We start from the raw sequence: 137792 nt of genomic DNA, 5'->3' as shown, positions 1-137792 counted from the left end.
TGCCCCTGGATCCCTGGCAGTGCCCAAGGCCAGGCTGGACGGGGCTGGGAGCAGCCTGGGACAGTGGGAGGTGTCCCTGCCATGGCAGGGGTGGCACTGGGTGAGCTTTAATGTCCCTTCCTACTGAAACCATTCTGTGACTCTGTGACAATTAATAAGATCCTAATGAGCCTCAGCAAGTGGCTTGGGTCGCAAAGTGCCTCATTTTGGGTGGAGTTTGGGAGGTTTCCTGCGCTGACCACGTGCTCCTGTTTGATTGGCATTGCCAGAATTCGGAATCTCCCCCCCCCCCCCCCCCCGCCGCACCCCGAGCTGAGAATTCCACGAGCTGGGAATGAGCTGCTGCCAGCGGCTGTGCCAGGCTGCTCCTGCCCCCTCGGCCCCGCGGGAAACACGCTGGGGGGGGACTTTAAGGTTTTGCTTTTTTCCCAAGCTCACAACAAAACACTGTGCAGAGATGCTGGAGCTGTGAGCCCAGGAGATGCTGGAGCTGGGAGCTGGGTGTAGGCAGGGTCTGGTCGCACGGGGAGTCCTGCTGAAAGAAAAGCCAACAGATTTCCATAGAAAACCGGGGTTTTTTCTCTCCTTTTATTTCATCCCATCCCCCAGAAGGTTTTCGTAGAAACCCTGACCAAACACCCTCCCTGCGAGCTTTGTGTTCACCCCCACTTTAACCCCCGAGCTGCCTGGCTGTGGGCACAGGTGATCTCGCCGAGCTGGGATCCCACGGGGGAACCTTTGGGCACAGCCTCAAGAACCAAACCTCGCTCTGGGGAGAAACTCTAGAGCCACCAGGTCCCTGCAGGCCGTCCCCTGCCCCAGCGGCATCCCCCGGGCAGGGCTGGAGCCCCCGGGGACCCCTCTCGGCATGGCCAGCTGCCTTCCAGCAGCCCCCGAAGGGCCAGCGCGGCCCCGGCAGCGCTGTCAGCCAGGCTCTACGTCTTCCATTAATTCACTTCACACTGTCCGTATTGATCGGCTCTGCTCTCTCCCCGGTGCCCCCCCCTCGCAGCCCTCCCCCCCCGCCGGCTGCTGCACCGCTGGGCAGCCCAGCCTGCATGCTGCATGATCCATACAAAACTCACTTACTCAGGGAAATCAATGGGCTCGAAAGAGCACACGCAGCAAGGCGAGGAGTCTGTCTGGGGATCGACCGCCCAGCAAGGAGACACAGAGAGCAGCAGCCCGTACCCCGCCGCTGCCCGGCGCCCCGCCAGGCTGCCCGGGGGCCGGGGGGTCCCGCTGGCAGCCCCTGCGTGCCACGGACCCCGCGGGATGCTGGTGACAGGGGACAGCCATCATCCCGGGGGTTTCCTGCTTCACCTCGGGCAGGTGCAGGGGAGGGTCCGCCGGGATCGCTGCCTCCTCCCCCTGGGTCCAAGAGGAAGCTCGGCCCCCTTTGGTGCTCCTGTCGGCGCAGCCTCCAACATCCTCCCTTTGGTTCGCCACAGCTTCAGCCAACTCAGCCTGCAGCTGTGCCTCAGTTTCCCCATGTTTATCCAGCAGGGCGAGCCCCAGAATCCCAGTATGATTTGGGTGTCCGGGGTTGACATCTCCTTCCACCCCTTCCACCCCTTCCACTGTCCCAGGCTGCTCCAAGCCCTGTCCAGCCTGGCCTTGGGCACTGCCAGGGATCCAGGGGCAGCCACAGCTGCTCTGGGCACCCTGGGCCAGGGCCTCTCCACCCTCCCAGGGAACAATTCCTGCCCAATAGTCCATCTAATTCTACCTTCCTTCAGCTTAAAGCCTTTCCCCCTTGTCCTGCCACTGATGCCAAGGAAGCTGGAAGGATGTTCCCCTTCCAGCCAGTTCCAGGGCTGGAGGATGCTCTGCCAGGTCTGTCCACAGCAGCAATAACCGGTTCTGGACCCAGGAGAGCTAAAATTGAGGATTTTTTTTGCCCCTTCTCAGAGCACCACTGGCCCAATTTGCCCTGGGAAACTGTTTGCCACCACACAGGCTGCTCCGGGGTGATTAATAAATCCTGCCAGAAGAGCTGCTGCTGTGCTGAGTTTGCCCATCAAGGAAGGAAATCTTTATTTATATATATTCTATAAACTAATTTTTGCATCATTGCAATAAATCCATCTTCCAGCCGTCAGCTGCAATCTGCCGTCAGGGCCGGCCACAGGCGGCTCCGGGCGGGGATGCAGGGGTGGGGGGGAGCAGGAACGGGAGCATCGGGATCCTGGGGGGTCCTCGGGGCGCCCACTGGGGCTGGAGCCGAAATGGGAGCTTGGGGCCGTGTCCGGGGAGCACGGGAGCAGCCGGTGCCCCCCTCTGTGTGGGGCTGTCCTGCAGGGGGGACGGAGGGACCCCAGGGGCACCGAGGGACTGGGTTGTCACCGCACCGAGGACACGGGACCCCGGCGGGCTCGGAGCCGCTGCCCCCCTGGGGAGGAGCTGGGGGAACTGGGAAGGCCCCGAGACGGTGCTGCCGGCCCAGTACCGGTAAATGCCGGCAAAGCCCCGCGTGGCGGGGGGAGCCTCTTCCCAGCAGCCCCCTCCCCCTCCCCGGGGCAGTGTGGTTGTGCTGGAGACGCCGTGTCTGTCCTCCGCAGGCTCCAGCCCCCGAGCAGGGCTGGGGGGGAGTGCGGGGCTCGGGGAGCAGCGGCAGAGTTATGGGGACAGCCGCTGCCCGCGCCCCAAAGCCATCCCCAGCTCCGGGGGGTCCCTCGGGGGTCCGGGCTGGGGGACAGAGGGTGGCAATGCAGGGCCCGAGCAGCTTCTGCTGGGACCCGGTGGCTTTTGGGGCTGGGACCCTCGTCCGGGGGTGGCTGCAGCCCTGAGCCACGGAGGAGCATCCTGAGATGGGAAGTCGGGGTTCCCACCCCGCTGGCCTCCCGGACAGCCTGAGGGGTGCCCCCTGCCCTGGCAGCCCGGGGGGTTCCCCAGGAGCAGCACCCGGCTGGGGGAAGGTTTGGGTGCCCCATCCCGTCCCCCTGGCTCTGCTGCCCGGCTCGGCCCGGCTCGGCCCGGCAGGGTGGGGCGGGGGATCTGCGGGGAGATGGCTCTACTGGGCCTCGGGCAGCCCGGGACGGCCCGCAGGCACGGATGGAACCCGGACCCGCGGGGGGAGAGAGGAGGGTGAGGCAGGTGAGGAAGGTGAGGAAGGTGAGGATGGTGAGGAAGGTGAGGAAGGCTCAGAGCAGGGTGATGGAGGAAGGTTGCCATCAGCTCCCCTGTTTCAGCAATCAGAGCCCCATGAGCCGTGCCCAGGGGCCTTCCCCATTTTGGGGGGCCACAGGGCTGCCTCCCCCCCTCCCCTCCATGGCAGGGGGAGCTGCTGGGGTGCAGCAAAGCCCCCTCGCCCCTCAGCCCTCCCTGACATCGTCTGGCAGGATGTGGGGAGCCCGGTGGGAGCGCTGGGTCACCCACATGGGCAGGGGGATTTGGGAATTTGAAGACCCTCCCCCAAACTCTGGGCACCCAGCGGCCCATCCTGCCCCAGGGACCCCCACCCCAATACATCCCTCTGTCCTGAGGTCTCTGCAGAGCCCTGGAGGGACCCATCCCGGGGGACACTGGCACAGGCTTTGGGAAAACACCTCTGAGTTGCTTTTCTGTCATTTTGGCCCCGTTTTGTCCCTTTTCCCCCCTTGCCGGGCCTGCCAGCCCTGGCACTCGTTCCAGAGGGCACCGAAGGGTCTGTGCATAGCAATGAGATTGATTGACCCCGCTGACCCCGGGCAGGCCCGGGGCTCCCTCCAGGGCACCCAGGTCACCGGCTGCTGACCAGCACTGGTTGCCACGGTGACACCAGGGGTCCCCAGGGATGGATGGGGGGCTCTGGGATGCAGGAGGCTGCTGGGGCAGGTCAGAGTGTCAGAGCTGCTGCGTTAGTGGGATGCTGCTGGTTTGGGGAGGGTGAGGGTTAAATTGCCAGCCTAGGTGGGACCCAAGGAGTGCCAGGGGGTGCCAGATCACCTGTGAGGGTGGGTGTGGTGTTCTCTGGGGAAACTGAGGGTAGAGAGAGATGCCTGGGTGGCACATCAGGAACGCAGGAGTGATGGGAGCTGGTGGGGAGTGGGAAGGGAAGGGAAGGGAAGGGAAGGGAAGGGAAGGGAAGGGAAGGAAGGGAAGGGAAGGGAAGGGAAGGGAAGGGAAGGGAAGGGAAGGGAAGGGAAGGGAAGGGAAGGGAAGGGAAGGGAAGGGAAGGGAAGGGAAGGGAAGGGAAGGGAAGGGAAGGGAAGGGAAGGGAAGGGAAGGGAAGGGAAGGGAAGGGAAGGGAAGGGAAGGGAAGGGAAGGGAAGGGAAGGGAAGGGAAGGGAAGGGAAGGGAAGGGAAGGGAACAGGGGGAGCAGGGAGACGTCAAGGGAGGAGGTTTGGGTGGGGAGTGTAGGATGAAAGGTGGAGGTGTGCAGCGCAGGATGGAGGGGTGCAGGCATGCAGGGGTGCCGTGTGAGGAGTTCTGGGGTGCAGGATGAGGAGTAGTGGGGTGCAGGGGCCAGAATGGAGGGGTGAAGTGTGAGGGGTTGTGGGGGGCAGGGCCGGAGCAGTGTGAGGGTTGCAGGGGTGCACGGTGAAGGGTGCAGGATGAGGGGTACAAGGTGAGGGGTACAAGGGTAGGGGTGCAGGATGCAGGTCCCGCCCGGGGACCCCAATTCCTGGGCTCCGCTGCCCTCTAGCGGGCAGATCCTGCCCGTCCCGGCCGCGCTGTCCCCGCGCTGTCCCCGCGCTGTCCCCTCTCCTGGGGCTCCCGGAGCCGCCTGCGCCCTGTCCCCAGGACCCCGCGTGGCACCACTGCCGTCCCCCGGGGGGACACGTCGGGGACAGGTCCCCGGGGTGAAGGGATGGGGAGAGCTGCGAGGGGCTCTGGAGGTAAAGCCACCCAAGCCGCCCTCGGGGATCCCCGTGGGGCCCGCGGGCCAGCACCGGGGTTTTCTGTGTCCCCCCCGGTCCCTCCGCGCCCCTCGGGTCCCCCCCGGAGCCCCGGGCCCGCGGCCCTGCAGTGCCCCTAGCGGCCGCCAGGTGGCGCCACGAGCCCTCCCGGCCGTGTCCTGCCCGTGTCTGTCCGTGTGTCTGTCCCTATCCTGTCCTTGTGTCTGTCCCCGTGTCCTGTACGTGTGTCTGTCCCCGTGTCCTGCCCGGTCTGTCTGTGTGTCTGTCTCTGTCCTGTCCTTGTGTCTGTCCCCGTGTCCTCTCCGTGTATCTGTCCCCGTGTCCTGCCCGTGTCTGTCCGTGTGTCTGTCCCTGTCCTGTCCGTGTGTCTGTCCCTGTGTACTGTCAGTGTCTGTCCGTGTGTCTGTCCCTGTTCTGTCCCTGTATTTTGGTTCCTGTGTCTGTGTGTCTGTCCCTGTGTCCTGTCCCCATCCCTGTTCTGTATCCGTCCCTGTCCCTGTCACCAGCCCTGCTCTGTCTCCAGCCCTGCTCTTGTACACTGCCTTGTCCCCAGCCCTGTCCCTGTCTCCGTCCCCAGACCCGATTCTGTCCTGTCCCTGTCCCCAGCCCCAACCCGGCTCTGTCCCTGCCCCCTGTCCTGTCCCCGTCCCTGTCTTCAGCCCCGACTCGATCCCTGTTCGGGTCCCCAGCCCCGTCCCCAGCCCTGTCCCCAACCCTGTCCCCTCTCCAGTCCCATTCCTGTTCCCAGCCCTGTCCCTTTCCCCAGCCCCATCTCCAAGCCTGTTCCCAGCCCTGTCCCTGTCCTGTCCCCGTCCCTGAGCCCGGCTCCGTCCCTTCCCCTGTGCCCAGTCCGGTTCTCCAGCTCTGTCCTCAGCCCTGTCCCTATGTCCAGCCCCTGTCCTGTCTTTGTCCCTGGGGCCGGCCCCATCCCTTGTCCCTGTCCCCAGCCCCGTCCCTGACCCCTGAGCTGGCTGGTGCTCAGCATCCCGCGGGAGGTCACACCCAGCCCCTCCCGCACCCGCCCCTTGGTGGGCACCGGCCAGGCTGAGTCACGCAGGGCAGCTCTGGCTTGGTGGCACCTGTGTCACCCGGCGGTCGGGACACGCGGCCGCACCTCGGGCTTCGGCCGGGGACGGGAAACTCTCGGCCCTGCTTCGGCCCCTCTGGCGTGGGTGGGACACGGGAAGGGAGCGGAGACCCCCGCCAGGGGCTGGGTCGGGGCACGTCTGGGGACCTGCTGGGGTTCAGCTGGGCCCCGGCAGCCCAGGGACCTAAACCCCACCCGGGACAGCGACAGAGGGGAAGGTGGAGCAGGGGCGCAGCGCCGCGTGGAGAGGCAGGAGAGGGCTCCGCATCCCCCATCCCCCGGAGCCTCCCTGTTCCCAGCCAATATTTCGGGAAGTGACCTCTGCGCATCCCGCCCGTGCCAGCGGGATCGGGGCTGCGCGGGGCTGGCGAGCGAGCGAGGAAAAGCCCCCCCGCTCCTCCCGGAGCTGCGGTTGGAGCCATGGACTGGAAGTAACAGGCGGTGACACCGCTGCCCAAAAACCGCCTCCAGAACAATGGGCGGGAGCGCGGAGGACGCAGGCGGCCACGCCGGCCCCCAACGCTCGCCAAGGAGCCGGGGACATCCTGGGGACACTGCACGGGCTCCTGGCCTGGGCATCCCAGCCCGAGGGACACCCCACCCACGCGGATGGGTGGCCCAAAGGGGTGAGGAGGCACCGCGAGGAAGGGCTGGAATTCCCGAGGATGGCACTGGGACAGAGCGCGGCCATCGCACCGGGCACACGCCCGGGGGCACCCGGTCAGCCCGGGGCTGAGCCGACTCCGGCCCTAGCGGGGACAAAGTGAGGGAACAGAAAATGGCAGGAGAGACAACGGAGGAGCGGGGCTGCTTTGCCTTTAAAATAATGCAGCAAAATTAGCAGCTCCGCAGTCATTAATATGCAAAAATGCAAATGAGGAGGTAATTAAGCTGCAGTCCTCCGGAGGATATTTCCATCATAATGAATTCTATTGTCAGGGAAAGAGCAGCCAGGCAGATTTATGGTGCTTACATGAATAAAAAATATGAGTATCCAAGTGGTGTCCTTGCTGCCGGCTGCTGTCCCCTGCCCCAGCCGAGAAGGGCACGGGGCACAATTCCGGGTCCCCAGCCAAGGAGGGCACGGGGTACTGAGGAGGTCTCCATCCCTTGTGCCATCCCGACTGGCACTGCCCAATGCCGAGGCACAGCAGCAGCCAGGGACTTGGGTACCTGCAACAGGGCAGGGGAAAAACAACTCCTTCCCTTCCCTTCCCTTCCCTTCCCTTCCCTTCCCTTCCCTTTCCCTTCCCTTCCCTTCCCTTCCCTTCCCTTCCCTTCCCTTCCCTTCCCTTCCCTTCCCTTCCCTTCCCTTCCCTTCCCTTCCCTTCCTTCCCTTCCCTTCCCTTCCCTTCCCTTCCCTTCCCTTCCCTTCCCTTCCCTTCCCTTTCCCTTCCCTTCCCTTCCCTTCCCTTCCCTTCCCTTCCCTTCCCTTCCCTTCCCTTCCCTCCGTGCCACAGCCCCAGCAAACCCCCAGCAGACCCCCAGTGCCAGGGCCATGCCGGTTCCCCGGGGCCCACAGAGGGACTGGGGACACCCAGGCCAGGAGGTGACTCTTCCCTGCGGGGTCCCAGTGTGGTGGGGCTCTCCCAGCGACAGCCTGGGCTGGCTGGGTGACACGGCTCTGCAAGGAGCTGGGCTCTGAACACATCGGGATCCTCTCGTGCTGCTCCCCTGAGCGCTGGATCATCACCCCCTTCATTCCTCTCTTCCCACCCCACGAGTGCTTTGGAGGCCAGGACGCGGCCAGCTGGCACAGGGACGCAGGGACACCGGGAAGGTGATGACTCCAAGGTGGGGGGACGAGCCACGGGGTACCCCCAGAGATTTGGGGAGCTGTCAGCCAGACCTCCGAGCCACGCAGGTGATGCCCCAACCCCAGAGCCACCGGTTCCTGGCCGTGGGGTCAGCGCCCTCCCCCGAGCCACCCTGGGCAGCCCCCAGACCTGGCGGGCGAGCGCGGGGGCTCAGCCTTCCCCTTTCATTCCCGCCAGCCGGCGTCCGCCACGGAAACAAACCGAAACCCACCCAAAACGAAATAGTTGGCCGCGTGCCACCCTGCAGCTGCCGGCCTCCGGCATCAGCCTGGCATTTTTCAAATGTCAAGGCAAAAGGCAGCGGGTGCCGCCAGGCTCGGGCCGGGCTCGGCACCGGCGGGGGGCTGGGGACAGGAGGGGGACGGGAAGGGGTGTGAGGAGAGGGGGAAGGGAACACCCGCCACCCTCGCAGCTGTCGTTGTCACCCCCGAGGTGCGGTGCGGGCTGGGGGAGGCGCAGGGAGCCGGGCTGGATGGGAGGGGAAGCGGCTCCATCTTAGCGTCGGTGAGGTCGAGGCGAGAGAAGCTGATTAAAGAAAAAAGGGAATAAAAGCAGGAGAGGAGACAGGCAAACAGGAACAGCTGCTCCTGGGGATGCAGGGCTCTTTTTTTTGCTTTCAAAGCCGCAGAAGTTGTTGCTCGCAGGCTCGGGACCCCCTCCCGTGGTCGCCCTGCCCCATGCTGCGGTGGCCAGGGTGGCCAGGCAGCTGCGGCCGGGGGCTGGAGCCTCGCTGGCTCTCTGAGGATCCGCGGAGCCAGAGCTGAGCTCATCCCCACCCCGGGCATCCCCTTGGCTCACTCACAGGGATCGGTCCTCCCTGCCCTGCACAGCGCGGGGCTGGCAGGGCACCGAGGCGGGCGGAGCTGTCCCCAGCAGGACAAGCCTCATGCGCAGCCGGGTGCCCTGCCCAGGGTGGCAGACACAAACCCCTGGTCCCCGTGCCAGCCCTGGAACCCGCCGGGCTCCCCCCTCTCCCCCCAGTCAGCCCCACGGCGCACCTGCGGAGCCGCAAACCCTCAGCTCCCGCTGGAGCGGGGCACGGCGGGGGCAGCACCGGCCGTGCCTCGGCTCCTCCGCCCCGTGCTCTCCCTCTGGATGGCGAGCAGCGGGAAATCGCTGTCTTTTCCCGAGGGAGGCTCAAAGCCTGCTCCATCCCTGGGCAGGTGGGTGCTGTGACTGCTCTAGGGGCACCTGCACAGGTGGGTGACACCTCCACCGAGGAGCAGCGGAGCTGTGGGACCACAGTGGGCACTGCCACCCCCGGTGTTCCCCCCCCCAGCACCCCCCTGAGCCCCGTTAGGGTCAGTGGGTGCCAGCAGGGCTCTGGAGGTGTTTTAGGAATTTAGGGACGACTCGTGGCCCCCTCCTTGCTGCGTCCCAGCCCCACATCCGGGGGGGCGCAGACTCTGATGTGGTCGAGGGTCCCGGGTCCAGCTTTCAGGGTTCCTGTGCCCCAGGTGGGCTGGGGAGGGATTCGCGGATTACGGATGAACAGAAGGGATTTGTGGTGGTGATGGGCAATAAATGGGTATCAAACCAGCTCTCGAGGAGCCCAGAGACAGAGAGGGCTGAGGGCAGAGCCGCCCCATTTCTCTCCCGCTCTCCCAGGAGTTTGGGGGGTTGCAGGCTCCCCACCCATTGTCCCAAAGCTACCAAATCGATCTCCCGGTGGATTCGAGGGATCAGGGCGCTGTGCGGACCCGAGACGTGGGGACACCCTCATGCCACCAGCCCAGAAGGATCCCCGAGGGCATCAGAGCATTTCCTCCAGTCACGGACCCACCCACCCCGCAAAGGGCCGTGTCCCCACCCCGCTGGCCACGCCCTGTCCCCCTGGGGACACAGGAGATGTCCAGCACCACGGGGGCTGCGGGAGGAGCCGGCTGGGAGAGGAGCACCCGTGTTTACACTGGGTGCCTCGAAACCCCCTCGGCAGCAGCTCCTCTTGAGGTTTGAGGTGACATCCTGCCTTCTGTCGCTGTCACCCTGCCCCGGGGGGCCCAGGAACCGCAGCGGCAGCGGAGGCAGGGCTGGGGGCGCAGGTCCCCCTACCCAGCTCCGGCTGCAGCCGGGAAAATGGAAATTATTCACAGCAACGACCTGCTGGAGCCCTGGCTGCTGAGAATTTCAGCCTTTCTGTGCTGCCAGACACTGACCCCCAAGAGAAGACTGCATTGACCTGAGGCCGTGGAGAAGGCTTCCAAAATTGAATTATAAAACTGAGATTATTGGTGTGTAGTTTGAATAGAAGCCTGTAATATCACATAATAGAAAACTTAGAGTTTGAAGTTTTAGCATACAGTAATATATATAAAGCAAAATGGAAGCTTTGAGACAGAAGCTAATCCTTTCTCTTCACGAGTTTAAATATTATACAATAGATAAAAAAAGTCCACATTACAAGCCACAGTAGTTAGTTATTAGATTAAAAATAAAATAATTTAAATGTTTTTTCTTAATTAGACAATTTATCCTTTAAAAGCATTATAAAGAAAAAGGTAGGACTCAATTTTTTAGTTTATTTAAGTACTGTAAAAATGACAGTTTATGAGACTGTAATATGAATAAAAACTAACAAACATCTAAGTCTGAACAAGAAATACCATCTCACACATTTAATCCCAACCCTAACAAAAAAAAAAAAAAAAAAAAAAAAAATTAAAACGCAACACCCACCCTCCTTGCATGGCTTGTGGGGTGAAGGGCTCTCAGGTTCCTTTCCTGAGCACCCCATCCCTGTCTCCTGCCACTGTTCTGGGAAAACCATGCCAATATTTGGGTTTGTAAAGGTCCAGGCAAGGACAAGAGCAAGGTCTGAGTCCCAGAGATGTCCTGCTGAGGAGAGGCTGCAGCAGCTGAAGCCTTTTGCATCAGGGCTTTATTCTGACGGGGGGCAGGATTGGGGATAAACGCCAGGCTCTGCCCCACAGCCTATCCTGGCTGCCCCAAAGGCAGCACAGCACCCAAAGGTGCCTGGGCACCCACAGAGCTGCAGCACAGCCAGAAACCAGAGAGATGGGGGGAACAGAGAGAGACAAGGGCGGCGCCAGGCAGCTCATCCTCTGCCTCCTGGGCTGCTGGGGATGGAGGAGGAATCTCAGTATTGGGAACATCCCTGGTCCCCTGGATGGAGCAGATGCTCCCCACGTGTGTCTCCTGTCCCTGTGATGAGCTCTGGGAGCTGTGCCTGAGTGGAGTGGGTGTCCCACGGGTGCCGTGGGTGTTTCCCAGGGATGCTGTGCGTGTCCCACGGGTGCCGTGGGTGTCACCCAGGGATGCTGTGGGTGTCTCCCAGGGATGCTGTGCATGTCCCACGGGGGTGATTTGGGTGCCCTGGCAGGCAGGAGCAGGGGAAGCCCAGGCACTTGGCACTCTCACTGCAGCACAGCTCGATGCAGAGATAAGATAAGATAAGATAAGATGAGGTGTCTGAGGCTGCCAAGGTGAGCTGAGGTCACTGCAAACCCCGGCAGGTGAACACGTCCCCGCAACCCCAGGTTATGCACAGAGTCCCAGACTGGCTTGGGCTGGAAGGGACCTCAAAGCTTATCTCGTGCCACCCCCTGCCATGGCCAGGGACACCTTCCACTGTCCCAAACTGCTGCAAGACCTGTCCAACCTCTCCAGTGCTTCCAGGCATGGGGCAGCCACAGCATCTCTGAGCAATCTGTGTACCTCTGGGCAACATCCAGGTGTGTATTTTCATGTTAGGCAGATTTTTGTCCCTTCACTCCTCTCCTGGCACCTTTTCCTACAGTGCCAAACACTGAGCAGAGCTGATGGCAGGGCCAGGGGGTTCCAAGTTGCTTTTTGCCAGATTTTGTTAAAAATCTGAGCAAGATGCTTTGTGGGGAAGGGTCAGCAGGATTTTTGTATTTCACAGTTTCAGCGAGGGGTTGAGGGCTCTCCCTGGGTTGGTGAGGGGCTGGGCTGGCAGGGCAGCTCCCAGCCTGTCCCGGTTCCTCCGTGCTCCAGCCAGTGGCACCCCTGGCACCTCCTGGGGCTGGCAGGACTGGCAGATCTGTCCCCAGCAGCTCCTGGGCGTTCTCCAGTGCTGCCAGCCGTGAAAAGCTCTGCAAGCAGCTCCAGAGCCAGTCCCAGGAATGGCAGGGCTGGGTCTCAGCCACAGGCGTGGGCAGCCAAAGTCGTCTTTCTGCCCCTACCCCTCCCACCTCCAAATGTACTTTTTGTTCCTTAAACTCCCGATTAAAAAAAAAAAACTGTCGTGAAGCCCCTGACTCCTCGAGCTGGAGCTTTTGGGAGACCTCAAAAGAGGAGAAAACTCTTGGGTGCCAACGCTCAGGGTTGGAGGCGAGCCGGGTGCCCAGGGGCTGCCTGTGGGAACGAGGGCACATCCAGCGTTTAACGAAGGCAAACGCCCCTCTGACAGCCCAAGGCCTCCTCTCCCCCCGGAGGATGCTCCCACAGCCCCCCCGGATGTGGGTTTGCAGGGTGGGGAGGGGCTGCAGGAGGTGGGGGAGGCACTGCAGCCGGGCTGGAACGGGAGCTGACAGATGGGGCTGCCCTACATTTCACATTTCGTTAATCTGCTTCCTGCAGCCTCCCCCAGCCCACCTCTGTTGTAAAATGCAGGCGAACCCAGTGGGGAGAAATGCTGATGTCTGACTGCAGTTCAGAAGGCTGAATGATTTCTTTATTATAACTATGCTATAATACATTAATACACTATATAAAGGAAGATACTAAAACTACAAACCTACTTTTCTAACTACCAAATCTAACTCCCTCACAACTGGTGACCCTCTCTGAGAGTGCAGCCACAGGTGGGTTGGATTTGCCACCAGGCTCAAACAATCCTCACCAGAATCCAATCAAGCAATCACCCCAGGTAAACAATTCTCCAAACACATTCCACATGAGAAAAACAAGGAGCAGAAATAGAAATTGTTTTCTCTTTCTTTCTCTCTGTGCACCTCTATGAAAAACCCCGAGGGAGAGAAGAAATGTGCTGCCACAGCCTCCCTGCCCCTCGGGGCTCCCCTCGCCAGGGCCTGTGGGGACACGGGCTGAGGGTCACGGTGCCATGGGGGCCATCAGGTGTCCCCAGCCCTTGGGAAGCCACCAGCCCATGGCCACAGCACCCTCCGAAATCCTAAACATCCCTCGGGCACAGCCCCAAGCCCAGCCCCGGGGTGCTCATGTCCCCGTCCTTGTGGGAAATGGATTAGTAGAAAATGTTTAAAATGTAATAGAATTATTAAATTCTTAATTATGAAATTATTAAATTTAATAGAATTACCACATGTTTAAAATGTCATAGAATTATTATTTAGATGTAAATTTTAAGATAAGAAATATTAATTTAGAACTATTATAGAATAACACAGACAAAATATCCTTTTATAGAATAAGATATTTTTAAGAAAAAACTAGAAATAGAAAAGAGTTTTAAAAGATAGGTTTATTAAAAATATTTGATATTTTAGAAAAATAGAATTATGAAAGATATATTGTAGTAAGATTTAGAAAAAAACTTAATCCAACACCTCCTGACCCCCAGTGACAAACTCCTGGCCACAGCTGGGGACACAGGGCTGTGCTGCTGGGTCCTGTTTTATATAATGTTTTTTTATTAATAATATAGAATATTTATTTATATTAATTTTATATTATGATAGTAATTATAATATATAAGTTTAAATAATAATATTAAGGTATAATTTTTTATTATTTTATTAAGTATATTTTTTGTAGTTTAACGTTTATTTTAGTTAAGTTTAAAACTTAAGTTATTGTTGAATATTTTTGTTTATTATATTCTTGTATAGAATACAATATTGTGTATATATATTATGCATATATACTATATATATATAAAATACAATATTGTATTTATATAATTTTTTTAAACTTTTAAATTTTGTAGTTGTGGTTCGTTTTTTGGGTTTTATTGTCATTTTTGTTTGTTATATTATGGTAATTTTTTCTGTTTTTAGATTTTGTAGTTGCAGTTAGTTTTTTGGGTTTTATTGTCATTTTTGTTTGTTATATTATGGTAATGTTTTCTATTTTTAGATTTTTTAGTTGTAGTTAGTTTTTTTGGGGTTTTTTTTGTTTTGTTTTTAAGGTTTGCTTTTTCAGCTTTCTAAAACTCTTCTTACCTTTACTACTTCCCACAGGACCCGACAGCTTCAGCCATGGAGCGGGCACCCCCGGCCGGGCTGCTGCCCAGTGCCCCGTGCCACCGCCCTGGCAGCAGCCCCAGCGCCTGCCCGGGGACAGGGCACAGCTGGGGGGGCTGCCCTGCTCCCCCGGGCACGGCAGCCCAGCTCAGCCCTGCCAGCAGCTCCCGCTGCTCCCTTCTCTCCCCGCAGTGGCCCGAGCTCCCCGGCTCTGCCCGCTCGCTTTGCTGGGGTCGGTTCCCCCCACGCAACATCTCAGCCTGAGGAAGTGAGAGACGAGCGGTGCCGCGGTGGAGGACACGGCACAGACACATCTGCAGCTGTGGTGAGGAGGGGCAAGGGCTGGCACAGCCACAGCACCCTGTGCCCAGCCCTTCCCGGCACAGAGGGCTGGATTTGGGGCTGCAGCCCCCAGCCCACCGGGATAAGGGAAGCACACCCAGCCCTGAGCCCCTGGCTGGGGAGATGAGCCACGAATTTAGGTCACTCAGGGGTCACACGAGGGAAGATTTCAGCACCGAAGGTTCTTCCCCCCGAGGGTGCTGGCACTGCCCAGGCTCCCCAGGGAATGGTCCCGGCCCCGAGGCTGCCAGAGCTCCAGGAGCGTTTGGCCAGCGCTCTCAGGGATGCCCAGGGTGGAGTTGGTGGGGTCTCCTGGTTAATGCCTGGATGATCCCTCTGGGTCCCTTCCAGCTCAGGGGATTCCAGGACTCCATCCATGCCACAGTCACATGCGGTGGGACAAGGACATGGTGCAGTGTGGAACAGGACAGAGCCAATGCCAGCAGGGCCAGATCCACGAGAAAGGAGGATGGAACATGGGGCTGAGATGGAACATGGGGCTCCCCATTCCTGGCTGAGCCCTCTCCTGCTGCAGCAGAGCTGTCACTGGGATCTGGTGAGCCTCTCCCACAGATTGGGGACAGAGCCCGGAGCAGGGACTCACCTCACTGTGTGGTTTCTATTACTCTTCACCTGAAGCTGAAACCTGACATCAGATCACAAAACCCACTAAGAGAAGAAATCTGGGGAGGGAGGGGGAATCCCCCGTTGGGTCCCAAAGAGGCACCACGGCGTCCTCTCCTTCCCCCTGAAGCAAAGGCACAAAGGCCACCGTGGTCCCGGTGTCCCAGGGCTTGGATCAGCTCCACTTCAGGGCACGTTTGCAGGCTGAAACTTCCTGATGAATGATGGATTCACCGAGGTTTTAGCTTGAAGAATGAGGAAAAGTGCCTCAAGAATGGCACATTCACATCCCAGTGACATCCAAAACTCCAACTCAGCCAGGCAAAAACTCTCCTGTGCCTTCCTCACTGTGGGGCACTCACCCCTGCTTTGGGACATGTCCTGCTGGCAGGGAATATATTGGCAGTCCTGGGTGCTGTCCCCTTCCTTGGGCAATATTTACCCTCAGGTTTGACAGCTGCTTCAGGCCCTGCTGTTTTCACCTGTGAAGGTGCTGGATGCCCCATTTGGCATCTTGGACAGCCTCTGTGGGCAAGGCTCCTGTCCCTGTCCCCTGCTCCATGTCTAACTCCTATGACAGCTGTCTCCTTTGCTTCATCTCTCACTTTCCTTCTTCCTCCTTCCCCCATCCCCTTTTCCAGAGCCTCCTGCCTGTGCCTCTGCCCGGACCAGGCTCCCTCAGCAGGTTCTCCCGACCCTTTCCAGGTTTCTCCCACCACACGCTGCCTCAGCCAAGCTTCGCCCCACGCCCTGCTGGGGAACACGGTCCCACCGGGCTCCCCGGGGCAGCCCTGGAGATCCCCCGGCCTCGGGGGTGGCGCTGAGATGGTTTCTGGGGGCGAGGGCGCCTTTCCTTTCCATTCAGAGGAGATTTCCCCGCCCCGTGAACACGCACTGAGGGTTTCCTGCCCGTGGGCGGATTCTATCTTGGGCTGCAGCCGCGCCGGGGGACCCCACCTGGGCCCGGGGATGCCGCGTTTCCTCCTCCTCCACACCATTCCCAGGGCGCTCTCATCAGCCCAGCTCATTTTTTGTCGATTTTAAAGCCATTTTCCGAGCCCCCCAGGCAGGATCGAACACCCAAAGCGGTTCCCCAAGGATCCCCAGGCTCTGCTGTGCCTGTGTGGGATGATATCCCACTGCTCGGGGAAAACAGAGCAGAAGGACCTGGTCCTCACCTGGGTCACCTGTGGGAAATGGATTTGAAAGGAGAAATAGAGGAAGCAGATTTTAAAAATTTAAAAAAATAAAACTTTAAAAATTCTGTACAAATCCATTTCCCACAGTCACCCAGGGTGGGATTTCTGTACAACAAGGTCATCTGAACGTGACAATTTGGGGACCACCGTCTTTGAGCCCCGGGAGTGTGCTCAGGGCTGGGGTGCATTCTCCAGAGGTCCCACCAGCAAATGAAGGGATATAGGATGATCATGGTGAGTATGAGGAGGGTGAGCAGCACTGTGGTGGCCGTGGGAGGTGGCTGGAGGGGTTTTGTCACAGCAGCAGCACAGCGATAGAGCGCTGCTGCATTTTTCAGCACTCTGCACAAAACTTGCACTCAGAATTCAGCCAAGAACTTTCCTGTGAGCTGCCCTGAGGCTCTCTGATGTGGGATGAAGGAGTTTCCATTCCAGCTCTGCCTGGGCTGGAGGCTGGCTCCCAAGTGAGGATTCCAGGCCTGTCCCCCACCTTGTGTCCACTCCATGTCACGGCTGCTCCACAGGGACGTGGCCCTGCCTGGCAGGTGCCTGTGGATGCTCAGTGCCCATCCCACTGTCCTTGCCTTGGTTTCCCCAGCTGCAAATGGGGCTGGGGGCTGTGCAAGCCCCCTGGGCAGTTCACACCAGGGCTGTCCCCTGCCCAGCCCTCTGGGCCCTGGGGGCACAGTGGCCTGCCCTGGGGACACAAGTGGCCCTGGCCATGTGCAGCCATCAGTCACACTGCCAGGAGCCGAGCACGATTGGGGGGGGGGGGTATCCTACCCGGTGACAGGGACCCCCAGGTGGTGGCAGGGGGGGAGCAGAGCCACTGGTGTCCCTGCTCTATGCTGTGCCCAATGGGAGAGAGGAAGAAGAGGGTCCCTGACACCTCCTGGCAGGGAGGACAATGAGGATGACAATGATCTCAGCATCGCTTCTGTCCCCACAGCTGGAAGGAAAAAGAAGTTAAATAGGTTGGAGAGAGGGAACCATCCCTGTCACCAATGTCCCTCAGATGCCCTGTGGGTCAGCCCCAGCAGGCAGGGATGAACTGGATCTGTCCTGTGTCTCCAGAGTGTCCCATGGGGGGTAGTCACTGTCACAACTCAGCTGGCAGGCTGGGAACAGTGGGGGGGGGCTGCTGGTGACAAATGGCACCTGAAGGGAGGATGGCAAGCGAAGCCAAGGATGCTTCGAGGGAGCTGCTGTGGCCCGTGCTGGGCTCACCCATAGGTGCAGGAAGTGTCCCCGGGGGTGCCAGGAGGGTGTCCCAGCTCTGCGGGGGTGGCCAGGAAGGAGGGGACACCCTCGAGGGGGAGGGGGACAGTGTGGCCACAGCAGCCAAGCCAAGCCCTGAAGTCGCCCCCACTGGGAGCCCATCCCGGGGTTGCTCCCACCCACAGGGGCTGGGGACAAAGTCGCTGTAATGTGAGAGATGGGCGGGCTTTAAAAAGAGGAAAAAAAAAAAAGAAAAGGGTTTTGAGGCCTTTCTTCTCTCTCGCTGTTGTTGTTGTTATCCATAAATAATAATTAAACCACCATTTCCAGCCCAGGCCACTTGTTTTAAATTTCCTGGCTAAAGTGATGTAACAGCTGTGCGTGATGCAACGCCATGTGGAATGCATCATCCAGGAAACCAAAAACAAAATCGCCTTTCTGGCCAAGCGCTCGGCGCAGCTCCTGCCCCCAGCCCCCGGTGCGGGGGTCCCGCAGCCCCCACGTCTGGGCTGGACACTTGATGTCCCCGTGGGAGCCGGCTCTGGGTGCAGGGGGACAGCAAGGGGGGGACACAAGAGGGAGGCAGCTCCTGCTCCGAGCCTGCTGAGCTCCAGGTCAGTTTTAATTAAAAACTTTACAAATCAAGAACTGGTGTTTTGCTGAGGACGAACAAACCTGCACAAGCCTGACATGTACCCCGAAGCAGAGGGGAGGGTCTGCTGGGCTTGTCCTGGCAGTTTGTCCCATTTCCTCCCACTCCTCCCCCCAGTTTTGCCCTCCCCTGGGACCTCTCCGCAATGGCTGGGGAGCCAAAAGCTGCTGGTGGCTTCAGTGCCACCCCTGTGTCCCCCCACCACTGCTGGAGGGATGTGGGGGCTCCCTGGCTCAACCCCCTCCACCTGTCAGGGTTTAACTCTTCCTTGGCTTCCCACTGCTCCAGGAAAGAATAAACTCTGTGGGATGCCCCTGCCCATCCCTCTGCCCCATCCACCTGTGCCCGGTGCCGGTGACCTGCCTCTGAAATGGAGCTGGCCAGAAAGGACAGAGAAAGGGAAGAAAAAGAAGAGAAAGGGAAAGGGAAAGAGAAAAGAGGAGAAAAAAACCCAAAAACTCCAAACAAAAAGAAAATCAAAAACCAACCCACGGTTGCAGTGGGAAATCAGAAGTCAGAGCTGAGGCATTTCGGCAGCCGGGGCTGGAATGTCTGACTCACACTGTGACTAAATGCAAATATGAACTCAAACCTGCTCCTTAAAGTCCTCGGGATCCAGCGAGGAGCCCCGAGCTCCCACCGGCCCCTTGCCACTGACCCAGCCCGGGCGGGCACTGGCCATCCCAGGATGGGCATCTGCAGCAAGCAGTGCCCGCAGTCCCTTTGTTTCACCTCCCCGAGCGGGACGAGAGGGAGCCTGGGCAGGATGGGGCTGCCAGACCTCAGCTCTGGGTGGGACACTCGTGTGCTTGTGCCCCTCACTGAGGGGACCTCCCCGGGCTGCCGGGAGCTCGGTGCAGCCACCGGCCTCGCTGGGTGCTCCCAGCCCATCCATCCCCTCTGGACCAGGCATCAGGTCCCTGGCTTGGGTGGCTGTCAAATGTCCCCGGCCACTAACAGAAGGAAAAAGGGTCTGGGTCCCTGGGTCCTGGCAGTGCCATGGCCAGGGAATCACAGGGTGGAAACCCAGCCCAGCTTGAAGGAAATTCCAGGAAATGGGGACTTTCCTCCAGTATATATATGATTTTTTCTAAAGCCTATTTTGTTGTCTGGCACTGACTTGTACTTTATTACTTTCCAGTTTTGTAAGAGGGGATGGGAGGCTCTGAGGGCAGTTGCTGGCGTCCCACAGCTCCACTGGGGACAGAGCCTCCCCCACCCATTTCCACTGTACAGAGGCTGGAATTCCCAAGCATTCCCAAGCTCTCCTGGCCAAGAACTGACCAAGTCTTCCCCAGACCCTCATGAACCCCTGGAATGTTCCCTGGGGACACTGACAGGCCAAGGTGGGGGATCAGAGGCAGAACAACCTACCTTTGAACAATCCATTTGTCTGTCCATCCATCCATCCATCCATCCATCCATCCATCCATCCATCCATCTTCAGGTCTCAGCCTTTCCTTCTGCACCAGCAGCTCCGAAGACACAAATGGCACCTGCAACTCCTTGTGGATCTGTGACCTCGACTGGTTTTTGGCTCTGGGAATGGGCCCAGGACACCTCATTCAGCCCCCCCAGGTCAGGCAGGTTCTGCCTGAGGCTTGTTCAGGGCTCCCCTGCCCAGGGATGGTGGGCTCACACCCAACAGCACTTACAATGGTCTCCAAGGGTTCCACATGAGCAGAGTGTGGCCCTGATGTCATCACACAGAGGAGAAACTGAGGCACAGAGACCAGGGACAGAGGTAAAAGCCCAGCAAGAGGAACTGCTCCTCTTCCAGGGTAGATCACAGAGTCATGGGATGGTTTGGGTTGGGAGGAACCTTAAAGCCCATCCAGTTGCACCCCTTGACGTGCTTCCCTGGGCATGGCCAAAACTCAATGGCAAGGCCTTTCAAAGGGAATTTTTATGGAATCCCAGACTGGTTTGGGTTGGGAGGGACATCAGAGCTCATCCAGTTTCATCCCTGTGCCACAGACACCTTCCACTAGACCAGGTTGCTCCAAGCCCCGTCCAGCCTGGCCTTGGGCACTGCCAGGGATCCAGGGGCAGCCACAGCTGCTCTGTGCAGCAGAGCTGAGGATGACATTGTGGAGGATGACCTACCTGCCTGTGGGGGAAGCTCTCCATGCCCTCCTTTGGACAGTGCTGCCTTTGGAGCCTCCACTACAATTTTCTCCCCCGGCATTGCCAGCTCTGAGCATTGCCAGTGTCACTGTGCAGCTGCTTCATTTCAGCCACAGCTCCCAGCACTTCGACACAACATCAGCATTATTTACTTATCAGCTGTGTGTTATCAGTACAACCAATTGTGAAGATGGTAAAAACTGCTACCCCCATCCCAAAGGTCCAGAAGATGGAAACAATGGAACTCGAGATGTTCTTGGGGTTCTTGGGAGAATCTTGACAGTTCTTGGGGCTGTGCAGGGCCAGGAGCTGGACTCTGATGATCTTTGTGGGTCCCTTCCCACTCAGGAGGTCCCAGGATTCTGTGGTTCTGTGTTGCCCACGCTGTGTTTATGGCCCTACCCCACCTCACGAGGTGCCCAGGGGATGTTGAGGTTGCTCCTGAGCCTGAGGCACCAGCACTCCTCCAGGTGGGGAATGTCACCGGAGCCCCTCTGGTGTCACCTCTGGGTGGACGTGTCTGCACAGCATCCCCATGGTGCCCCTTTGTGCATCCCCTTATCCCCTCTGCTTCCTCCTGCCCTACCAAAATAGCCTGAAATGGGAAACTGAGGGGGCCATGCTGTGAACTGGAAGGGGGAACTTCTCAGCTTCAAGAAAAAAACCCACGATATCAGAGGAGTTTTAAGCCTTCCTGGTTCCCCACAAACAGGCCTGGGGACACACTTTTTGCCATGCTGCTGCCACCTACCAGGAAAAAGGCATTATTAATTATAGACTAATTAATTACAGGCTGCAGAACTGGGTAGAGAGAAGCTTAAGGGGGTTCAACAAGGGCAAGTGTAGGGTCCTGCACCCGGGGAGGACAAAGCCCAGGGGCCTGCACAGGCTGGGGGTGACCCACTGGAGAGCAGCTCTGCAGGGAAGGACCTGGGGCTCCTGGTGGATGACAAACAGTCCCTGAGCCAGCAGAGTGTCCTGGGGCCAGGGGGGACACTGGGGGCATCGGGAGGAGCGTGGCCAGCAGGGCAGGGAGGGATCCTGCACATCTGGGCTGCTGTGTCCACTTCTGGACAAGAAGGACAAGGAGCTACTGGAGAGGGTCCAGCAGAGACCCCAAAGATGATTTGGGGTCTGGAGCTCCTTCTGGTGAGGAGAGACAGTGGGAGCTGGGCTTGCTTAATCCAGAGAAGACTGAGAGGGGATCTCACCAATCCATACAAGTATCTCCAAGGCGTGTCAGAGGATGCTGCCAGACTCTGTTCTGGTGCCCAGCAAGAGTACAAGGAGCAGTGGCCATAAACTAAACCACCAGAAGTCCCACCTCAACATGAGGAACAACTTCTTTCCATGAGGGTGGCAGAGCCCTGGAACAGGCTGCACAAAGAGGCTGTGGAGCCTCTGCTGAAGAGAGGGAGACTCCAAAACTCACCTGGATGTGTTCCTGTGTCACCTGTTCTGGGTGACCCTGCCTTGGCAGGGAGTTGAACTGGACGATCTCCAGAGGTCCTCTCCAACCCCAACCATTCTGTGAAACACAAATTCTATTTTCAACATAGACCAAGTGAACATAACAGCTCAGAGCAGGAAAACCTCCTCACTGCTTTCATCCCACACTGTCCCGGCCACGAATGCCTGTGGAAAACCAGTGAGGCGAGGCTCGGCCCAGCCCATCCCATCCCATCCCATCCCTCCATCCCTTGGTTTGCTGAGCCACCAGCAGCAGGAGAGCAAAGCCCAAAGGTTTAATTACAATTGCTGACAGGGAAATTATGGCCACAGATGCAAAATTAGACTATAATTGTGTTAGGGAAATGTTTCGTCTTCTCCCCGTCATCCCCGGGAGCGGAAGGCAGAGGGGGAGCAGCAGGAGAGGGATGATGTTGGCAGGAGGCCTCACAGTGGGGGGAGTGGCTGGGCTCGGGGTGCTGGGGGGTGACACCAGTCCCAAGGGCCACCGGGCCCAGAGGAAATGTAGCAGAAGGAGGTGAATGGCTCCTTATTACAGAGCAGCAGCAACGAGGCAATGCTCCCCTTCCTTCACCCAGGGCTGGAGAGGGACTGGGGACAAGGCCTGGAGGGACAGGACCCAGGGAATGGCTCCCACTGCCAGAGGGCAGGGCTGGATGGGATATTGGGCAGGAATTGTTCCCTGGCAGGGTGGGCAGGCCCTGGCCCAGGGTGCCCAGAGCAGCTGTGGCTGCCCCTGGATCCCTGGCAGTGCCCAAGGCCAGGCTGGACAGGGCTTGGAGCAGCCTGGGATGGTGGAAGGTGTCCCTCCCTGGGGCATTAGGATGGAACCAAGATGAAGTCTAAGGTCCTCTCCACCAAACTGTTCCAGGATTTTATGATTCCATGTGCCTTGGACCAGCACCTCACTGCCAGCCCAAACCCCATCCTTGCTGAACTGGGGCAGGGGCCATCCTCACCCCTGCGATGATCCATCCCTGATGACAGGAGATGACTTTGGTCAGTGACCCCATTTAAATGCGGGCAATTCTTTCCACTTAAAAAAAAAAGAAAATAAAAGCCAAATGGCCCAAAGCTGCAGGTGACAGCTGGCCCCAGATCTGGCTGCAGAAGGGTCAGGAACAGGGAAACCCAGACCAGCTCTGCTGACAGATGAGCCTGGAGCTGCCTGGGCAGGGCAGGAGAAGCAGCTTTTGCCAGGGAGAACAGCCCAGCTCCTCCAAGATCTCTGTGTTGGGATCCAGGGTGGACGAAGGGAGAGGAGGTGAATCCCTGCCCACACCTGCTGCAACCATGTGTTTGTGCCTCTGTTCCTGCACCTCCTGAACCTCGTGTAACTGGGCAAAGCACCATCTCTCCACCCCCAAACCGAATCCCAGCTCCTCAAAAACCCACTGGAGAAGAGGCAGTGGAAGCAGCTCCCAGGACCCTGGGGAATGATACAAACTCCCTCACCCCAGAGGGCCAGGCAGACACACATTCTACAGTCCCACTGGCACCTTTGAAGCCAAGCACCTGCCAGCTGCTTCCAAGTGCCAGCACCGGCTGCAGCAGCAAAGTGGGCAGGGAAACGGGTGGGGAGGTGTGGAGTTCTATGGGTGACACGGACAGTGGGATCCAGGACAGCTGGAGGTGCTCACTTGGAGAGAAGAAGGCTCCAGGGAGAGCTCAGAGCCCCTGGCAGGGCCTGAAGGGGCTCCAGGAGAGCTGGAGAGGGACTGGGGACAAGGCCTGGAGGGACAGGACCCAGGGAATGGCTGCCACTGCCAGAGGGCAGGGCTGGATGGGATCTTGGGCAGGAATTGTTCCCTTTGAGGGTGGGCAGGCCCTGGCCCAGGGTGCCCAGAGCAGCTGTGGCTGCCCCTGGATCCCTGGCAGTGCCCAAGGCCAGGCTGGACAGGGCTTGGAGCAGCCTGGGACAGTGGAAGGCATCCCTGCCCATGGCAGGGGGTGGAACGAGACGAAATTTGAGGCCTCTCCCCACCCAACCCGCTCCGAGGCGACTCCAGGATGTCACACACGGACTCTCCATCCCAGCCCCGCTGCACTGCAGGGCCCGTCTGGGGTCGGGTCGCAGCCGCGCAGGCCGCTCCAGGCCTGGGCGCTCCCGGGCCCGGCCCCACCAGCCCGCGGGGCTGCGCTGTGCCGGGGGACCGCCAGCCCAGGCCGCGGGGAAGGTGCCCCCGGGGCCCCCCGAGCGGGCGGCGCGGCCGGGCCACAGCCGCCACGCAGGTCCCGCCGGGCCCCTCTGGCCCCTCGGCGAGAGTTCCGGGGGGCGGCGGCTGCGAGGCAGCAGCTGCCGGGCGGGAGCTCCCGCCGCAGGACCCCCAGGGACCCCGGCCCTGCGCGCCCTGCCCCGCCGGGGGCCCCCGGGGGGAGCTGCGGGCGGCCGCGGCAACCAGCGGCCTCCGCCGGCCCGCCCCCCGCTCGGTGGGCGGGGACCGCGCCAGCCCGCGCCCTGGTTGGCCACATCACCTGCCAATCGCAGCAAGGGGGCATTTCCATTGGCTGGGGCCCCGCTGCCTTATCAGTCCATCTCGCGGAGCTCTGGTGTCGTCACCGTCGCCGTGCCTCGAGACGCCCGTGCCCCTCCGCTGGGAAATATAGTCCCCGCCCCGGCGGTGCCCCCGCCGCACCGCCGCGGCCGGTTCCGCCGCCCGGGGCGCGGTCACGCGCGTGCCGGTTCCGCGAGGCGCGCTCCTGGCGGCATCACCCCCACCCCCCCACTCCGGCTCCCCGCTGTTTGTACGGGCGGCGGAGCGATACGGCGGGGGCGGGGCGTGCGGCCGCGAGTCGTGAGGGCGTGCGGGGGGGAGCCGCCGTCGCTGCTGCTGCTGCTGCCGCCGCCGCGCGGGGAACTATGCAGGGACCGCGGGGCGGGCGGGCGGAACAGCGGCGGGAGGCGGAGCGGCAGCGGCGGCCCCGGCGGCGGCAGCAGCAGCAGCAGCGTTAGGGCCCGGCCCGGCGCGGGGCGGGGCCGCGGGGCGGGCCGGGGCGCACGCGCCGCCCGGTGCGGGGCGATCGCGCCGCTTCGCTACATTGTATCCGCCGGCGGCGGAGAACAATAGGCGCCGCCGCCGCCCCCGGGCCTGGGCGCCGCGGCCGCCCCCGCCCCCGCCGCGACCCCCGACACCCTTCATGCGCTTCCCCTGCCCCGGGCGCGCCGGGCCTGGAACAGGTAAAAAATAAAATAAAATAAAATGTAGAAATAATAAAATAATAACCAAGCCGGCCGCGCCGCCCTGGGGCTGCGCGGAGCGGGGGGTCCCGGCGCAGCGGGCGCGGGGGTGCCGGAGCTGTGCGTGCCGGTGTGGCGGGGCTCGGAGCGCTCGGGGTGCGGGCGCGGAGCGGGACGGGACGGGCTCGGCGCTATTGTCCCCTCAGCAAAGTTTGCCGGGGCCGGGGGAAGGGGGGCGGCAGCGGCGGGGCGGGCTCGGGCTCGGGGGGCGTGCGGGCCACTGGGAGGGGGTGCGCGGTCCCCGCCGGGGATGGGGGGCTCGGTGCTCGGTCCTGCTTCGAACTTCAGCCGAGCACAGCCCGCCGGCCCGCCGCGGTCCCCCCGGGGGTCCCTGAGCCCCTTCCCGGCTCGGGGGCTGCAGAAGCCGCGGGACCCAGCGCGGGGGCGGCTGCTTCGGCTTCCCCCCCGGGCAGGGAGGGGGCTCGTGGGGGCCGCTTCGCCCTCCTGCGCTCCCCGGTCTGGGCGGGGGCTGCCAGCCGGGATCCCCCTCCCTACGGCACGGGGGTCGCGGGTGGGGAGCCGCAAACAACTTCACCCCCGGCCCGCGCCCGTCCCGGGGCAGCCGAGCCTTTGTCCGGGCTGGGGAGGGACCCCGGGGGCGCGGAGACATCTGGGAGGGGGTCCTGGCCCGGCGCCCCGGCCCCGCGGGCTGCTTTGGGGTCAGAAAGTGTGCGTGGAATAAATAAAAATAGCCCTCCCAGCCTGGCTTTGGGGCGGCCAAGGGTTTTGTTCACGTTGTCCCCGGGTGCCTCGGGGGTGCAGGGTTTGGGGGCTGGGAAGAGATGTGCCATCCTCCTTCCCTACTTCCACGGGTTCTCCGGGGTCTCGTGTCCCCCAGCCCCACTTGAGGCCCCGGGGCAGAAGGTGGGAAAGTGGCTTTAAAAACACCGACCAGATGCACTGATGACACTTTGAAAAAGGCTTTTCAAAGAAAATTAATATAAGAAAAAAAAAAAAAAGAAAGAAAAAAAAAATCCCGGGCTGTTTTTTATAGTGGTGAAGGCTTTTTACACACTGGGCTGATTTCAGCCTTTTTTTAGGAAACTTCATTGAAATGTAGTGGCTGAGCCTACAAACACTTTGGATCGTGTGGAGTTTTCTTTTTATTTTTTTTTTTTACTTCTTTTTTTCAACCTTACGATTAATGAGTTAAATTTATTGGCCAGCTGCCCTTTGTAACCATGAATGAGTTCCTAAAAAAAAGGCCAAAAAAAAAAAAAAAAGGAATCTTTTATCTCATCCCAGGCCTCTCTTCCTCCCTCCCAAAGAAATATTTTTCTATCATAGCAAGCTGGCCAAAAAGATCAATCTCCCTTTTGAAAAAAAATAATCTGTAAAATTAGGAAGAATAATATTTACCTATCTTGCAAGGTTGCCTGGAGGGCTTTATTTTTGCAAAAACACTCCGAAAACAAAATTTTTTTGTTTCCAGCCCCTTTTGGGAGTGGAGAGGTTCAGTTCTCACTGAGCACGGCCTGGCTGGGCATCCCCAAACACAGCCCCTGAAAAAGCAGCTGCAGGTGCTCGGCGACCCGAAGGAAAGAGCTGTAACATCAGACTTTTTTTTTTTCAGTTAGTTTTTTTTTTTTTTTTTTTTTTTTTTTTAAACAAAACTCGGCAAGGACAAGAGAGCCTCCTGCGGGGAGCAAGTGTGGGGGAAGGCGAGGGGGCGAGCTGAGCCAGACAAGCGCCTGAGTGATAACTTGCCTGAACCCTTTGATAAATGAGTTGACTCTTTTTTTTCCCTTTTTTTTTTTTTTTTTTTTTTTTTTCCTTTTCCCCCCTTCATTCGCCACACGCCAGGAACAGAATTGGCCTGAACTAGTGGAATTGGCAGCAAAAAACTAACATACAAGTGTGTCTGGTCAATAGAACGCTTGTTCCTGCCGCTGGGTGCTGTGTGAGGACTCCGACTGTGCTCTGGCCCCGGAGTTGGACGCTGCCGACGCGCTCAGGGTTTTTCTTTTTTTGCCCCTCCACTCTGTCTTTTTAAAATATTCATCAATGGGGTGGGTAGTTTGCTGTAGTCATTAAAATATCTCTCTCCCCTCCCCCTCGCTTTCTGCAGGACTGCCACTGTTGAGTCTGTGGGAATATGAATCAGCAGCAGCAGAGAATGGCTGCAGTTGGGACAGACAAAGAGCTCAGTGACCTGCTGGACTTCAGTATGGTGAGCGAGCGCGGCCGGGGGGCTGCGCAGCCCCGGGGCTGGGAGCTGCACAGGGGAGGAAATGTGAGCCTGTAAATTGGACATGATGGGTTTCAGATGTGCCGTGTTTGTGTGCGTGCACATGTGCTGCAACTTGTTTATTTTCAAGTTAAAGCAAAGCCTCTGCCCCTCCTCTCCCCCTCTTCCCCTCAAACGTGTGTTGTTCCCTCCCAGGGAAGGCAGAGAGGTTTCTTTTCTGGATGGGAAATTTTGGGGGAATTAACAGAGTTGTGTGTTCTCTGTTTAAATGCTCACTGGGTGACTGTTTCTGCAGCCATGCAAAGATGTAACTTCAGTAGCTGATTAATCAAGCTTTTTTCCTCTCCCTAGATCCAGACTATTAAACTTTTGCTCCCACAGGTTATTTTGTCACAGTTTGAAACGTGTCCAAGCTCTCCAGCGCATTATTTTTGCAGGAGTTGGACACTTGTGCTCCCCATGCTCTGCTCTTCTGTATCCTGGAAACCTTGAGCTGCATTTAGGAGCTGTTTATTTTCAAAGAAACAGGACCTAAGAGTTCCCCCCGAAGGGTGTGCATAGCTCAGAGGGAGGAGAAGTCCCTTTAGTCACAGCAGAGGGGGGTTAGTCCCTGGCACATCCCGCTGTGGCACTGCCAGCGGCGCTGCCTCTCCTTGGCAGGTGACTCGTGGAGGGCAGAGCTGGTGTTCAAAGGCAAATAACTGTCTGTTGGGTTCCTCTGTTGTGTGCTGCACCCTCATGGCACTCAAAGCGTGTGTCTTGCTGTCAAGATAAGCAAACGTGCTGCAGAGATAGAAACAACAGCTCCAGGAGGGGGAATGGCTGTGAGAGTTACCCCAGCCTGGGTCACCCAGCCCACAGCCCTGCTGGGCTGATGTTCCTGCCCCTTGGAGGAGAAGGGACAGAAAGTGGTGGCAGAGCTAGGGTCACCTGCTGTCCCAGTGGCTGTGACACCTGTGGGTGTGCTGAGGCTCGTCTGCTTTTCTGCATCCACATGCTGAGGTTCAGCCCTGGGAAATAAACATTTTTCTACAGCTGGGGGTTGTACCTGTCCTGACAGAGCTCTGTGCTGGAGGGGGCAGGGGGGTGTCTCTCAGTGCCCCAAGAGTAATTCTGCAGGAGAGGCCCAGTTCTCCCAGTTTCATACTTCAGAACGACTGGGAGAAGTAGTCATATCAGTTAAATTGCTGGTAATTGGCTTTTCTGGTAGAATATTTTAAAGTGGGTACAGGGACTGCAGTGATGGTATCCCTGTAAAACCAGGAATCTGTTCAGGGCTTCCTGTGGGTTATTTGTCCCTCTCAGAGATCCTGCAGGTTGGCAGGAGCCCTGGGGCTTTCCATCAACTGCACTTTGGGTCAGTAATCCAGAATCTACTCCCTGACAGGGGCTGCAGCAGCTCCTGCTTTGCTTTTTTTCCTCCTTGGAAAAAAAAAATCAAATCCCATCCACCATTTAGAGCTTTAAAAAACCCCCAAGACCTTATTTTCCAGTTTAACCAACTACCTTCATTTGCATGCCTAGAGCTGCATTCCTGGGAGGAATCTTGACCTGGTCCCTCTGTACACAAATGTTTCTGTCCTTGGAGGTGAATCTACAACAAAAGCTTAAATTTGGGTTTGGATTGAACGTTCTTCCACTGGCATAATTCTGGGAAGGACCAGAACTCATCCAGTGCTCTTCCAAGGCTGGTGTGGAGGTGCTGGGGGTTGCTGCTCACAGCACCAGGGCCTGCGAATGTCATTTGCCAGCAAATGACTCGAAGACGTTCCCTGCAGGATCCGTTGGCCGATGGGCTCCGGCGCAGCCTGGACTGCAGCCAGCTCTGTTTCACAAACCCTCATCTCTGCACACCCTTCTCCTCTCTTTGCATAAAGGGAATATTAACAGCTCTCCTCAAGGATGAGGAGCTGAAATGGAAAAGCTTCCTAGAGAGTAGATGGGTCTATTGAAGAGGTGCTCCATGATTTGCTCTCCCTGTGTCCTTGGGATACAGGATTTTTAACCACAAAGCTCACTCTTTCAAGTGTATTTATATTTTTCTTTGAATAAACAGGAGTGGAGCATTGGTTTAGTAATCCTCTCCAGGAGAGTAGAGGGGAGGGAAAAGCAGAGATACTCAGAGCAGCTGGAAGCATTTGCTTCAGATCAGTATTTTGATTCCTTTTTTCTAGGGAAAATGTGTTCAGCCCCAGCAGTCTGTGGTCCAGCCCTGCAATGCGTTTTGCTGTGCAGGGAGGGAATTTTAAGGCCCTAAGGGGGTGGCATAGCCTGACATGAGTTCCTGGGGTCAGTAAATGACAGGGTGTGTGAGATGCTGCAAACTGGGCTTGCAGTCCTGAAAGAAGAGACTCTTTAATAAATAAATCCATTTGGTAGATATTGAACTCCAAAGCACTCACCAAAAGCTCTGTGCCACTGTAATTTGCCAAAAAGGGTAAAAATCAAAGGAATCTGTAAGTGAGCAGGAGTCAAAGGAAAGGCCCAGTGATGCTTTGGGGTGTGCATGGCAGCTGATAAATTGCCTTTTCTAATTGCCCCAAAGTGCAGGTAATTTGTAAGCTTGCCTTCACCACTACTGCCTGGCAGCAGGCCCAGATGGGCTGGCAAATATGGAGAGGAGCTTTCAAGAAAACATCCTGCCTATAGACCCAAGTGGGCAGCTCAGTCTATTGATTAGGCTGGGCTTTGGTGGCTGCCAGGCTTTGCAGCTCAGCCTGACGGGGACAGGCTGTGCATGGGGGGAGGTGCTCAACCACAAGGACTTGGATATGAGGGAAAGGTTCTTCTCCACGAGGGTGCTGGCACTGCCCAGGCTCCCCAGGGAATGGTCCCGGCCCCGAGGCTGCCAGAGCTCCAGGAGCGTTTGGCCAGCGCTCTCAGGGATGCTCAGGGTGGGCTTGGTGGGGTGGCTGTGCAGGGACAGGGCTGCACTGATGATCCCTGAGGGTCCCTTCCAGCTCAGGATATTCTGGGATTCTAGGACTTTTCGTGGCTACTGTTATCCCAGGCAGTGTCTCAGCTGTGCCAGCACTCATGTGCAGTGGGAAGGTGCCACTCAGGCGTCCTGGCTGGGCTGGGCTGCTCAGAAGGACAGGGACACTCCAGGCAGGAGACAGGGGAGCAGAGCAGCCCTGGGTGTGTTGGTGCCACCGAGTGCCAGCCGAGCTGGGAGCGGCCGCGTGCCAGTGCCAGCCGGGGGCTCTGGCAGGAGCGAGGTGCTGTTAACAGCCATGATTATTAGCAGAGTATTAACCATATGCTGCGGGGAGCTGCCTGGCAGAGGGGGTTTCTGGCTCAGTGCAGGGTGGGCAGGGGCTTGAGCAGTCACACAGGACCTGCCGCTCATCGCTGTGCCCGCGGCTGCTCCTGCTGCGCCACGGCTCTCGCAGCTCCAGCCCCGGATCCGGGGGTGGGAGCCAAAGTGCTGGCAGCAAGCAGGGCTGGAGCAACTCCTGCTGCTCTGCTGGAGGATGCCCTGCTCCGGCCAAGGCCCAGCGCCTGCATTTCCATAATAAAACTGAGTTTTGTTCTGAGTGAAGCAGCTGTGGAGTTTAAAGTTTGACTACACACACAGTGGGCATTTGGGGCTTTGGTCAGGAAGGTCTGTCTTAAGTGAACATGTATAAAATGTCCTGCTGACAATGTATTTTGAGTCAAATTCCCTCTTCTCCCTGAATTAACAGCTGGATGCTTTCCATGCTGCAAAATAGATTTCAGGTTTGGAGTTCAGGCCTGAGGTTGGTTCATCCTGGAGTTCATCAGGTGGGAGAGGAGAGAGAATGAGCACTGATTTAATTTGAAAAGAGGTGCACTTCTAGATGTGCACATGCTGCTTGATGTTCCTCATTTCTGGCAAATTCCGTTTCTTTCTTAGGATTTGCTGTATGAAGTGTGGGGTCTCTTGGCTTTAACCTCCTCAGGGGAGGGTGCAGGCATCTGGATCTTCTCATTCTCTGGATTTGCCTCTTTTATCCAGGGAGAAATGAAGGGAGAATAAATTCTTTGGAAAGGGTGGAAATTGAGCTAGGAGGGAACGAAGAAGTTGTTGTCACCCCTCAGGGAGGCTGGAGATAGGACTTGAAAAACCAAGAACAACAACTTAAGATAGGGGATTTTACATAACCGTTTAAATCTACATTATTCAAATCTAACAAAGGCCAAGTAATGACCCAATTACAACTCTTGAGAGCTCATGCCTGGGTCCCTCAATGCCTGGGTCCCCTGGTAGGTGCCAGCTCCGGTTCATCTCCTCCCTCCCCCCAGTTTATTTTTAAAGCAGCATTTAGAAGCAGAAAGGAAATTTGCAGTGGGTGGATGAACTTTGCCTCTGAGCAACACACGCCAGCGAAGGCACTTCATGTATGACTTGTGCCGGGCTCCTCGGGGCAGCTTCAGCCCACACCACAGTGGAAAAAGAGGCTGGGAGCAAGAAAAAAGCCCAAAACGCCTCCTGTGGTTGGCATGTGATAGGTGTGTAGGGGTAACCTGGGGTTCCCTGCTCTCCATCACCATTCTTTGACAGCATGAGGTTGTGTCAGTGGGTTGGGATGGAGCTCAGGGAAAGGTTCTTCCCCCCGAGGCTGCTGGCACTGCCCAGGCTCCCCAGGGAATGGTCCCGGCCCCGAGGCTGCCAGAGCTCCAGGAGCGTTTGGCCAGCGCTCTCAGGGATGCTCAGGGTGGGCTTGGTGGGGTGGCTGGGCAGGGACAGGGCTGGGCTGATGATCCTTGTGGGTCCCTCCCAGCTCAGGATATTCCAGGATTCTGTACTTTAGCATCTCTACTTGCCCTGCTGCAGGAAGGGGTCCATGACTACTAAATCCCTTGGGGAGGGAGAGCAGGAAGGTGTTGCATCAGCCTCAAAACTCTCTCCAAGCAGTTGGAGGAGGGGAGGGGTTCCCCAGGCTGTGTGGGGGTGTTTTGGGGGTGCTGAGCATTGCTGTCCTGGGGGGACAGTCCTGTTCTGCAGAAGCAGAAGGTGCTGGGTGCACAATGGAACAAGGCTGTTCCTTTTCTCCACTCATATTTGCTGCTCAAACCTTGCGTTTTTCAGCTTCAGCAAGTGCTGAGCAGAAATGCTCATGAAAAGAGCCAGCAGTGCTGTTTTTGGGTTTTTTTTTTTGTTTGCTTGTTTTTGGTTTTTTTGGTGGGTTTTTTAAGGTTTTTTTTTGAGTATGTGAGTGTGCTTTTTGCTGGTTGGTTCATGGTGCATCCCTTCCCCCCCTGCTCGCACATGCAGACCTGCCACTTGGCAAAAAGGGAGTTTGATCTCAATCTTCTTCCCTACCATGAGAGGAAGGAGTGAACACAGGCAGGGTGGGATCAGCCACCTAAGTTCAATTTTCAGCCCTACTGGAGATGTTTGCAGAACCCCCCTCCTGCCCTGCAAGGGGGAGGGGGGCGCAGGGAAGCCCTGCAGCAGTGCAGAGGAAGGTGAGCTGCAATCTTTGGGGTTTGTTTTTATTTTCTAGCCCAACTTCCTGAGGAAACAAAGCTCATCCGATGGTGGGGCTGCTGGGCCACTCCAAACACCTCGGGAGCCCCTGGGGTGAGCAGCAGCCTCGGGGCACATCTGAGGGGGCCAGGGGGCCATGTGCAGGCAGGTGAGGGCAGGTGTGTGCAGGCAGCAGGGATGAGCACTAAACACTGTTTGCACCTTCGTTTAAATCTGTGTATAAAACATCTACACCCTGCATGCATATATATGATTCCAAATTTGTGCTCTTTATGAATGGCAGTTGGTTCCTTAACTACTCTCTTTGCATCTTTACCACATTTAACTGTTTTTTGTTGGGTTTTTTCTCCTCCCCAGCATTTGTGAAAACAAAGCTGGGCAGACGGTTCTGTATAAAGGAATGTTTCTGACCACAGCCAGACATCAGCTATGTCAGGGCATGAAACGCTGCCTTTCTGTAGGCTCTTGTGCCATTACATTGTTTAATCTTCAAAGCATTAAACTTTTGAGTTACTCAGACATTACAAAGCTAAAAATAATAAAAATTCAAATGACTTAGTGGTGAAAGTATCTTGAGTAGAAAAAGGATATTAAAATGTTAATTCACTAAGCGTTTTCCCACCAGTTGTTTTATTGGCTGGAGCTCCGTTTGTGTGCAGGAGAATTAGTTTTCTTTTCTGCTGCACACAGGTGCATGTAAATTATTAAATAGCAGCCTCTGAAACTCTCCAAACTTTTATTAAAAATATTTATACAGGTTAGGTGACGAGGTGTGTTTTTGAGGAAGCTCCTGGCAGGAGAGGCTCAGTTGTGATAATGAAGCTGTAGTGATAGAGCAAACAAGTCCCCAGAGCAACCAATTCTGTGAAATATATTAATTTTTTAAATCATGAGTAACTATATTTGCCCTTGGAGCAGCTTCCTCTCCCCAGGCCCCAGGGCTGTGTCAGGTCCTGGTGCTGCTGGAGCCCCCAAAGCAGCAGGGTGGGAGCTGCTCTGTGAGGCTGGGGGCTCATCTGTGAGCCCTCCCTGCCCATCCAGCTGGACTCACAGGCAGCCCTTGTTGTGCCCAGGCACTGCACGTGGCTGCAGGTGTAGGGTGGGACCAGGACTCCTGTGGGAGATGGGATAGTGAGGGATAAAATAGCTTTGCTGTCATTATCCTGCTGGCTTTTTATGAATGGAGTTGGCCTTTCCCCAGGGCTCTCACCTGTAGCCAGAATGAGCAATTTTCGGATGAAACTATTGGTTTGGACATTGGCAGGGATGCTCCTTGGCTGGTTTCCAGCTGCCCCTGCAGAAGCAGGGGTTGTGCATGTGGGGATGTGTGTGAGAGCAGGGCTGTGCCTCCCTCCTGCGCCTCTGAGTGATGGAGCAGGGACACAAGGAAAGGTTTTTGCATCACTAACAGGCTGCCTTCCCCCTCCCCTCCCCCAGTGTGACCCCTTTGCAGCAACACAGTAAAATCAACATACTGAAATCTCTTTTGTCTTCCCTTCTCTCTCATCTCCTTGTTTTTCTAGATGTTTCCCTTGCCAGTGGCTAATGGAAAAAACAGACCCACGACCCTTGCGAGCACTCAGTTTGGAGGATCAGGTACTGTCATTTTTTTCCCCCTTATAACATAATGTTTCTTGCAATAAATTTGTGTTTGGTTCCAGAGATGCTGTAGGGGAGGGGGTTCTGTATTTTGGTGATGTATTTTTCTGGTGGTGCTCTGCCACTGTTTCTCTGGATGGTTTCCTTGTTGCTCCATGTGTCTCTGGGTGGGCAAAGCTGCTCTTGCTGAGCTGTCACCCATTAAGACATTGCTGCCTGAGCTCGAGGTTGTTGTCCCACTGCTCCAGGAGCCTGGGAGCAGACAGGGCTGCTCTCTAAGCTGCTTAGATGTGTCTGCACTGCCCTGGAAGACTTTTGCTGTTCCCTTCTGAAGACGGGGTGGTGGTGGCTCATTCCTGGCTCACTTTGGGGTCTGCTCCATGCAGCCCCTCCAGCAGCTCGGTGCTGCTGGGTGGGATTTCAGCATTCCCAAAGGGATCTTGCAAAGCCCTCCAGGGTACCAAGAGGGGACCAGGGATACCAACTCCAAAGGCTTTGAGAGCAGGGCAGTGGGGAGGAGTGGGCTGGACAAGTGGCTGCAATTGGAGGCTGAAAATGTGCTGGTTGGTTTGAGGCTCGGGGAGGATTACTGGACAGTGCTGGGCCAGGGTTTCAATGCCCAGGGAAGCTGCTCTGTGCAGGGCTCACACAGCCCCTGACATGAGGGAAGTTCAGCTAATCTGCCCTTCTTGCTGAATACTTTGTGGATGGTTAAAACTCAACCTTCCTGCCCTGGGCTGGCTCCAGCTGTGCAGGGAAACTCCTGGCTGTGCTGTGACACTGGGAGCATCCCAGAGACTGGGCTGGGATTTCTGGAGAGCAGCTTTGCTGCCCCAGTGGGGCACTGGGAACCTGCAGCAGCAGGGTGGGAGCTCTGCCCTGCCCTGCTCCTGCCCTCCTGGACCAGGCAAATGTGATGCTCTCAGACTGAGCTGTTTAGCTGCATGTCAAGATGGTTTTGAGCAAACACTTTTGCAGGGAGGGAAGCTGTTGAGTGGGTGCTGGAGGAAATTGGAGGGGAGAAAACTCGGGTTAGCCCAGATGGAAGCTGATCTCTTCAGCGAGTGTTCCTTGTGTGCCTTCTGCTGTTAAAATAATCCACAAAAGACGTGCTACACACTGGGGGGAGTAGAGCAGTGCACGAGCTCCCATTAACCCGTTTCCTGCTCAGAGCCTGCCTTGGCTGCCAGCTCCGTGGTGCTGGCCAGGAGCAGAGGTTGGAGCAGGGCCCCGCGGCACAGCCAGACCCCCCTCCAGCCCAAACGACACCAAATCTTTGATTCTCCCCCCACCCCTTCTTTTCTTTCGGGTGAGTGAAAGGTAATGTTGACACCACCCTTCCTCTGGGCTGCTGCTCTCTGAGCCTGACTGGGAGCAGTTCATAAAAACAGAGCACTGATGTTATACAACTGCACTGAGGGACGTTGCACAATCCCTGCTGTCCCAGCCTCGGACACAGCAGAGCTGCCTCATCCTGCTGCAGGCATCCTGCCTTGGGAATGCAGCTCAGGGCTGGGTGTAGGGCAAGAGCTTTGCTCCAGCAGCAGATTTATCCCTTGGTCAGCCATCCTTGGCCTCACCTGGAGTTCAGGGGACAAATTTCATCTAAGTGTCAGCTTTGGGACTTCTTCCTGCTCCTGCATCTTTGGCTTTTTGCTGGTGGGTGAATAACTGCAGTAAGACATCAGCGAGCTGTGCCATGCAGAAGGCTGTGCTCTGCCTGTTAGAAGGCTCCAAGGTGTCTAAACAAGGCCCTAGAAAATGGCAAGAGGTTGTTCTCACAGATTGTTGGTTTGTTGGTTTAGCTTTATTCACTGATGCGATCAGGTACTAGTTAGAATTGCAGAATTATGGAAGGCTTTGGGTTGGAAGAGACCTTAAAGTTCAACTTTTCCCACCCCCTGCCATGGGCAGGGACACCTTCCACTAGACCAGGCTGCTCCAAGCCCCTTCCAACCTGGCCTTGGTCATCCTCCAAGGTAGTTCATACCCCAAGACACAGGCAGTAATCAAGCTCAAAATTTGATTTGGAGTCATCATTAACCTTGATGTGGTCAGAGGGTGGAGAGCAGATGATCCTTGGATTTGAGGATCTGGGCTTGCAGAGGGAGCAGAGCACCTCACAGCCATACCATAACCTGGATCTGCAGGTGATCACTCTAAATCTTGCCATGCAGGAAGGCCTGGGCTTCTTCTTTAATGTGCCACATGTGTTCCAAGCACTTCTCAGTCAGGACCAGCAGTGAAGGCAGTGCAGCATTTCCCCTCTGCCTGCAAAGGAGAAGCAAACACTGATATGTCTGAGTCTTAGCTCGGTGCTGTGCACCACAGTGCCAGGATCTCTTTATTTGGGCTTGTTGTGGTAACCTCAAGGTAACAAATTGATGTTGTCTCGTGTGCCAAGAAATATTGGTGTTTATCCTTCCCCCAGGATGGCAGCCAGTCACTGACTTGGGTGTAATTGGGTTGGACATGGGAATTCATGATCTACCTCTTCCCATCTCTTTGTGGAAATGCTGGGGCAGTGTGCAGCTTTTTTTCTTTTTCCTCTCCAGAAGAGCTGTTATCACCAGGCTCTTTCCTCCTCAGGGAAATGAGGAGGGAAGGAGGGAAGGGACCAAAGCACTGACTGATCAGTCCTGGCCAAAATGAGATTTTTGCTTCCAAAGTCCAACTGGTAAATAAAGGAACAGAAGCATTTGAAACAGGCAATCCCAGTGATAAAATTGTCCCAAATTCAAATCCTTTTCAAATTCAAAATTTCTTTACCAGAAGTGTTGTTAACCATTGGCTGCACGGAGCAGGGATGGAATCACCATCCCCTGAAGTGTTCAGAACAGATGTTGATGTGGCACTTGAGGACATGCTTTAGTGGTGAACATGGTGCTGGGCTGACAGTTGCACTTGAGCATCCTAAGATCTTTTCCAACCTTAACAATTCCGTGTTTCTAATAACTGCCCTGGCCAAACTGCTGGTGTCCCCTTTACCAAGGGAACCCCTTTTTCTCCCCGAGGCCAGAAAAATTCAAAGTGTTCATGCAAACCCTCCAGCTTCAAGATCCCTTTGCTTTCCTATTTGCCTCCTGCTTTTATTTTAAGCCCTGCCACTGTTTCCCTCATTTCTGTCCTCAAATGCTCCGGGGAGGAACTGGTTTCGCTCCCCCGCCGCATGGACAATTCAGCACCTCCGCTTTGCCTTTTCTTGGCAAGGAGAGACCCAACAATTGCCACAAGGATGGAGCTGACGTCACCCAGCCCGTGGCTGCAGCATTTATAGCACATATAGGTCACCGCGGGAAGTTGGTCTTCCTGGGGCTGGGAGCTGCAACCAGTGTTTTCCAGCATGGGCTGTTTTCTGCTGGGGTTTTATTTTAGCCAGGGTGCTCAGCCCATGCCTGTTGTCCTGCACCTCAAAGGGGTTCACCTTCCCCTCTCCAAAAAGTTTGTTACTTGCAGTAGCAAAACATCTCAAAGCGTGTCCCCCGTCGCATCATAGTTTATAAATGACTAATCTGAGCTGCAGCAAGCTCCCTCCCAGTGCTTCATCGAGCCCTGCCTCAAGCAGGAAACCACTGGGGCTGAATTTCACATGGAAATGACCATTTTAATTGACATCGAGGCAGTGGGAGTGGCCAGAGGCCGCAGAGATGTGCTGTGGCCTCGTGGCTGCTGAGTTTTCAAAGGTGCGTGCCGGCTGCACCTTTGCTCCAGCAAAGGGGTTTGGGCTCTGCGGAGCAGGGAATAAACCCAAGGCACGTGGTTGTGTGTGAGGTAAAACATCTCCTGGAGCACCACACGATCAGCACTTCCATCTGTGGGTAGTTTGGAGGGTGTGCAACTATCTTCCTTCCTATCCCAAATGTTATGGGGTGCCAGGACTGGGTCCCGATGGGACAGGAGCCATGGGGTCTCCTGCTGACAAATTATTTTACTCTCAACAAGAAAAACCTCTGCTAATTTTTTCCCCTTCCCTTTTAAGTAAGCGAATTCAGCATTAATGCCTTTTTCTTCATGCTTTGTGCCAAAGTGGGTTGATCTCTTTGGTTGGGCTCTCAGGTGGGTTTGGGAGGGAGAGTCCCCTCCTGGCCCACGCTGTGATTCCCACCCCCAAAATACATTGGGTGCTTCCTTGCTTGTGAGCTGAGGCTCCCTGTGAGGGAATTGCTTTGATCGGGGGAAGTTCATCAAGTCCATTTGAAGCTGTTGAAGCAGGGAGCTTTTCAAAGGCTTACAAGCCGGTGCATGTAACAAATTTTAAGTTATAGTCTGGTGAACAAAGCAAATGGATTCTCCCTGGAGGGAGGCAAACCCGGATCCCCTTTGAAACTCTCTTTAAACAACGCACAAACGTGGATACCTGTGGCAACAGCACCAAGAGTCATAAATTCTCTGAAAGCTGGGGTTGTCTCTTTAATTGGTGCGATGGGGGAGCTGTTTGAAGGTCTAATTATTTTGAGCGTGCAGGCAGCCCTGCGTTGGGAAGGGCTGAGCAGGATGGGCAAGGTCTGGTACAGCAGGAGGGTGCTGGGCTCCCCTCTGCTCCTGGAGCTGGGTGGTTTGCAGGGACACCACAGCAGGCAGGGCTGGGAAGAGCCAAGCACAGCGATTCTGTCACCGTGCTGTCAGCAGTTGAGTCCCAGGCTGCAGAAACCCATTTGCAACTGTTTTCCATAGTGAGGAAAGCAGGAGCTTTTATTAGCAAGGCTGTATCACGTTTTCCTACTAACTGCCTCGAGTTCCCACATGTTTTGCTTATTCTGAAGTGGGAGTGCTGGGCTCCGCTTGCTATTTTGATGGATGATGAAAGGCAGACATGAGGTGTGCAATATGGGACTTGATATTTAGAACTGGCGCTTCCCGTTCAAGTTTGGGATCTGGGCTGTGTGTTTTTGTGGTGTGCCCGTGCAAACTGTCACCAAACACACCAAAGACAAAGCCACCACAACAGAACAAGGCAAAGCAGGAAAATTCACTTGCCAGGCCATTGGTGTGACCATTTGTTTCAAAGTAAATGTTATTGTTTAGTCATTATCAACTGAAATCAAAGGAGAGCTGGGGGTGTTCACCTGGAGAAGAGAAGGATCCAGGAAGAGCTCAGAGCCCCTTGCAGGGCCTGAAGGGGCTCCAGGAGAGCTGGAGAGGGACTGAGGACAAGGGGTGGAGGGACAGGACAAGGGGGAATGGCTTCCACTGCCAGAGGGCATGAGTGGATGGGATATTGGGAAGGAATATATGGGATATTGTGAGGGTGGGCAGGCCCTGGCCCAGGGTGCCCAGAGCAGCTGTGGCTGCCCCTGGATCTCTGGCAGTGCCCAAGGCCAGGCTGGACAGGGCTTGAAGCAGCCAGGGACAATGGAAGGTGGACCTGGCCACAGCAGGTGTTTGGAAGGAGAGGAGCTTTAAGGTCTCTTCCAACCCAAAAACTATTCTGGGATTCCATGGAAAACCCTTGCCATAGCTAGGTCCAGCTTGCAAAGCTCATTGCCTCCAAGTACAGTCCCTGCCACCCCTGCTCTCCACAGCCCTGGAGCCTTTCCATTGGTGCTGCTGGCAGAGCCCACGCCTGGGATGCAGGAGGATGCTCCAGGTATGGCAGGGACACACCGTGTGCTGCAGTCCCCACCCTGCTGCTAACAAAGCCTGGGCACTCTTGGTGAGTTCATCTCCTCTGTGTGAGTTGGGCTTTCCGCTTTGGCTTTGGCTTTGCCCTTGGGAGGCTCCTATTCTCCTCCCTCTCCCCTTTCTGCTCCCTGTTTTTCCCGTGGGGCGCATCCCATTTACCAGGATATGGAAAACAAGGTCTGGAAGACAAGAGTTGGAGGGCCCAAAAGCTGGGGGCAGGGAGTGCAGATCAGCAGGAAATAACATGTTTGGGGCAACAAATGGCAGGGGAAAGTCTTCACGCCTGTGTGCCTCAATCCAGGGTCACACCCCATCTCTGATCCTCTGTCCTGGGCTGCATGTTCCTGCTCCCAGGGATCCCCACCTGCACAGAGGCTTCTCCTGTGCCTTTGCAGCGATGTAGAAACAGAACCCCATGAGATTTGGGCCCATCTCATTCCATCTCCTGCCATGGGCAGGACCACCTTCCACTATCCCAGGTTGCTCCAAGCCTTGTCCAACCTGGTTTGGAATATGAAGAGCTCTCTCTTTCTCACAATTAATTGCTTCCCCTTGAATTTTATTTTACTACTAGGAGTGAGGGTGTCCTCTCCTGCCAGAGTCACAGCTGGTTCTAATGGACACACAAGGAGCGAGTCTGGGAAGAGCAGGGACATGATGACAGTGCTGTGGGGATGCTCTAGCAGCTCAGAGCTTCTCTAGCAGCTGGGGAGAGGCAAATATAACCTAGTCCCTGTCTCAGTGTGTGTTTAACTTCAGGGGTGAAGGGTGCATGTTTTCAAGGGAAGGTTTTGGGGGGCTCTTTTGGGTTTTTTTTTTTTTTTTTTTTCTTTTGTTCATCTCTCACCTGGAGAAGAATCCTCCTGACTGGATTTAAGATCTTTAACTGGGAAAGAGTACAGAGAATGCTGGGGGTGCCAGAGCCAAAGCTGTACTGAGATAAGTGACAGCTTTTGTTTAGAAACTGCCAGTTTGCCACAGACCTTGTTTAAGCACAGTTTTAACTTTGCCAGAATTGCTGAGGCAGTGAAGGGCTCTCTTCCCAGCAGAGCTCTTTCCTGGATGAGGCAGTTCCAGGCAGTGAGGCTTGAGGGGCTCTGGTGGGATCAGTGTGTCTTGTGTAAAAATCTGAGGGTCTGAGGGGAAGCTGGGCTTGGTGTGCATCTTCTAAAAGAACAGGTACAAGCTCCAGCACTGCCTTGTCTTTAATGAGATGAGCTGGTGGGCAGCAATTAGTAAGTAAAGAGAGTAAGATCAGCTTAGATATTGGGAAGAAATTCTGCCCTGGTGAGGGTGGGCAGGCCCTGGCCCAGGGTGCACAGAGCAGCTGTGGCTGCCCCTGGATCCCTGGCAGTGCCCAAGGCTGGGTTGAACAGGGCTTGGAGCACCCTGGGATATGAAAGGTGTCCCTGCCCAGGGCATGGAACTGGATGAGTTTTAAGGTCTCTTCTAATCCAAACCATTCTGGGATTCTGTGAGTTCCCTCTGTCACTGCCCTGTTCCTCAGGGCTCTCATCTCCATTCTGAGCTCTTAGATGCTCTCTGGAGTGCAGGACTCTGGGGTTTGGTGCAGCTCTGCCTGAGTTCACCTCTAATCCTGCCCCAACCCAGGGCTGCCCATGCAGCACATGTTGGCTCAGCCTTCCAGCTCCAGGTCTCCACGCTCGTTGTGCTCTTTCCCAAGAGGAGAGATGGCTTTGGAAGGGGCCCAGCAGGTCTGGCAAGTGTTGCTGCTGGGCCTTGCTGCTGCTAATTTGCAATTCCTCATGCCCTGTGGGGTGCCCTGCTGCAGCACGTGTCCCATGTGTGACCAGCTCCTCAGCCTGGTGCATCTCCATTGTTAATGGTTGTGTGCAGTGACACTCAAACTGCAATTATTAGTAGTATTTTTAATTAGAGGCAACAAATTGGTGTCTTAAGGGGGTGGATTTAATGCAAAGTGCTATTTTCTTATTCTGGAGGGCCTCATCTCTCACCTGGCACCACCCCAATGCACACAACTGAAGGACACTATAGATACCTGGTTCCTGACTGTTGTCTCTGTTGTCTTGGTGGCCTGGAGAGGATCCTCTTCACTCCTTCCCTGCCCTGGGTGCAGGATGGAGGGATTCACCCAGGGCCATTTCCATCAGGGGAAGGGAGGGAGTCAAGGGGGAGCCAGTGGTGGATGTAGTGACAATAGAGCTGTCTCACAGATGTCAAAACATTTGCCCACATCAAATAGAGAGGAGGCCACTGGACTTGGAGATACTCCAAGGGCTGGAGCCCCTCTGCTCTGGAGCTGAGGGTGCTCACCTGGAGAGAAGAAGGCTCCAGGGAGAGCTCAGAGCCCCTGGCAGGGCCTGAAGGGGCTCCAGGAGAGCTGGAGAGGGACTGGGGACAAGGCCTGGAGGGACAGGACGCAGGGAATGGCTCCCAGTGCCAGAGGGCAGGGCTGGATGGGAGATTGGGCAGGAATTGTTCCCTGGCAGGGTGGGCAGTCCCTGGCCCAGGGTGCCCAGAGCAGCTGTGGCTGCCCCTGGATCCCTGGAAGTGGCCAAGGCCAGGCTGGACAGGGCTTGGAGCAGCCTGGGACAGTGGAAGGTGTCCCTGCCATGGCAGGAGGTGGGAATGAGCTTTATGGTCTCTTCCAACTCTAATCATCACTCTATGATTCTGCCTGCATGTTGGATTCCCATCTGTCTGGGCTGGGATATCCTGCCCTCTCCCAGCACCTCCAAACAGCTGGGAGTGGGAGCACTGAATTGCCCACCAGTGTCTGTGTGGTCAGGACGAGGGTCCTGGGCAGTGCCAGGAACGGGTGCCGTGGTTTCCCTGGCACATCCCAAGCCCAGATGGATCCGTGCAGCAGCCTCAATCTGACCAGCCTGGGAAAGCAGGATGGCAGTGATCCTCTTGGTGCCCCTTCTCCTGAGGGGAGGCAGAGGGGCAGGGGCTGAGCTCTGCTCTGGGCCAAGGACAGGAGGCCAGGAAGGGCTGGAGCTGTGTCAGGGCTTGGCATGGAGCTCAGGGAAAGGTTCTTCCCCCCGAGGCTGCTGGCACTGCCCAGGCTCCCCAGGGAATGGTCCCGGCCCCGAGGCTGCCAGAGCTCCAGGAGCGTTTGGCCAGCGCTCTCAGGGATGCTCAGGGTGGGCTTGGTGGAGTGTCTCTGTGCAGGGACAGGAGCTGCACTGATGATCTCTGAGGGTCCCTTCCAGCTCAGGATATTCCAGAATTCTGTGATTTCCAGCTAGTGGGCAGCTCCCAGCCCCTCAAAGCCCTGGGATGACAAGTTGGCCTCACTGCAGTGCCTGGTGCTGCTGGAGGAGGGATTGCATTTTAGGAAATCCGAGCTTTTTCAGAGGCTGGTGGCAGGCCCTGTGCTTGGACAGTGAGTGCCTGATCCCCTCCAAGCAGAGCCCATCCTGTGCACACTTCAGAGCCCCCTCTGCCAGGAGGTCCCCAAATACCTGGCAAGCTTTGATTAGCACATTAGCTTAAACAGATTGAGTTATACACCCACGGAGGGAAGAGGTGCTGCACTCCTTCACTGGTGACTTAGAGTTTAATTAATTTTGTTGCCAAATGAGGCATGAAATACAGTTTGAAATACATTGTGGTGCTGAATGTGTAACTGTACAGGGGCCTGGGAGCACGGCTGAGGATGGGGGATCACCTGAGGCAAGCCAGGCACAGAGCTCTCGTGGCCCCAAAACGGGGCTGTGTGACAGCAGAGAGCCCATCAGGGGGACAGACAGGGGATAGAACCCCCATAATGCTTCCCAGTGGGGACCAGGCCAACTCCCCCATCACAGCAGGGCCCAAAGATGTCATTGTGCTCACAGGTGTGGCACTGTTTGGGGTTTTTCTGCCAGAGGATTCTACTCCTGGGCAGGATTCAAACTGGTGGCAGTGTCCCCAGGTGTGTCCCCCCAGGAGCAGCCACTGGGGCCATTCTGTCTTTGCCATCCAAACAGGGATTTCCCTCGGGTTTGGGGGAGGATGGAGGGTGGGGTTTTGCCAATGGGTTGCAGAGATCCTGGTCTGTCTGTCCCTGTCTTGCAGGGTGGAAGTACATCTGAACAAACATCAGAAAGGGAAAATCTGAGCCGTGAGAGGAGATTTCTTGGTTCACCTTTTGAGAGTTTCTGCAGTGGCTGTTTGGATGCTCTTCTCCCTGCCCTGATTAATGTTTCCGGAGGGAAGTTGCCTCGCTCCCCCAGTAAAGAAGGGAAAGAGGCAGTCCAGGACATCTGCCCTCATTTTTTAATCCTGAATTTTTCAATTAACTCGCCAGGTAGGCCCATCTCCAAAGCCAGCAGGGAGAAAAATCTAAAAAACATTGTCCATCTGCCTGTGAAACCTGGGAAGCACATCCCCACCTCCAAAGTGACCTCAGGCAATGTCTTCCTCTAAATTTAGCTGGGGATTGCGTCAGGAGTAAGAAGGAGGTGAAGTTAATGTGGCATAAGCTTTTTCTAGCAGGGGAGTTTGCCTGGTTAGACAGGGACTGAAAATAAATAAATGAGCTTTGTATCAGAGCCTCTGGGGCCAAGGCTAGGAGGGAGGGCAGGCTCCAGCACACAGGGACATGACGAAGTGGCTTTTTTGGGACCAAGCAGGGCAAGGGACAGTCATCTATAAACCTTGATTTGTCCTACCTGGGAATAACCTTCCAGGAGAGTGGGTGATGTCCTATCTGTGGGCACTGGATGTGGCCAGCAAGCTCTGGGCTCATCTCTGGTGGTGGCATCTGCCTCTCCTGGGGCAGATTTGGTGGTGGCTGCTGGGCACTGCTCAAAGCAGAGCTGTTCCTCCCCTTCTCAGGGAGTTCTGAAGCATCTTCTGCCCATCATTCCTCCATTCCTGGCCCCTGGGGTGAGGAATTGGTAACGCTTTCCCCCTCCAAAAGCCCTCCCAAGTGTGTGTGTGTGGCACCCAGGGCTGCCCCTGGGGACAACCTGACCTGGAAGAAGCCAAAGTCCTTCAGGACAAGCCTTGGGGTCAGTGGTGTTGCCAACCCCCTCTCTTACCTTTCTGCCTCATCCTTCCCAAGCTGGGGGGACAAATCTCACTTTTGACAAATGACAAAACCCATCCTGGTGGCGGTGAGTGCGTGACCTTCCCTGAGAGCGGGGGTGGCCTGGGCCCCTTCTGCTTTCTGGGACATTTTATTCTGCAGTGATGTGGTCTCCCTTGCAAAGGCTCCTCCTGCCCCGTTAACATTGTTATACAAAGCAGCAGTTTGCCATCTAATTAGGAAAAATACGCACTAACCTCTACCATATGTTACTCTCCTCCTCGGATTTGCATTTGAAAGTCCAGCTGAATTTCAATGTGAAACTGGATTTTATCCAAATGATGAATGGCCCGAAAAGCTGTGGGAAGGTGGATGTGCCTCCCCATCACATATGGTTAGTTGTTTTTTTTTTTCCTTTTTGAAGAAAAAATTGTAAAGCAGGGTTCCCTCATTTTGTGTCCCATGGTTCAAAGTGTTCACACCTTTCCTATCAAAATGGATTTGTCTGGCTGGGTGGTCATTGCAAGGCCTGTGAGGTGCTGGAGCTCCAGTCCCACGAGGAGATGGACTAGATTTACTCTTAGCAGCTTGTTTTTGGTGGCAGCTCCACTCCTGGCTGTGTCCTGGGCTGAGCCCCCAGAGCGGGCAGCAGGGGAGGGGGGATTCTGCCCCTCTGCCCCGCTCAGGTGAGACCCCACCTGCAGAGCTGCCCCAGCCCTGGGGAACAACAGCAGGAGGACGTGGAGCTGTTGGAGCCAGGCCAGAGGAGCCACGGAGATGCTGCCAGGGCTGGAGCCCCTCTGCTCTGGAGCCAGGCTGGGAGAGCTGGGGGTGCTCCCCTGGAGAGGAGAAGGCTCCAGGGAGAGCTCAGAGCCCCTGGCAGGGCCTGAAGGGGCTCCAGGAGAGCTGGAGTGGGACTGGGGACAAGGCCTGGAGGGACAGGACCCAGGGAATGGCTCCCACTGCCAGAGGGCAGGGCTGGATGGGATATTGGGCAGGAATTGTTCCCTGTGAGGGTGGGCAGGCCCTGGCCCAGGGTGCCCAGAGCAGCTGTGGCTGCCCCTGGATCCCTGGAAGTGGCCAAGGCCAGGTTGGATGGGCCTTGGAGCAGCCTGGGGTAGTGGAAGGTGTCTCTGCCATGGCAGAAGGTGGGACTGGATGAGCTTTGAGGTCCCTTTCAGCCCCAACCAGGTGGGATTCAGTACATTTTCCCAGCCCATCAGGTGGGTTTGTGCAGGAGCCCCTCACGTTGCTCCTGCTGTTCCCAGAAAGGGCCCCGGCTGCAGCTCCCAGGCTGGGGATTGAGGCTTTGTGGTTTTTCAGTTCAGCTGGAGCAGTGGCTGCTCCAAGCCCCTTCCCACACAGGGCCATGGTTTGGGCAGTGCTCCCCAGGTACCAGAGAACAGGAGCAGGGCTTTGCTGCTGCTTGGGCTGCTCTAGGCTTTGGGAGCCAGAGGACTGCTGAGCCAACTCTGCACATCCCCACAGTTCCTCAGAGCTGCCTGGACTTCCCACTTGGCTCGAGGCTGGATTTTTCCCCTTGACTGAGGTCTGTTTAAGCTGAGTTAAGCTCTGTGACAAACTCAGCAATATGTTGATGAGCTGGGTGTGCTCACATGGCTCTTACTGACCTTTTACCTCACCTACCTGGCAAAAAAAGCTCTTAAAAATCACATCACATCCTGATTATTTCACATCCTCTGTGAATCTGTCGTCGCACAGTGTCTTGGGTGCTGGGCTGGCCATGGTGCTCACAGGCGGAGCTGCTTGCTTTGGGTTTCTGACTTTTGTTCTCCTTTCTCTTCACTCCTTGGAGATCAATTCGATTTTTAAGACAGTTTTTGTTGGGGTTTTTTGTTGTGTTAATGCAGCTGAACTAATATGATTACATTTCCAGATTTGGGTAATGGAATAACAAGTCAGGAAGCTTTTTTTTTTTTTTTTTTTTTTTTTTTTTTTTTTTTTTTTTTTTTTTAAGAAAGGAGAATTTATGTCACTTCCAAGTCTCCAGTTGGGAAGCTCTTTCCCTTTATCAGTTACTCAGAGAGGTTGAGGGCTCTCCATCCCTGGAAGTTTCCAAGGCCAGGCTGGAAAGGGCTTGGAGCACCCAGGGATAGTGGAAGGTGTCCCTGCCCATGGCAGGGGTAGAATGAGGTGGGCTTTGAGGTCTCTTTCCACCCAAACCATTCCATGATTCCATGTTCTGCTCTTGGCATGAGGGCTCGTGGAGGCTGTGGCCATGCAGGGACACCCTAGTCCAGGGTGCTGCACTTTGTGCTCTGTGTCCTGGTTGGCCAAAAACACAGAGAAGTGACAAAGATGTTCTGGGTGCCCAAAAAGATGTGTCTTCCCTTTGCCCTGAGAGCTGCCAGGCCAGAGGGGCCCACAGGGCTGTGCTTGGGGCAGAGGCCCTGGCACACCCACCCTTCCTGGGGCAGTTCCACCAGCATCTTGAGGCATGTTGACTTTGCTCATCTCTGTGCTTGCTCTCAGGTTCAGAGGAGGGATCTGGAAAACAGCTCAACCAAAGCATCTCACAATGGCAACTTCCTTTTTAAAAAGAGAAGGATGTTGTGGAGTTGGTGGCTTCCCATTATTTTCCCCAATTTGAGCTTTCTTGCCACTGATCCCTCAGTGTCAGAAGGACCCAAAGCTGTTGGAGAGTGTCCCAAGGAGGGACACGGAGCTGGGGAAGGGGCTGAGGAGCGGCTGAGGGCACTTGGCTCGTTCAGCTGCAGCACAGGAGACTGAGGGGAGGCTCCTCGGGGGCTGCAGCTCCTCCCGAGGGGAGGCAGAGGGGCAGGGGCTGAGCTCTGCTCTGGGCCAGGGACAGGAGCCCAGGAAGGGCTGGAGCTGGCATGGGCTTGGCATGGAGCTCAGGGAAAGGTTCTTCCCCCCGAGGCTGCTGGCACTGCCCAGGCTCCCCAGGGAATGGTCCCGGCCCCGAGGCTGCCAGAGCTCCAGGAGCGTTTGGCCAGCGCTCTCAGGGATGCTCAGGGTGGGCTTGGTGGGGTGCCTGTGCAGGGACAGGGGCTGGGATCAATGATCCTTGTGGGTCCCTTCCAGCTCAGGATATTCCAGGATTGTGTGATTCTCTGAGTGTCAGGTTGTGTGTCCTGCTCCGCTCTGGGATCAGCCTCACTGCTGCTGGAGCTCGCTGTGGCTCCAAGTGTCACACGTTGTGTCACCGAGCTGCTCCTGCCCCCTGGGATGGGATCCTGGCCAGTGGAGCAGAGCGGGAATGGGGCTGTGGTGTTTTCCCTTTTTGGGAATGCTGTAAGAAGGTAGTGACTCACTTTCCATGGAGCTGATAGTTACCCTGCTCCTGTCTTGGATTTGTGTTGTGTAGCCAGCAGGATTATTTATAACTTAGCCAGCATCCCGAGTCTATTGTTTCTGCAAAGAGCAGGAATGACTAGATGACTTCCTGAGATTTTTTTTTTTTGCCACCCCCTCATTTTTTATTTTTTTAAAAATCTACTTTTCCTTCCAAGTATTATATTTGCCAGTTGGATGCTTTCCCGCCCCCCATCTTCCCCTCCTGATTGTGCATTTGTGCTGCTGACAATCCCACTACCGGTGTTGCTTTAACTCTAAAATCTCTCCCAGGAAAGGCTGGGGGCTGTGCCCTGGGAGGGCTGGGGCACCTTCCCATGGCATGAGAGGCTCTCTGGCCTCATAGGTGCTGGGCACTAAGGCAGGAGGCTCTGGCTGTGCCATTGATGGGAGGACTGTCACCTCTGTACCCTGTGCATGCTTTGGGATGGGAGGTGCATCCCAGGAGCAGGGTTAGTTCTGGTCTGGGATTGCAGCATCAAGCTCTGGGTCAGCCTTGTTGTCTCTGCCTCTCTGAAGGGTCACTTGGGACAATCCAAATGCATCACCTGAGCCCAGGGATGTGCAGAGCAAAAGCCATCTCCCTCCTGGCACAGCCAGCCTTGGGGATGTGGCACTGGTGGGCATGGAAGGAGTGGGTCCTGAGCCCTGTCCTCAGGTGTGTGGCTGCTCTCCCGGTGGCAGTGATCCCATCTGGGCAGTGTTTGCCCCAAACCCTGGAGCTCTCCTGGCTCTTACCCCCTTCTCTTTGACCACCCACCTGCTCTTGATTCACTGTTGGTAACACCTATGAAGCCCAGCAGCCATCACCATTTAAATTAATTAATTAAGTACTTCCATGGACATTAGTGGGGAATGAAGGTGCAGGATGGAGAGAAAGGGCAGGGTGGGTTTGGCCAGTTGAGCCAATCTGAACCTTTGAGGAGGGACCTGCATGCTGAACTTCCTTGGGGAGCATCCCCAGTGCCCTGAGGCTGCCATCCACAGCCTCTCTTCACCCAAACAGCTCCACTTTGCACCTTCTTGCTTGACCTTCACGCCTGAGACTCCTGATTTGGCTTTGGTTGAATCCAATTCCCTTTTGGCCAAGTGTGGAGCCTCAGTGGTGCCTGTCCCAGCTGTGTTTCCTTCATTATCTGCTGCCTGGCTGTGATGTAAGGAGCAGCCTCTGAGGCTCGGGCAGCTGCAGAAGTGACCAGGGGTGAAACAGCAGAAGGGGAAGGAGCCTGGGCTGCCTTGTGGGCAGCAGAGACCCTGCTCAGGTCCTCTCAGTTTCCATTAGTTCATAACTCACAGCCTGGGGCTTGTTGAATGTTAAGCTGCTGTTTCTGGCCGAGGTGCCTGGAGCCTCTGCCCAGCCTCTCCCCGTCGGTCACCAAGAGCTGCCTCGTGTCCCCTCCAGCTCTGGCTCCTTCCTGAGCTGCAGGGAAGCCCTGGAAGAGGCTGGCAGTTCTGGTGCTCCCCCTTTCCAGGGCTTGTGGCACTGAGGTGTTGCTGTCCCTGTGCTGACTTTCCAGGAACTGCCTGGCTCTATTGGGAAGCGTGAGGTTGATCCAAGTGGAGTTCTGTCATGCTGGAAACACCACTTGGATATGAGCAGCTTGGAGTGGAAAATTAGTCCTGAATTCTGTCCTGTGGGATTTTTACATGCTCTTCACAGAATTCCAGAATGATTTGGGACGAAAGGGACCTCAAAGCTCATCCTGTTCCACCCCTGTCATGGGCAGGACAACTTCCACTATCCCAGATTCCTCCAAGCCCCAGTGTTCAACCTGGCCTTGGACACTTCCAGGGATCCAGGGACAGCACAGCCGCTCTGAGCACCCTGCGCCAGGGCCTTCCCACCCTCATAGAGAAGAATTTCTTCCCAAAATCACATCTAACCCTGCCCTTTGGCAGTAGGAAGCCATTCCCCCTTGTCCTGTCACTCCATGCCTTCTTCATGGCCAGTTTGGCTCTTCCAGGTTTCCTGTGGTGCAGGGCACCAGGTGTAGGTCAGAAACTGGAGGAGTGTCTGTCACCTGAGATCCTGGGCTTGGTGGAGAGATGATGCTCTGAGGAGCGTCTGGGAATTGAGGCATCTCAGGGAAGTGATGTCTGGAATCATGAGTTCACAGCAAACTTCTGGGGTTCTCTTTGGTTGTTGTTTTAGTCACCACTGGAGGTTCCTTAGGCCTGGCACTTCACTTGCTTCCCATGGGAGCTGCTCCCAAAACCCTTACAGCCCGAGCAGAGCAGGTTTGTGCATCCCAGAGGATGCCTGTGCTGGGCTGCTCCTGCTGCTGCTTGTCTTCATTCCTGTGAGGTTTTCCAGCTGCCAGGGCACCCTTGTGCTGGCTCCTTCCCATCCCAGACACTCAGTGATGTGGAGTTTCTCCCTGAGCTGGAGCTTCCAGGCACTGAGTGATGTCCTGAGTGAAGTGCTGCTACAATTCCATCCCATCTGGCTCACTGCAGCATTTCCCTGCAGCACTGGGCAAAGCCATGCTGGGTGGCACTGAATTCCCAATTCCTGCTGGCCCTCAGGTTCCTTTAAACTGAAGTGTGTGGGAAATAAAGCTGCGTGAAAAGATGGGGAGCTCCCCATGGCCAGCAGGACCTGAGAGCCAGGCAGGAGCATCTCCCCCAGCTCCCTGCCCTGCCCAGCCCTCCTGGGTCAGCTCAGAAATAGAGAAGAGCCCTTCTCCCCCAGCTTGCTTTATATTTTTAAAATCATTGTGGTTTTTTGTTCTGTATTCTTTAAATAATTTTCTAAAAAGTTGAAACTATAGAACTCGGGGTTTTTTTGAGTTTTGGTGGTTTTTTTTTCCTTTTTTTTTTTTTTTTTTTTTTTTTTTTACCCAAAAAAAGAAAACTGAAAGATGGGTGAAACGCTGTGGTTTGGAGCACCAGTTGTAAATAAATTTTTGGGTACTCCAGCATGCCAGGTTTTCCCACCTGGAGAGTGGGTGCTTCTCCCAGGAGCTGTGTTTGTCCACACAGGTCTTCCAGGGATAATCTGTGCCACTGTACTTTGTGCCAGTAAAAAGCTGAGCTGGCTCAGCTCTGGGCTCTGCTGCCTCCTTTAGCTCTGCCCTCATTTTTGGGCAAGTCTCTCTATCTGTACAATAGCAGAGAAAGAGTTTTGTTCCCTGGAGAGGCTTCGAGGTTTAACATTTACAAAATGCTTTGAGATCTGCAGATAAAGGAAAGCCCAACAATAACCAGTGCCCAGGGCTGTGCCAAAGGAGTCCCTGGATCACCATGGCAGATCTGTGCAGGATTGGGTGGAGGTGGCTTTTGTGAGAGGGCAAAAACTGCTCCAGCTGCAACACTGGTGCTGACCTGACCTTTAAAGGGCTCCTGACAAGGGGATAACAAGAAGAGAACATTATGGGATCACTGAGTGCTCTGGGCTGGAAGAGACCTTAAGGATCATCTCATCCCACTCCCCTGCCATGCCCAGGGACATCTTCCACCATCCCAGGGTGCTCCAAGCCCTGTCCATCCTGGCCTTGGGCACTGCCAGGGATTCAGGGGCAGCCACAGCTGCTCTGGGCACCCTGTGCCAGGGCCTCCCACCCTCATCTGTAGATCAGAGCATGACTGAAGCACTTGGGTGATTTTTTTCCAGGGCTCCCTGGAACAATCCTGATCTGGAAGAGGTGCTGTCCATTTGCTCTTTGCTCTCCAGGCAGCGCTTCATAAACTCCCTGGTAAACCTGATCCACCCCATAAACTTCATTAACTTTCCTTTCCCTGCCTCTGCCTGTCCCAGCAGTGAACTCTCTGCAGTCCCCAAACAAAGGCAGGCAGCGGTGGGCAGGACAGGACAGAGGCACCGGAGCTGCTCCTCCCTCGCCGGGGCTGGGGCTGGGGCTGGGGCTGGGCTGGAGCGCTCGCCGCGGGGACCGGGCTGCTCACTGCCAGCGGCTCCGGGGACATGGCAGCCCAGAACAAGCTGTCCAGGGGTACGTGCTGCTGCCACACAGCTGGCAGGATGTTTTGCTAAAGGGTGGAAGGGTGGTTTGTAGTGGGTCGGCTGGGAGCTGTACTCTCGAGGGATTGCCTGGCAGGTGGGCTGTGGAGGGTCAGGCTGGAATTGTGCAGGGATATTCTTCCTCACGTTCTGAGTACTTTTCGGTGCTCTCGGGCAGGAACTGAGAGCCTTAAAGCTGCTTGAGGACACCCAACCCCTTTTGGGAGTAGGAACAGATCAGCTTTGTCTGCTGCCTCCCCACTGTGTGTGCCCAAGTCCCCTAAACCTGTTACAGCTGTGACCAGGGCAGGGCTGCAGGAGGAGGGGTCTGTAGGTTGGTGACACAGCACAAAGTTCAGGTGCCAGCTGAGGGTGTCCTGTGTAGGGTGACCCATGGCCCCCACACCATGAGCCTATTGCTGGCACAGTTAATTGCTGTACTGTTAATTGCTGTGGTGACATGGCCTGGGTGTGGGGTTTCCTTGCCCTACAAGGGGCTCGTGGGATGGTTTATATTTCAGGTGGTTTTAGATATGAATCAAACAAGGCACAGCTCCCTGGAGGTGGTCTGGCTTTGATTGGAGTTTTTTGCGTGTGTGGAGTTGTAACTTCAGAGGAATCATTTCGTTTGCTGCACATGGTACCTGCTTTGAACTGAGGTGGGGTACAGGGACACCTTGGGAAATCTGCACCTCTGAGTTTTAAATAAACATGGGCTCGTGTGTAGGTGAGGCAGCATCCTGGGTGTAGACTGGGCTCTCTCTGGGATGCCAGGGAGCAGCTGAGGCTTTGGGATGCTGCAAGATCAGGGGGAATTGCAGAGTGGACAGAGCCGTGCAAGCCCAGGAGCAGGTTCCCATGAGCACATTGGGATAATGGAAGGTGGCCCTACCCATGGCAGGGGGTGGAACAAGATGAGCTTTAAGGTCCCTTCCAACCCAAACAACTGTGGGACTCTCTGAGAGAGTTAAAGCTCTGTGCCAGAGGTGAGCAGAGGTTGGTGTGTGCTCCTCACCCTGACCACAGCAGTGTGGACAGGAGCTGGATGAACAAGCCCAGAGTGTGGTGGATCCTGGGCACCAGAGAGACTGATAACAGCTTGTTTCCCCTTGATTCTGTTGGGAAAGGAGGTGGGATTCTGTTGGTGGGAGCAGCCAGGGCAGTTTATTCCCTCCAGCCTGCCCTGCTCCCTGTGCCATGGTGGCACCAGCGCTGGGGCTCTGGGAGGCAAAGGTGTGGGGCTGTGGTTTTGCAAACCAGCTGCCAGATGAGATCTTCCTCTTCCCGTCCATCCTGGCCTGCCCCATCTTAGGGGCTTCTGGGGCACGTTGTGCTCCAAATGGGGAACCGATTTTCTTTGGGTTTCCTGCTGCCTTACGTGTTCAGCAGCCCCTGGAAAGTCCAGCAAGCCCAGAAATCACTCAAGAGAAATGCAGGGTGAGAAGGTCCCTTTCCTCCCACAGCAGCCAGTGCTGCCCTGCCCTGAGCCACTCAGGACCCTGGTGCAGTGAGGATCTGGAAGGAGCTTTGTCAGGGGCCAGCATGGTCCTGGGTGTCCCCGGAACAGAGGTGGGAGCTGCCAGCAGAGCTCACATGCTGGAGGCAGTCCAGGGATTTGGGGATGACTTTGGTCTTTGTTTTCCTTGAAGCACTAGTCTGAGAATGACGTGCTTTTTTCTTCCCCATTCTCATTTTTATACATATAATTTTTATTTTTTTTTTTTTGTTTCAAACTTGCATTTGCAAAATGCAACCACTTTCCTTCGAGACAACACCTTCTCATCCACAGTGGTAAGCTCAGCTCTCACCATCCCAGGAAACTGCAGCTCCAGGTTTTTAACTGCTGCAGCTCTTTTTGTTCATGTAGGAAGACATTTCTTTGAGCTTCTCATAGTTAAAAGAAAGCAATCTTTGAGCAAAATATCAGAGGAGCTTGTTAATGGTCAATTTTCCTAGACAGTTGTATTAGGATTCCTGATAAGGAGTGTTAGTGCTTGGCTTGACAAAAGCACCAGAAATCGAAGCCTCATGTAGAGGAGACACAGACAAGATAATCTAATGGGTCTCTTTTTGTCTCCAACTTGTTCTGAGCAGCAGAGAGCCCTGGAGGGGCTGGCATGGGCTGTCAGGCCAGGCTGGCACTGCTGTGGGTTTGCCACGCTGGCTGTGGAGCAGGGAGGGGAAACTGCCTCCCACCTTCCTGGGGTCACCTATCCACAACCCAAACAATGGCCAGTGTGTGCCCAGGGTAGCATGAGAGATGTCAATAAAAATAATAAAATCTGCTTTCCTGACATCTCTGAGGCTTTCAGGGGGCTGGGCAGTGGGTTTTTTTCAGGGCTTTTTTTGTTGCCCAGCACAAGGGATGAGACTAAGGAGCACCATCTCCTGCCAGCCGCTGTTGAGAGATGCCAAAGCTGCACCCAGGAAATGGTTTGAAATGTGCAGGCAGGAGAAAGGTGCTGGTTAGTCCTGGGAAAGAGGAGGATCCGTGCTACTCATTGAGTGCCATCTACTGGCACCTCACCCGTGCCACCGTTTGCCCAGGGACAGTTGGTGCAGGAATGGTGATGGTGGGCTCCCTTTGCTTCTCAGCCGTGCACTCCCTGCAGGGAGGAGCCCTGGCAGCACCTGCCGAGGGTGGCACGTGCCAGCCAGAGCTGGTGCCACCACGATCCATCACACGCAGGTTGGATCCAGGCTGCCCTTGCCTCTGTCCTGTCCTCTCCCTGGAGCTGCCCCAGGCACTTCTCTACATCCCAGGTGACACACTGACATTTACAAAACCTTCCTCCCCACCAGCTCAGTGCCTTAATCCCTCCACCAGTGCTTAGGCACTGCTGGGAGATGTGTGTTGGGAGCTGGATTTAGGGACAAGGGCACGAGGGGCTGGAGCAACTTCTTGGTGTCCCCTGAGCAGTGTGTGGCAAACAAGGTCTCGAGGGCTGATTGGCAGCCTAACTCACAGTGCCATGCATCAGTGACTCCTGCCAAGGTCATGAGGGCTGATGGCCCTGCCCCATATGCACCATAAGCCTTGGTAACCTGAAAGCTGATGGGTTGGGATTTGTCTTCAGGTAAACTCTTCCTGTGACTTGTCCTTTTGGCTTTAGGGCTACAAGGGGAATTTAGGGCATGGGGTATGGTTATACAAAGATGTGGATCCTTTCAGGGCAAGGGACAAATGAACATCTTGAAGTGTTTATGTTTAAAGAGGGGGAAAAAGAGTTGTGGTTCATGGAAATGGTGCTTTGTAGGAGCAAGTGGATTGAATTCAGCCCTTTTTAATGCAATTTAAATAATCAATGGTCTATTCAATTACAGAAATATTTGGCAGAGCTCTAAATAGGTCACATCTGTCTTTAAATTGTTCTTCAGGTAAATACCTCACTGTGTGGTGTCACGTGGACCAAATTCTGTAAGAGCTGCTGTCTGGGAGGGAGAACTCCTTGGCTGCACATGCAGTTTTCCCCAAAACTCTGCACCTGGTGTGCTCTGACCCATGGATTTGCTTTAGGGATTCCTTAGGAAGCCTGGCTCGTATATTTTGGGTGTATCCAGCTCCTGAAGTTTGCAACCCTGAGGTTGCTGGCTGTAACTGGACGTGACCAGGGGCTTTGTTGGCAGCTTCTGTGTTGCTCTCAGGGACCAAGATGGGATCCTGAGCCTGCTGTGGCCCGTGAACACTCACCTTGGGAAAGGGGAAAACAAAAACACCAACTTTTGTTGTGGTGACCAGAGCCTAGAGGTTACTTGCGAGCAGGAGCCGGGGCTGAGGGAGGGAGGCAGGTGGTGCTGAGAACGCTTTGTTTGGGAAAGTTTTCCTCATTGTGTCCAACAATTCTTCTGAGATGATCCTTCCTGTGGGCTGAATCATCGTCTGGGCCAGAGCTGGCTCTCCGGCCGTGGGCCGCATCCTGCGCCCTGGGGGCATCCACAGGGACCCAGCACCCCACAGGATCACAGCCCCTGGGTTGGAATAACCACCCCTGGCTGTCTTCCTCACCCCTTTGGGGTCTGTTTTTCCCGAGGAAGCTCACAGGGACTTTGTGCATTAGTGCAGAAGTCATTCCCCACCATCCCTCTCCCTGCTGAGAGGAGGCTCACAAACAAACTGCCAAGGCCACCCTGGTGGGGTGTACGTGTGTTTGGCCACTTCCCCGCGTAATTTCTACATTATTTGGAAGTCATCCTTAATTTGTCTAATTTTTAACAGCCCCTGGCCTCCCTACCTGTAGGGCTGCAGCAGTGCAAGGCTGGGAGGGCTCACGTACACACGGCTGGCACTGCCTGCCTGTTTGATCTCAAATGCCTCTCTGGCAAACTTCTGGGGGTTTTTTTGGTCACTTGTAAGTAAACAAGCTTCTGTCCCCATTCGTCTTCTTGGTGAGTAATGGAAACCAAGTGGGAGAAGATTTCTGTTCCCCAGTGTTCCGGTTGCATCTCTGCGGCTGTAATTTGATTTTACATTGCAAATTAAACAATACTTGGAAAGATGCAAATCAGAGCGGAAGTAGAGGTGGGTGCTGCTAAGTGGAGTGAGTGGGGGTGTTGCAGCTCCTCCATGCATGTGTGGGGGTGTGCAAAACACCCCATGGCTGGAGGAACACGAGAGGTCACTGAGAGTGTCCCAGGGGACCCGGTGTGTTTCAGTCCTCGCTGCCTTCAGGCTGCTGAGTTCTCTTGCTCACTCAGCAGAATGAGTTTTCTCCCGTTGGACAGCAATCCATGTGTGAGTGTGGAGTGTCTGCCCTGCCATGAGTGTGCAACTCTGTGTACAATACATGACCTGGAAAAGCCAGCATGTGGATTTGCACTCAGTCTTCTCCCTGAAGCTTTCTGTTTAATGGAATATAACCCCTGGCTTTGGGAATTACCCCATATCTACAGAATTTCTACTGTTTTGTGGTAGTGTGTGAGGCAGCAGTAAGGAAGGTTCTCCATGGGGATGTCTGTGCGTTTATGGGAGAATGGATCGAGAGCAGCCCTGGGGGAAGGATTGGGGTGTTGGTGGGTGAGAGGCTCAGCCTGCCCCGGCCATGGGCACTGACCCCAGGAACCCCCCTGGGCTGGGCTGAGCCCCCAGCGTGGGCAGCAGGGGAGGGGGGATTCTGCCCCTCTGCCCCGCTCAGGTGAGACCCCACCTGCAGAGCTGCCCCAGCCCTGGGGAACAACAGCAGGAGGACGTGGAGCTGCTGGAGCCAGGCCAGAGGAGCCACGGAGATGCTGCCAGGGCTGGAGCCCCTCTGCTCTGGAGCCAGGCTGGGAGAGCTGGGGGTGCTCCCCTGGAGAGGAGAAGGCTCCAGGGAGAGCTCAGAGCCCCTGGCAGGGCCTGAAGGGGCTCCAGGAGAGCTGGAGAGGGACTGGGGACAAGGCCTGGAGGGACAGGACGCAGGGAATGGCTCCCACTGCCAGAGGGCAGGGCTGGATGGGATCTTGGGCAGGAATTGTTCCCTTTGAGGGTGGGCAGGCCCTGGCCCAGGGTGCCCAGAGCAGCTGTGGCTGCCCCTGGATCCCCGGCAGTGCCCAAGGCCAGGTTGGATGGGGCTTGGAGCAGCCTGGGACAGTGGAAGGTGTCCCTGCCATGGCAGGAGGTGGAACTTGGTGGGCTTTATCATCCCTTCCAACCCAAACCTCTCCATGATTCTATAATGGCAGACATTGTGCTGTGTGACACCTTCCTGTTAAGGAGATATCAAAGGTTCAGGTCTGGACTACCTCCTTGTTGTTCTGCAGGGTTGGTTCCAGAGCTTTGGGACATCCCCTTGTGCTCTCCCCGCCTCTGTGGTCCCTGTGACCCACCCTGTCACAGTGCAGTGGCACTGCAAGGCTGGCCAGCCTGGCTGTGGGGTTCCCACTGTCACCTTACCCTGAGTCTGTTTCCATCTGCACGGAGGGAGAAGAGCTGCCCCTCCAGAACGCAACTGATCCGAGGGACAGTGCAGAAAAGCGACTCCTCTGACACCTGCTGTGGGTCTGACTCAGCCCAGTGTTATTCTTGGGCTGTTTCCCTGCACTTTTGTCCCTTGGACCCTCTTTGACATCCTGCTTCTTGCAGGGCTGTCAGGCTTGGATGGAGGCTGGGGATGAGGGACATGGATAGGTTTGTCCTGAAGAGGCTGGGGACAAGGGACACGGTGGGTTTGTCCCGCAGGCTGATGACCTTTAGAAAGCCCTGACTGTGTTATCCTCCATCCTCTTCTCCTGCCGCTCCTTTGTGCTCATGTTTGGTCACTGGTGGCCTTTGTTTTTACAGCTGGGGGAAGTGTTTTGAGCTTTAAAGTTTATTTTCTTCCCTCTGGTTGTCGTCACAGGTTTGTTTTCTTTCTCCGTGTGGCATCTTGCTGGCTCTCCCAGGGGCTGGGAGAGGGACTGGCTGCTGCTCTCGGGGCTTTCCTGCTGGAGAGAGCAGATCTTCCCTGCATTTGGGAGGCCCAAAAGCCTATCTGCCTTCACTTCTCTTACTGAATTTTTATCACAGAATCCCAGAATGGCTTGGGCTGGAAGGGACCTTGAAGCCCATCCCATTCCACCCCTGCCATGGCAGGGACTCCTTCCACCATCCCAGGCTGCTCCAAGTCCCGTCCAATTTGGTCTTTGGCACTGCCAGGGATCCAGGGGCAGCCACAGCTGCTCTGGGCACCCTGGGCCAGGGCCTGCCCACCCTCACAGGGAAGGAAGGGGCTCTGAGCTCTCCCTGGAGCCTTCTCCTCTCCAGGGGAGCACCCCCAGCTCTCCCAGCCTGGCTCCAGAGCAGAGGGGCTCCAGCCCTGGCAGCATCTCCGTGGCTCCTCTGGCCTGGCTCCAGCAGCTCCACGTCCTCCTGCTGTTGTTCCCCAGGGCTGGGGCAGCTCTGCAGGTGGGGTCTCACCTGAGCGGGGCAGAGGGGCAGAATCCCCCCTCCCCTGCTGCCCACACTGGGGGCTCAGCCCAGCCCAGGGGGGTTCCTGGGGTCAGTGCCCATGGCCGGGGCAGGCTGAGCCTCTCACCCACCAACACCCCAATCCTTCCCCCAGGGCTGCTTCCTTTCTTCCTTCCTTCCTTCCTTCCTTCCTTCCTTCCTTCCGCCCATCCATCCATCCATCCATCCATCCATCCATCCATCCATCATCCATCCATCCTTCCATCCATCCCCATTTTTTTAGTTTAATAAATGCTGTCCATTCTGACCCATTCTCCTGGAGGAGCATAGCCCAACAATTCACTACTGGTGTGAACCTTGGCACCCTGGCTCAGGTCTTTGGCCATGTTCTGGACACAGGGGATGGTGGCTGTGACCCAGTGCCCCCATGGGCACCCTGTGCAGTTCTTTTCAAGGCCTTGATGAGACTTGGGCTGGCCCAAGTCATTAATTTCCTTAATGATGACTTAAAGGCAGGCTTTTATTTTGATTACCATAAAATCACTCTGTAAAATGCAGTGCAGACCTTCCTTTACATCTGCAACTATGATTTGTGTCTAAAGTGAGGGATGGCCAAATCTGCTGGTTGGGTTTGTTTTGTTTTGTTTTGTTTTTCCAAAACTTCCTCAGCCCTGTGCTGGGCACTGGTTTGTACATTTATTATTGCATATAATTATTACTGTTTATGTACATGGTGGGATTGTTAGGGTGTCCTGAGTAGGACCAGGAGTTGGACTTAGTAATCCTTGTGGATCCCTTCTGGCTCAGGACTTTCCAGGATTCTGTTTTGGGGATGCCAAAACCAGCTCAGGGGCTGCCATGGAGCCTGCCCTGTCCTTTGAGAGCAGTTTCAGTGATGCCAGAGCATCTTCCAAAAGACCAGGAGTTGCTAAAGATCTTCTTTGACTATTTCCCCCCTCTTTCTGGCTTTGTTTGGTTTTGGGGTAGGTTCAATTTCGCCCCATAGTTATCCCTCATGGAAAGCCAGAATGGATCATTTTCCCCCATTCCTTCCCTGGCTTTCTCCTATTTTTCCCCAGCCCCAAACATTTCCTAAACCCCATCTGTGTGTGCAGAAACTGCTGAACTGGAATACAGTGCAGGAGATGCCGAGCAGATGCTGAGCAGAGGAATTAACAATCACCAAAGTGGTGGCATCAGCTTTTTGAAGTCAAAAATTATCCCTGAGTGCACATTTGGGGAGGGGGTGGCAGCAGCAGGTGCTTCCCTGAATTAGGGCTGTGTGTGGGGTGGATGGGCCTGTTGTGGTTCTGGGTTCTGGGTTCATTCGTCGTCACAAAGATAAAGGGGCAGAATCTGCCCCAGAAATGGTGCAGGATCTGTGAGTTTAATGTGGGTGCTGCTGTGTCCCCCTTGGGGTGCCTGGTCGGGGGTATGATGTCACTGGGCTCTGCTAGTCCAGAGCATCTGTTTATGGAATCCTGGAATATCCTGAGCTGGGAGGGACCCACAAGGATCATCAGCCCAGCCCCTGTCCCTGCACAGCCACCCCACCAAGCCCACCCTGAGCATCCCTGAGAGCGCTGGCCAAACGCTCCTGGAGCTCTGGCAGCCTCGGGGCCGGGACCATTCCCTGGGGAGCCTGGGCAGTGCCAGCAGCCTCGGGGGGAAGAACCTTTCCCTGAGCTCCATGCCAAGCCCTGGCACAGCTCCAGCCCTTCCTGGCCTCCTGTCCCTGGCCCAGAGGGAAATGCCACCTGGCCCCTTTGATGCCCCTGGACAGGTCAGGAAGTGGCAGCACATTCCAGCCCCTGCCATGGGCAGGGACACCTTCCAGTGTCCCAGGCTGCTCCAAGCCCCATCCAGCCTGGCCTTGGACACTTCCAGGGCAGCAGGACAGCTGAGCCTCCCTGTCCCAACCAGTCAGTTCTGGTCCTACCTCAAATTTCAAGGCAGTGAAGTGGATAAAACATCCCCTGACCTGCCCATGAGCAGAGCCCTCCAGGGTGGCATTTCCAGGGATCTCGTGCTGCCCTCCAGGTGTTCAGGGTGGGTTTTTTAATCCACCCCCCCCCTTATTTTTATTTTAATTGTTTTGTCATGCACCGGGAAAAGGAAGTGAACAAATTGTATGGTCCCCTCTACAATCGACGTCCTGTAAACAGCTCCCGGCTGCCTTCCACTCACAGCTGTTTTTTCCTATTTGGGGGTGGATGGGGCTGGTAAATAAACAGCAATTCTGGGAGCTGCTTCCAGCACCCCCTTCTCTCTTGCAGGGGCTGTGCCAGCACCTCAGAGCCTTTCCTGGGGGGTGCCAGAGTGGGTTGGGTGGGTTGTTCCTCACCAAGTGGAGCAAACTCTCATCAGGAAAAACAACTTTGCTGGTTTTCCTGGGACTAAAGCTAATTACCAGTCAACTAATTTTATTGATTTCCAATCCCTTTTAGCAGAGATTTTGCTGTGGGGCTGATTGCCAGAGCGATTAGCACACAAAGCCGCTTAATTTGGAAGTGTTTATCAAGCAGCCTTCTGTCACCTCTGCTTCAAATCAAATTACGGTGGCACCGGTGGCCCTGCCTGTGGTGGCTTGTGCTGTCCCACCCCCGTGGAGGCAGGTGGGGAGCAAGGCTTCTCTGCCTTAAATAACCAAGGCAGGGTGTTTGGAACTAGATGGTCTTTAAGGCTCCTTCCAATCCAAACCATTCCATGGATCTAAGTATTCCATGAGCTGGAAAAGCTGCTGCCTCTGGGCTTTTTACTCCCAGCTGCCACCACATCCTTGTCCTGCTCCAACCCTCAGGCACTGCTGTGGCTGGAGAGCTGGAATTTCCCTCCTGGCCCTCAAATCCCTGCCACTGGCACTATGTGGTCTCTCTTGAGGATGGAAGATGCACCTTCATGGCAGCTACAGCTGCTTCCAAACCTCCTCCAGCCACAGGAGAGATTTGGCCTAAATATTTTTAATAGAATTAAAAATAAAAAAAAAAAAAAAAAAAAAAAGAAAAAGAAAAAAAAAAGAAAGCCTGGCCCAGTGGTTTTGCTGGAATCAGATTAGGGAAGGCAGATTGTGGAGGCCAGGGGGAGGGAGAGGCTGTGCCCAGCTCAGTCACAGCTCCAGTAGCACAGAGACCCCAGCAGTGTCCCCCAGTGTCACTGCTTGGGCTGCTGGGAGGGTCCCTCACTGCCTCCTCCTCCTGACACATGAAAACAAGGTGCCTTTGAGACATTTTGAGTCACAGGAAGAAATCCCAGAAATTCCTCCCTGTGCGGGTGGGCAGGCCCTGGCACAGGGTGCCCAGAGCAACTGTGGCTGCCCCTGGATCCCTGGAAGCGTTCCAGGCCAGGTTGGATGGGGCTTGGGACAGTGGAAATTGTCCCTGGCCATAGCAGGGGTGGCACTGGATGGGCTTTGAGGTCCCTTCCCACGCAACCATTCCATGATTTGAGCTTGCAGCACTGCAGCTTTTCAGCACTGCATGTTCTGCTCAGGGTACCCCTTGGTACGGGATTTAAGAGCAAAAACTCTGTATTTGCTTTACAAATGATATCTGAGAGGGTTGAGGAGCAAAACATCCTGTTCTCCATCTCTGCATGTCCTCTGGATCCGGAGAGATGGCTGCACACCCCTTGAACTTTGCTTTGAGCAAAACAATTGTTAGGGACTGAACTTGTTCTAAAAGACCTTTCACAGAATCCTGGAATAGCCTGAGCTGGGAGGGACACATAAGAATCATCGAGTCCAGCTCCTGACCCTGTCCCATTCATACAAAGGCCATGGCTTGTGGGGTCCTTGGCTGTGTCCAGGTGGTCAGAGCTGCCTCCAGAGCCACATTCCCTCCCACACCATCTCCAAGTGCTGTGCTCAGACCGGGGCATTCAGAGCTCAGGGCTCAAGGACCAGCACCTGTGCCCACGTGGGTTTGGGGCTCTGGTTGTTAAACCAGGGCAGCCTCTCTTGGTGCAGCATTTTTGGCTCCCGTGGATGGCACAGGCTGGGAACTGAGCTGGAAGGATGTGGGATGGATCACAAAACCCTGCCCCCTTTTAATGCTTCTACATACAATCCAGGAATAGTTTGGGGTGGAGGGACCTCAAAGCCCATCCAGTGCCACCCCTGCCATGGCAGGGACACCTTCCACTGTCCCAGGTCACTCCAAGCCCTGTCCAGCCTGGCCTTGGGCACTGCCAGGGATCCAGGGGCAGCCACAGCTGCTCTGAGCACCTGTGCCAGGGCCTGCCCACCCTCCCAGGGGAGAATTTCCTCCCAGTATCTGAAGTAAATCTGTCCTCCTTTAGGTAAAACAGTTCCCCTTTCCTGTCACTCTCCTGTGTTTTCTTGTTGGACTCGTGTGTCCAAAGTGGTTCCGTTCTGCTGGATGGGAACAGCTGTCATTGCTGTGCCACTGTCCATAGCCTTTAATATGGTTCATGGCTGCAGTAAGGATGGCTTTTCTGTGCCTAAATGTGGTTAAATTATTTTTATCCCTGCTGAAGCTTAGGACAGCTCTTGTCTATCAGCTCTTCTTGGCTGTGGCAGGAAAACCGAGAGAAAAAAAAAAGACTGTCTGACAGCTACATCTTATTCTATTAGTATGTTTTAATTAGAACATGAGCAAGAAATGTGTTATGAATATTCATGCTCAGGGTTATTAAAATGCACAATTAATCTGTACTCAGTTTAATAACTGTATTAATGGCGAGAGGAGGTAGCTCCTATTTTTGTCGTTTCTCAATTGGAAAGTGTGCCTTAACTTGGGTAGCTGGGAAGTGGGGTTATTTTAAAATCAGCTTGGCTCCTGTCAGCAGCATGGGCACATGGGTGTCTCCAAAACTAACACACCTCAGGGTGGGAGAGCACTGGAAGGATGGCAAAGCAAAGCCCTGCTAGGATGGAGCTCCCTCATGCAGACAGAATTCAGCTCAGTGCCATGGGAGTTTTCAGCCACAGAAGCACAAAATCCCAGAAAGGTTTGGGTTGGGAAAGACCTTAAAGCCCACCCGGTGCCACCCCCTGCCCTGGCAGGGACACCTTCCACTGTCCCAGGTTGCTCGAAGCCCTGTCCAGCCTGGCCTTGGGCACTGCCAGGGATCCAGGGGCAGCCACAGCTGCTCTGGGCACCCTGGGCCAGGGCCTGCCCACCCTCAAAGGGAACAATTCCTGCCCAAGATCCCATCCAGCCCTGCCCTCTGGCACTGGGAGCCATTCCCTGGCTCCTGTCCCTCCAGGCCTTGTCCCCAGTCCCTCTCCAGCTCTCCTGGAGCCCCTTCAGGCCCTGCCAGGGGCTCTGAGCTCTCCCTGGAGCCTTCTTCTCTCCAGGGGAGCACCCCCAGCTCTCCCAGCCTGGCTCCAGAGCAGAGGGGCTCCAGCATCTCTGTGGCCCTTTGGACATGATCTCTCTTTGGTGACTTGGATTTATGTTTTTTTTTGCCAGCCCTGTGGGTGTTTTAAGGCAGCAGATCTGTCCATAAGTATGGAGCAGTTGGGGTCCAGAAGATTCTCAGGGGATCTCCATCTCACCTGGGGCAGCTCCTGGGCTATGCCCAGAGGCACGACACAAATTCCTAGGTGCCCCAAGGTGCCTCTGACCCTTCCTGGGCACCTGGTCACCTCTACAGCTGCTGGGGTGCCCTTGGATGAGCCCTGGGGCTGCTGAGCTGTGTCCTTCCCACCCCAGCTTCCCTCTCTTCTCCCCCTTCCCCTTCCTCTCCCTCCACTCGTGCCCAGGCTGGCTGCTCTGTGCTCCCAGAGCCAGGATGTGGGACTGTGTTTGGGGTGACACCGTGCCCAGGGGCTTTGTGCTGTGAGTGGAGCAAATCCTGCTGAGGGGAGCTCTTCCAGCCACATCTGCCCGTGGCCAACACTGGGATTTTGCAGGGCTGGCTGAGGGCATTTGCTGCCAAATTGTAGATCCTCAGGAATAGGAAGGGAGGGAAGAGTGGGCTGGCAGGGAATGTAGGACAGATGCCAGACGTTGAAAGAGGGCAGTCTGCTTTTTCCTGGCTTCATCCCAGAAATCCCTGAATTCCTAAAACACCTGCAAGGTGCTGAAAATAGGGAGACTTTTTGCTGGCACTTTTCAAGCCAGTGGCTGCAGCTTGGGGAAGGTGCAAGACTTTATTTTCCAGGAGACATCAGACAGAGCTGGCATGGGCACCTTCAGAGGTGCTTCCAGAACCTTGGGAAGCTCTTTGGTGGGAGAATGGAACCTCACTTCACCTTGGCAGCCACAGGAACTACCTGGAGGGTACAAGAAACCTTTTGGGTTTCCTTGGGGGTTATAGAATCCCAGAATCCCAGAATAGTTTGGGTTGGGAGGGACCTTAAATCCCATCCAGTGCCACCCCTGCCATGGCAGGGACACCTTCCACTGTCCCAGGCTGCTCCAAGCCCTGTCCTTGGACACTTCCAGGGATCCAGGGGCAGCCACAGCTGCTCTGGGCACCCTGTGCCAGGGCCTGCCTTCCTTTTTTTCTTCCTGAAAAAAAGGGTTGGTTTAGCTGTGACCCTGTTTGGGGTCACAAAGGGGCCAAGGAGGGGTTGGGGACCTGGCCTTGCTCTGATGAGTGGCTCATCCTCTGCAGCTGCTGTTGGAGCACTCAGGGGTTTGGGCCTCTCCAGGGTCTCTGCCGTGGTGGTGGCACTGCAGGGTGCAGCAGCTTGTGCCAGGGGTTTGTCCTTGTCTAGGGGATGTGTGACCCTCACCCTCAGCCTTTGTCCCCTGTGCCACTCGCTGTCTCCTCTCCTTCCTTCCTTGGGGAGACTGGACAAGGGTTTTCTTTTATTTTTCAGGAATTTTGGCATAGAATCCCAGAATGGGGCAGGTTGCAAGAACCACAGTGACTCATCTGGGCCCATGTCACAGGGCACAGGATTGTGTCCAGACTGTTTTGGCATAACTCAAGAGAATATCTGAAGGTTCTTGAATATCTGAAGGGACATTCAAGGGAGGAAGACTTCAACAACCTGAGGAAAATTTCCCTGGTCTTCCAGGCACCCCATCTCCCTCCAGAGCCCCCTGAGCATCCTCTCCAGGCATATTCTGGCCTGGGAATGCTGCTCTGCTGTCGGTGGGGTGGTGGCAGGACCGAGGGCTCTGGGAGAGGTCAGGGTGACCCAGGCCCCCCAAAGCCTGTCCTGTGTGGGGCAGGGATGGGTGTGAGGGTCTGGACCCCCACACCTTGGCTCCCCCTCTGCCTCTGGGGCTCCCAGGGTTGCTCATGGGGACTGTGGTGCTGCAGTCCTTGTCCTTCCAGCCCGAAGGGACCACTTTTCCAACCATGTCCAAGGCTGCTGATCCTGCTCATGTCTTCTCCCCAACCCTTGGGGAGCTTTAAAACCACCCATGACAGCAAAATGACTCAAAGGAGCGTTTCTGCCTCCTGCCTCACCAGGGTTTGCAGGGATTGCAGATGAATTGCTTTGGAAAAACACATTAGCAAAGCAAAAGTTTATTCTAGGAAGTAGGAGGTGGGAGAATTGGCAGTAATTCTCCCTAGTATCCAAGGTATTATTAGAGGCTTATCCCTGCTCTGCACAGTAATCACATTGGAAATTTTTGATTAGAAAACAAAATCTAAATGAGAATTATGAATATTCATTAGGTGTGGAGATTAATATGCATAATTATGCAAATTAGACAGCAATTAAACACCAATTCTCCGGGGAAATGATTAACACAAAGGCACAGAAATAGAAGGATGTAATTTGAAAGAAGTTTCTGGTTAAATGAACAGTGAGGGGAGCGGAGGAGACAAATCTGAAGCATGTTTGCCATAATAATCAGCTTTGCCAAGCGAAATGGGAGTGAGCCCTGACCCCCTGCCCCCCTGTCCTTGCTGCCACTCAGCTCCCTGCTCCCAAAAGGGCATCCTGGGGCACCTGGAGGTGCCATCCCCATTGGAAGAACCAGCACAGGACAGGTCCCCAGAGAGCCACGGGACCCTGGTGCTGCCACAGGGCGATGCTGCTGGGAGAGGCTGGTGTCACTCCAGTGTGGCCGTGACCCCTGGTGGGGACAGGGGGTGTCCATGGCTTGGGAAGTGTCCATGGCTGCTGCCACCCTCACTTTCAGCCTTCTGCAGATCTGGGATTTCTTCTGTCCAACTCAGCAGAGTCACAGTGTTTGTGCAGCACCTCAGAGGATGATGGATGCCCCCACCCTGCCCAGCCCCTCTCAATTCCTGGATTTGCCCCCTTAGAACACCAAGTGCTGCTCCCCAGCCCCTGGTCACCCACTGGAGCAGGAGATGGAGCACCACAGTGAGATCCTGCAGCTGAGTCAGGTTGAGGCTGTTTTCCAGGGAAGGTTCCTTCCATGTGGTTGTGGTATCAGCTGGAACTGTGGGAGCTGTGCTGATGCAACATCCCAAGGTTTTTGTGTCATGGTGGACATTCCCAGCTCACTGAAGGGGCTCCAGGAGAGCTGGAGAGGGACTGGGGACAAGGCCTGGAGGGACAGGACCCAGGGAATGGCTGCCACTGCCAGAGGGCAGGGCTGGATGGGATCTTGGGCAGGAATTGTTCCCTGGCAGGGTGGGCAGGCCCTGGCCCAGGGTGCCCAGAGCAGCTGTGGCTGCCCCTGGATCCCTGGCAGTGTCCAAGGCCAGGCTGGACAGGGCTTGGAGCAGCCAGGGACAGTGGAAGGTGTCCCTGCCATGGCAGGGGCGGCATGAGCTGAGTCAGGTCCCTTCCAGCCCAAACCATTCCATGGTTCTCTGCCTCCCCTGGGTGCAGCCCAGGAGGTGCCACCTGTGTGGACTTGGCAGGGGATGAAAGGAGCCAATCTCCCCCCGCAGCCTGTGCAGAAACATTGCAAAACCTCCTGCCTGCTCCTCTGCTGTTTGGGCTGGACCCCTTTTTGCTGAGGATATTCTTGGGACGGCTAAAGCTGAGAAAGCTGGGGGTGTGCTCTGATGGCCCCACTCCCTCAGGGGAACCTTGGGGGGCTGAAAGAGCACCCCTGGACAGGTGACTCTGTAACATTGGACCCTCAGCAAATCCCACCTGAGGATTTCACCTCTGGGCACTCTTTCACTCTGCCCAGGTTGAATAGAGTGTGGCCCACGATTTTGCACCACCATGGGCAAAATTCAAGTCCTGCTGGAGCATCCAAATGGATGCAATGTGTTTTTGATTTGTAGTTCAGTCCCTTTCACTGTCACTCTCCAGAGGAAGGAGGTTCGTGGGTGCTCTCTGGAATAAAGGAGTTAAAATACTTGTTTCTCCTCTTCCCACTGTCCCATGTTTTGAACCATTTCCAGGCTGTGGTAGGATTTGCTTTGAAGTTTGTGGAATAACTCCCAGTGGGAGTGGGAAGGTGAGGAGGCAGAGGGGAGGCTCGGTCACGCCAAGTGGAAGTGGTTTATTAATGAAAATATTGTTTTGTTTGTAGAAGGAAGAGTTAATTTTACGAGAACACCTTTGAGGCTTTGCTGATAAAGCAAAGAGTAACCTTTGTTCTTCCTGTTTTTCGGTAGGCTTGGATGAAAGACCGGGATCAGGTTCCTGGGGAACGGCAGATCAAAACAGCTCTACGTTTGACCAAGGAAGGGTAAGGACAAAGCACAAACACCAAGCTCCAACCGAAACAAACGGGGTCTTTCCCAGGCCTTTCAGAGCCTTGAGTCTAACCCTAGAACAGCTTTTCTTGCCCCATTTTGGACATGGGTTCTGTGAGCTCTCTAGGGTTGTCCCCATCCCCATCTCCCCAGGCTTTGCTGCCATGAGGTTTCTCCTCCAGAAACCTCTCCCAGACCTGCTCAGGCATCTCCCTCCCTGCACCCAGTGTTGGTGTGGGGAGAGGGGACCCAGGGGGTGGGACAGGTCCCCAGAGGAGACAGAGATGGGTGGGTCGAGGAATCTGAGTGGGTTGAGGGATCTCATCTGATGGCAAAGCTTCCTGAGCATCCACCCCACAAGACTTTGGGAACCTGAGGAGGGAATCCCTGCAATCCACCACATTGTCTGGCCACGGCACCCGTGGTGGGGATGGAGAACTTGGGAGCGGTTTTGCAGGGAAGGAGTTGAGGCTGCTGCAACACTCATGACTGGGGCTCGAGTATGGGAAGAGAAAAATGCCAGAAACTTCATGGAAATTGTGTAATTTTTGTTTTAATGGGTTTGTGTGATTCGTTTTTGCAATGACACCTTTCCCTCCTCTCCCATCAGCAGCAGAGCTGGGGCTGTGATGTCAACTCTCTCTTGTATATTTAGAATTTATGTATTTATATAAATATATCTAAATATATATTTTTATATTTATCCAGCCTTTTTCTTGCCCCTTCATCCCCCATGTTCAGGGAGGGGCTGCCTGGCTCTTACCTGGTGGGTGCCAAAGAGCTGCCAGCATGGGGCAAAGCATGGTTCCATGTCCCCTCTTGCCATGTCCCCAGCTGCCAGGTTCCCTCCCAGTGCCACAGCCTCTGCACTGCCCAGTTCTCCTTTGGCATGAGGATAAAATCCTTTCCATGCCCTTTTCACAAGGAGCCTTTGGCTTTGCCCCTTCCTGGGGGAGGCTGGGCCCTGGCAGCCTCGTGTTTCGTCCCCACCCTGTGTGTGACTGTCCCCTGTTGTCCCAGCAGAGCTATGGCGAAGGCCCCCACTACGGTGAGCACCGGGACCTGCCATCCCACAACAGCATCTCCTCGTCACCGTTCCTGGCAGCTGGACTCGTGGGTGAGTGCCTGCAGCTGCCTGGCACGTCCCCAGGGCAGGGGACACGTGGTGGGGAAGTGCTGGGACAGCGTTGTTGGACCTGCTCCAGGTGTTCTCCAAGCTGTGTCCAGGGAGGTGGTACCCAGAGGGTTCCATCAGTGCCAGCTGTGCCAGCTGTTTTATGTGTGTGGTTATGTTTCCCTGCTTTATGGTAGCACCCTGAGGCAGGGGTGCCTGCTCCAGGTCGATGCCCCTCAAGGTGGGCTGAGTGTGCTCCTGGGAGCTGGGAATTAGGGTGGGAGAGATGCTTATTGTTAAGGATTTATTAAGGACTTGGGATGACCCTGCTTGAGTGGGGAGGTGGCACCAGCTGATCCCACCATGGTCACTTCCAACCAGACCCACTGCGTGACTGTGATGTGCTGGTGGCGGTGTCACTTCCCAGACAGCTGAGGGTGCTGCCTTTGCTGCAGTGGGGTTTGGAGGGGCCTCTTCCCATATCCTGCCAGGTTCTAGAAGCCTTGTCTGGCCCCTCTATCCCCAGCTCCAGGCAGTGTGAGAGCTCACAGGGATGGTGATCCCGCATGACCAGATGCGTGTGACCATTCACTCAGTCACCTCTCCCAGCTCAGGGGTGGGAGGAGAGATTAAGAGCAGAAAATATCCCTCCTGGAGGGCTTAGAGAGCTCTAATGGCATTAGGTCAGGAATTGGGGTTAGTCCTCCCCATCTTTGCCCACGCAGGGGTGGTTAAAACGCTCCAGCACATGGGGAAGGAGCGGGGCCAGGGCAGGGCTTGCTCGTGCTTGGAATGGAGGAGTAAGAAAAGGGAATCCTGTTTGAAACAGAAAATCCCCCAACATAAAATCCCCCCTGTAGATGTGGTGGCAAAGGGGAAGAGCAGAGCAGGGTCGTGCTGGCGACACCTTGGCCCCTCCTGGCCTGGGTCAGGCCTTGGGGCTCGCTGTGAGCTCTGCTTCCCCCTCTCACCCCTTGTGCTGTTGGGGACAACCTTTGGGTGTCCCTTGGGGATCTGTGCAGGGGGTGGAGCCTTTCTGAGCAGCTCCCCCTGTCCCTCTGCAAGGGAGGATCTTCCTTCTCTCTCTCTGCCCCAGGAGGTTGTAAGTGGAGCACAGAGAAGGTTTTGGGTAGGACAGGGGAGCCTTGCTGCGGCTCAGCAGGGCTTGGGGGGGGATGTGCGTGGGGGGACCCATCCCAGCCCATCCCACACCTGGGGCCAAGGCAGCCTTGAGAGTTTCCAGCTGAGAAGGAGCTGCCCGGGGAGGAACACGGAGGTTTCCCCTTTGATGTGTGCGGGGAAGACACCTTTGGCTGCCTCCCAAAGCCGGGGCTCCGGCTCCCTGGCAGCCACCGCGCTCTCCCTGCAAGCCTGACCGGTCCCTGGCACGTGGGGCCACCGTGGGTGATTTCCAGTGGCTCTGGGGCCAAGGGTGAGCACTGGCCCTGTGGCCAGCAGGACTGTGGTCACACTCTGGTCCCAGGCTCAAGGGGCTGCATCTCCCCAGGGGGGTCAGGGGCAGCACCAGGAGCTCCACCACTGAAATGGGGAACAGGCAGGGGGGAAGGGTTCCTCACATTTCCAGCTCCCTTTTGCTTCTAGAATTGAACACGGTTAAAGTAGAAAGCATCGATTCTGGGAGCAGGTTCCAAAATACATCAATCACTTTTCATTGTAGAATCAAAGAATTATGGAGTGCTTTGGGTGGGAAGGGACCTCAAAGCCCCTCCAGTGCCAGCCCCTGCCATGGCAGGGACACCTTCCATTATCCCAGGTTGGTCCAAGCCCTGTCCAGCCTGGCCTTGGGCACTGCCGGGAATCCAGGGGCAGCCACAGCTGCTCTGGGCACCCTGTGCCAGGGCCTCCCCATCCTCCCAGGGAACAATTCCTGCCCAATATCCCATATAAACCTCTTTGCTCATGTGCTGGGAAGGAAGGACATGGGGAAGAGCAGGGGTGGGATTTTCTCCTCCTCTTTTCCAAACTGCTTCTGAAAAATTTTAGAGTGGGAAAATGCAAAGGGATAAGGGAGAGGACAGGCAGGAAAATAAAATAATGCTTCTGTAAAAGCAGAGGAATATGGGAGGGAAAGTGGAATTCTGGAATTGTGTCTCCCTGTCTGCCAGGCCCTGGTTGCCAGCAAGGTGCCCCTCAGGGCGGGAAGTTCATGTTAATGGAGTGGTTGAGTGGAACCAGGGAATTTCAAAATCTGAGGAGGTGGAGGGAGCAGATGAGGATGAACATGTTGTGGCTGTTGATGGATGAAAGGTGTGTGAAACAACTAAGCCCTTTTTCAAGATCAGAATTTTTATCTCTTTACTACTCATCTGCTGTTTCTTCAAGGAGTATCAGGAACTGTGGGAGGAACCGTTTTGGGAGCAGCCTGGATGCTCTCTGTTGGGTTGGGCCAGTAGAGAGGGAGGCTGAGCTGAAAGGGCCCCCCAAAGTCAGCGCTGAGGTTCTGAGCAGTCAAGGTGGTGATGGCTCCTCCTGGGACCCCCATCCTTTGGATTTTGTGTTCCTGCAGCCTGTGCATGTCCCAGGACCAGGCTACAGCCCCCTGTCCTCTGAAGATGGGCTTTAGGGGCAGGGAGCACCTTTCCCCAGCAAAGGGACACTACAGCAGGCAGCATTGTTGGAGACATTGAGCAAATGGTGATTTTTTTGTCTCAATTTTCCACATGGAAAAGGAGGCTGTGCTCTGACCAGACTTTGGTGGGCTGAGGAGCTCCTGCCAGCCTGAGCTTTGAAGCAGTGACCACATCCCTTCCAGGGTGGAGCCTTCCCCTGTCCCTGCAGGCTGGTGGCATTTTGGGGCCCAGGAGATCCCGAGGGGGATCCAGATGCAGCCAGTGCTCACCCTCCTGCACAAGTCCTGTCACCACTCAGACTGATCTGACAGGAGCGGGGAGCAAGGAGAGAAACTGGGAAGCTGCAGGGTGGAGTGGCCCTTTGGGTAAGGGAGCAGTGGGATGTGTCCATCCAGATTTCTGCCTAGTGTGTCTCTGTGCTGGGAGCTGGTGTCACAAACTCCACAAGCAGCAAACTCGGTGGGAAAGGCAGGGCTGGAGGCATCTGCCTGGCTCAGGAGAGAAGGAGAACAGGTCTGAGTTGGAGGGGAGCAGGACATTGCCAGCACATCCCTGAAACCCCTGCAGGCTGCATCCCTGCCCTTTGTTCCTGTCCTGATTGGGCCCTTTGGTGTCACCCCAGCCCAAGCTCTCCTCCCCTGCCCAGGGTCCCCCTCCCCAGCCCGAGTCCCCTCCCAGGAGCAGTAAGGAAGTGGTTGCTCAGCCCCTGGGGTGGAGCTGGGGGAGTACAAAGCTCTGATTTAATCCCTGTTCTTCCCTGCAGTGGCCCTAGGGAGGGATGGTCACTGCTCCTCACCCCAGTCCAGCCAGTCCCAGGGTGGTGACCTTGTGGATCACAGGGTGCACACCTGATCCAAAAGCACTTTGAAAGGAAAAGCACTGATGTCTGTTCAGCTGTTAAGTTTGAGCTCATGGATGTTTGTTGGATGAACATGGGGCACGGTGGGAGCTTGGCTTTAGGAGGCGCCTTCAGCACGGAGCCGAGAGGGGCTGCACTGACACAGCACCTGGGGGAGATGCTCCCCCCACCCAGGCTCCCCACAGGGCTGTGGGTGATGCCCCTCCTGCTCCCATTAAAGGCACAGTGTGGGGGGAATCTTCAGTTACTTCCCTCAGCCACAGCTTCAGCTCCACAGGTGATGGGGAAAATCAGAGCTCCTGCAGGACGGACTGGGCAGGGACCTCTGGGCTGTGTTGCACTGGATGGAATAACCTAAATTTGTCAAAAGAATAAGAAAATAAATTAGAAAGTGTCCCAAGGAGGGACACGGAGCTGGGGAAGGGGCTGAGGAGCGGCTGAGGGCACTTGGCTCGTTCAGCTGCAGCACAGGAGACTGAGGGGAGGCTCCTCGGGGGCTGCAGCTCCTCCCGAGGGGAGGCAGAGGGGCAGGGGCTGAGCTCTGCTCTGGGCCAGGGACAGGAGGCCAGGAAGGGCTGGAGCTGTGCCAGGGCTTGGCATGGAGCTCAGGGAAAGGTTCTTCCCCCCGAGGCTGCTGGCACTGCCCAGGCTCCCCAGGGAATGGTCCCGGCCCCGAGGCTGCCAGAGCTCCAGGAGCGTTTGGCCAGCGCTCTCAGGGCTGCTCAGGGTGGGCTTGGTGGGGTGCCTGTGCAGGGACAGGGCTGCACTGATGATCCTGAGGGTCCCATCTAGCTCTGGATATTCTGGGATTCCATGATTCTAAACTCCTGAAATGGAAACACCATCAGTGCTCTGAATGAGAAGCATCCTAGGCTGCTGGCTGGGGGGCTTTGAACCAGGTGAGCAGGTGCAGAACCAATGTCTGAGCCCTCCATTGCTCCCTTCTCCAAGTTTTCCAGCTTTGAGCCTTTGGTGCTGCTGCTGGAGGACAGGAAACCCCCTGGGGAGTTCTGAGCTGCCCAGCCTGGGGTGGGGAGAGGTGACAGGAGCAGCCCTGGCTGTCCCAGGTCGGTGCCAGGACACCACATAGTGACAAACCAGCTCAGCTCACCCCAGAGGATGAGGTGAGGAGGGCTTTTCTAAGTCACCAATTTCACAATTTACCATTCTCTTCAGCAGGGACAGGGGGGAGTGGGGTGGTTAAACAGTGAGGAAACTGATAAGCCATAACAGATTTCTTTCTAGTAATTATTTCTAGTAATTAGCTGCCTTTCAGAGCAGTGTTCCTAATCGGGTGGGTATTGTCAGTGCCTGTAGATTGGGGTCTTCCTGGACAATGGGTTTAATCAGGGGGTTGTGCTGCTCCTGGTTTTTTAACTTCTTTTTTTCTCCCCAATTTTTAATCCCTGGCTGTGTTTTGCCTCCCCTTTTCCCCCAGGCCAGAATTCTAATGGAATTAGCAGTGTGGGGCTGGGGGAGGTGCATGGTGGGTGGTAGCTGTGCTGGGGCTGGGGTGATGTGGGGGCACTGGTTCTGCCAGTGAGTGCTGGAAAAACTTGTAGGCAGCATTTAAATATTTTTTCTTGGGCTGTCAAGTGCAGGGCCAGGAGTTGGACTTCGATGATCCCTGTGGATCCCTTCCAGCTCAGGCTATTCTGTGATTCTGTGGTCTGTGAGAGAAATGTCAAACCCATGAGTTTATGTAAAAGCAGTTTGCTCCAGTGGAGGTGAGATGCAGCCAAGATCCAGGGTGCCAAAGCCAATCCCTGACACTGCCAGAGTGGGTGGGAACCTCTGGGAAGAGCAGGTTTTATTTTTCTACCTCAGCTCCAAGCTCAGAAGCAGATGTGCACTTGGGAGAAGCAGCACAGACGGCGTGGGGGGTTCCTCTGGAAAAGCCCTGGGTGAAGGCAGGGCTGGGGGAGGCTTCCCAGAGCCCCACACAGCCAGATCCTGCAAGAGGGAACATGCTGGGAGAGGAGAGAGGCTGGGAAAGGCTCCTTAGGCAGGGCTGGAGGCAGCACAGGCAGATGAGGGGCAGGAGAAGGAGCTGGCAGGGGGAAAGGCAGGAGGGGGATGCCAGAAAGATCTGGAAATGCTGAATGCTCTCAGCCAGTGTCTGGCTGCACTGACTCAAGGTGCCTCCACTGTGCTTCACCTCCTTTCCAAAGGAAACCCCTTTCTTTTCAAGGGATTTATTCCCACTATCTCCTCCTCCTCCCACAAGATTCCTTCACATCCATCTGCAGGATTTCAGTAATTCTGCTGGGAGCAAGATGGGGTTTGAGACGATTCCTGGTGGGTTTTTCCCAAGTTACTGAGACTTGTCTCCATCCTGGTCCTTGCCTCCTTCCTGGGGTTTTTCCACCTTTCCTGGTTGGTGCCCTGGGCTGTGGCTGCCAAGGGGTGACAGGATGGGTCTGGGCTTGCCACCTGTGCCATCTGCATGCCCACAGAAACAGCTCCTTCTGCTGGCAAGGTCAGCCTTTCCTTGCCTAGCTTGTGCACCTTTTGAATTTCAGCAGGCTTAGGTACATTCCAATGCAGAAAAGTTTGCCATTCTTTCTTCTGCCTTCTTTTCATAGACAGTTAAATGTAAAATCTCTTCTGCTGAGTTTTTTACTGTTTTTTTCCCTTGTTATGTGAAGATGGAGGGTGCAGGAGCTGGGGCTGGCCAGGGCTGCCCTCTCTTTCCCAGTGTTCCCCATCCCATGGGGCACCCACAGACACAAGGGTGCAGCAGATGCTGAGTGAAGAATGAGACATGCAGAGAAGGTTGTGGGTTTGGAGCAGTGCAGAGCTGGCACTGGGTTCATAGAATCCCAGAATATCCAGAGCTGGAAAGGACCCTCAGGGATCATCAGTGCAGCCCTGTCCCTGCACAGGCACCCCACCAAGCCCACCCTGAGCATCCCTGAGAGCGCTGGCCAAACGCTCCTGGAGCTCTGGCAGCCTCGGGGCCGGGACCATTCCCTGGGGAGCCTGGGCAGTGCCAGCAGCCTCGGGGGGAAGAACCTTTCCCTGAGCTCCATGCCAAGCCCTGGCACAGCTCCAGCCCTTCCTGGCCTCCTGTCCCTGGCCCAGAGCAGAGCTCAGTCCCTGCCCCTCTGCCTCCCCTCGGGAGGAGCTGCAGCCCCCGAGGAGCCTCCCCTCAGTCTCCTGTGCTGCAGCTGAACGAGCCAAGTGCCCTCAGCCGCTCCTCAGACCCTTCCCCAGCTCCGTGTCCCTCCTTGGGACACTCTTCAACACCCTTATGGGTGATGGATCCTTTGGATCCTTCTGACCTTGTGGTGCCCAAAGTGCCCCCAGCACTGGAGGTGAGGCTGCCCCAGTGCAGAGCAGAGTGGGACAATCCCTCCCTGGGCCTGGTGCCCCCAGGACAGGGTGGCCCTTTGGGCTGCCAGGACACAGCGGTGACTCAGATCCAACTTGCCACTGACCAGGACCCCCAGGTCCCTTCCCACGGCGCTGCTCTCCAGCCTCTCATTCCCAGTCTGTCCCTGCATCCAGAGCTGCCCCATCCCAGGGCAGGATCTGACACTTGCCCTGTTAAACATCACACGGCTGGGGATTGCCCAGTGTCCCTTCACCTTCCCACACACATCCAGGAACCCCCTGGTTCAGCTCAAGTTCTCTGGTAATGGCAGAGGCTGCTGGATGGGTTTTGGAGCACCCTGGGATAGTGGAAGGTGCCCCTGCTCATGGCAGGGGTGGAACTGGGAGAGCTTTAGGGTCCCTTCCAACCTAAACCATTCTGTGATTCCCCACTGCAGTCACACATGGAAGCAGCAGTGTGTTATCAGATAAGAGACCTGGCTGCTGCTGTCCAGCCCACCCCCCCTGGCATTACCCTGCTTGTCCTCTGCTTTAGGAGCAATCAGAACCTGCCTGATGCCACAACCTGCTGTGTCCTTTGTGCCCGTGGCTGGTGCTGCGGTGGATCGAGCTCTTAAGCTCTTTTAGAAATTAGGTCATTTAGGAGATCCATCCTCTGACATTTTGACCTTTGTTTACTTAACGTTTAAGCCTCTGAAAGGAAATGGCAGCAGCACCCAGGGCCTCCGGCTGTCCCTGGATGGAGGGACAGGGGGAGGCTGCACCATGCCAGGACCTTCCTGGCAGGAATGGGGGTCTGGGGATTGGGGGTCATAGTGGGAGAATCCACTCTAAAGTTTTTGGGTTGAGTTCAAGACCTCCATGGTAAGGTTGCAAAATGAGCAGCCTCTTCTCTCTTCCCATCTGGCACAGGATGCCCAGAGCAGCTGTGGCTGCCCCTGGATCCCTGGCAGTGCCCAAGGCCAGGCTGGACAGGGCTGGGAGCAGCCTGGGACAGTGGAAGGTGTCCCTGCCATGGCAGGGGCTGGAATGAGATGGGCTTTAAGATCCCTTTCAACCCAAACCACTCTGGCATTCTCTTGGCCCTGTGTCTCAGAAGGGATGGTTTGAAGCATTTTGCATCCCCTCCCCTCTTCTTCTGCTCTCCAAAACCTCTTAGTGGTGTGGGGAGGGTCCTGCCAGCCCCAACATTGCCCCAGTGCATTAACCTGCATCTTAGTGGCCTCTGGGCTGGCTTTAGGCTAAGTAGATTGGCAAAATCCCGTCCCTCCCAATTTTGCTCACTAAGCCAACCAGAGGCAGGATGTGATCTGTGATCCCCTTTTCGGGAAGGGTTTGGAGGTGGGGGCTGGTGGAGTGCCTGTTCCCCACTAGAAGAGTGTCTGGTTTTGCTTTAGAGGGACAGAGAGAATCCCAAAGGACACTGCTGTGCCTCCAGCTGCTGCAGGCACAGCACAGAACCATTCCCTTCCTCCCTTCCTTGTGTCCTTTGCTGCCCTGGCACCCCTGGGTGCTGCTGGCTGGGGCAGTGACCATGAGGCAGGAGAGTGCCAGGATGTTTTGGAGATGGAACATCCCAGCAGGTATCTGGGCTCGGGTTTTTTTGGCCCTTCAAAACTTTATTTTCAGCTGCACGTGTGCATGGTGAGGTGGTTTTGAGAGAAGCCCTCACTGATCCTGAGTGCCATGACAAGGAGGAATGGCTTCCCACTGCCAGAGGGCAGGGATGGATGGGATGTTGAAAAGGAATTTTGCCCTGTGAGGGTGGGCAGGCCCTGGCACAGGGTGCCCAGAGCAGATGTGGCTGCCCCTGGATCCCTGGCAGTGCCCAAGGCCAGGCTGGATGGGGCTTGGACCAACCTGGGATAATGGAAGGTGTCCCTGCCCATTGCAGGGGCTGGCACTGGAGAGGCTTTATGGTCCTTTCCAACCCAAATCCTTCTGGGAATCTGTAGCTTCATAGGGACCCTGCTGGCACGGGGCTGTGCCCACACAGACCCCAGGTGGCTGTGAGGAGCTGCAGCTTTTGGGAAGCTGAACCTACCCCAGGAGAGAGGAAGAAGGTGCCCAGTGCCCTGTGTAGAGCAGGACCTCATCTCTCGTTTGCTGGGATTGCATTTCCTGTTGTCTGGAAAGCAGCCCCGGGGTCTGGTCCCTTGTCCTGGCCCTTGGTCTGTTCAGCCCTGCCCCTGCCAAGCCCAGCTGGCCGGGTCTCGGTGTCTGCAGGGAGGTTTTGGCTCTGGCTGACACTGCCAGTTTCCATGGCCACCAGCACTTCCCTGTGCTGCTGCAGCTCCGAGCTTTTGGTGGTTTTGGACCTGCTCTCTGTGAACTTAAAGCAGCTCCTGCTTTAGTACGAGCTTTTCATGCTGTCCCTTCATCGGAGGGCAGGGTGAGCTGCCTCATGGCAACAGGATTTGTCCCTTGGCAGGATCCAGGTGCCTGGCGGCAAAAAAAAAATTAAAAAAAAAATTCCCTCTTACCCCAAACCTTGTCTTTTCTCTTCTCCTTCTGCAGGGAAGAGCAGTGAAAGAGCCTCATACTCCACGTTTGGAAGAGACACAGGGATGCCAGGACTAAACCAGGTAATGATAAAATGCAGTGAGATTTTCTGCTTCATTTACTGGCTCCCGAGAGTGAGAGTCTGGTAATGAAAACCAGCCTGGATTTACATCTCATCTCCATTCACGGGGTCCTGGGAAGCCTCTGCTGTGCTCCAAAACCTCTGTGGAGTGCTGGGGGTTCATACTGGTGTGTGCTGCTGGCTCAAGAAGAGTTGTCAGAGGTTAGAAAATGTTGGTTGTAGCAGCTTCTCACTTCTTTCCCAATCATCTTCAGCCTCACTCGTTTCGTTATTGTTACTCCTGGTTTGTATTTGATCAGCCCTGACTCAGCCACACTGCCTTGCTGGGGAGTTCCAGGGAGTCAGATCCAAGCAATGCCTTTCCCTGTGCCAGGCTGGCTGTGGGCAGGGGAGCATTCCAGGAGGCTCCTTCCCCCTCCACTGCCTGCCCTGGGCTTTCCCTCTCCCTCTTCAGCAGCATCTCCCAGCTCCCTGGCCAGTGTCCAGTGTCCCAGTTCTGGGGAGGGTCTCTGAGGTGGTTTCTGTGCTGCTGCAGCATCATTTGAGTGACTGTCAGGTGGAGCTTTGGTTTTATGGTGGGGCTGTTGATGCAGGACCTGCAGCAGGAGCTCTCTGTCCTGCCCTGGGGCCAACATCAGGACGTGGAGCTGCTGGAGCCCCTCTGCTCTGGAGCCAGGCTGGGAGAGCTGGGGGTGCTCACCTGGAGAGGAGAAGGCTCCAAGGAGAGCTCAGAGCCCCTTGCAGGGCCTGAAGGGGCTCCAGGAGATCTGGAGAGGGACTGGGGACAAGGCCTGGAGGGACAGGACGCAGGGAATGGCTCCCAGTGCCAGAGGGCAGGGCTGGATGGGATCTTGGGCAGGAATTGTTCCCTGGCAGGGTGGGCAGGCCCTGGCCCAGGGTGCCCAGAGCAGCTGTGGCTGCCCCTGGATCCCTGGCAGTGCCCAAGGCCAGGTTGGACAGGGCTTGGAGCAGCCTGGGAGAGTGGAAGGTGTCCCTGCCATGGCAGGGCTGGCACTGGATGGGCTCTGAAGTCTCTCCCAACCCAAATCCTTCTGGGACTCCATGATCTCCACAATCCTGGAAGGGACCCAGCACATCAGAGCCACCTCTTGCAGACACAGCCTGGCCCTGTTGGGTCACCCCATGTGAACCCCGGGCTATGCTGGGGGGAGCAACTTTGCTTCCTGTGGGGAATACCACAGGCGTCAGTCCAAGCTCAGAACACAGTGGAGCAGCCCTGAGATAACCTCCCCTGCTGCCACCAGCATCCAGAAATAGTTTTTGGGAAGGAGTGAGCACCTCCCTTTGATGTGTGGCTCCAAGTGCCCCCTCAGTGCCCGCCGTGGCCCTGGGGAAGCAGTCCCAGCACTAGAGCCAAGGGAGGAGCTTTTGGCCGGACAGCTTTTACTTTATCCATGTACACACACACATATTACATGTTTTAATTTTACACAAATTTGTCATAATTTCCTCCTCTCTGAAGTGAGGATGTTTCCTTTGCTGGAGCAGCTGTGCTGGCTGTGCCAGAGTGGATTTCATTTACCACTGAAGCTGCTCAAAGAAAACCGGGCCCAGTGCCAAGTGTTGCTTTTGGATGTGATGGTTTTGCTGGGCTTTCGTGGAGGAGGGGGAATATAAGGTAACAGAAATGCGGGGGCAAATGGCCGGGAGAGGCCCCGGGAGAGGCGGGCACAGGGCTGGGGATCGGGTGGCAAATCCCACTTGATGTGGAGAGGAGACAAAACCCCCTTGTGGGGGATGGGGGGAGGCCAATGGAGCTTCTGTGGCCCCCAGAGCAGTTGTTGCTTCTGTCTCCAGTTTGGGGGAGTGAGGGGGGTTGACTTTTTTTTTTGTTTTGTTTTGTTTGTGAAAAGATGAAAAATTGTCTGGTGGAGATGCCCTGGATGGGGATCAAGTTCTTGCCAAAAGTGCCCTGCTCTGGTAGGGTAGAGCTGGCAGGGCATTTCCCCTTTGTTTAACCCTGAACCATCTCCTGGGGCATCCCCAGGGAGAGGAAATGGGAAGAAAACCCCTTTCTCTGGGACACTGCCTCAAAGTCCCAGTGTGTCTCCTGCCTGCAGGAGGAGCAGGGCAGCAGCTCTCGGGATCCCTCTGGGTGCTTTCCTTGGCCACGCACGGAGCGGGTCCAGAGCAGAGGAAACCTGAGCAGTGGAACAGATTGCAGGAATGTCACCAGCTGTGAACACACGAGCTCCTCTTTCCCTCCCTGACCCCTTTCTGGAGGAGACGGAGTTTGAAAGCAAAGGTTTTTCTTTCCAGTTTCTCAAAAGCCTGAAATCCTCCTTTATTTCCATGTGTTGCCCTCAGAAGATGGGTCAAAGCTGAGCTTTTGGGACTTGAGGGCCCTTTGGCAGCCCTGTGCAGCTCCATGTAAATACACTGAACTTCCTCCTGAGGTGAGAGGGGCAGTGCTGGAGGAGAGGCTCCATCCCAGGAGGGAGCACCCTGGGCTCTGGCTCTGCTGCTTCCCAGCGTGCCCAAGGTCAGCTGGGATAAACAAAGGGAGGAGTTTCCTGACTTTACAAAGAGGGATTTGGCTTTTCCCTGATAAAACTCAGGAGAAAACCACCCTGAGCAGTGGCAGCACTGTTCCAGGGCATTGGCCACGACATGGGCTGGTGACATGGGGCTCCAGCTGTTCTCCTGGACATCAAGGTGAGCATGGGACCATGCTGATCCTACCATGGCACCTGCAAGGTGACCGTGGGACCACGATGTCCCCCACCATGGCACCTGCTGGTTTGCATCCCTGGTTTGCAGAGGTTCCTTGCTGGGGTCCAGCAGGAAAGCACAAGCTGAAAGCCTCTTTTGTTCCTCCACACCTATTCCCCCACCTCCACCCCCATATTTACAGATTTGCTTTCCCTCCTGGCCCCTTGGCTCATGTTTATTTTTCCCCTCAGCTGAATTGGTGTGAAGGTGGCTCAAAGCAGCTCTGTTCTCTCCCAGCGAGTCGTTTCCAGTGTAATTCCATGGAAGGGCTTTTCTCTCTCCTTGTTTGCAGCCTGGTTTCCTGCCCAGCGAGATGGGAATCGCCAGCCCGAGCACTCTTTCCCCCACGGGGGGCAAAGGAGGGTCTCAGTATTTCTCTTACCCCAACAATCCTCGCAGGAGAGGTGCTGAGAGCAGCATAGGTGAGTGACTGCATGTCCCCTGGGTGCCACCACGCCACCTGGGCAGGTGCCCTCGTCAGATCTGCCCTTGGGAATGAGGACATTGATGCTGGGAATGAGGGACTGATGTTGCCACGTGTGCCCTTGGCATGAATTTGGCATTTGCTCTTTTTTGGGGAGGGAATGTATTTAAATATCTTGTTTATATCTAGAGAGTGATATCTAACCTCTAAAAAGGGGTGCTCAGAATCAGGTTTCCCTCTTTCTGGAAAATGCCAGATTATCTGAAAGCAGCAAATGGCTTGAGGTTCTTGTAAAAACACCTCCAGCCACACTGCACATCACTCATCCTTCCTGGCAAACCCTGGGCTGCCGTGGAGGCTGTTTCTGTGGCTGGTGGCCCTCCTGGAGCTGCAGCAGGCAGGACTGGCAGGAGGCAGCAGGAGGTGCTGGAGCTGTGCCTGGGACTCAGGGAATGTTTGCTCCAGGAGCTCCCCCTGCCCACCCCACTGTTCCCAAGCAGGGCTTGCCCATGTCTGGATGGACCTGGGAATAAGCTTTTCCCAAAGGCTGGGGTCAGGTGTGAGTTTAACTTCAGAGGGAACACAAGCTCCAGTTCCCCAGAACTTGTGTTTCTTGTCACAGTTCCCCTTGCACCCTGCAGAGCCACTTTCCTGCTGCTATTCTGGGCTTTCCCCAACGAGTGAAACCAGAAGTGACCCAGTGATGAGTGCATTTTTCAGTGCTTTTCAGAAAAAGGCACCTATTCTGGTGCTGCCACTTCAGCCTGGAAAATTATTCTCTAGCATTCTGTGGGATAAATTTCTGCTCTGGAGGTACATCCCAGCAGATGGAGGGATGGCTTGGCGGGTTGCTGTGTTAGCACCCTGCACCCCCCAGCCAGGGCTTTCCTTAATTATGAAAATAATAAATAATAGTTTTGAAAAATAATAAACAACAATTATAGAAAAATAGTTATAAAAGTAATAATTATGAAAAATATATGGTTTTTTTTAATTTAGCCAGTGCTGCCCCTTGAGCCACTTCCAAATGTTTCCCCACCACCTCCCTGAACTGTCCCCTTCCCCCAGGACACTGTGTCCCCCTCCAGAGCTGGAACTGGTGGGAGGGGCTGGGGTCTGTCCCTGGGAAGCACATCCCTGCCTCCTGCAGCAGTAAAGCTTTCCCAAATCTATCCCTGTGTAGGAAGCAAATGAAAATACAGCCCAGCCCTGTATGTGTTCCCTTTCTGCATCCTCTCTCCACAAACCCACTTCAAGTTAAAAGTGTTTCCAAAAAAAAAACCCAATGAGGGGTTATAACATTAAATGCTATTATATTTATGGGCTCAGTCTCTCTCAACAAGCCCTTCCTGTCCTGGGATCTCTGTGTGGGTGTGAAACCTGCCCCCATAGGGAGCAGATAAAATTTGGAGAGACTCATCCTTGGACATTTTCACTGGCCAAGGGACATTTGGGATCTCAGCCCTGTCTGTACCTGTAGTTTCCAAGCCCGGAGACTTTTGCTGCAGCTCGTTTCCCCTCCCTCTAACCCCCTTGAAAACTCAAATCCTCTCTTCTCTGACTCAGATGGACAGCCCAAAAAGGTTCGGAAGGTGCCTCCTGGACTCCCCTCCTCGGTAAGTGGCAGCAGCGTGTTCCCCATCTCCCCGTGCCCTGGGAGCCATCCCTGCTCCCTCTGCCCCAAAACCGGCCGACAGTGGGGTGCCAACGCCAGCATCTGCAAACTTTGCAGGATTTCTCCAAAAGCAAAGCTGCCAGCAGCTAGGACCCTGCTGCCGTTAGAGCTCCAAACACCACCCCTGGGCTGATAGCCAGACCCTGGGGAAATGAGTTCTGCTTCCCATGGAAAAGAGCCTCTGTTTGTGGCCACTCACACTGGGGTGCCAAACCTAAAAATTTGCAAACTTTGCAGGATTTCTCCCAAACTAAAGCTGCCAGCAACTAGGACCCTGCATGCCCTGCATGCATCGCGGGCTGGGATTTTAGCGGGATGGGGAAGGGAATTCCCGTGCGGGAGAACAGAGAAGCGATGGGATGGGGAGCTCCGTGGGGAAGGAGCCCGCAGTGCCGTGTTTGCCGCTGTGTCCGGGTGAAAGGCGACACCGGCGGCTCGGGTTTCGCAGTTGCGCTGGGGGCAGGCAGCTGAGCCCGCTCCAGGTGTGTGCTGCTTTATAGGAAAGCTGAGCAGCCTGCAGGAATACGCTATCCCTGCTCCCGCGGCTGTTCAGGGGAATAAACTGAACAATGTCTTTGTGGCTGCAAGTAATGGGATCTCCAGGAAAGCTAATTGGAGCGGGCTGCAGGGTTCCTGCAGGAACACGGGAGCTGTCTGGCGGCCGGGGCTGCATTCCTGCCTGGAATATTTGCGTGATTGGAGGGGGACAGCTCTGTCCCATTGGGCCCGGTCCCCAGACCTGGGCTGTGCTGGAGACGTGCCCTCGCTGTCTGCCAAAGCTGGTGTGACACAGCCCCATTCCTCAGGGAACACCCCCATCCCTGGGGGAAATTCGTGCTGTGGCATTCCCTGACTGCTGGTGCACAGCTGTGACCTCCACCACAGGCTCTGCCTTTGGGATTGGACGCCGAGGTGCTGGTTTTGGAGGATAGAGGGAGAGGAGGGCTCTGAGGCCTTGCCAGGTTTGGCTCACAGACCTGGAGGTGTTGGAGGGTCCACGTGAATCCAAATGAGACAGAAAACAGTTCCAGGAGTCTGTGTTTTGACAGGGAAAACCTGCTTGAGTCACAATCTGTGTCACTGCCTCGAGTTTCTGTGTGAAATTTGGAGCTTTAAACCCCAGTCGACATGTGGGGAAAACATCACCCCAGCAAATGGCCTTTATTGGCCTCGAATTTCAAAGTGCTGGGGCTTGGCCTGTCCTGCTGGCAGAGCCCTGGAGGGCCCTGATTCCCACAGGAAGAGCTGCTTGGCATTTGACACAGCTCAACCCCTTCCCTGTGTCTGAGTGACACCTGCACTCCAGTCTTCCATAGGATTGTGGAATGGTTTGGGCTGGAAGGGACATTAAAGTTCATCCAGTGCCACCTCTGCCATGGCCAGGGGCACCCTCCGCTATCCCAGGGTGTTCAAAGCCATCCAACCTGGCCTTGGACACTTCAAGGGATCCAGGGGCAGCCACAGTTTCTCTGGAAAATCTGTACCAGGAAGGAATTTTTCCCCAGCATCCAACCTAAATCTCCCTCTCTGCCCTGGCTGTTGCCTCAGCTGCCCCTTGATGCCAAGGCTCATTTTCAGAGCACGGGCTGGTTCTGCCTCTTTCCCTCACCCTCCCTGTGCTGGGAGCTCCAGCTTCCTGGTTTGTTTTTGAACTTCCACACCTGGGGAGACAGATCTGTGCCTAGGCGGCAGGAGAAGTGTGAAGCAGGAGTGGCCTCAAAGGCAGCGGATCAAAGGCTCTTTCTTGTCTGACTCGCCCATGCAGGAGCCCGCCCCGTGTTATCGCTGGACCCCGTGCAAAATAAATAGGTTAATCAGCATCTTATTAAAATGAAGTGCTTTAATCTGTAATTCCCAAGCTGCTTTGAAAACTCGCCGAGGTCAGCGGCTGCAGGAGCTGAGGGTGGGTGGGTGAGCAGGGAGTGATGCCAAAGGCAGCAAGAGGCAGCGGCAGCGTGAGGGGGTTCAGGGGGTGTGAGCGGCAATGCCAGGCAGGGACGGGCACAGAGGAACCAGTGCTGGGAACCCAGGGCCTTTGGGCTCAGTGCTTCTGTCCCAAGGAGGCCTCAGAGCTGCTCTGAGGGCTGGAGCCCCTCTGCTCTGGAGCCAGGCTGGGAGAGCTGGGGGTGCTCACCTGGGGAGGAGAAGGCTCCAGGGAGAGCTCAGAGCCCCTGGCAGGGCCTGAAGGGGCTCCAGGAGCTAAAGGGCAGGGCTAGATGGGATACTGGGAAGGAATTGTTCTCTGTGAGGGTGGGCAGGCCCTGGCCCAGGGTGCCCAGAGCAGCTGTGGCTGCCCCATCCCTGGAAGTGTCCAAGGCCAGGCTGGACAGGGCTTGGAGCAGCCTGGGGTAGTGGAAGGTGTCCCTGCCATGGCAAGGGTGGAATGAGATGGGCTTTGGGGTCCCTCTGAACCCAAACCATTCCATGATTCTATGCAGCAGGTGCTGGACTGGGGCTGCCCTCAGGGCATGGAGCCCCTTGGAGTCTCCCTGCAGCTCCTGGCCACGGGCTGCTGTGTCTGGGCACAGAATCCAGGGCTGGATGTGGCCCCACATCGGCTGCGGTGCCAGAGGAACCCGGGCAGGGATTTTGTGCAAGTTGGTTCCTGCAGGGTTTTATTGCCACAGTGAGTTCAGTGCCTGGGAGCTGTTTCAGGCTGTGCATTCCCAGTCTGGTCACTGCTCTGTTTAGCCTCAGTCTGCCCAGAGTCCCACCCCAGCTCCTGCATTTAAGCAAGAAAAACAGGGAGGGAAAAACAACCCTAGACCACAAAGCGCTGCAAATCCCAGCTCTGGGGCTTTTCGAGCGGCTCTGGCCGTGCTGGCAAATTTTAACCGGAGGAAATGACCTCACCTGGAGGTCCCCGGGGCCGCCGGCCTGAGGGCTGGGGCCAGGGGCTGGGGAGCGGGGCCTGGCCCTGCTTTCCAGCTGCCTGCAGCGCCCTGCCCGGCCCGGCCCCGGCGCCGTGCCCGCACACGGCTCCCGGCTCCGTGCACAGAATGGAATTGGCTTTTCACAGCCTCCCCTGTGCTGGACAGCAAAAGGAACAATTAACAGGAGTTAGGGCCAGGAGTGTGCTGAAACTTGGTCCCCCAGGGTCCTGCAGGAGATGTTCCAGGGGTGGTGGAGCAGGGTGGACGCACAGCAAGGTGAACCTCCCCCTGCTTTGCAGCCCTGGTCCCTCCATCCCTGCCATTTTATCGCCGTTGTTTTCTCCGTGGGTTCCTGGCTTGGCTGTTGGTGCAGCTGCCGGGCGCCTGGCCCCGAGCCAGCCCCTGCCAGATGGCGCGGGGCTCTCAGACGTGCTGCGCTCCATTCCCTGTCCCGGCTCCCGCTATTTAATCAAATTATAGGAAAAGTCAATTTGCTGCATTCCCGTTCTCCAGTGCCTCCCCCATCCCCCCCCAGCCCACGCGCGGCTCCCTCTGCCCACAGCACCCGGCAGCATCCTGGGGACCAGGGCCTGGAATTCTCTTTTTTGAGCAAGGGACAAAGGGCAGCTGCCAGTGTCTGTCAGGATTTGCCCTTCCCCCCATCTCTTTTTTTTTTTTTTTTGTCTTCACTTTACGAGTTCTCTGTAGAGTCACAGAGTCATTAAGGATGGAAAAGCCCTCCAAGGGTCACGGGGTCCAACTGCTCCCCAACACTGCCAAGGCCACTGCTGACCCATATCCCCAAGTGCCACATTCACACGTTGATTGGACACTTCCAGGGATGGTGACTCCCTCCTACCCTGGGCAGTCTGTTCCAATGCTTCCCAACAGTTTCAGTGAAGAAATTTTCCCAATATCCAATCTAAACCTCCCCTGGCCCAGCCTGAGGCCGTTGCCTCTCCTCCTGTCCCTGTTCCCTGGAGCAGAGCCCAACCCCCCCGGCTGTCCCCTCCTGTCAGGAGTTGTGCAGAGCCACAAGGTCCCCCCTGAGCCTCCTTTTCTCCAGGCTGAGCCCCTTTCCTGGCTCCCCCAGCCTCTCCTGGGGCTCCAGACCCTTCCCAGCTCCACTGACCCTTGTTGGATTTCTGGGGGGCTTTGGGGTTGTTTTTTTAAACAAAAGGAAGCCTGGCGCAGGCTGTCCAGGGCCTGGTGGAGCCACCATCTTGGAATCATTCAAAAAAACATGTGGATGTGGCACTTGGGGATGTGTGTTGGTGGTGAACATGGTGGTGCTGCTGCTTTTATAGTTGGACTTGATCTTAAAGGTGTCTTCCAACCTTAAGGATTCTCTGATTGTGTCTTTTATTCCCCACCATCAATTTTGTCCCTTTTTGCTGGTGAGGACAAGGGCTGGAAGGGAGCAGCTGGCTGTGGGGAAAAAGAAACTCAGGCAAGTTTCCTTCCCAAAGAGAACTGTGTGTGCCAGGCAGAGCCTGGCCCCTGCCCCACCTCTGCTTTCGGCTGGATTAAAAAAAATGATTATCGGTTTCAGAATGAATCAAATGAGATGAAAATAACCTGTGACAAAAGTTCTCACATCATCTGAGTGCTATTTCAGTTTCTTTGAATGCCATTTCGGTTTCTTTGCATGTCGAATTTCTGCTTCAAAAAAAGAAAAGTCTGTTTTTGTCCTGGCAGAAGCTGATTTTCAGTCAGGGCTTTCTAGGATGGGTTTGGTTAATTTAGAAGGGAAGGAAAAGCTTTTTCTTCTGCTTAATGTGCTGTTAAATCACAGGGCTGAACAGTGCTGCAGAAATCTGACCCAAGAGCTGTGTGAGGGCTGTCTGAGAGTTGTCCCTCCCCTGTGACAATGGCTATGAGGGGCTGCTCAGCCCCACGTGCCTCAGTTTCCCCTCAGCCTGATTTTCCTGAGGGCTTTGAGCAGGGGTTGTGCTCAGGAGCCTGGCACAGGGTTGGCACAGGGGGGTCCCAAGGCCACACGGGTGCTTGCTGCCAACATCCAGCCTGTCCCCCCAGTGTGGGGTCACTGCAGCAGTGGTGGCTTTTGTGGTTACCCAGAAAAAGTTATAACCATGGAAAACGGAACTGGAGCAGAGTCAAAACTTCTGCTGGAGCTGGGCAGGTTCTGGGGACCAAGGAGGGAGACAGGAACAAACAGAAAGGAACCCTGTGCCCTGTCCTCTGTGCCCTCTGTGCTCTGCACTGTCATCTGTGCCCTCTGCCCTGTCCTCTGTGCCCTGTCCCCTGCTCTGCTCCATGTAGGGCTGTGTCCTTTGAGGACTTTGGCTGAGCTGCTCCAGTTCCCTCCCCCCCCCCCCAAATCTGCTGTGGGATGAATCAAAGCAAAGCTCCTGGACTCATCAGATGGTTTCGGTTGGAAGGGACCTTAAAGCCCATCCAGTGCCACCCCTGCCATGGCAGGGACACCTTCCACTGTCCCAGGTGCTCCAAGCCCCATCCAACCTGGCCTGGAATACTTCCAGGGATCCAGGGCCAGCCACAGCTGTCCCTCCAACCCTTGAAAGGTCAGTTGAGTGAAGCACTTGCTGCTCTGTTGCCATGGGAGAGGTGGTCAAACACTGCTGAAGGTTGAGGTTTGAAGTTTAAGCTGTGCAGGGCTGGGGGCAGCCACAGTGAGGGTGTGGGGCCATGGACTGAGCAAGCCCTTCTCTTCAAGCCCTTTCCTGCCCCACAGGTGTATCCATCCAACTCAGGTGATGACTACAGCAGGGATCCAGCTGGATATACTCCCTCGAAACCTCCCAGCACTGTGTATCCTGGAGCCTTTTACATGACAGGTGAGTTATTCCCAGCCCTGTGATCCACAAGCCAGGAAGAGCAGGGCAGCCTTGCCTGTTATGGACCATGGGAGGGATTGCACATCTGGAGGGAGCTCAGGGCAGGAGTGCATGAGACACAATGCAGCCCCAAAATCATCCATATCCTGAGTGGGAAGGGACCCACAGGGATCATCAGCCCAGCCCCTGTCCCTGCACAGCCACCCCACCAAGCCCACCCTGAGCATCCCTGAGAGCGCTGGCCAAACGCTCCTGGAGCTCTGGCAGCCTCGGGGCCGGGACCATTCCCTGGGGAGCCTGGGCAGTGCCAGCAGCCTTGGGGGGAAGAACCTTTCCCTGAGCTCAATGCCAAGCCCTGGCACAGCTCCAGCCCTTCCTGGGCTCCTGTCCCTGGCCCAGAGAGTTTGTCCTGATTTGCTCAGTGGGTGATGCTCAGCACAGGCAGAACATGGGGTGGGGACAGCCCCAGCCCCTCAGCCAGGGCTGACCTGTTCCCCCCTGGGGGCTGGGGGCTGTTTGCTGCTGTCCCTGCCCCACTCAGCTCTGGGTTCCTTGCAGATGGACTCCATAACTCACCAGACCTGTGGAGTTCCCCGGGTGCCATGAGCCAGTCGAGTTACGGTGCCATGCTGGGCAGCTCCTCGTCCCCGCTCCCGCAGTCCAGTGGCTTCAACAGTTTACACCAGCATGAACGCATGGTAACGTGTCCCCTTGGCTGTGTCACCTCCCTGGCACCTTCTCCCCTGGCTGTGGGCCCGAGCCACCTGGGTCCTGCCCCGGCTGCTGAACCCCACAGCTTTTCCAGGGCCCCTCTCACCCCGCTCCCCCTCCCTGCCAGAACTACCAGCTGCATTCAGGAGAGGTGAACGGCGGGCTCCCCTCCGTGTCCGGCTTCTCCTCGGCCTCCACGGCGTACGGAGTGTCCAGTCACACGCCCCCGATCAGCGGCACGGACACCATCATGGGTATGACCAGTCACAGAGTGACCCCCTCGCTCCACGGCCGGGCACAGGCTCACCTGGAGAACCAAGGCTTGTGCAGACCTGGTGCCTGAGGCATCCAACACACCCAGACACCTTCAGTCCCTCGTGTGTCACCTGGGCCTGGAGTCCCTGCCCGGGGAAAAGGCACAGGGAGGTTCTGGCTGCTGGAGCACCTGGGTGCTGGTCTGGGGCTTTACAGCTCTTGGGATGGGTCTGGGAGAAGCCCAGCAGCTCTGGTTTTATCTCCTGGAGGTGCTATGGCTTAGATGAGTTCTGGGATGGATTTACAGCTGTGTGAAGCTGCTCCCCTAGATCCAGAATGGGAATATTTTTGCTGGGTTTGGATACCACGTTAACCCTCGAGTGCTTTAATCTCTGACCCTGCTGAACCTGTTACTGAAATGAGCTCGTGCTCCCCAGGAAATGAGGATCCTAACAGAGATTTGTAGAAAAAAAAGCTTGTTTTTCTATGGAGAAGTAAGTTTTGGATTCATAGAATGAACGTATCATTAAGGCTGGAAAAGACCTCCGGGATCTTCCAGTGCATTGGTGGTTGTTGGTGTTTGAGAAGCCCCATGGCAATGGCTCTGCTGCAGCAGAGATGTTTGATTGATGTTGGTGGCACTTCACCTCCAGCCCAGAGCTTGGAGAGATGTCCCTGCAGCCCCTTGGTGGCTTCCAGGGGAAAGTGCCCCATGTCCGAGCTGCTCCGAGCTGGACAAACATTTAATTTTCAAGCAAAGCAATAAAAGCAGAAAATTTCCACCCCAGAGCATGTGTCCCCAAAGAAGATCTTGTAGGGTACTGTGTCCTGCTGGGGTCTGGGGCCTTGGCAGTGGCATCTGTGTCTCTCTTGGCAGGTAACAGAGGAACCACAGCCGGGAGCTCCGGAGACGCGCTTGGGAAGGCTCTGGCCTCGGTAAGGGTTTGGGATAGTCCTGACTGCTGCAGGCACCCTGTACCCAGCAGGGAACGTGGACACATTTGATGAATGCACCCCAAATCCACAGCAGCCTCTGAGGGAGGGTTTTGTCCTCTCCATGTGCTGTCATCTCAGTCCCGGCACCTTTTGGTGGATGGGGAAACTGAGGTACTGCAGGTTATAGTGGCCCTGCAGCCCCATTTCCTGCTCTGTGCCCTCCCAGCCTGGTGCTGCTCTGCCAAGACCACCCTGCACAGACCTTGTGGCAGGACTTGCAGGTCCCAGTAGTCCTTGCCCTGTGTGTGCTGGTTCGAGCTGGAGGGCACTGGTCTCACTGGGTTACCAGAGAGTTGCCTCTGCCCCATTCAGTGATCTTTGCACAGTGGCAGAGGGGTGCTGACAGTGCACCCTGCAACAATTCCTGAGAGCTCCTGCTTCCTCCTGAGAGGGGTCCCAAAGAGCAGAGACTGCACTCAGGGGTGGTGACAGTGGAGACAGAGAGAGACCCCGGGGTTAATGGGGGAACTGGGGGGAACTGGGCTCAGTCTTTGTGCTGGCTGTAGGTTTGGGCAGAGAGGTCCCAGCAGGTGGTGGGTGCCACTGGGAGGGGACAGCTAGCTCAGGATGGCACTGCTGACCGTCCCCCTTCTGTTCCTGCAGATTTACTCCCCCGACCACTCTAGCAATAACTTCTCCTCCAACCCCTCCACCCCGGTCGGGTCCCCGCAGGGCCTCGCAGGTGAGTGACAATGTGAAGGGTGAGGGGGGTGGCGTTTGCTTTGGGGAGCTCCCAGGCAGCGAATTTCCCAGGTCAGCCCCAAACCCTCAGCCCAGGGCTGGCAGCAATCCCGGGACCTTCTCCTGCCCTTCCTGACCCTGTCCCTGCGTGTCTCACCTGAGAGAGGCTGTGGCTGGATTTGCCTCCCGTGGGAGAAGTGCAGTGGGAACTGGGAAGCAGCCAAGTGTTAAAACCCATGTTCAGCACCTGCTGAAAGCCCATTCCTGGTCCCCTCGGGCAGGACAGGTCCCGTTGTGCCCAGCAGAGCTGGTGCCCAGGCTCCCTGTGCCTGGGGTGCAGCATAACCTGGCCCCGAGGTCACAGCGAGTCACTGGGACCGGGGACACTGGGACGCCTCTCGAGGTGAAGGGCTGAGCCAGAGCAGAGTTTGTAGTGCCACGCAGTGCCACAGCGTCCATGCAGTGCCACACATCTCTGGTGGCCCGTGAGGTGCTGCAGTGGCCCATGTGGTGCCGTGGTGATCCATTTAGTGCCACACAGTGCCGCAGTGGCCTGTGCAGTGCCGTGGTAGCCCATGCAGTGCCACGCAGTGCCGCAGTGGCCTGTGCAGGGCCGGGTGGTGCTGGCGTGGCCCGAGCAGTGCTGTGCGTGGCACGGTGGCCGGTGTGCTGCCGCGGTGGCCCAGCTTCCAGCCCCATCTAGTGGCAGCCGTGGCCATGGCCGGTCCCCAACTCTGCGTTTGTCCCCAGGCTCGTCGCAGTGGCCGCGGGCGGGCGGAGCGGGTGCCTTATCTCCCAGTTACGAAGGGAGCCTCCACACTTTGGTGAGTGGCGCCAAAAACTCGGGGTTCTCCTTTTCTCTCTCATCCCTCAGGGCCTGGTGGTGAAAGGTTTTTGGGTGGTGCCCTCTCCCCTGAACACCTGGAATCAGAATCAGCTGGTTGGCCAGGGATGGATATTTGGGTAGCAGCAGCTGAGCAGAGCTGCATCCCTGACCTGGAGTCCCCCAGCAGCTGAGTCCCCTGGCACCCTCCCCCTGCCCCAGCCCAGGCCTGTCTCAGGGGTCTGGCCTGGCCCAAGGGATTCCTGGCAGGTTTCTGCTTCCCTGCCCTGAGCAGCTCCACTCATGTGACCTGTCATGCCTTTGGGGAATGGCACTGGCTGGGGGGGTTATTTCTCCCCATCCCTGCCCTGTGGCACCTGAGTCCAGGATTGCCACCAGCCATTCTGTAGTGCAGAGCAGCAGGGGGCTGCTAGCTTTATTGGATTGCAGTCCTGGAATTGGATTGGAATCATGGAAAGGTTTGGGTTGGGAGGGATCATAAAGCCATAGGCAGAGAAACCTTCTGCTAGACCAGGGTGCTCCAAGCCCCATCCAACCTTGGACACCTCCAGGGATCGGGCACTTAAACACAGACCTGTCTCTGTCCTGCCCTTCCAGCAAAACAAAATGGAAGACAGGTTGGATGAAGCCATCCACGTGCTGAGGAACCACGCCGTGGGCCAGACCTCTGCCATGCCCAGCAACCACGGGGACATGCACGGGCTGCTGGGCTCAGCACCAGCACACAGTGCTGCCGTGGGCAGCCTGGGCCAGGCCTTCCCCGCCTCAGTCATGGCCCTGGGGAACAGACACCCGAGTCTGGTGAGTGTGGGAGCAGTGTGGCAGCTGGCAGGGACACGCTGGGGACACGTGTCACATGTGGTGTGATGTGGCATTCAGAGGGACATTGCCTTTGGTGCAGGAGCAGCTCAGTGTGGTCCAGCTTGGGTCAGGTGCTGGCAGCATTGGATGGGTGACAGGCACACAGGTCACTTCCCATGTTCCTGCAAGGGAGAGCTGAGTTGTAGAATCCCAGAGTGGTTTGGGTTGGAGGGACCTCAAAGCTCATCTTGTTCCACCTCCTGCCATGGCAGGGACACCTTCCACTGTCCCAGGCTGCTCCAAGCCCCATCCAGCCTGGCCTTGGACACTGCCAGGGATCCAGGGGCAGCCACAGCTGCTCTGGGGGCATTGAGTCCAGCCTTGGCACAAGTTCTGTGTGCCCTTCCCTTGTGCCCCTTCTCAGGGCAGACAGAGATGGTGAGAGACCTGCTCTTCTTTCCCTGCAACATGATTGAAAATCCCTCAAAACAACTTCAAGGCATCCCTGGGATATGCAGGGAGGAGAAGAGGGATCCAGTGGGTACAGGAGTGCCAGGTGTCACCAGAAACTTGGAATGGTTTGGGCAGGCACCACGTCCCTCTGTGCACGTGGGGAGTGCTGGTGTGTGAGGGCTCATTCCAGCTGCGGGGAATGTGATGGATCCAGGGTGCCCTGGGCACATGGATGCTGGGGTCCCATGCAGGGTCACCTGGGTCCCCCCTTTTCTAGAGGTTGGTGACCACAACAGCACATTTTTGGCAGAGCTGCTTACCTGCTGCAGCAAACAATGACACATCTCCAGTCTCCAGAGAAGCAGTTGTGATCCCTTTCCAGGCTCCCTGGGTTCTGCTCCTGAGCAGGGAATGAGACATGTGCTCTGTAGGCTGCTGCCAGCTGGGGAGCCAGCTGGGGGCTGGCTCTGCCTGTCAGTCCCCAGCCTGTGTGGCACTGCCTCGGGGCCCTGGGCTCAGAAGGGCGCCTCACCCTTTGCCTCCAGCCCCTTTGGAGCCAAGTTCACATTGCTGGGATGTCCCTCCGGTGGCGCTGGGGAGGTGGCAGACACAGTGGCGCTCAATGGGCACAGGACACGTGTCCTCTCTGCTGTGCTGGCCTTGCAGCGGGCACAGAGGGGCTTTTCCTCGGGGCGGGGGACAGCAGCAACAGGAGCTCCGGGCTGGGTGCAGCTCCTGCTCAGAGCAGGGAGCTGCAGGGTCCCAGCACAGTCCCAGAGAGCTGGTGCTGGAGCAGGCTGGCTCTTCCCTCCTGCATTCCGGAGCTGCAGGGCTGGGAGGGTGAGGGGAGCACACAGCTGTGCCTCAGCCTGGTCCCTGGAGCCCGGGGCTGTCCTTGGGTGACTGCTCAGGTGAATGACCCCACTGCCTGCTGGCCGTGACACATCCCTCCCTGAGGCTCGCTCTGCTCCTTGTGCTGCAGGTGGGAGGAGGCCACCCCGAAGATGGGTTGTCCAACAACCCCAGCTTGCTCCACAACCATGTCACACTTCCCTCACAGCCCAGCTCGCTCCCGGACCTCAGCAGGCAGCAGGACACATACAGTGGTAAGGCAGCTCTGCAGATGGGGCTCACCTGTTCACAGGGTTCACCTGTGCTAAGGGTCACCTGCTGGGGGTCTGGGGAGTCACCTGTGGGGCTTGGGTCCAGGCCTGTGCAGCCTGGGAGGAGGTGGATGTCTCTGCAAGGCTGGTGCTTCCTTGCAGCATTCACAGGGCAGTTTCTACTTGGGGCCTTTTCCAGAGGTTTCACAGAGTCCCAGAATGGTCTGGCTTGAAAGGGACCTTAAAGCTCATCCCCTTCCACCCCCTCCCATGGGCAGGGACACCTTCCACTATCCCAGGCTGCTTCAAGCCCATCCAGCCTGGCCTGGAACACTTCCAGGGATCCAGGGGCAGCCACAGCTGCTCTGGGCACCCTGGGCCAGGGCCTGCCCACCCTGCCAGGGAACAATTCCTGCCCAATATCCCATCTAACCCTACATGTTTGACTGTATTTTCCTGTTTCCCCTACCAGGTGTGGGTGCACAGTTTGCAGTGCTCTGCTGTGCAGGTTGGTTCCCAAATTGGAAGTAAGGGAAGTAAGAGGGAGAATGGGGAGTGTCAGCAGGGCAGAGGCAGCACCCTCACATCTTCCGAGTATGGAGCAGCAATGCAGGATGAGTTTGGGATGCCACTGCAGGAGCAGAGCCTACAGTCTCTGCATGTGGCTCTGCTCTCTCTGCAGGCTTGTCCGGGGGGCTGGGCCGGAGCAGCGTCTCCTCAGGAACGAGCGAAATAAAGAGGGAAGAGAAGGAGGATGAGGAGAACACATCGGTGGCAGATAACTCAGAAGAGGAGAAGAAGGAGCTGAAACCCTCCCGGAACAGAACAAGGTGCTCTTTGAACAGGTCTCTCCCTTCACTTTCTCTGTTCCCAGGCCAGGGGTGTTTGGGCTGGGGTGTCCAGCTGCCAGGACCCACCAGGCACTGGGCTTGGCCTGGTTTGGCCTGGGGTCATCCTGTGGCACAGACCCCCCAACCCCTGCCCACCCTGGAGCCTGGTGTGGTCTCACACAGCCTGGGCTCCTGCTACTGCCCCAGGGGGAAGGGTCCCTGCCATCCTCCTGCTGGCTTCTGTCCCTGTGGCCTCAGGGCATCCTCATGCTCCTAAAGCAGAGGGATGCACCTCATCCCCCACCTGCCTGTGTGGGCACTTGGGGCCGTGCAGGGAAGGAGCAAGTGCTCAGCCACAGTCAGACACAGTTTGAGCCCTTCCCTGCCTTGGGGCGTCTCTGCTCTCTGCTTTGGGCTCCTGTATCCTCTGTCACATCCAGCCAGAGGAGTGGCAGTGGCTCAGGTGGAGTCCTTCAGTGTGTTGGCTGCTCTGCAGCCTTGCCACCAGCTCGGAGACCTCAGCAGGGTGATGGTGCCCAGAGAGGCAGCACCAGCCCCACTCTTGCCCTGGAGGCAGAGGGCTGCACCTTCCCAAATTCCAGCCGGGGGTTCCAGTGTTGGCCTTCACCTTGTCTGGGCCGCCCTGCACTCTCCTGGCAACAAGCTCAGGCCTTAATCACATTGTGGTTTCTTTCTTTGCTGTTTAAAAACAAAAGAAAACAAAAAAGAGGCAAAAGAAGAGCCTTAACTGCTTCTCTCCGAAGCCCCTGCATGTCCCTGCACGTGGTCCTGGCACAGGACCTGGCACAGGACCTGGCACAGCAGGTCCTGGCAGGGCACACGGGGGGCTCGGCATCTTGGTGCGTCACCGTGTGTTTCTTGTCTGTGAGTTGACCGGTGCTGAGAGTGCACACGAGGAATGTCCCTGTCTCGTTCTTATTTTAAACCATTAGTCAAGATGAGGATGAGGAGGACGATCTTCTTCCCCCAGAGCAAAAAGCCGAGAGAGAGAGAGAAAGGAGGGTCGCCAATAATGCCCGTGAGCGCCTGCGGGTTCGTGACATCAACGAGGCCTTTAAGGAGCTCGGACGCATGTGCCAACTGCACCTAAACAGCGAAAAACCGCAGACCAAACTGCTAATCCTACACCAGGCCGTATCAGTCATACTGAACCTGGAGCAACAAGTTAGAGGTCAGTGAGGGTCCCGGAGTGGTGATATTTTACGTACCTGATCGGCACGGGGCTGTCTGTCTGTCTGTCTCCTGTGACGTGCTGTGGTGCCTCGCACTGTCTCTCTCCCCTGTAGCCTTGGGGAATAACCCAAGGCTATCGATGTCCTTTTTTTTTTTTCCTTTTTTTTTTTTTTTCCTTTTTTGCATCCATCCCTGCTGTTCTCTCCTTTGTCCCCCGCTGCCACCGCGTGTGCTGCATGCCGGTCCCCACGGGGACGCCTGTGCCGTCCTGTGCTCAGTGCTCGGCCAGCAAAGTGACAGAAACCCCACTAGAGAATCTCCCAGAGGGGTCCAGCTCTGCTGTCTCCAAGGGCTGCTCTGAGCACAGAGCCTGTGTGCCTGACGGGGCTCTGTGCTCCTGTCCCCGCAGTGTGGCACCTGGCAAAGCCCTGGGGCCACGGGAGCTGTGCGAGGGCAGCGGGATGCCCCCAGCCCTCGCTGCCTGCACTGGTATCCACCACAGGCTGGGAGCAGTGTGCATTCTGAGCCTGGAGCTGCCAGCGGGCGCCTGCAGCCTCTGCCCTCACCGGGACACCCTCAGAGCGCGTGTGCACCCATGGCAGGGAGGGAAGGAGGGTGGCTGGCCCGGCTGGCCCGCCCAGGACGTGGCTGCTTTGTCCCGCATCCCGCAGTGCATGCTCCTGCCCGGCCCTGCTCCGCCTGCAGCGGCCCGGGGCAGGTTAACCCCTTTCTCTCTGCAGAGCTGTGTAACACGCGTCGGGGGCTGTGCCTGCCTGTGCTCCTCTCTGCTGGCCTTGCTGTGCCTTGATGTTGGAGTCCTTTGTGCCTCTCTTCAGTTTGTAATTTTTTGCCTTTCATAACATGTATATTTTTTCCTGTCTTCTTTTTTAATTTCCCCTTCCTTTTGATTTTTTTTTTTTTTATTTCAAGTTTTTACTTTTTGGTTCTGTTCTTTCCAATCTCCTACAGACATGCCCCAGCCGTGACCTCTCGGTGGTCCCACTCTACCTTGTACTTGCTGCTCACGGATCCCAGGCAGGATCGAGGGTGGGGCAGGGCTTAGGCAGAGTTGGCACCGTGTTCATTTTGGTCTCCCACGCTTGTCCCTTTTTAAACCCTTCCTGGAGGCAGCCAGAGAGGTGGCTGAGCCCTGCAGGCTCCCTCAGCAAATAGTGCAGACAGGCAGTGTCCCCTCCTTGGGTTTGTGCTGCTTTCCAGGAGAGAATCCCACCCTCACACCCCCTCTGGCAGCACTGCCACCAGGTCCCTGTGTGCCATGGGGGGCTGCCAGGATCCTCCCACTGCCACAGCGGCTGCAGGAAGGGAAAGGAGGAGACCCCCAGGGGTCACCTCTGCTGATGACCCCCAGGGGCACAAGGCAGCCTAAGCATGCCATCCTCACACAGTGCAAGCTGCCAGTGGTACGTGCCGGTGGTGGGGACACAGCTCTGTCCTGCCCAGGTGTGACATCCAAGCCCTGTCACTGCTGGGGGAGCCACCAGCCAGACTGGCCACCAGCAAGGACCTGCAGCCACCAGCCTGTGCTGGAGGAAGGATCTGGGGTCCTGTGTGGGGGCACAGGTGCCAGGATGGCCCTGTCCCCACACCTGTGCTGGGCATGTGGAGAGGAGGTGGCAGTGCCAGCTGGGACAGTGAGGAGGGGACACAGGCCAGGGACAAGGCAGTGAGGAGAGGGTGCAGCAGGGCCAGTGAGCAGCCCTCTGTCCCACACAGGCAGTGCTTGCCCAGGGAGCCCCTGCTCCCCCTTCACATGGCCGTGCACTGTCCGGAGGCTCTCCAGGAGAGCTCTGACTCTGCGGCCCCTCTTTGCTAAAGGCTTATCCCCACGTGGCCCCCCAGGAGCCCGAGGCCACAGGCTGTCCCAGTGTCCTGACAGATAGGTGTCTTCCTGCAAGTTTTGCTCTGGGGGAGAAGGTCGTCTGGGCTTAAACTGAGGTTTTCAAGGGGATGGGCGAGGCCTTGGTTCAAGATGCTGCCAGCACAACTTTGCTTCCCCCATCCCTGCCTGTGTCGGGCATCCTGGGGTGCTGTCAGCAGTGGGGGCTCTCCCAGAGCTTCTGACTGTGCCTGGAAAAAAAAAATCACCCCTTCTGGCAGGCTTTTGTCTGTGTGGAATGATTGGGATTCAGTGTCTGCATCCGAGTCTGATCCTCAGAGTAGCCCTGGCTCCTACTCCCAATGCTGCCCTGGCCCCTAAGAGGGTGCCAGGCCAGGCTGCTCCTGCTGCTGCAGCACCACTGCTCCAAACACCAGCATTGGAAGCTGCAGATGGAATTCGGGAAGTATTCTTACAAAGAAGGATTTGCTTCCTGCCAAAATCTTTCCATGGGGGACAAACCTGATGTTTTTGGCAGAGAGCCTCCCCCAGTCTTCGAGTTTTCAGTTGAAAACAAACAGGAAGGCAAATTTTGATGAGGGTAGGAGGTGTTGGTGGGTGATGCTGCATCAATGCCCAGCCTTGCCCCCAGTGACCCCTCCAGTCCCCTGGGCACCTGGCCCTGTGCTGGCAGCACCTTCCCTGGGCTCGCAGAGGTGACACAGCCTGGGCTGCTCTGGGAAGCACCCAGAGGAATTGGCTTTGCAAAGTGAGGCCGTTTGGGCCATTTCCAGTGGACACCCGGAGCACTTCCAGCACGGCAACATAGAGCCCCCCTCGGTGGCACCCCCTGACTAACCCCTGTGGTGCTATGAACCCAGCAGTACAGACGAGGCCTTGTCACTGGAGGACAAAGATCTGAGGGACCGGGAGAGGAGAATGGCCAATAACGCCAGGGAAAGGGTGCGCGTGCGGGACATTAACGAGGCCTTTAAAGAACTGGGACGCATGTGCCAGATGCACTTAAAAACGGACAAAGCACAGACCAAACTGATCATCCTGCAGCAAGCGGTGCAGGTCATTCTGGGCCTGGAGCAGCAAGTACGAGGTATGGTACCGCTGGCAGGTGCATTTCGGGGCCTGTCTCTCCCCCTGTCTCTGCATGCTCGTGCTGCTCTGTCCTGACTCCTGCTTTCAGTCTGAGCTGTGTGCTTGCAGCGCCAGCAGCACCTATGGCTGCTGAGCTCTCCCCAGCCCCGGCCCGGGGTGGATTTGAGGCTCCTCTCTCTCTCTGGTCATGCTTAATATAATTTGGCACCTGGATCCCATTATGCAGCTTTGGAAAATTCAGTCCTCAACTCTGAGTGCTGGCTGAGGCACTTGGGGGTTCCTGTAACAAGCACATGGAGATGCCCTGGCACAGGCTGCCCAGAGCAGCTGTGGCTGCCCCTGGATCCCTGCAAGTGTCCAAGGCCAGGTTGGCCAGGGCTTGGAGCACTCTGGGATAGTGGAAGGTGTCCCTGCCAGGGCAGGGGTTGGAACAAGATGGACTTTAATATTCCTTCCAACCCAAACCATTCCATGACTCCATGCTGAAGTGGGGGGGCAGCTGGGCCTGGGGTTCTGCTCGAGCAGGGGCCTGGCAGGATCCTGCAGGGACTGCGGGCAGCAGCGAGCGCTGCACGGAGCTCATCTCCTCACACAGGCCTGCCTGGGATGGTCCCTGCTGTCCCTCTGGGATGCTGCTGCCAGGGGTGATGCTGTTGCCCAGACTGAGGTTGCTCCCCTCCCTTGCTGTTTTGGGCACAGAGCGCAATCTGAACCCAAAAGCGGCCTGCTTGAAGCGTCGGGAAGAAGAGAAAGTGTCCGGAGTGGTAGGAGACCCCCAGATGACACTGTCAGCTTCACATCCTGGTCTAGGAGACGGTCACAACCCTGTTGGACACATGTAAAGGTACCGGTCCCCACCTTTGATCCCACATCCCAGCCTGGGTCCAGCCCTGTGCCCATGCCCTGCTCTGCTCTGGCTGGTCAGCCCCACTCCCTCAGCAGCAGCCACGGCTCTGCTTCATTTCCCTGAAACCAATGACTTGAATGTGTGCAAGGCCTGGCACAGGTGCCCAGAGCAGCTGTGGCTGTCCCATCCCTGAAGTGTTCAAGGCCAGGCTGGAGGGGCTTGGAGCACCCTGGGATAGTGGAAGGTGTCCCTGCCCACTTATTCCAGCAAGGGCTGGAATAAGATGAACTTTAAGGTCTCTTCCAGCCCAACCCATTCCATGATTCTCTCTGTGTGTACGTGCCCCATGGACACCCAAAGCCTCTGGCCCACAGGAGAGTGGCAGCCCTATAGCTGGGATGGGGGGGTTGGAGCTCTCTGGGTGGGCCCAGCTCTGCTCTGCACCTCCCAGTCCTGCCCCAGCTGGCTGCTGGAAACCAGCAATTCCTTTTCCTTGTGGCTCTATGAGAGGGAATGGCAGGTCCCAGAAATGCCAAGAAAGTCAGAGAAGGTGAAAATCCCCTGGTGAGGATGTGGCAGGCACAGGCTCCCATGGGCTGTTCCCATTTTTAAGGGACCCTAGGAGCATCTGAGCAGTGCAGAGATGATGGGGGGATTGAGCAGATCCAGGAGTGGTAGGTCAGGAGCTGATCCCATGGAGTGCATGGAGAGGCCACAGTCCCTTGGTGTCCCCTGCCCCAGTGGGTGCCTGGGGATGGCCTGACCAAAACAGAGACAAAGCTCAGCTGCAGCCCTGCCCAGCCCTGCGGGGACAAGCTGCAGCAGGAGCCTTGGGCCCCCTGTGCAAGGAGCACAGTTTTATTCTCATTTGGGCCTCTATCACTTCAGACTTTTCTTTTTTTTTATTTTTATTTTATTTTATTTGTAGATCTTTTTGTTCCTCTGGATACGGAGATCTGTAGGAAGAAAACCCTCGGTGTGACCTGCAACCCTGTTGAACCATAAACTGTAGTACTGCTCATACTGACACACGCAGACGGATCCTGGCGTGACGTAAGGGGTGGAAAAAACACTTTGTCAGAAACAAAACGGAAACAAAAAATTGCCTTAAGTATAAAGTGCAGAACAGTCAATACATATCACTCAGTTAGGAGGGGGTGGCGTGTTCTCTTGGCTTGTTCACAAGCAGCCAGCAGCAAAATTGTGCCTAAGCTTGATATTTCTTTTTTTAAAAAAAAGAACATTAGTTATGAGATTTTTTATGTAGAACAAATAGCAATGCCTTTTGGTTTTTTTAGCTTCTTTTGCATATGTTTTGTAAGCAACAAAAAAATTTTTTTTTGTATAAAAACATGTCTTGTACCCTCCGCTTTTCTGCTGCTGTTTCTATAGTTAACGTTGCATCTTTAGGATCAACCAGAATATTAAAATTGTATTAAGAGAGACTGGATATAAAGAGAGGAATTCTCAGATTCGGCTCAGAAAGCCACTAAAAGCGAATGTAGCCACAGTGAGGGAATGTTCTTCCTTGCCTGGCTTGTACCTTCCATGACAAAAAACAAACTCGTGCTGAATTCACCATCTCTTTTCTTCGGCCACTTCTGATTTGGGAAAAGGAAGTTAAACAGCAAAGCGAGTGGCAGCAGTGCTCCCGCTCCCCCCGGGCAGTGACTGAGGGGCTCGGCGAGCTTTGCTTTGTTCCCGGAGGTCCCGAGGCCCCACGGGGGACAGGACGTGGCCCACGGCTGTTCCGGAGCGTCGGCGTGGGGAGGACAAGCTGCTGCGAGAGAGCAGCCCCGGGTGGAGGAGAAGGGACTGAGGTGCTTCCAGGTGAGCAGAGCAGCAAGGGATGCACGAGGGAAGCGCCTGTTCCCACAGGCCAGAGCTGCCAGAGGCACTTCCAGGAGCAGCACTGAACAAAGACCAAGTGAACAAAGCTGGAGCACTGGGAAGAGGCAGAGGCAGCCGGAGCACGGAGCAGCGGTGGGATAAGGAAGGCAGGCAGCAGCAGACTGAGGTGCTGGAGGCAGGAGAGGAGCAGCGGCCTGGCTCACTCCAGCTGGGCAAAGCCATGAGCAGCAGCAGGATCCCTTCTTGCAATGGAGCTGCCGCCATCGGAAATGCAAAATGCTGGCTCGGGGAGAGGGGTGGCTTCACACCCCGCTGTCACCTGCTGTCACCTGCTGTCACAGCTCCCAGGCATCCTCAGAGGCAAACTGAGCTCAGCACTGTGCCGTGGGATGTGAGTGGCCACCATCACCTGCACATGGGCTCCTCTCTTGGCACTGGGAAGGAGGACAGCAGGAGCTCCTGTCCGTGTGTCCAGCAGCCAAACTGGGCCAGCTGTCCCTTCACTCCAAGGGATTCCCAGTCACTCCAGACCACTCTGGTGTGCCCAGCAGGAGGAGGATCCCTGGCAGCCCCTCTGGGTGCCCTGGAGGTGTGGAGCAAACAAGAGGTGCTGGGCAGTGCTGAGCTGCAGCAGCCGGCCTGGAGATGGCCATGGAAAAACATCCACTGGGAATTTGCTCTTATTTCTTCCCTCTCCTTCCCCTTGTGAAACATTTTGTGCCTGGTTCTTCCCAGCTCTGCAGAGCCCAGTCAGGCAGGATGGTGCACGAGACATGGCTACTGGTCTGGGGGGATGTGGGGAACTCCCCTCTCCCCTGCAGGCTCCATCTCTCCCTGTGCTGCTCCAGCCTGGGCTCCTGGGGAAGCTGTGTTGCTTTGGCACGGGGAAAGGGAGGGACTGGCAAACAGGATTAGGTCCTGTGGCACTTCCCAGCAACCCCAGGCTCTTGGCATAACCTGGTGCTCCTCCACATGCTTTGTGCTCTGGCAAACCCTGCTGGAAGTGCTCAGGGCAGTGCTTATCTCCCACCCACGAGTGGGCACTGTGGCCTCAGCCCCTGTGGCAGCTCCAAGCTGAGCCACTCCAAGTGCCAGGGCAGGATGGGGCTGTCCCTGCTGCCCCTGGCCCTGCCCTGGGGCTCCCCATCATCCAGCCATCAGTCTGGAGCTTTTGGGTGCTCCTACCTTTCCCCAGCTTGCTGCTCCCACCATTCCTTCTGCATGGTGAGAGCTCAGCAGCCCCAGCTCTGTTCCTGGGAAGGGCAGGAAACTCAGTGGTTCCAGTAACCCAGGTGCTTCTTGCCTGTGTCAACAGACACATTTTAGCCTCAAATGCTCAGCTCAAGTTTGCCACTTCCCTCCCTGGGGCTATTCTGGGTGCTGAAGCAGTGGGCAGGGAGATGGATGAGGTGTTCCTCCATGTGTGGCAGCCTTGACTCCCATTCATGCTCTGGAGTGCAAATTGGAGGGCTCAGCAGCTGCTTTTTGTTTCATCCATGGGAGTTCCTGCTCTATTGGTGAGAGTGCTGGGGCTGCAAAGTACCCACTGCTCAGGGGTTTTGGCAGGCTCAGTGCCCCTGTCCCAGGGCAGGAGGGATGGAGCAGTGTCCCAGCCCTGGAAAGCTTGAAACCCTACAAAAAAAATATTTAAAAGTGGTTCACAAACCCTTTGATTTTGCCCCAAGAATTGGAGGTGGCAGTAATGGACAACTGGACTTAAAGGGACTAGTCAAGAAAAATCCATAAATTCAACAAAATTGGAAACCTGAGAAGATTTGTGAGTTGTTCACAAATTTACTGAACTTCTTTATCCCCTCCTAGACCTGCAGGCCAAGGAGGAATCGTGATGAGCCAGAGCCTTTCTCACCATCCCTGAATCCCCAGGCATTGCAACAAAAATGGGGCTTTTCAGCTGCATTTAGGTGGTTTAAGATTTACTTTGACAGCAAGTCCAGCCAACTTCCTTCCATGGCAAGGCTTGGGTGAAGGTCCTTGAGCACAAGCCCTCAGAGCCAGGGTTTGGAGAGATCATCTCAAAAGCACAATGTAGGGGATGGCAGTGCTGTCCCTGGAGTTGCCTCGATGGCACAGGGTGACAGCTTTGTGTGCCAGCCCAGTTTGGCCTCAGTGGCATCTCTGTTTTCCAGGTGCTCAGGGAACAATTGGGAAGAGCAGCAAGGAAAAATTCCTTTGTCTTGCCAATGTGTTTGGCTCAGTGTGAGCATGGTGCCTGTAACCTGCCAGGGAAAGTGGCTTTTCTAAAAGCAACCATTGCCTGGTGCTGTCCCCAAAATACCAGCAGCCCAGCCCTGAAATGTCACCCCGTAGCAATGAAATTCTTGTCTTTAGGTCTGGTCAGCGAGGGCCAGGTCTGCACCCTCCCCAGCCCACAGCTCTGCTCCATTCCACTTGGGATCTTACAGATCCCCAGACCTGCTCCTCTGCCTGTCTGTGTGTCCCCCACAGCAGTGGTGCTGCCAGGAGAGGTGTCACGTGGGGGTGACACGCTGTACGGTGCCATTTATTCCATTTTCTCCTTCCTCTCTCAGCCTTTGCTTGCATGGCTGCTCCTGGGGACATGTGCCCTCCTCTTTGGGGGCCACTGAGCCCCCCCAAAGCTTCCTTCATCAGATGGGGTGCTTCCTCCCCTTCTGTGCAGCTTCTTGTTCCTCTTTCCCCAGGCTGCATCAGTGAAGCAGCAGACCTGGGACACTGCCATGGGACATTTCCTGTGTCCCCAGCCCAGGGGCCTCCTGTTGCCCTGCTCAGGCAGCCCCCTGCCTCCCTGCACACGAGCTGTGCATGCCACACTACTGGGGAGCATCTGGAATCCGGTCTATGAACAGTAACATTGCAGATTTTTGTCTTCTCCCTTTTCACCTGCCTTTTCCCCAAAGCAAAGCAGCTGCAGCCTCCCATGGGTTGGTGCTCAGGCAGCGGTGGCAGCGTGGCTGCTCCTGCTCACAGCCCCAGGGAGCAGAATTCCAGCTGTGTGGCAGTCACTCCTGCCCGTGACCCCTTGTCAGATCGACTCAGCCCCAGCCAGCAGCTCTCTGCTCCCCTGCTTTCACAGCTGGCCCCCAGAGGTGTGTTGGCAGGAAGGACAGACTCAAGCTGTGGTTTCCTCAGGAGGCTGTAATTCCAGAGTCGGGGCAGAAACTGCTCTCCAAGGTCCTTTGTGTCTCACCAGTGTCCCTACTGAAGCCAGCAGAGCCTTTGGGCCCTTACTGGGTGGTTCCAGTTGTGGAGGCTTGAGAAATAGCAGGCTTGGAAACCCCCAATCCCCTGCACCCCTTGAGCTTTGCTGCCAACTTTGTGGCCAGTGGAACGTCTTGCAGGCCCCGCTGTGCTGTAGTGGGGAGCCTGGGCCAGCTCCAGTTCCGTCCCTGGGCTCTGGGAGGTGAAGCAAAGCTGGGGATGGAGGTGAGCCACAACAAGCCTTCAGCCCCTGCCTGCAGTGCTGGCTAACCCAGAGCAAGCCCTGGCCACTGGACTCCCCCATTCCTGCCCAACACCAGCAATAGCAAGGCCTGTTTTCTGTACCCTGAGCTTGCACAAGGTCTTTGCCCTGTTAAAAATCCTATGCAAATCTTATCCCTGTCCCCTCTCCCGGGGCTCTGCAGATCCCAGCCCAGCCCGTTCTCTCTGCTCTTGTCCGTGATTCCTGCTCCCTGTGCCCTCAGGGTCCAGCTTCATTCCTGGCAGCTCCATTTTGACACCTATGCTCTGGAGCTGGGAGGGGGCAGATGAGACTGTAGGAACACCCAGCTCATACTGAGCACTGAACTGGAGGGGGCAGGGCCTGGTCCTGAGGCTCCTCCACGCACCCTTCATCCTCCTGTGCCTTCTGCTCAATGCTGGTAGGGCTCTGCCAGCATCCTTCGTCCTCCAGCCCCCTGAAAGGAGAAGCTCTGTTCCACCTTGCTGCTGCCCGGACTGCTCTGTTCCAACACCTGAGCCTCAGGCTTGGCTGAGGCTGCTCTAACTTCAGCCACCCCAGCCTGAAGGGGTGTTTCCCTTCTTCCCATGCTCCCCAATCTCTCCAGCCAGCATCTCGGAGCTGTTTCCCTTTGCAGAGGGGCAGCCCATGCCAGCAGTTGCCCATCAGCTGGGTGCAGGCAGGAGGATTTGGGGGGTGGGTGCTGCCAGTGTCCCACAGCACAGCTGCCTCTCCCTGCCCTTGGGGCAGGCGTCAGGGGACCTGGTGCTCTGTACTTTGATTTCCAGGACAATTGAGCCCTTTTGGGGAGCCAGCACGGCTGTGCCTTGGCCTGAAGGGCTCCCACAGGCAGGGGGGCTCTGCTCAGGAGGGTGGTGCAGGCTCCTCGTGACCTCCTGCCAAACCTTGAGTGTCCATCTGCAGCCCAGCTCCGGGCCAAGTGCATTCCTGTCGCGGGTCTCCACGTTGGTATCTCTGTTCCCCTGGTTTTGTACCCCTCCTGCTCCTTAGGACTCCCCATTCCCACCCTGGCCCAGCCAAGCCCGTGCCATGGTGGAGGGCGAGGCCGTAACACTCACCCTGGGACATCTCAGCCCAGCTCAGGAGAGCAAAGGGGTTTCTGCTTCCAAAGGGGGTGTCCTGGTACCGAGGCCTTTGGCCAAAGAGCATCCCCGTGCCCTGCATCCCTGGGCCGTGCCCTGCATCCCTGGGCCGTGCCCTGCATCCCTGGGCCGTGCCCGGGCAGCGTGGAGCTCCTGGAGGCAGCGAGCTGGGGACACCGCGGGTTCCCCTCACCAGGGCCACGTCTTCCCAAATCACTTGAACCCACCAACTTTTGAGCAAGCCTTGTACCATGGAGCCACCTGGGAGGGAAGGAGCTGTGGGAAGCCACACAGCAGCCTCTGTTCCTGTGCCAGGAGAGGGGAAAGAGGCACCTGGCGAGGCAGGACAGGGACGATCCCAGCGCTGGGAATGACCCGTTGGGTGCCGAGGGCTCCAGCTCTCTGGGGAAACAAAGCATTCCTGGGATGTTCTTTATATTTTTGTAGGAATGGGGGGTGGGAGAGCAGATGGGAGATGCCTGCAGAAGTTGTTTATTTTTAACCCTGTAGAAATTATGGGTTGTTTTTGGTTTTTGGCCTTTAAAATTAAAAAATGGTCCTTGCTTTTGATGTTTATGCTGCCTATCTGTAAATCCAGATGTACTTAAGTGGCTGAAATCCTTGTTCTTAAATCAGATACACATTATAGTTTTGAACTATATATATAGTAAATATATATATATATATGCCTAACCCAGCAAAAAAAAAAAAAAAAAAAAAATAAAGTATTTGGGGGTGGGAAATGCATTGCTCTTTGAAATGAATCACAATTGGGGGATGAAATTGTGTTTCTGAGTGCCTCAAGATATGAATTGTTTTCATTTTTTTAAATAATTTTATACAAGTGTCAAAACAGCTGGCTGGATTATTTGGAATTTTTAAATAATCCTAACTTTTTTAAAGTAGATTTTGAGAACTGTCCTGTATATAACAGTAATGTAGCAATAAATGTGACATTTTATAACAATATTACTTTTTTTTATCCCCATATGTGTCCTTCAGATGTTGTATCCCTAGGAATGAAAAGTTGGAATAAAGGCTTTGCCTTGTACTAAAAAACAAAAGAAAACACCAGACAGGTTTTCAGACACTTGCTCTGGGTGTGGATCCTGCCCCCTGCATCACTGTTGTTTCCTTGCCTCTGCCCCTGGGAGCACCCACAAAAAATCCACTTAAATCCAGTTAAATCCACTTAAATGCCCCCAGTCCATCCAGGATCCCAGCACAGACTGGTGATGGGAGAAATTCATCAAATCAGAGTCATTAAGGTTGAAAAAGACCTTTAAGATCATTGAGTCCAACAGTCAGTTCAGCACTAACCCATGTCCCAAGCACCACATCCATTGTTCAAACACTTCCAGGGATGGTGACTTCACCCTTCTGCCCCGGGCAGCCTGTTCCAGTACCTGACAATCCTCTTTGGGAAGAAATTACTCCTAATATCCAACCTAAACCTTCCCTGGCACAACCTGGGGCCGTTTCCTCTCGTCCTGTCCCTTGCTCCCTGGGAACAGAGCCCGACCCCACCTGGCCCCATTCTCCTGCCCTCCGGGCTCCAAGGTCCCCCAGGACTTTCACAGAATTACAGGTTGATTTGGGTTGGAAAGGACCATAAAGCCCATCTCATTCCACGCCCTGCCACAAGTAGGGACACCTTCCATTGGACCACAAGCTCCATCCAACCTGCCTTTGGACACTTCCAGAGCCAAGGCATCTGCCTGGAAGCAGCCTTCCTTCCCCAGACTTGCTACTTGTGTTCCACTGTGCTGCTCTGGCTTGAGGCTTGTCTGCAGAGATCAGGACAAACAGTCCAGACTAACTGAGAAGTGGCTCTGGCAGGGGCTGGTTAAATCTCCCTTAGCCTTGGGTGCCTTCTCTCAGCAGTGAGGCAGCTCTGCCCTTCCCAAGCTGCTCTGGGTGCATGGAATGACAGTCCTTCCTTAGACTCCACCATAAAATCACAGAATCATTAAAATTGGGAAAGACTTTGAAGATCATCCAGCCCAACCATTAACCTGGCAGGACTGCCATGTCCTCAAGAGCCACATCCACATATTTTTTTAATGCTTCTAGGGATGGCGACTGCACCACTGCCCTGCGCAGCCTGTGCCAGCTGTTTACAACTCAGATCCAGATGAGGGAGAAGTGTGGGCTTGGGAGCAGCCTGGAAGGTGGATGCTCAACAAATGCACAAGGTGGAGCATAAAGCAGATGAGTGCCGGCGACCAGAGCAGGCTTGAGCTGGGAGAGCTGGTGAGGACAGGAGCAAGGAGCAGCACAGAGGAGCTGCTGAGAGCATACAGCTCCCTAATAGCTGGGCAGTGGCCACCAAGTGAGCTTCCTGCCAGCACTCCCTCCCTGGAGATGAGTCACTATCAGCTTGAGATGAGCTGGGATGAGACTACCAGACTACCATCATGTCACGCTCGCACTGCTAGACAATCACAGAATCATGGAATGGTTTGGGTTCTAAGGGATCTTAAAGCTCATCCCATGGGCAGGGACACCTTCCACTATCCCAGGGTGCTCCAAGCCCTGTCCAGCCTGGCCTTGGGCACTGCCAGGGATCCAGGGGCAGCCACAGCTGCTCTGGGGTGTCTGTTCCAGAGTTCCTCCTGCATGTTCACAAGAGGCTGAGCAGGCTCTGAGCAGAGCCTGGGGAACATTATGGAATTGATGGTGATTTTGACCCTCTCCTGAAAAACCTGGCTGAAAACTCCCTCTCCTGTTGGGGGAGACGGAGTGGCCGTGACAGGACGGTTTGCAGGGACACTGACGGGCTATGGGGGAACCACTTTGGGAAGGGGGCACGTCCCTCCAGCACAAGAGGCTGAGAAGCAATCCCAGCTCAGTGCGGGAGCACTGCCACCCCTCAGGGCCCGTGTCCCCCCTCCAGCCTGGGGACATCCTGTTCCCTCAGGGCCTGTGTTCTCTCTCTGGTGCAAAGACAGGCCTCATGTCCCCTCTCCAGTGCACGAGCAGCCTGTTCCCCCAGGGCAGCTGCTGTCCTCCCTCCAGTGTGGGGACAGCCTGTCCCCTTGGCCCGTGTCCCCTCAGGGCTCGCGTCCCCCCTCCAGCACAGAGACAAGCCTGTCCTCTCAGGGCTCGTGTCCCATCAAGCCCCGTGTCCCATCTGGGCTGGTGTCCCCTCTCCAGCGTGGCAACAGTCCGTCCTCTTGGCTGGTGTTTTTTTAGTGCCCGTGTCCCCTCAGGGCCCGTGTCCCCTTAGGGTGGCCTCTGTCCCCCCAGGGCGGCCCGTGTCCCCCCAGGGTGGCCCCTGTCCCCCCAGGGCAGCCTGTGTCCCCTCAGGGTGGCCCCTGTCCCCCCAGGGCAGCCTGTGTCCCCTCAGGGCGGCCCGCGTCCCCTCAGGGCCCGCGCGGAGCCCCCACCCCCTAGCGGGGCCCGCTCCGCTGCAGCCCCGCCCCGCTCCAGCCCCGCGCATGCGCGGAGCGGCCCCTCCGCCGCCCGGGGTCACTTTGAGTGAGGCGGCGCCGGCGCCATGTTGAGCCAGCTGTTGGGGCCGCGCTACGCGCAGCTGCTGCGGACCTGGTGAGGAGCTACCGGGCTGTCCACGCCGCGTGGGGCTGGCTGGGCCTGCCCGCTTCCACCCGGGGCTCTGTCCGCTCCGACCCGGGCTCTGCTCGCCCCGCCCGGGTCTGTCCGCCCGGCCCGAGGCTCCGCGCTCCCCTCGCCGCGTCCTCCGGGCACGGCCGCGCACTCAGCGCGCACTGTGGGAGTGTGAAGGGCATCCCGACCCCTTCCTGAAGCCCTGCTCGAGGCCTCCCCGTTCACTCCGCGCCCTGTGAGGGTCGCTGGGGATGGTGCTGGGGATGGTGCTGGGGTGCGGAGAGGGCTCGGGCCGGGCTGAGGGGGCGAGGAGCCGGGGAAAGGGCTTGCGGCCCACCCGGCGCTGGCTATTTCACGTACGTAAATACAGCAGTGCCGTGGGTGCCTTTGCAGGGCTGTGGGAGGCAAAATGACGGGGCAGAAGTGTTTGCAAACGACGGGATGCGGCTGCAGCAGTATATAGCGGTGTATCTTCTCTTTGCTGTGCAGTAGTCTCTTTAAGTAAAAGACTATGAGCTTTTTCCAGTCAAATATCTTGGCTGCCCTGTGGACTAATGCTGTTCCCTGTCTATGAAGTTGTTTCAGTTGCTCACCACAAGATCAGTTTGGGCACCACAAGATCAGAAAGACCCAAAGCTGTTGGAGAGTGTCCCAAGGAGGGACACGGAGCTGGGGAAGGGGCTGAGGAGCGGCTGAGGGCACTTGGCTCGTTCAGCTGCAGCACAGGAGACTGAGGGGAGGCTCCTCGGGGGCTGCAGCTCCTCCCGAGGGGAGGCAGAGGGGCAGGGGCTGAGCTCTGCTCTGGGCCAGGGACAGGAGGCCAGGAAGGGCTGGAGCTGTGCCAGGGCTTGGCATGGAGCTCAGGGAAAGGTTCTTCCCCCCGAGGCTGCTGGCACTGCCCAGGCTCCCCAGGGAATGGTCCCGGCCCCGAGGCTGCCAGAGCTCTCAGGGATGCTCAGGGTGGGGTTGTTGGGGTGGCTGTGCAGGGACAGGGGCTGCACTGATGATCCTTGTGGGTCCCTTCCAACTCAGGATATTCTGGAATTCTAAGCTCTTTTCCTGATGATAAAGTGACTTTCTCAGGTGCCTCAGCCATGAGCATCTGCCAGGCCTTTCACAGTGCTAATTTGTTGTTTACCTGGATGTGTATCTCTCCTTTAGGACCCCCACCCTGGTGACATGGGGTGGTGTGGCTGGCGTTGGTGTGATCTGGGCCACAGACTGGAAGCTGGTCTTGCAGTACGTTCCCTACATCGGCGGCAAGTACAAAACTGAAGACTGAGCTTCCCTCTAATGGTGAGATTTGTTTGTACATCTCTTGGCTTAATCAATAGAATTATAAAATCACAGAATCCCAGATGGGTTTGGGTTGGAAGGACCTTAAAGCTTGCCTTAGGCAGGGACACCTTCCACTATCCCAGGTTGCTCCAAGCCCTGTCCAGGCCAACCTAGCCTAGAGCACTTGAACACAATAACCCTGCACTGGTGTGACAGTGGGTTTTTGACAGTTTCCTCTTTACCTGGGGCACAGTCTTTTTTTTTTTTTTTTTTCCCTTTTTTCCTTTTTTTCTTTCCTTTTTATTTTAATGGAGCTTCACAGAGCACCAGAATGATGAAATACTCATTAGAATATGTTTTTCAAGTGATTATTTTGGATGCAGTGGGTTTTCCACAACATAATGCAGTTCTTAAGAGATCAGACCAAGCTAATTTTTTTACTTCTGATGTATCTGTTTACTTCTGTTCTTGAGCAGAAGAGCTACAAGCTCAGGACTAGTTTTATGACTAGGCAAATTCAGACTCCTTTCTGCTCCTTGTAACTGGTATTAAAAGTAAATTGAATTTTCAGAGCTGATTATTGTATTCTACAAATTCCTTGAAAGATTTTCTTTCTCAAGGTTTTGGTTCTTTTCCTTTGTTAAATGCATATCAGAAGTGCTGTTCTGAATGTTCTGAAAGTCTGACCATCCCTAAAGCTGGAGCAGCAATTAGATAATCCTTCTGTAGGGGCTCTAACTGCATATTCTTTCTAGGAGGCAGGCTTTGGATTTCTTTATTCCTTGCTGCAGATAGAAAGGAGTCAGGAAGATTTTTCCATTCATTAAAGGATGCTAATGGAGAAACTCTGAGACCAGAGGAAAGTCTGTCCACCTCAGTGTTTGTTTCTTCTGGTCAGAATAACAGTTACATCTAAATGTTGATTAATGAGCTATTTGTGTTCCAGGTACACAGTATTTTGTAGGGAAGTCAGTCCATTTGGAAAGCACAGACTTTTTAAGTCCTTTTAAAGTACTTTTAAAAGTCCTTTTTCAGCAACAGTTGTTGCAGTTTAAACAACTTACTGTGTGCAAACTTTGTATTGCACAGATCCTTCTGTAACCAAGAGAGGAATGAAACTTGACTTGGAAGTCAGCTGAACTGGAGGCATTTTGGGTCATTGTGATGTTTACAGTCAAGTCATAGAACCATAAAATCACCCAATGGTTTGGGTGGGAAGGGTCCTCAAAGCCCATTCAGTCCCACCCCTGCCATGGCAGGGACACCTTCCACTGTCTCAGGCTGCTCCAAGCCCCATCCAACCTGCATGGAGAAAAGTTTTCAAGTGGAAAATCTCTCAAGTTGTGTAGAGGCAATTCAATTACCTCCTAAGGGCTTTCCTTCCCTAAAAATAATCAGTATTAGGAACACAGCTCTATTCCTGAGCCAACAGCCTGTGTTTCCCATCTTGAAGTAAGAACTTTGTGTGTCAGGAAAGAGGAGCAGAGAAAGGGGATGTGTCTGTGGTGGCCTGTGCTCCCTCCCAAAGGGACTCCAGGCCTGCCCACCCACATCTGGATCAGCTCCTGTACCAGAAACCTCCTGCCTGGATCCTGGAGGCTTCTGAAATGTCTCATGTTGGCTGCTGTGGCACTGTGCAGGGAGCTCTGCTTAACGACTGCTCTGTGTTTGTTGTAGGATTTTATTGCTGGAGAGTGTCTGGAGCCATCCGTCCACTGAGACCTGCTGGGGTGACCCTGAAATGCCCAGTGCAGATTCTGCAACAAGCTGTTGTCTGTCTGTCTGTCTGTCTGTCTCTCCCATGAACAGCTGTGAGCAAATTCACCCTCATTGACCACTTCCTCTGAGCACTTTCCCAGCACCTCTTGCCTTGATGGGAGTGGTTTATTAACCTGGTGTACAAAATAAACCAAGTGAATGATTTTTGGGGGGCTTGGGGTTTTGGGATTTGTGTGTGTGTGTGTGTATGTTACCTTCTTAGTCCACATTCTTAAGACCAGACTCCTAGCTTGGTTTTGGGTTACAGAATCATGGAATCACAGACTAGTTTGGGTTGGGACACCTGGCACTATCCCAGGTTGCTCCAAGCCTTGTCCATCCTGGCCTTGGACACTTGCAGGGATCCAGGGGCAGCCACAGCTGCTCTGGGCACTGTGTTACATCTTCAGCTTCTTGGACTCTGTGTCCTAAGGCAGGTCTGCCACATGTTTGCCTCTTCTCATGTGCAGGTTCCTCGGGAATCAACCACTGGCTGCTAGGATACTGGGCTTGATGATTTATTTTTATCAATTACAGCTCTTGAGCTACTCTTAGGGATGTGTTGATTTTAGGCTCATCATTCCTGGATCACTGTGGCCTCATGGATACAGTTAACTTTTCACAGCCAATATTGCAGAGTTTCATGGTAACATATTGCTGAAATTTAGTTTAAAGAAAGGATTTGGGGTTTTTATCATCAATTCATGGACTCCTTAAATGGTCTATTTTTAAGCTTTTCTGGCTAGGGACTTGAGGAAGGCAGGCCCCAAATCCTGGGTGTCTTTCTTTGTACCAGGATGAAAACCAGGGGTTCAGAGAGCTGCTCAGTTCTTAATTTGGGGTTTAAGTAGAAAAAGAATCTATATTCTCAATTCATAGATCTGTTTATTTGTGAACTTAAACTAGTGATGAAACTACCCCCAAACACAATCCTTTAGGTGAGAGTTCTTAGCTGTTAGAAAACCCCTGCCACAACCCTTTAGGTGTGAGTTTTTTGCTGTTATAAAAAGGAAGAACAAGGATTATTTTGCTCTGGTCTCTGCCACTCAGCCACAGATGACTCAGACTCGGGGGGAAAAGTTCATCCCTTTTCACAAAGACCAGAATTTACAAACAAACTTCCTCTATGTGAGAACAGGGTCACTGTTTTCTCTCTGCTTAGTGCCCAATTTCATCTTACTAGAATGTTTGGTTGTAATGCAAGGTTTGAATCTCTTTAGGGGAAAATCCCAGTTGTAGCTGTGCTGCCCATGTGTCACTGTCAGGGCTGTGTCACCCTCAGGGATGTTTCTATGGAAAACTGTTGGAAAACCTGCCCAAACAGTGGCATTATGCAGGACACTTGGATTACTTCATTAACAGTAAAATTTCTTAGTGTTGCTTCAGCATCATCATTGTTAATTAAATGGGGGCAAAGAATATCATTTTCACATGCAAAAACTGCCTTTGCTGCTCTGCTCTGTCCTCTAAGATGCAATCACAGAATCCTGGAATATCCTGAGTTGGAAGGGACTCACAGGGTTCATCAGTGCAGCCCCCATCCCTGCACAGCCACCCCACCAAGCCCACCCTGAGCATCCCTGAGAGCGCTGGCCAAACGCTCCTGGAGCTCTGGCAGCCTTGGGGCAGCTTCCCTGGGATATGGAATAATGGGGTAACGGGGCTGATTCCTCAGGCTGTCCCATCCCTGCTCCAGCAGTGCTCCTGACTGACCTGCAGGAGGCCAGAGCCTCACCTTAACCTCAGGGTATTGAGAGTGCAGGTTTGACAACAGCAGCCCTCTGCTATACGTAGGGGGTGTGGATACTGATCCATTTCTGGCCAAATTATGTCTGGAAAGTGGATATTCTTGGGAAGTGGGTGTTCTGTCAGCCTTGCACAGCAGCAGGATTGTAACCTCAGGTCTGCACAGCTCAGTCCCTCCTCTTAATCTACCTGTGTGACACTCCTGGGCTGGATGGGTGTAACCTGCTGCTTCAGGAATTCCCTGGTTTTGCCTTTTTCCCGTGGGTGAGTGACCTGTTCCCATGGCTTGGAGATCTTTGGGAAGCCTGAAGCTGGGGGTCTGTGGTGTCCATCCCTGTGAGAACCCTGATGTCCCCGAGCTGCCAGTCAGTGGTGACAGTCACCTTTACACAGCCCCAGTGGTAGAGGTGTGCCCAGCAGGTGAGATGAGATACAGAAAAGAGAAAAACATATTTAAAATCTGCTGTGTGCACTGGCAACACAGCAACGAGTGTACAGACCTTGGATTTGTTTGGGGATTGTTCAGCTCCTTGTTCTTTGTGCAGCATTTCCAGTGATACATTTGTTGCTAATTAACCATAGGATTAGTGTATAACTGATTTAATTGCTATATTTCATTTGCTACAAGAGCAAGAAACACACTCTTGAAAATACCTTCTGCATTCTTGGGCAAGTCTCTGTTAAAATTCAAATAATTACTGTTCAAGTGGCATGGGTGATCTTTCTAGTTTTTAATATCCTAGCTTTGCCTCTCTTTTAACAGTTAATTGTTTTCATAATGAGCTATGAATGCCACATATGTTAGAGGAACAAATTAAAAAACAATGACCTGACAGAGGGGGAAACAGCTTTCTTTTCCAGACCTGGAGAGGGCACAGAGGTAGCTTTGGATTTACAGCTCCGGGTTGATGATGTAACTTTGAAACAGCCCCTAAGAAAAGGGAGGTTTTGCATTCCTGCCTGCCTCTTCCAAGTGTTTGTCCTTGTGGTGGTGCCCCACTTCACTTCCCTCTGTGGAATGTTCAGGTGGAGATGGGACAGGGTTTTGTCACTGCAGCCACCTCAGCACTGTGAGCCTGCACAGCCCCTGTTGATCTCTTTTCCTGGAGGAGCCTCTGCTGGGGCTCCTGGGTTGGGAATTCTGTGGCCAATAGTGCTTGGAATAAGCTCCTCAGCTGGCTGTGGGAATGCAGAGTAGGAAGCTCCAAACCAGGGATACCTGCAGAGTGAAATAAAGAGGTTTTTTTTGTCAGGATATCCTGCTGGTTCCTTCCATGTCTGAGAACAACTGATTTTGGTGATTTTTTTGGATTATCTGCTCATCCTGGGGCAACACAGTCTCTGGCAACTGAATCCACTTTCAGCTGGTGGTTCTACCTGCAAATACCTCACCTTGGCAGTGTTCCCAGAGGAGCACTGGAATATTTTCCCTTCAGCTCAAGAGTTCATTTCTACCCAAACATTTCACACAGTCCTAGGAGTAAATGTTTCCCTTCCACAAACCGGTGCCGTCTGCCGGTGAAAACTGATTTTCTACCTCCTGATACCCTCAGCTCAAGGTTCAGAGGACATTCAGGGATCCTCCCACAGACTAGCTGTGACACTCTTGCACATCCAAACCCACAGCTCCACTTGCTCCCAGCTCTGCCAGTTCATTCTTAGAAAATACCGCTGAAGGTTTCACTGTGCTTGTTTCCCTTTTGCACTCCATAGCTCCACATCACTACAAGTTTTTGGTTACAACAGTATAAATTGAGCTGGATTTGAGGTCTGGGGTGTTTTTATTATAAAAAAAGCAGGGAAGTGCATTTATGGAAAATAGTGTGGGTTTGATCAATAGTGGGAATTGGAAGTTTTCCATCTCTTTTGTGCAAGATTGCAGAAAATAACAGCAGTGGCAGAGCGAGACGTTTCCTACCTGTGAGCCCAGAGGAGACAACATAAACTACCACACCCCAATCCCTGGGGAGCCGAAATGCCTTCAGGGCAAAGCTCAGCATCGATCAAATTAAAGACACCACTTCCACCCGCATGGATCTTAAACCTTTTTAAACAAAGTAAATGTAACCCAGCACCTACAGGCGCACCTGGCTCTTGGAAATTGTTTCCAGTTTCTACTCCCGAGTCTGGACAGTTTGCAGCCCGTTGTGGGGGTGTGGGCTTCCCTGGCATCCCTGACAAGTCTCACATCCTCCCTCAATCTCCTGCTGTTTTTCAAACGAGGGAGTTTGAAACGAGTGAGTGAGCCCTGACTTGAAAAAAAAAAAAAGGCAGTAAGTAATACCCAACCATGTGATGTTTAACGATAACCAGTGCTGGTTCCTGCCCTGGGATGGGGCAGCCCTGGATGCAGGGACAGACTGGGAATGAGAGGCTGGAGAGCAGCGCCGTGGGAAGGGACCTGGGGGTCCTGGTCAGTGGCAAGTTGGATCTGAGTCACCGCTGTGTCCTGGCAGCCCAAAGGGCCACCCTGTCCTGGGGGCACCAGGCCCAGGGAGGGATTGTCCCACTCTGCTCTGCACTGGGGCAGCCTCACCTCCAGTGCTGGGGGCACTTTGGGCACCACAAGGTCAGGAGGATCCCAAGCTGTTGGAGAGTGTCCCAAGGAGGGACACGGAGCTGGGGAAGGGGCTGAGGAGCGGCTGAGGGCACTTGGCTCGTTCAGCTGCAGCACAGGAGACTGAGGGGAGGCTCCTCGGGGGCTGCAGCTCCTCCCGAGGGGAGGCAGAGGGGCAGGGGCTGAGCTCTGCTCTGGGCCAGGGACAGGAGCCCAGGAAGGGCTGGAGCTGTGCCAGGGCTTGGCATGGAGCTCAGGGAAAGGTTCTTCCCCCCGAGGCTGCTGGCACTGCCCAGGCTCCCCAGGGAATGGTCCCGGCCCCGAGGCTGCCAGAGCTCCAGGAGCGTTTGGCCAGCGCTCTCAAGGATGCTCAGGGTGGGCTTGGTGGGGTGCCTGTGCAGGGACAGGGCTGGGCTGATGATCCTTGTGGGTCCCTTCCAGCTCTGTATATTCCAAGATTCTAAGTTACTGCCAGCTGAGGACTGGAGGAAGCACTGGCTACTGACACAGAGTTTGATGTCAGATCAGAGCAAGTGGCTGGAGAGAGTGGACATACTCCTGTGGACACCCCTGCTGTAGTGTCCGACACTGATTCCAACTACTGCTCCAAGCAGGATTCTTAACAAAAAGCTAATACATCATTCATTAAAGGAAAATTGATTTATCTGACTTGCTTTGGGAAGGAGACTGCCTTGTGGTGTTTCTCAGCATGTGGATACTGGAATGGAATGGCGAGGACCACAGCCACTGGAATTCAGGTGCTGGGTGCTATCTCACTCCCAAAGCTGGGGTTCCGAGGTGAATGTTCCTTGGCAGCCGGAGGCAGACACCTCTCCTGGCAGTACCACAGCTGGGAATTTGCCACTGCAGCTGCAGTAGGTGCTGGTTTACACGCTTTCCTGAAAAACTTTTCATTGCTTTGTCTCCACTCCAGTTCCTCATGTGCAGATTTCCCCCTTTTTTTGTTTGTTTGTTTGTTTGTTTGGGTTTTTTTGGGGTTTTTTTTGAGCGGTTTTTTTTTGGTATGCTGCTGTTGCATGGAACGAACCCTGCGACCCCGCCCGGGGGCAGCCCCACGGCGAGGGGCCGGTTCTCGCCGGGGGCCCGGGCGGGTCCGCGTCCCCGGGGCGCGGGGCGGGGCCGGGGGTCGCGGGGCCGCCAGTGCGGCCGGGGCGGGCACGGGGCAAGATGCCCAAAGCGGCGCTGCCGGGACACCGGGGGGGCTCGCGGCGCTCGGCGCTGGGGTAAGGCCGGGACCGTGGGGGTTCGCCGGGGGGAGCGGGGCTGGGACGGGGGGGGGCACCACGCGGGGGCGGCGGGGGGAGGGACTATATGCGGGCGGAGGGATCCGGGCGCGGCGGGAGGTGGGAGGCGGCTCGGTGGGTGGAAGGGGCGGGCGGAGGGAGCGGCGCGCACCGGACGGCGGGAGCGGGGCCAGGGCCGGGAACGGGACCGGGAGCGGACCGGGACCGGGAGGGGGACGAGCCGGGCCGCGGCGCCGCCTCCCGGGGACAGCGGGAGCGCGGAAGGGCCGGCGGCGGCAGGAGAGCGCGGCAGCCGGGAAGAGCCGGCGGGAGGCGGCCGGAGCCAGGCGGGAGCGGGCCGGGAGGAGCCGCCATGGAGCGGAAGAGGTGGGAGCGCTCGGCGGGGCCGCCCCGGGCGCGGGGGGGCCGGGCCGGGGCTGCAGCCACAGGTGGAGGGGAAGGGAGCGGGGAGCTGGCCCGGGGCAGCCGCGGGGGGGTCGGGGATGCTCGGCCCCCTGAGGGACGGGGGAGCGCCGTGAGGAGCCCCCGCGTCCCCTCAGAGCGGTTCGTGCCCTGCGGACACTCGGGGTTCTTTATTCTCGAAGGAGCAGCAGGGGTGGTGTTCCTCCTTCCCCGGGGCTCGCTCTGCTGCCTTTTGGGTGTACTTAGGAATTGTGCGGAGGGAGCCTCGGCTGCTGGCCCCGGGGCGGGCTCGGGATGCGCCTTCCCGGGAGTGTGGCTGCGGGGGGAGCGCATGGCCCGGGAGCTGCAGGGTTTCTATTTATAGCCCTGCATGGCTCATATGGCTGTAGGTGGCCATATGGATCCTCCCCGCACCCACGAGGCACCCGCGGGCTGAGGTGTGAAACTCGGGTCCAGCGGGAGCTGGGAACGCAGCAGGAGCTGTCCCTGTGTCCTCAGCTGGCCCTGCGTGTCGGGAAAATCCATACCATCAACTTCTGCCTCTGACACAGAATCCTCACAGGACGGTTTGGGTTGGGAAGCACCTTAAAGCCCATCTCATTCCACTCACTGCCATGGGCAGGGACACTTTCCACTGGACGAGGGTGGCTCCCAGCCCCGTCCAGCCTGGCCTCGAGCACTTCCAGGGATGGGGACAGCCACAGCTTTAGCTCCAGGTTTCATTTTTGGAATCAGGTTATGGTTGTGAGAAAAGGGGGAGTGAAGCAGAAAGTGCCATCCTCGAGAACGTGAAGCCAATTCTGCTGCTGCAGCTTGGAGGCCGAGGGCAGGATGAGACCACCAGCAGCAGCTGAAAGCTTCAAAGATCCTGTTTTTCCCAGAACTTGTTTGTTAAGTTGCAGTGTCAGAGATGAACTTAAAAAAAAAGGGATAGAGAGGATAAGTAGCATGTTTTTATTCCCAAATTATTATGGGTTTTCCCTTTGTATCAATTTGGACAGAGATCAAAGGTAGGATAGAGCTTTGTTGCGCTAATTTTTGGTTTCTGTTGCATTTTGCATTACCTCAGAGTGGCAAATACAGGTGTGGCAGTTCAGTAATACCTGTGTGAGTTCTGCCTGTTGTTTACCTGGGTGACTGTTCTGTCCAGCTCCCAGGCATGCACAGATGCAGGGAGGGTTTCTGGAAAACCCCCTGTGAGATGTGTGTGTGAGCCAGTCTCTGGCTGGAAATCACATCTTCCTCGAGATCTGAGTACCTGGGCAGGATTTTACAGCCAGTCCTCAAACCTCATCCTTAGGAGGGTTTCTGGCTGATAGGGTGGGACCTGTGGGCTGGATTTGGAGTGAGCAGGAGAAGTGCAGGGAGGGGGGAATTTCGGGAAGAAGATCGTGTCAGGGATTTTGTCAAAGTGGCAGGTTGTCTTTGAGAGAGTTCTGGCTCTCCTCAAATTCAGGGTTCTCACACGGGGGAAGGAGAATTTAGTGCTGCTTTGTGGGGCTTTTTTCTTCAGAGTGTTTTTCTCCTGAAGGTTTGATGACCAAGTGTCAGAAATTTGGGATCACTGCTCATCTCTGCCTCAGGATGTTGACATCACTGTGCTGGGAAACTTCACACTCTTGTGTGAAACTTACTTTGTTGAGAATTCTTTACCTTTGCAGCACAAATGTAAGAAGTTGGAAGGGAATGTTTATAACACTTCTCCAAGGATATTTTGATCTGTACAATCTTTTAAAAAAAAAAAAATTGTGGAGCAAAATGCTTTCACTGAGTCTGTGCTTTGCTTTTCCTCTGTTGCTCTGGTTTTCCTGCAGGGAAGCTCATAATTTCTTACATGAGAAGGAAACGGCGTCAAGTTGCACCAGGGGACTTCTAGGTTGGGTATTAGGGAGATTTTTTTCATGGAAAGGGTTGTAAAGAATTAGAACAGGCTGCCCAGGGCAGTGGTGGTGTCATCATCCCTGGAAATACTCAAAAAACATGTGGATGTGACACTTGGGACATGGCTTAATGGTGAACATGGTGGTGATGCTGGGGTGCCGGTTGGATGTGATGATCTTAAAGGTCTTTTCCATCCTTAACAATTCCATGATTCTGTTATGCCTGAACTGAGCCCTACAAAATCATCTGGTTGTAATTGTGTTTGTCCCGAGCTCTTCTTTAGGGATGTGATGCTTCTGGAAATTTGGGAGGTTTTGTGTGTCTCCAAGTGCTTTGTTTGGGGTTTTGGGGGGGTTTATTTTTTGTATGGTTGAAGTCCAAGTTGCTGAACAAAGACCCCCCCGTGTTGTCCTGGGGGGCACGGAACATCATCCCTTGGGACAGCCCCAAGGGCATGGGGACAGGTTGGGTCCCCGAGGCTGCTCCGTGGGACGGGGCTGTGGATGTGCAGGAGTGTGGGGTGGACTGTGGCAGCTGGAGGTGTCGCCCACCTGGTCTGGCGTGGTTTTCATGGCCGTGCCAGCCCATCCCAGGATGGAGTGTGGGGCAGGGCTGGGTGTGGATGCTGCATCCAGGGGTAAGAGGGGATGCTGTGACAGGACGCTGGCAGTGCTGGGTTGTGCGGTGTCTTGGGGTCCCCATCTCCCTGCGAGCCCCATCTCCCTGCAGCCTCTAGGAGCCCCTGGTGCCGGGATTTGCCTGGAGCAGAGCTGGAGAGAGAAGTGAGAGAGGGAGCACGATGGAAGGCAAGAAGGAGAATCATTTTGTGTTCTTCCCTTGCCCCATCCAGCAAGGAAACGAGGCTCTGAGTGCCTGCTTTCAGTGACCCGTTTTCCCTGGGTTATTCCTGCCTCCATTCCTTCCAGAGGCAGGCGGTGGCTCGATTGGCTCGGGGTTTGGTTTTTTGGTTTTTTTGTGTTTTTTTTTTTTTTTTTTTCCTTTTGTCCCTTGCTTCCCAAGTTGTGCAGATCCTGTGCAGGCTAAATGGGAGAGCGGAGGGGAGGAGACTGTGATGAGGGAGGAGGGGAGAGGGCCTGGGCAGCCGCTCTCTCCTTAAGGATATAAGGCAGGAAACAAAGGGTGAGCTGCACATGGAGAGCAGGGGCACCTGGCAGGCCCGGCCCTTCAATAGGCTGCCCCGAACGCGGCTTAATCGGCACGGAAAAGTCTGGGAATGAGAGCCGGGGGTGGCTCAGGGTGGGTCCCGGCAGCCAGGTCTGTTTTGTTAGCTGGAGCCAGGCGGCCCAAGCGAATAAAGCCCCGGAGCTGGTGATGGACGAGCGTGGAAAATCCTTTGCAACTTGTAAACTCCTTTGCAAGTTGGCCGTGCCCTTGCCTTTCACACACGGGGGAACTGTGGCACAGCCTCATTCGGGAGCCCGGGATCAATCCGGGCTCTCAGTGTCGCTGCCTGGGGGGATGTTACACAGCAGAGGTTGGGCTTTGCAGCTTTGTACCAAAATGTCTCATTTCTGCGCCTCTTTAAAGTCTTTGTGTGAAACCAGGAGTGCAGGAGCAGAAGGAGGTAAATTCTGTATTTTGTGACATTTAAAGGGCGCTTTAACAGGGCTCAGAGTTCTGTGGTATTGGGGGAGTTTCTGTGTGTCCTGGTGTGCACCAGGAATCCTGCTTGAGTTTTGGGTTCCTCTGGCTCCCTCCCACACCTCTGACAGTCCCAGGTGTGTGGAGGTGCCCCAATGTCCTGCATGGTCCTGCCAGAGGGTCCCCAGGAGTTCCAGGGCACCCCCTCCCTTCCTTTCTCAGTGCACTGTCACCTTCAGGTCATAGCTTTGCTCCCTGGTCTGTTCTTGTCCCAGAGAGCCTGGGGATGATCCTGCCTTTTGCAAGACCTAATCAGAATAAAAGTTTTTCTTCTGAACATTTCAGTGCTTTTCCTTTGGGCCAAGCTTCCCCAGGAAGAGACAGGACTCTCAGTCATTTCAGGTGGGTTTTTTGAGACTCTGAGCAGCTTTTCAGTTCTTCCTTGCAAAATGACCACAACACATATTAAACACACGGAGATGAAGGGCTCTGTTCACTTAAAATCCTGTCTTTGACTGTACTGACTGTTCTGGAAGTTACTCTGCACTTTAAAGCATTATTTTTAAACCTGCTAAGACACTAAACCTTAAATTAGAGCAGCAGATCTTGGAAGAGGAAGCAGTGCCATGTTCTTCATGTAGCAGGAGTTTTTCTTCCTGGCTTCACTGGCAGTGACAGCTCTGCCCTAAAGCTGCTGGAGTTGGTTATTCCTTTCTCTGGATTGAGGCAAAAAACTCCCTTTATATTTTGCAAAAAGTGATTCACAAATTTGGGGCTGGGCACAGGCTCTGTTCCTGGCTGCTTGCTCCTACTCTGTGTTGTCTCCTGGCCCAAGTGCAGCTCCACAGGGAGCTGGTCCAGCTGAGGAATATCCAGTGGGAGAGTGTTTCCTCCTCCTCTCCCTGCCCTCCAAAGATGGATTATTTTCCTCAGCTGGTTCATTTGCATGAACACTGGGCTGTGTGAGCAGTGGTGGTGGCAGGGAGGAGATCCAGGCAGGATAAGCAGCTTGGGAGCAGTTGGAGCCAGGAGCTTCCTAAGCAGATGCTGTGTGGGATCACCACAACCTCTCAGTCTTAACTCCTTCGAGAGACTTTTTCTAATTTCAGTTTTAGTGTAATTTATATTAAATCTCAGTTTTTGGAGACCTTTTAATACTTTGGTACTTTCTGGGTTGTTTTTTTTTTTTTTTTTTTTAAATCTATTTTTTTTCATGCATGGCCTGACTTAGCCTAATTGCTTTGTCACTGTCCTATACTAGAAATTCACTGCTTATGCTGGTTTTCCCCTAATAAAGCTTCAGGACAGGAGATAATATGTGAAAAGAGACTTTTCCTTTTGTTTTGTTAAGACCCTGGTAAGGTCATCAGTATCTCACCAGTGTGAGATAAGGTGGTAATTGGTATTTTTGGTCTTAAAATGCCTTCCAGCCCATTAAGCTGTGATAGTGGGATGGATATACAGGAAGTGATCTTCTCCTGGATGTGAACTAGGATTGAATGTGCAAGTTGCAAAGTGGAGAAAACCAGAAGTGAGAGTAATTGACAGAATAAAGAGCTCTTGTTATGATGCTCCATGAGAAGGTGAAGAATACTTGGTCCTTATTGTCTTTAGTCCTACACTGCAGCCATAACACACTGGCTTATTTTTGCTTTATGAATAAAAAAATAGCTTATGATATTGAATAATAAATAAAAAGAAAAAAAAAAAAAAACAAACCAAAGAAAACATCAGTAAAGATTTGGAATAATTTGTGCCTGCTCTCCAGGTTGAGTCTTCGTGGAAACCCAGGTGTTACAGAAGAATCTCTCTTCCCTTTTGCCATTAATGGAAAGTTTTACGAGATTTTGACATTTATCTTTGCATCACTTTGTGATTCTTTGTTTTGCAGCTTGTCAGTAGTTAACTTCTGGTTTTCTTTTTTTCTAAAGTCTTCAGGATGTTACAAAAGACATAGAATCAAACCTGAATGTGCTGTTCAAGGGGCAGGGAGAGGAGAGAAGGAGCATTTTTGGTGCTGGTCAAATGCACCAGTCCTGGGAGAAGAAATCATACTTGAAAATGGGCATTACTATGAGAGACAGCTGATTGAAAAGTGCATCTGTGCTGAGATCTCCCTTGATGGTTATTGTGTGCATTATGCTACATTTGTTTATCTGATCTGAACCTTCCTCTTGGCATACAAAAACAACTTAATTTCTGTGTTGCACATGAGAAGGAGTCAATATGAAAACATTTTAGACTTGAATGTGAGCTTCATTCTTGAAAGTCCAGCATGTGTTTTGCAGGAAGGAAATAAAAATTCTCCCTCCTGAGTTGCAGAGGTGCTGCTGTGGAAGTGCAGAGGGTTTAGGTTTCCCTCCATGGCTCTGGTGTGTTTTTTGCAGCCCCAGTGGGAAGAAGTTCCGGAGCAAGCCGCAGCTGGCGCGGTACCTGGGCAGCTCCATGGACCTGGGCACCTTCGACTTCCGCACGGGGAAGATGCTGATGAACAAAATGAACAAGAACAGGCAGAGGATGCGCTACGACTGCTCCAACCAAGCCAAAGTAAGACTGAGAGGCCCTGGTGCTTCCCCTCCCTGCTGTGGAGCTGCCAGAGCAGTCTGGGAGAGAGGGAAAATGCAGCACTTCATAACTGGAGTGTGAATTGGAGCTGTGTCAGAACAGCTCTGCTGGTGGGGGTTGGACAAATGCCGCTCCCAGGGGGTTGGTGCTGTGGAGCAGAGTTGTGTCACTGCTCCGTCTTCTGTGGAGGAGGGCAGGGAAGAGACTGTCACCTTCCTCAGTTCCCAGCACAAGAAAGGCAGTGACCTGTGGGAATGAGTGCAGAGGAGCCCCTCTGCTCTGGAGCCAGGCTGGGAGAGCTGGGGGTGCTCACTTGGAGAGGAGAAGGCTCCAGGGAGAGCTCAGAGCCCCTGGCAGGGCCTGAAGGGGCTCCAGGAGAGCTGGAGAGGGACTGGGGACAAGGCCTGGAGGGACAGGACGCAGGGAATGGCTCCCACTGCCAGAGGGCAGGGCTGGATGGGATCTTGGGCAGGAATTGTTCCCTTTGAGGGTGGGCAGGCCCTGGCCCAGGGTGCCCAGAGCAGCTGTGGCTGCCCCTGCATCCCTGGCAGTGCCCAAGGCTAGGCTGGACAGGGCTTGGAGCAGCCTGGGACAGTGGAAGGTGTCCCTGCCATGGCAGGGGTGGCACTGGAGGGGCTTTAGGGTCCCTCCCAGTCTAACCCATTCCATGATTCTGTCATCCCCCTCCCTGGAGTGTGAGCTCACCTCCTCCAGCACAATCTGCTCCAGAGCCCCACATTTCCTGGGGCTGTGCAGCAGCTCTGCCCTGCCCTTGCCTTTGGTTTGAGAGGAGAGGAGGGATTTGGGTGCACAGGGATGAGGAGGTGCTGCAGCTCCTGCCAGTGACTCCCTGGAGCTCTCCCAGGCTGTGCTGGTGACCCAGCTTTGGCACTGATGGAAGGGGAGGTGGTATTTGGGGCAAAAAGCGTGAGAGGGAAGAGAACTGTGAGGCCTGCTTGTAGAACAAAATAAAAGATTCCCTAGCTGCTAATTCAGATTGTTGAGGTGTCAGGATGGCAGTGGCTGGCTCCCTGTCTGGATTGATTGTCCCAAGTCATTCCTAAGGATCTTCATCAGATGCTAAAATCTTTCCCAGAACCCAAAAGCTGCTGTGTGTGCACCTAAACACTGAATGTGGAAAAGGCACAATGCTCATTTTTTAAATGCATCAGCCAGTCAAGGATCATCACCACGAGAGTGCTGGGAACATTTCTTACAGCCCTGGTGCTGCAGTGTTATTTTGAGACCTGCCTTGAGGCAGAGACCAGCAGCTCACACACCTCTCAGGCTAAAAATTCTGCCCAAAACTCTCAATAAATGTACAAATGTTATCACTGGCTTCTGAAAGGATTAGCACCCAGATGGTTCAGAATTATATTTGTCCTGAATACATCTTTTCTACATCTCATGAATAAATCTGTGAAGCAGACACAGTGTTTGCATCCCTGAGAACAAAGCATGTCCTACAGCCATTCCAAGAGTTGTGTGCTAGATTTTGGGAATGAGCAACAGCCTTCCTATGCTTCCCCTAACAGAAAATGCAACTGTGTAGTGCAAAATTGATTATGAGCTTCATTTAAAAGCTGAGCTTTGTTCAGAAGCAAAGGTAAAAAAGGGATTCAGCTTTCAGTGGTGTTGGTTTGTTTATTGGTCACAACTGGATTTAGACGGAAGAGTTTGGAATGGTTTCTGGATTCAGAAACCAGCCTCCAAATCCCTGTTGGTAATTTTTTTATTTATTACAAATATTGTGTTGTAATCCTCTCTTTTAGTGATTACACGTGGTTTGTTCTTACTCTTAAAGTCATTAAAAATGGGAGTAAAACTGATGTGTGTGAACTCACATGGGAGGAGGCTGCTATGTTAAACAGAATGAGTGGAAAACTTTGATAGGTCTAAGGCGAGATTTGAATTTAGTTATGTATTTTTGGCAGCCTAACTTGTATAACTTGAGATAAGACGAGATTTGAAGCCCAGGAGCTGTTCCCTGCTGCACTTCTTTGTGGCTGTAGTAGCATTTTAGCAAACTGAAACTATTTTTGTGGGTTTTTCCTTTTCTTTTTGTGTGAAACAGGGCAAGCCTGATTTGAACACAGCCCTCCCTGTGAGACAGACAGCCTCTATCTTCAAACAGCCTGTCACAAAGATCACAAACCACCCCAGCAACAAGGTGAAGAGTGACCCCCAGAAAGCTGTGGACCAGCCCAGGCAGGTAAGGCTGAGAAACTCCTGGATTTGCTACTGGGAGGATCCCAAAATAATCTGCTTTAATTTTGTGATGCTGAACAAATATTCCCTGGCAATTCCTGATCTCTGGCACTTCAGAATTTAGAAAAGTCTGATCTTTCAGAAGCAGTGGCTTGCAGTGCTCCTAGCTCTTAAAATCAGAGCAAATCCCATTCCCAATCTCTAGTTATGGACTCTGCACACTGGGATTTACAAACTCCAGCCTTTGCTTAGATCACAATTCTATTGCAGCTAAACCTGAATTTCCTTCATGCTGAAATTAAGTATTATCTACAAAATTATTCAGACATTGTAACCACTTCAGAGCACACTTAGGTTTAGAATCAGTGTCAAATGTTGCAGTTGTGTAAGAATTCCATGTTCCATTAAATCTATGTTCCTGCAGGGATCACATCCAGTGTGGTGTTCATTGCAGTGCCAGGGACTGTACATTAGTAGGTGTAAACTCTGCCAGTATAAGATCATAAATTCACTTCACAATGTATTGTTAATACAAAGTCAAAGTGGTTTTCTTATCATAATGTGTATTTGCAAACAAGAGAACACACCAAAATTAAAGGAAAGGGTGCTTTACCAAGGGAAAGCCCTGGTAAAATAAGCTGTACCTGTTGGAACACTGAAAACCTTTTCAGAAAACTTCAAAAAACACTTTTTGAAGGCAGTTTTTAAGAATTTAATAAACCTAGTTCAACTAGAACCTCTAGGTGTGAGATAGAACTTATCTGAAATGGGTGGGGTTTTGGTGGGTTTTTTTCTGGTTTTTAAGCAGGTTGGCAGGGTCTTACCATGGTTTTCTTGGGAAGTAGAACCTGTATGTTCACAGTGTTGTTGCTATTCCTGCAGCTTTTATAGTTTAGGTAATAAAAGAGAACACTAAAGATAAAATACCCTCTCCCAGTTCTGAGCTGAATTTGTGTTCCTGTTTAAGATACTTTACAGGACTGCTGAATATTTCAACTTTTGCTCAGCAGACTCCAGATGTTCTGCAAAATTTGAAAGCAGTGCCAAGTCCCATCATGCTGGCTTAAACATCACAGAATCCCAAAATTCTTTGGGGCTGGAAGGGATCTTAAAGATGATCCCATTCCACCCTCCTCCCATGGGCAGGGACACCTTGCACTAGCCCAGGTTGCTCCATGCCCCATCCAACCTGGCCTTGGATGATTCCAGGACTGGGGCAGCCACAGCTGCTCTGGGTAACAAAAAAAAAAAAAAAAAAAAAAAAAAAAATCCAGCCTGTATTTGGGCTGTGACTGGCCTCATTCCCCTTTTTGGAAAAGTCGTTGCACTTGGATTTTGACAGGCAGGAAAAAGGGATATGCATGGACTGTTTGTGGTGAATTCTTGATTTCTCAAAACCTCGATAAAAATGTGGGTTTTTGCAAGATAGTTGATCCTCCAGCTATGCATTGCTATCTTCCTGATATCTCTCCTGCACCAGGTGCAAAGTTAAAGGTGTATCAAGGTGATGTATTTGGCTTTCTACCACACCACACATTCAGGTGCTTTTAAGCCTGGGGAGAGCCTGTGACTCAAAATCTGGTAAAGGACTAGACATGGGGGAAAGGACCAAACTGAAGGAAGAAAATAGAACCAAACAGGAAGAAAATAATACTTTACCTTGAATACAGTTCTTGCATTCCTTAAGTTTCTGTGGGATCCACAGGAGGGGAGTAGGGTGCCAACAAGGCTGTCTCACACTGTGGACTTGTAGCTGAAAGTCAGCGAGCCTGGCCTTGCTGCTGCAGCTCAGAGCAGTGAAAGTTCCAGGCCCTGGAAGAAAAGAGAGTTCTCCAAGGCAGCAAACTGGGAGAGAGGAGTTGTAGGGCTGTGTTGGAACCCTGGTTACTGAGAATTTCAGACTTTCTGTGCTGCCAGGCACTGACCCCTAAGAGAACACTGCATTTGACCCGAGGCTGTGGAGAAGCTTCCAAAATTGATAGAACTGGGATTGTGGGTGTGGAGTTTGAATAGAAGTGTGGAATGTCACAGGGTGGGAAACCCAGAGTTGAAGGTTTTAGAATACAGTAATATATATAAAGCAAGATGGAGGTTTTAGGGCAGAGGCTGGTCCTTCTCCTTCACCCTCTCCTTCACCTTCTTCTCCATGGGTTTGGGTGGTTTTGTGTCATTGGATAAAAGGCCCCCATTGCGGGCATGAGTGGTTGGTTATTGGGTAAAAAGTGAAAATAATTTAGGTGTCATTTCTTAATTGGACACTTTATCCTTAAAGAGCCTTGCAGAGAGAGAGATGGGGCTCCATTTTCAGTTTGTTGGAGTGTAGTGCTGTAGAAGTCGGGGTTTGTGAGACTGTGACATGGATAAATATCTGAGTCCCAACAAGAAATACCATCTCCCACATTTAGTCCCCAACCCTGGCAAAAAGAAATTAAGACTCAACAGGGCTGATAGGCAGTGAGGATTGTTCCTGCTGTTGGAGGTGGCAGATCCCTTCTGTGCTAAATGCACATTAAACTGTCCTCAGCACTGCTGTTCCCTGTCTGCACAGGAAGCAGGGACTTTGTGGAGCTGTCAGTTCCATTCCTGGTTGTGCCACTAAGCACCGATAACCACCTGCTTTGTCTGCAGCTCTTCTGGGAGAAGAAGCTGAGTGGACTGAACGCCTTTGACATTGCAGAGGAGCTGGTGAAAACAATGGACCTTCCCAAAGGGCTGCAAGGTAATCACAGGGTGCCCTTCACTCAGGGCTGGCATTTGGCACCTGGTGGCACTGAATGAAGGTGCTGGGGGTGAGCTCCTTGTTCCCAGAGCCTGGCAGGGCCGTGGCCATTCCTGCTGCAACAGAAGCTGTAGTGCTTTGCCTGGGGTCCCTTTGTTCTGAGGAGGCCTTCAGCAAAGCTTCTCAGCCTTTTGGGGGATTCATTTCCCAGAAACTGCAGAGCATCCCAGAATGCTGTTTGGATTTGGGTTGGAAGGGACCTTAAAGCTCATCCTAATCCACCCCCTGCCCTGGCAGGGACACCTTCCACTGTGCCAGGCTGCTCCAAGCCCTGTCCAACCTGGCCTTGGGCACTGCCAGGGATCCAGGGGCAGCCACAGCTGCTCTGGGCACCCTGGGCCAGGGCCTGCCCACCCTGCCAGGGAACAATTCCTGCCCAAGATCCCATCCAGCCCTGCCCTCTGGCACTGGGAGCCATTCCCTGGCTCCTGTCCCTCCAGGCCTTGTCCCCAGTCCCTCTCCAGCTCTCCTGGAGCCCCTTCAGGCCCTGCCAGGGGCTCTGAGCTCTCCCTGGAGCCTTCTCCTCTCCAGCTGAGCACCCCCAGCTCTCCTAGCCTTATTCAAGCAGAATGGAAACATCTTCCCAATTTGGTGATTTTTATTCTCTTTTTGATTGTAAGAGAATGAGGAACTGCTCTAAGTTTCAGTAGCCTCGGAGAGCTGCAAAGGTGTTGTTAGAAGCATTTAGGTCTGAGATTTATGTCGTGTGAGCTTTCCAACTGACAGCCTGTGCTTTGCCATTAAAATTTAATTCCCATTGTCCTGATTTCCTGCTCTCTGCCTGGGGCAGTGCTGGTTATGGATTTCCCTCCCCCTTGCAGGGGTTGGCCCCGGCTGCACGGACGAGACTTTGCTCTCTGCCATCGCCAGTGCCCTGCACACCAGCACCATGCCCATCACTGGCCAGCTCTCTGCAGCTGTGGAGAAGAACCCTGGGGTCTGGCTGAACACCTCCCAGCCTCTCTGCAAAGCCTTCATGGTGACAGATGAAGATATCAGGTAGGAACTGGAAATAGCACTTGCTGTTCTGGAATGAGGTTCCTTGTGCTTAAACAGTGCTTTGCTTTTCTTTCTAAATGCCTGATGGAACACTGTGCCTTGGGAACTCATTTGAATGGCTCTCTAGCTATAGAGTAGACAAAAGTAGTTACATTTAGCTCTGTCATGTGCTTAAAGCCCACTCTGTTTTGTTTTGGCCATGCTCAGTTACTCTGGAGTTTCAGGCTCATGTTTGTTTTTCATTTCAAGTTTCCTTTTATTACAAAAGTGTCTGAGTTGGGGGAACCTCGACTGGGGCACCTCTGAGCAGAGATGGCATTGGAGAAATCCTGTACGGGGGGATTGGAGTCTCTTCACCTTCCTCTGTGTCAGTAAATGAATTAAATAAAATTTCTGGATTGACCAAACCCAAGTTGTGTCTGCTGTGGTGACAGGGAACAAGAATGCAGTTTATTCTGCTATAGGTTGCTGTAGTAATGAAATCTTGTTAAATCAGGATTGGTCAAGCTCAGCTTTAAGTTTTTAATGGAGAACTGAATATAGCAAAGGCCTGCAGCATGCAATTTGCATTCATTAAGTGTTTAAAGGCAATCCTTGCTTTGACTGCTTGATAAATCTTTTGGAATTGCAGGATGACTTTTCTGGGCTTGATTGAGATTTAAATGACCAAGAAAAACAGTCTGTTTGTAACTTTGATGTCCTGTGGCTGAGCTGAAATAGGAGCCCCATGAGCCCCTGGTTGTTGATCACTTCTTTGCTGTGTCTTTGACTTCTTAGGGTTGGGACGCAAAAGGAAAATGAGCAGAAAGAAATGGCCTGAAACTTAATTTTCTCCAGTCTTATTTTTGAAAGTCTGTGCAGGGTAGGCTGACTTGTTAGATATTAGTAGTAGGAGTTAAAAATTAGCATTAGGCAAAAAAAAAAAAAAAGTCAGCTGCTAGGTTAGCCAAATTTCAGCCAGAAATCAACAGATGCAGGACACATAATATAAATACTGGACAAAATTTTAGTATGTTTTTCCATCTTCACTTAGAGTACAATGCCAGGTTTTCCGTGTGTTTGTTTGTTTGTCTGTTTTATTATTATACAATGGAGTTCTTAGAGGGCTTTTCCAGTCCATGCTTGTCTCATGTTGGAGGGAGTGGAGACTCTTTTCCCTTGACAAGAGCAGCCCTGGGGGCTGATGTTGGGTGTCCCTGGTGTTGGGCAGGAAGCAGGAGGAGCTGGTGCAGCAGGTGAGGAAGAGGCTGGAGGAGGCCCTGATGGCTGACATGCTGGCCCACGTGGAGGAGATCGCCAGGGATGGGGAGCCTCCCTCGGAGAAAGAAGGAGCAGAGGAGGAAGGAGAAGAAGAAGAGGAGGAGGAGGAGCAGGACCATGACCAGGAGATGGAAAATGTATAGTCCAGGTAGAGTGATAGTGCTGTGTCTCACCTTAAACACTGGGGACGGGAGGGTTTTCAGGAGGAACCTTAAATATTGATGAATCTTTGCTTTTTAGCCTGGGCTTTGAAAGGTGTGGTGGCCTTGGGTCAGGAATGGGGGAGGTGGGCATGAGACCCCACCTGCAGAGCTGCCCCAGCCCTGGGGAACAACAGCAGGAGGACGTGGAGCTGCTGGAGCCAGGCCAGAGGAGCCACGGAGATGCTGCCAGGGCTGGAGCCCCTCTGCTCTGGAGCCAGGCTGGGAGAGCTGGGGGTGCTCAGCTGGAGAGGAGAAGGCTCCAGGGAGAGCTCAGAGCCCCTGGCAGGGCCTGAAGGGGCTCCAGGAGAGCTGGAGAGGGACTGGGGACAAGGCCTGGAGGGACAGGACGCAGGGAATGGCTCCCACTGCCAGAGGGCAGGGCTGGATGGGATCTTGGGCAGGAATTGTTCCCTGGCAGGGTGGGCAGGCCCTGGCCCAGGGTGCCCAGAGCAGCTGTGGCTGCCCCTGGATCCCTGGCAGTGCCCAAGGCCAGGCTGGACATTGGGGCTGGGGAAGGCTGTGGAGCACCAGGAGTGGCTGGGGGAGCTTAGCCTGGAGAAAAGGAGGCTCAGGGTTCAGCCCCAGTTGTCTCAGCCTGTCTCCATAGGAAAGGTTTTCCAGCCCTAAGATAACTTAGTGGCCTCCTCTGGAGCCTCTGAGACAAGAATCAAGAATGTGGTGGGGGAAAAAGTGACTTTTTAGGATGAATAGCAGAAGAGCCCCTTTGGAGGGAATGGGGATTTCAGGTAGGAGGAAGTTTGATTTTGTTAAGCAATCCTTGAAGCTTGAGGATTGATTATAATGTGCAATCTGCTTGGCCTTTGGGAGATCTCATCTTTTATCTGGGCTCTTTTTTCCCATTTTCCCCTACCACCAGCAGTAGCTTTATTTGGACAGTGAATACCTTGAATTCCTTTCTGCTATTGAGGTCTGGCAACAGGCAAGAGCCAGAACAAACTGACTGCTGCAGGTGAAACCCAGGAGATAAAGACATGGATGTGTTATGACAGTGGGATTTCTCCTTTTAAGAAAAGATAAAAAATTCTTTTTGAGTTACAAGGTCTTTGTTTTTCCTCTTTCAGGGAGTTCCATCTAAGAATTCCCAGTATAAACCCATTCAGCAGGGTCAGCACAACCATTCACAGAGCCAAGAGTGCACCATCAGTCCAGCTGTACCCCAGAGCCTTTGGATGGACTTCAGGAAACATGGAAGCTGATGGTTCATTCATTGCAGGGGACTTTGCAGATGGAACTTGACTAAACTCTACTCCCCTTCCTTTTTCTAAAGGGGTAGGGTGATGGGGAATGCAAAAGTGGGAGGGGATAAAGAATATCACATGGTGGGAGGGGAAATCCTAGGAACTGAATTTGCTGGCTCTTTTTTTTTGGTGTTTTTTTTTTTTTTTTTTTTTTTGGTATTACTTTTTGTGGGTCAGTGCTGGGTGAAACATTTTTAAGCTTTTCTATTGAAATACTTTTAATGACCCACAGAAACAATTTTCTCTCTAACCCAAGGGAGGGAGATGCTGTTTCACTCCTTGGCTACTCTGCTGTGGGCTACCTGTTTGTACCTGACTGTAGGGAGGTCATTTCATGTTGTGAATGGTTCATTCCATGTGTGAGTTGCTGTTTCCTCACAAGACCACATTGGTCTTGGAAGCGTTTGGAAGTGCAGTCTCAGAGCTGAGCTGCCAGTGCCTCTCCCACCTGAGCTGGGTGAGGAGGGGAAGCTGCACTCGAGGACTTGGGCTGCCAGCTCTGGGAATTTGGGCTGTTTGGTTATTCCACACCACAGTTTGGATACAGAGCTCTGTGTGTCCAGACATTTGCCTCCAAGACTCTGTTCAGAATATACCCAGCCTGAGGTATATTTTTCTTTGGTTTAAGTCCAGTCAGGAGGACTTTCTCAACTGGGGATGGAAGGATGACTCATTTCTGACTGATAATGAGGAAAACTTCCTCCTTTTTCTCTTCTGGTGCCAAGAACCTGCCCTCTGTTCTTCAGTGTGGAGGGAAGGGGATCCATTCCAACAGGTGTGGCTACACACCTGCTTTTGTGTGCAGTAATGTTCTGACCTCTTAAAAAAAAAAAAAAAAGAAAAAAGGTTGATTTTTCTATAATTGATATCTAAAAAAGGAATTTAAAGCTTTTTATTAAGTATTGAATATTGAATCTTTCTTATTTGCATGTGCAGTGAAGTGACCAGCATTTTGTGTCGAAAATTGGACTGATGTGAAACCTGCCTTAATGTGTTTATAAGTATTGGGCTTCACCGTGGGTACCTTGATTGATCCCTCAGTCTCTTCCAGTACATCTTTGAGCATATTGGGGTAACTTGTGGCTAAAAATGGATTTCTCTGGGAAGGGAGACAAGGAGAGGGGAGGAAGATGAGAGTTCATAGCTTGGGGAATGTGTTGACTGGGTTGCAAAATTATTTTAGTCTAGGGTATCCATTGCATTGTAGATGTCTCAGCTGAGAGAACACTACAGAGTGGTGCATTAAATACTGTGCCACCAACCAATTGTACAAGTTGTTGGTATCCCAAAACTTGGGGAAGAAAGTAGCTCCCAGAGCCTTTATTGTGTGAGAAAGATTAGCAGGGACAGCCAGGGGCCAGGGAATTGCCTTTGGGAGTAGTGCAGCTTAGTGATCCCTGAAAAATATCCCATGCCAAAGTGATTGATCCTTTATTCACTCTTTTCTTAAAGGTTTGAGAACTCAAAAGTGCTTGATATTGCTCATTTGAGTACTGCAAGGAGACTGAATTGTACTTTGCTGATGCTCTGCCAGGTGCTGCTTTGGGGAGCTTTACCTGGCACTGCAGGCAGCGACCATTATTTTCCTTTCTGAACAGTCTGTTACAGTTACTACTCTGTAAATCTGTCCTCTTGTAAGTCATGGTGTTGAATTAAATGTTTCTCACAAAGAAGAGGTTCTTTCCAGTCTGCCTCAAGCCCTTACCTGGAGTTTTGTGCTCTCTCCTTTCCAGTCTCCTAGCAGAGAGGCTCTGGGGGTTGGTCGTGGGCTCCAGTCTGAGATTTGGATCTTGACATCTGGAGCCTGGCAGAGCGGAACGTGGAGGGAAACTTGTGGAAAGCAGTTCATTCTTGTTGCAGAGTCCTCTCCTGTGTCCTCACCAAGGGAGGGGCTGCCAGGGTGTCCCATCTCCTGGGCAGGTTGGTGATAGAGTTACAGAATTTGTTAAGGTGGGAAAAGATTTTTAAGATAATAAAAGTCCAGCCATCAGCCCAGCATCACCACATTCACCACTAAACCACGACCCCAGGTGTCACATCCACACTGTTCTTGAACACTCCCAGGGATGATGACTCCACCACTGCCTTGGGCAGCCTGTGCCAGGGCTGGACAACCCTTTCTGGGGTGGGGGGAGGAAATCCCTAATATCCAGTCTAAACCTCTCCTGGCTGAACCTGAGTCTATTCCCATGTGGCCTTTTGAATCTCAACTCCAGCAGTTCATATCCCACCCCAGAGGTGTCCTTGTGACCAGAGCAATCTTATTCTGACACTGGCTTTTTGAAAACCTGTTTAATATCTGGTGATGTCTTTCTCTGCCTTTACTTGGATCTAAACATACCATTGAGGCACCATACCACAGGTGATTGAGATGTTAACAGTCGTATTTTGATACACTGAATATCAAATTAAATTGCTGCCAACTCTCTTGTTTCATCCCCCCCCCCTTTTCCAGTTCAGCTCTCTTTCCTTCAGTTTACAAAGTTTATTATGTTTTCATTGATATGGAGGAGTTGCTTGTGCAAAGTGCCAAAACGGGACCCAGGACTCCTCTCACAGCCAGAGAAAGTGAAATAACTTTACCTGCTTACCAAGGTGAGGAAATCAAGTGTTTGTTTTCACTGCCCATGATGTCTTTTTCATGTTGCTGCAATAACAGCTGGATTAGTTTGTCTTATCTCAACCCTGGACGTGACTGACGGGCATAAAGTGTTTGCCATCATCAAATCTGTCCCCAGGGTGGAGAATGCAGCTTGTTTGAGGTACAACTTGTTAGGCTCATGATTAGTAAATAATGTACTTAAGAGCAATTGAGTGGAATTGAGGCAACACTTATATTTCATTAGTTAATATTCTCTGCTGCATTGGGTGTTGATGGCTACAGTTTTTTCCTCTCCACTTTGTCTTACAAAAGTTCAAGATTTAAAGGGAATGCCATTATCCTGCTGTTTGGGAAGTGTTATTTTTACTGAATTCTAGTTGGATTAAACCTTGTGCAAACCATAGAATGAATTGGAATGGAAATTGGTGCAGTCTGGATTTGGGCAGCAGAGCTCTTGGAGGT

General features: G+C 54.7%; 3 protein-coding genes across 14 annotated transcripts; all 3 read left to right on the top strand.

Annotated features, from left to right (window-relative positions):
* Positions 1–24558: 24558 nt before the first annotated feature.
* Positions 24559–108475, top strand: TCF3 (transcription factor 3). 10 transcript variants are annotated; one of them, XM_053999238.1, is made up of 20 exons: positions 24559–24699; positions 26828–26929; positions 33926–33998; positions 68256–68329; positions 69357–69453; positions 78754–78821; positions 81846–81975; positions 83544–83593; positions 89242–89344; positions 89903–90042; positions 90183–90309; positions 91188–91246; positions 91910–91988; positions 92738–92811; positions 93429–93632; positions 95068–95191; positions 95871–96018; positions 99934–100157; positions 100859–101003; positions 101935–108475. In XM_053999238.1, exons 2-19 carry the CDS (start codon positions 26855–26857, stop codon positions 100999–101001), a joined length of 1992 nt encoding a protein of 663 aa, XP_053855213.1. In that variant the 5' UTR covers positions 24559–24699; positions 26828–26854; the 3' UTR covers positions 101002–101003; positions 101935–108475. The 10 variants fall into 10 exon arrangements, with proteins under 10 accessions (XP_053855213.1, XP_053855212.1, XP_053855211.1 ...); XM_053999237.1 differs by having other exon boundaries at positions 99931–100157; XM_053999236.1 differs by having other exon boundaries at positions 95871–96033.
* Positions 108476–110834: 2359 nt separating this feature from the next.
* On the top strand, positions 110835–114167 carry LOC128819435 (cytochrome b-c1 complex subunit 10). The gene is made up of 3 exons (XM_053999584.1): positions 110835–110948; positions 112128–112262; positions 113922–114167. The coding sequence occupies exons 1-2, from the start codon at positions 110899–110901 to the stop codon at positions 112246–112248; spliced, it is 171 nt and encodes a 56-aa protein (XP_053855559.1). The 5' UTR covers positions 110835–110898; the 3' UTR covers positions 112249–112262; positions 113922–114167.
* Positions 114168–119485: 5318 nt separating this feature from the next.
* MBD3 (methyl-CpG binding domain protein 3) lies at positions 119486–136403 on the top strand. 3 transcript variants are annotated; one of them, XM_053999638.1, is made up of 8 exons: positions 119486–119549; positions 123801–123857; positions 125843–126002; positions 128095–128232; positions 130857–130947; positions 131829–132006; positions 133217–133414; positions 134552–136403. In XM_053999638.1, the coding sequence occupies exons 1-7, from the start codon at positions 119494–119496 to the stop codon at positions 133407–133409; spliced, it is 873 nt and encodes a 290-aa protein (XP_053855613.1). In that variant the 5' UTR covers positions 119486–119493; the 3' UTR covers positions 133410–133414; positions 134552–136403. The 3 variants fall into 3 exon arrangements, with proteins under 3 accessions (XP_053855613.1, XP_053855614.1, XP_053855615.1); XM_053999639.1 differs by lacking the exon at positions 119486–119549 and adding an exon at positions 119753–119936; XM_053999640.1 differs by lacking the exons at positions 119486–119549; positions 123801–123857 and adding an exon at positions 119753–119936.
* Positions 136404–137792: the final 1389 nt, after the last annotated feature.

The sequence above is a fragment of the Vidua macroura genome, chromosome 26, assembly GCF_024509145.1.
Source record: "Vidua macroura isolate BioBank_ID:100142 chromosome 26, ASM2450914v1, whole genome shotgun sequence".
Classification (NCBI taxonomy): domain Eukaryota; kingdom Metazoa; phylum Chordata; class Aves; order Passeriformes; family Viduidae; genus Vidua; species Vidua macroura.
Note: the sequence above shows the minus strand (reverse complement) of the source record. Positions and strands in the feature narration are given on the sequence as shown.

Bases quoted from the DNA above. Each gene is read 5' to 3' on its own strand.
- MBD3 (XM_053999638.1), top strand. From the start codon at position 119,494: ATGCCCAAAGCGGCGCTGCCGGGACACCGGGGGGGCTCGCGGCGCTCG. The intron at 123,858-125,842 runs GTGGGTTTTTTG...TGTTTTTTGCAG, and splicing joins AGGACTCTCAGTCATTTCAG to CCCCAGTGGGAAGAAGTTCC. The intron at 126,003-128,094 runs GTAAGACTGAGA...TGTGTGAAACAG, and splicing joins ACTGCTCCAACCAAGCCAAA to GGCAAGCCTGATTTGAACAC.
- LOC128819435 (XM_053999584.1), top strand. From the start codon at position 110,899: ATGTTGAGCCAGCTGTTGGGGCCGCGCTACGCGCAGCTGCTGCGGACC. The intron at 110,949-112,127 runs GTGAGGAGCTAC...TCTCTCCTTTAG, and splicing joins GCGCAGCTGCTGCGGACCTG to GACCCCCACCCTGGTGACAT.
- TCF3 (XM_053999232.1), top strand. From the start codon at position 26,855: ATGAATCAGCAGCAGCAGAGAATGGCTGCAGTTGGGACAGACAAAGAG. The intron at 81,976-83,543 runs GTGAGTGACTGC...TCTCTGACTCAG, and splicing joins AGGTGCTGAGAGCAGCATAG to ATGGACAGCCCAAAAAGGTT. The intron at 91,247-91,909 runs GTAAGGGTTTGG...CTGTTCCTGCAG, and splicing joins TTGGGAAGGCTCTGGCCTCG to ATTTACTCCCCCGACCACTC.